The sequence below is a fragment of the Lactuca virosa genome, chromosome 6 (assembly GCF_052849685.1).
Source record: "Lactuca virosa cultivar CGN04683 chromosome 6, Lactuca_virosa_CGN04683_v6, whole genome shotgun sequence".
Classification (NCBI taxonomy): domain Eukaryota; kingdom Viridiplantae; phylum Streptophyta; class Magnoliopsida; order Asterales; family Asteraceae; genus Lactuca; species Lactuca virosa.
Genome location: NC_136431.1, coordinates 89,868,283 through 90,012,461, shown reverse-complemented (window position 1 = coordinate 90,012,461; position 144,179 = coordinate 89,868,283).

Below are 144,179 nucleotides of genomic sequence, written 5' to 3'. Positions count from 1 at the left end.
GGATCCCATCACTAGTCGATGTTGGGTGGCAGAAATGGAGAATGACCATCACACGAGCTTTTTCCCTGAGGCGGCAAAGGTGGGGTTCACATCTTGTATATTGAGGGACCGAGCACGAGACTGGTGGGAGGAGGTTACTCGCGAGGTGGGATTAGCGGGTGTGGCTGAGATGACTAGGGAGGAGTTTGTGAGGAGGTTTGATCAGGAGTTTGCACCGGCCATCGAAATGCAGTGTTTGGTGAGAGAGTTTCAGGATCTACAACAGACTACAGAGACTGTGGTAGAAATCACCACCAAGTTCCAGGAGAGAGCACTATTGGCCCCGCAGTACGTTACGGATGAGGATGCAGAAGACGAGGTATCATTCCATGTTGAGGGATGATATTCACGAGTTCGTGATTTTTTCAGGGTGCAAGACCCTGAAAGACATGGTGGAGAAGGCCCGAGAACGGGAAATTAAGTTGGAGCTCCAGACAAAGCGGAAGTTGGAGCAGGTTCAGGTAGCAGTGGGTCAGGCTAAGAAGCCTAAGACCTCTGATCCTCCTAGTAGGGGACAGCAGGGCTGTGACGGATATGCCAAGTGCGGTAAGCCGCATAGTGGAGCCTATCGAGCAGCAGGCTCGGCATGTTATGCATGTGGCCAGCCAGGCCACGTGAGCAGGGATTACCCCAAGAAAGGCTTGATTTGTTTCCACTGCAACCAGACCAGTAATAAAAAGGAAGATTGTCCAAGGTTGGTTAGAGGAGGAGGAGCAGTGGCGGCGCCTACACCCACCCCAATGAGGATTACCGATGGCCGCCCGTTCAAGGCGGAAAATCCTGCGGTGAAGATCTGTGCATTTCAGCTGACCACAGAGGAGGCCCGAGCAGCGCCAGATGTCGTGACTGGTATGTGATCTATTTCTGTCTTATTTATTTTATTTTTTATGCTCATATGGTCATGATCTTGTATAGGGACCTTTTTGGTCAATGGTTTTTCGGCTCATATTCTTTTTGATTCGAGGGCTACCCGATCATTTGTATCTCTTGCGCTCAACAAGAAGTTTCGAGATGGTCCGGGGACATTGGATTCCCCACTTGAGGTGGAGATTACGGATGATCGTACTGTGAGCGTTGCGAGGGTATTTCGGAGGAGTATGCTAAATATGTTCGGGGATAGGTTTTTTATTGATTTGGTTCTGATTCCTTTGAGAGGATTGAAGGTGATCATCGGGATGAATTGGTAGGGGCCCAATGGGGCCATGATAGATTGCGAGCATCTGCTGGTGAGTGTTCGAACCCTGAGTGGCGGAGAACTGGTTATCCATGGGGATGGAGCCTCGCATGGGCCAACTCTCTGTTCGACTGCGAGGGCTAGGAGACTCCTTCAGTAGGGTTGTTCTGGGTTTTTGGCTTGTGTCTCGGATACTAAGGTGGAGGCAACGTCAGAGATGAGCAGGGTACCTATTGTGCGAGATTTTCCGGGCGTATTTCTATAGGAGTTTCCTGGGATGCCTCCCAAGAGGCAAGTGGAGTTTCGTATTGATTTGGTGCCTGGTGCAACTCCGATAGCCAAGGCGCCATATCTTCTAGCTCCGCCTGAGATGCAGGAGTTGTCTATGCAGTTTCAGGAGCTGCTAGATAGGGGATTCATTCGACCGAGCAGTTCCCCGTGGGGAGCACCGATCCTATTCCTGAAAAAAAGGATGAGTCACACAGGATGTGTATTGATTATCGAGATCTGAACAAGCTAACAGTGAAGAACCGTTATCCGCTCCCGAGGATTGATAATTTATTTGATCAGCTTCAGGGTGTATCTTGGTTTTCCAAGATTGATCTTCGATTCAGGTATCGTCAGATGAGGATCATGGATGAGGACATACCGAAGAAGACGTTCATAACACGTTATGGTCATTACGAGTTTGTGGTGATGCCATTTGGGCTCACCAATGCTCCATCAGCATTCATGGATCTCATCCACCGGGTTTGCAGACCGATGCTGGATCGGTCTGTGACCGGTTGCATTGATGATATTTTTGTCTATTCTAAGTCCAAGGAGCAGCACGGGCAACATTTGAGGGAGGTAGTGGAGACCTTGAGGAGGGAGAGGCTTTATGCTAAATTCTCCAAATGCGAGTTTTTATTGCGTGAGGTGCAGTTTCTGGGGCACATCATCAACCAAGAGGGTATTTTGGTAGATCCGGACAAGATTGAGGCGGTAATGCGTTGGCAGGTTCCGAAGAACGCATCCGAGATCCGGAGTTCCTTGGGTCTAGCAGGGTACTATTGGAGGTTCATCCAGTATTTCTCCAAGATTTCCGTACCTTTAACCCGTTTGACCAAGAAAAGTGTGACCTTTTGGTGGGGTCCAGATCAGCAATTGGCTTTCGAGACCTTGAGGCAGAAATTATGTGAGGCCCCGATTCTAGCGCTACCCGAACGGTTGGATGATTTTGTAGTATATTGTAACACTTCTATTTCGGGTTTGGGAGTTGTTCTGATCCATAGGGGGCATGTGCTTGCTTACGCCTCGAGGCAGCTGAAGCCTCATGAGGCGAATTACCCCACTCATGACTTGGTAATGGGGGCTATAGTGTTTGCCCTCAAGATTTGGAGGCATTATTTATATGGGGTCCAATGCACCATTTTCACCGATCACAAGAGTTTGAAATATTTGATGGATCAATAGAATCTGAATATGAGACAGAGGAGATGGTTAGATGTGGTAAAAGATTATGACTGCGATATTCTGTATCATCCCGGGAAGGCCAATGTGGTGGCCGATGCCTTGAGTCGTAAGGCAACTAGTGTTCCGATCTGAGATGTTTATTTGAGGATGACGGACACCTCACCATTGATGGATAGGATCAAAGGAGCACGAGTGGAGGGTTTGAAAAAGGAGAACTGGAAGATTGAGCGGATTCAGGGGCAGATTCCATTGTTTTTTCGAGACAGTCGGGGGTTATTGACTTAGTGTCGCAGAGTTTAGGTTCCGGTATTTGGGGGAGTAAGGAAAAAGATATTGGAGGAGGAGCACAAGTCCAAGTTTTCTATTCATATGGGGGCCATGAAGATGTACCAAGACCTAAGATTGAGTTATTGGTGGCCTTGCATGAAGCGGGAGGTTGCGTGGTTTGTTGAGCAGTGTTTGACCTGTAGGAAGGTCAAAACCGAACATCAGAGGCCTCACGACAAGGTTCAGCCGCTACCTATTCCCATGTGGAAATTGGAAGAGATCACCATGGATTTTATCACAAAATTACCTAGGACGGCGCGAGGTGTGGATTTCATTTGGGTCATTGTGGACAGGTTGATTAAGAGTGCGCATTTTATTCCGATTTCCGAGAGTATCTTCGCTGAGAAATTAGCATATATTTATGGGCGGGAGGTGGTGGTCAGGCACAGGGTGCCGATATTTGTTGTCTCGGACCGCGATGTTCGTTTCACCTCCAGATTCTGGAGGAAGTTTCATGAGGAGTTGGGTACTCAATTGCATTTCAACACTGCTTACCACCCCTAGACTGATGGTCAGAGTGAGCGGACGATCCAGACGCTCGAGGATATGCTTTTGGCATGTGTATTGGATTTCGGAGGGAGTTGGGATACCTAACATCACACCTATTCCTCTAAAGTGTGACAACCAAGCAGCTATATGCATTGCATCTAATCATGTATTTCATGAACGTACAAAACATATTGACATAGATTATCATTTTGTTCGTGAAAAATGGCAGAGTGGGATCATATCCTTGTCTAATGTTCCAATGTGACAACCGTCAAATTCTAGTCAAGTCAAAGTCAAATAAAGTCAACAAGTTAAACCAGTCAACTCAACTAACCCTACTATATTAGGGTTTGCAATATGTTAACTACTGTACAACTCGCTATTTGAATAAGAAGTTACCACTTGGAATGTTCGTATGATTGAAATTCTTAAACCCTAAACGGGATAAGTGAGGTAACAAAACGATAAAACACTATTGCATACCCTTCGGGGGTGTGTAAGACCCTTAAACATGGCTTAACGGGGTTTACGAACCTTGACTTGTGAAGCTAAACACTCAAAAACGTCACAAACAAAGTCTCTTTCAATCTCTCTTTATTAATCTTAATCTCTCCCAAATCTCTCCCAAATCTCTCTCAAAAATCTCTTCTAACTTTTTATAATCATTTGGGGCATCCCGACACTTAACTTGGTAAGAAACCGCTCAAAACGGGAAGTTTATATGAAAAACAGCCTTAAAGGACCGAAACCTCTCTATTGGAACCAAACCCTCTTAGAGTCGAAGCTCCAAGGACCGAATCGGAAGGTCCCTTAAGGAACCGAAGCTGCTTGAGAACCAAAACTGGAGAAGCCGAACCCGAACCTTGGAGGACCGAACCTGACCTTCGCCTTCGCTCCTTTCCCTCTCGCCTGCGAGATTGCTCGGCTCTCACCCACAACCGAAACCACCTTCGGTTCTCAACCCCTGAAGACCGAACCCTCGGCTCCAAATACGAAATTTCGCAGATTTCCATCTTTTAACGCGGGATTTTCACCCAAACTTATATTTTGACATATAAGACCCCATATTTCACAATTTAATCACGTTTTGATTATAAAAATCTTCCAAGAATAGTGGGTGGGATATTTAGGTGGAGTGTTGACTTATCCTTTGGGCAAGGACACAAGCAACCTCCCATACCCACTCCATAACCAACTTTAGTCACTCCACCTTACCTGGTCATGTCCATCGTCCTTTTTCCCACCATTTTTCTAGCCATACTCTTGCACAAAAGCTAGAAATTCTTATCTCTCCTCCCATTTCACTCACCCTCCACCAAGAAACAAAAAACTCATTCTCTCTCACTATCCCTCTCTAATCTCGAAAATTCAAGGTTGATCACAAGTTCTTCATCTACTCCTAGTATGTAATATCACTCCCCACATGATTATTTCTCTTTCTTTCTACTTGAATCATGGATATCTTACACAAACATCATCATATTTGTGTTAGATCTTCGAATCTTCAAGCATCATCTAAAGTGTTCTTGAGTTGAACACTTCTTTTCGTCATCATCCATTCACTGAAAACACTCAAGGTGAGTTCATACCCCCACATTTTCATGCTTTCTTCAATTTTTAGGGGGGGGGGGGAATACAAGTAAAAACACCAACAACTTAACTAAACTCAAACATCAGCTTTCAACAGAAAAGTTAATGTTCATTCACGTACTGTTTTAGACATCTTAAACTTTTTAGTTTTCAAAACTGTATTAGGTGTAAATAGATCAGGTTTATACCTTTAAAATGACTACTTGAACATGTCCATACGATTTTTTTACTATTTATGGTGATTTTTACAAAACTGTATATCACTGTAGCTACGATTTCGGACCAGTCAGTGAATGTGAACAATTTCACACTAGTTAGAGACTTTTAAAAATCATAATAAAAATTATGGACAAACTAGACACATTTTCTAAACTCTCAGAGTTTACGGATTTAGTTTTTGACTTCGTATAATTTTTCTGTGATTTTTCTAAGGCAGTGCAGAAATGTTAAAAACAAATCAACAGCTTATAACTTTCATTAAACTTTGTAACATGTTGAGCAAAGTGTTAATCTTTGAGGATTTCATATTTTACATGTGTTTCTTGTGGTGGTATAATTATATAACAAAAAATACTCACTAATTTGTAAGAATCCTCCATCATTACCAATAGTACAAGACAAGGCATGATAAACATAGTTATGTTTTTGATATACATTCGACTTACATAGAAAAATGTTCTCTGACATTACAAACACTTATGTTAAACTATAATAGGTATAGTTTATGTTTCATTAACCAATCAAACTCATTACCAAGGAGCTTTCAGTTCAGTTCATGTAAATCTGTTAATGAATAAATTTGTGAGACATTCGCTTCATGTTACCTTCAAAGTAACAAAGTCAAAAGTCCTGTAAATTGTAACCAGAGTCTCTTGTAGGGAGAGCATGATAGTTGTGTATAGATCTATATTGGGTCTGACAAACCCACACCTGAGCTGCATGCAACAGCTAGACCGGCAGGTCTGGGGTGACAAGTGTCATTTAACTTGCGACGCCTGAAGAACGTCGTATTACGAGGCCGTCTGAGTCATAGTATGGTTATAATAACTCACATGGGGTATTAACAAAACATAAGATTTACGGGTTTTACTTCAAAAATTAAACGAGTTTATGTCGATTTAAACTTGCATAAATTACTTTAAGTATGGAAAAATACTTGTACATTTCGGTCTTGACTTTTAAGACTACAATGCATTTTATAAGAGAAATTTTGGATTTTTCTTGAACAAACATCACTTTTACAAAGAAAATGATTTTTAACATCACCTTCAAAAGCTTATGAACTCACCAACTTAATTGTTGACACTCTTTCCAAACTACTTGTATTCTCAGGAAATCAGTAAACAGGTAATCGGCCGCTTTTGAGGATGGAACGCTAAGGCGTCAAACATTGTATTTTTGTCAACATAATGTAATTGATTCAGAAACATGTAAACATATACTATGATGTAACTTTTTCAATTATATTTATGTTGGTTGTCTATACTTTGAGCACTATTATATTCGTTGTTATGATACTATACATGAAGTCCTCCACCCCCGGACGTTTCCGCCATCCTAGGTTTGGGGGTGTGACATCCAACAACTCATCAACTCGCAAATGTTGTTACAACCTTACCCTCTAGCTTCATTCAAACAGGGTTTACAACCTTACCCTCTAGCTTGGGAAGAAGGGGGTGGTTCTTAGCGTTATATTGTATTGCCACGTGAACAAATTAGTTTCAAGTTGTTGAAGTTAGTTACTTAATTTCTGTTAGAAATAGTTAGTTATGAGTTAGAGGTGGTTGGTTATCTCCTGTATATATATTTTTTCTTCTTTTTATTGTTCAGTAATCAATTAATGGAACATTCATTTTCGAATCTTTCAGTTCTCTCTCAAGCTTAGAAATCAAAGAATTACTTGAAGCTTATTCTATCTCAAAGCCACTTCCAATCAAGGATTGTACTTCAATAAAGATGATTCTTAAAATATTGAAGCATAATGTGACTCAGATTTGGTTAAGCTTGGTTAAGTCCTCTTTTTCATGAACTTTAAGTACCTAACATCACACCTATTCCTCTAAAGTGTGACAACCGAGACATTGCATCTAATCCTGTATTTCACGAACGTACCAAAACATATTGACATAGGTTGTCATTGTTAGGGACGAATTATTAATAGGGCCAGGAGGGGTCTTGGCCCCCCCCTGAATTTTGGGTTAGAAATAGCCCAATAAGTTCAAATTTTCGAGATATAGGCCCAGGTAAGTGAAAATTGGGTTGCGGCCCCTCCTGCCCAATACGTGAACGAGTGAATTGAACGGAACCCCAAATCCCCAATCCTCATCTCCTGTTCTTCAGTTCTTCATTGGTCCTGGTAGTCGTCGGACTGAGGAGCATCACGCAGTCACGCCAAAATCACCACCGTCCATTGTGACAATGTCATCACCGCCACCGCAGGTCACCCTTGACCCTCCGGCTCCGGCCTCCTGCCTCCACCAGCAGACGCAGCAGCAGCAGTGCAGCACAGCAGGGCGCAGACGGCAGCAGTCAACAGACCTTCAGTCTTCTACTCTTCTGTCTTCTCTTAATCTCTTCTGTTGTTCTTTCTTGTATTATTGTTCACGGAAGAAAATTCAGAAAAATAAGTATGTAATTATGTATTTCGAAATTCCTTATTTTCTCCATTTGCTTAATTCAGTTAATTGCTTGAATCATTATGTGGTATATATTTTGGATTGCAACATGAAAAAAATAAAAAGAGTTCATACATAACTATGATTTGTTTGATGCAATGTGTATACTTTTAAGTTTTTAATTGCTTGTTCTAGGAATTTCACTCAGTTAAATGATTTCACACATTGCTGAATGTTAACTGTTCACTGTGTTCCTCCAAAATAGTCCAATTGCTTGTTCTTTGTCTAAATGAGCTGAGATTGTTGATTAATATGAATTGTTCCTCCATTTTCTTGTTGTTGCAATTTGAGAATCAAGTAATTAGGATTTCAAACAATGTTATAGGTTTTCTTTTGCAGAAATTTAAGTTAGTGGCTGATTGTGAATGAATTGTTCATACATTTTGATATTTTTTTATAGATACAATTATGGGCAAGATGAAAACCATTCATTCTTTTTTCAAAAGAAGGGGTGATGATGAAGAAACACTTAATGAAAATCATGAGAGTAAACGTCAAAAAGCTTCAACAAGTAAACCACAACGGCAACATGGAAATCAACTAGAGAATGACAATTCTGAAGCCACACAATCAAATCCTAATGAGGTGGATCTTAAGCAACCAGAAAGAGATCCTGCTAAACGAAAACAAATGTGGGATTATCCAGTTAATTTAAGAGAAGAAGTAAGACGAGTTTATATGACTTTAGGACCTTTCCAAATACGTCTTAAAGAATATCATGCTAAAGGTTTAAAGAAACACCCTTGTAGATTCCAATATTCTTGGTTCAACATTTTCCCTAATTGGTTAGAATATTCTCCAACAACACACTCAGCTTATTGTTTTATTTGTTATATATTTAACGATAAACCAAGTGTGTGTCATGGTTATGATGCATTTACCGTTAAAGGATTTGACAATTGGAAAAAAGTTAACGACGTGAGTTGTTTAGATACACATTGGACAAACAGTTACATGAGTTGAATAGTAGATTCAATGATCAGACGATGGAGTTGTTACGTCTTAGTTCTACTTTAGTTTCAAAAGAACACCCTAAAGTGATCAACATTGATCAGATTTGTCTTCTTGTTGAGAAGTATTATCCTGAAGATTTTACGGAGCAAGAGAGAATTCAATTACGATATCAATTTGAGATTTTTAATATTGATATGACAAAGAATCACAGGCTAAGTGGTATATCAACTATTGCTGACCTATGCAAGGGACTTGTGGAAACTCAGAAACGTGAGACGTATTATTTGCTTGATAGAGTGGTTCGGTTAATCTTGACACTTCCAGTTTCTACCGCCACAACAGAGAGAGAATTTTCTGCAATGAAAATATTCAAGAACCGCCTTCGCAATAAGATGTCAGACGACTTTCTCGCAAACAATTTGGTGGTTTACATAGAAAGGGAAATTGCTGAAAACATTGATTCAAAGTCGGTAATTGATGATTTTAAAGACCTTAAAGGTCGTCGGGCTGAGTTGTAATTCTTTTTTTAGGTATTGTTTGTGTTTAATTGCTAAAAATTTGGTTTTTTTATGTAAGAACGGTAACTTTAGGTATTTTGGTGTTTAAATGCGGAAAAATTTTTATTTTTTTATGTGTAACGTTATTTTTAGATTTTTTTTTTACTTTCGGCCCCCAAATTATATGTTCAAGCTCCGTCACTGGTCATTGTGTTCGTAAAAAACTGTTGAGTTAGAGGTGGTTGGTTATCTCCTATATATGTTTTGGCTTGTTGAGTGATCAATTAATTGAAAATTCATTTTTTTTATCTTTTAATACTCTCTGAAGCTTAGAAATTTAACACCCCCCCCCCTCCTCAAAAAATATTCCAATTCATATCTCGAACATATTTTAATAATCTCAAAACATATATTATTATAATGCAGTTATGTTTCTTTAAATGGTTTATGCTTTTTAACAACAATTTAGAAATTATGAGTTTAAAACCATGTTATCCATATATCCGGTAATATGATCAAGATGAGCATCTCATTTCTAAACTTTTAGCAATTAAAGTCGGGCCCGATAATACAGGTTTGTTTTTCTCTATAAATTTTTTCCGTTGACGAATTATACTAGACTGTCGTAGATACAAAAAAACAGCCTGGATTTGGATAATGATATATGTCTTTTATTTGGATAAAACTTTGATAATCTCAATGACCAATCTTGCTTAATGACCAATTCTAATACTTATGATTGACTTTTTCGTAAATGTAATCGAGTTTATCAAATTATATGTATATGATCAGATGGCAAATTTCATTCAAACAAAATACGAAAATGAGTATTCTATCTTCTATAGAAGCGAATGAGTTTATAAGGTGGCTACAGTTCATTGATATGTTTGTTACTAATAACATTGAATTTTTAAAATGAATACCATTATATATTCATGCAAGTCAAATTTTGATTTTTTATAGTATTTTGCGTATTTTAAAACATGAAATACCAATGGCACTATAAATTAGAAAAACAAAATGTAGAGTTTATGTGTGATATCTTTTGCACGTAAATATGAACATGAACCACATAAATATACACTCTTGTAGTTTGGAATTAAGAACATAAACCACGTAAATATGCGCTTATATATTTTCAGTTATGAGTGATATCTTTCGCTCCGATTTAATGCTCCTCAATGTGATAATGCTTTCAAACCTATAATTACGAAATCGTGTTGTTGTCGAATATGCAGGCCTTTCTGAAAAGGTTGTATTTAAGATGTCCGTTTATTTATTATTATTATTATTTAGAAGCCGCGTTTTTTCATCAACAGCTGGTGCTTTTTTATTCTATTATTATAAACTCCCAAAATATCAAATATATAATAATGAGTTATTATATGGTATTCTTTTATTATTTTTTTATTTTTTGGAACTACAAATCAAATTTACTCATAAATTACTTCATAATTCCACCTATGTCCATGATAGCACTTGAACCTTCAAGTTCAAGAAGAAAAGACAATACCTGATACCGCTAGACTAGAAGCCATTTTATTACATGATATTTAAGAGGCTTTAATTGTTGATAAACTTTCCTAAATATCAGGGTTTTGTATTTGATTATGATTATTTTGAGACTATTTTTATAAAGCCCTTTAGATACAATGTTTCTTATTTATGTCATCAAGTTATTTTTGTTGGAAAAAATAATAAAAATCATGTGGTTTTATTAAATTTTGGATACATTTGAATATAAATATATATTTCCTATATTATTAGTTCTTAGTTAGTCATGTTCTCCTCCATGAAAGCTTCGAAAGGATATATGGTGTGTCCAACACAGAGTATGAGTGGATGAGATATCGATACTTAAAGTTGACTTTTTGGAATAATTTTTGACAAAACAAATAGATTTGTGAATGTGTTCCACAGGAGGAGAAAGTAATCATCTCTCATTGGGTTTATAATTATGGTAGTGTATTACTATGCAGTGCTTGGGGGGGGGGGGGGGGAGGGTCTGATATGAAATGGACAGTCTATTAAAATCAATGTTCGAAATAACGTTAGACGTGAATTTAGGAGAAATGTCAAGCCTTTTGATTTTACGAGCCGTGACGAGTCACATCGTTTGTAAGACGTGACTTAAGGCGGAAATTTTTTATTCAATTAATAAATTTTTATATATTTTTTCTACTATTATTCATTTTCATATACATAAATGATTCAAAGTGGCATTTTGTTAAATCATGGCGTCAAGTACAAGTCTTGGAGTCATAGCGTGTCATGACGAACTTTTTAAAACCTTTTAAAATTTTAAATCTAGTTTTAAATTTATAAAACCCTACCAATCCAAACCGAGACTATCAATCACCAAACAATATACTAGATCATGAATAGTATAACTAGGGTAAATAAGGTTGTCGAACTCAATGAGAACGAAAATGTATCAATAAATAAGAACTAAATTAAATAAATGAAAAGTAGGGAATTAATCTCAACTAAGAATTATATAAAATAGACAAAATAAATACTTCAAACAAATAATAATAAAAATACTTTTGCTTAGATTTCGATTCACTTATTCGTTTATATAAAGTGCAATGGATAATAAGCAGATATCCGCCGATTTCTTAAGTGACTAATTCAAATTGATTGTCCGTAAGCATATGTTTTATCTTTTTTTAACCAACAAATTTAATCTACTCCTAAAGTAACACATAATTCCACCAATGTCCATGGCATGACTTGAACACTTGACGACAAAGAGTGAGGGTAACACTTGATACTGTTGGGCCAAAAACCATTTGGTTTTTTTATCTACCGATAGAGATAGTTTTCCTAGATCCATGATGTTCATTCGTATTATGACAAACTTAATTGGTATAATAAGGGTTAGTAACGACTCCTCAAATTGCTTAAATCAATAGTACAATTATGAATATTAAATCAATATTTCTAAGTCTAACCTAGGGATACCTACACCAATGTTTTAAAAACCGGTTTTCTAGTTGAACCGCAAATTCCTAACTCTTGTGGTGGTGGTGTGATTCAGCTTTCGAGTCGTGTACACTCCAAAAATGTTTAATTTACTTTGGAAATTGATTATTTTTTAATAGGCTAAGGGAAATCAAACGATACAAGTTCAATAAACTGGTCCAAACGTTCTTTTACTGATTCTATCACACCGGTTCAACCCGATTTTTGAAGAAATCGTCCGGTTCGATCTGATTTAAAAATTGACATAAAACTGGTTGTTGTTGAACCGCTCTCGTCCTCTGTTCCTGGTTTAACTGGTTTGACTGGTTGGTTCGAACCGGTTTTTAAAATATTGGCCTCCACTAGTTAGATCTGCCTACGCCTCAATTAATCTAGTTCTAAATTGTTAACTAAGTAGTTGATTCAAGTAACATAATCCTAACTTAATCATAAAATTATGTACTCAGTTACATATACATAAAAGTACTAATATCAATACTCATGGATCTTTTATTAAGGCATAATAATAAATTGAATAACTACTAATATATTTTAAATGAATCAAATCATAATCAAGTCAGATCATCTACATCTAATCACAAGTAATGAGACTTAACCATGCTTTTCATTTGTGTTCTCTCCTCCTCTTGTATCTCTTGTAGTTTAGACAAACAAGGGCTCTATTTATATTCTTTTAGAACCAACTTAAATTGCGGCACAAATTTGTAAATTTGGTATTTATCTCTAAAATTTTCAAAATCTTCAGAATATTCTCCATGCTAATATCCATCTTTCTTCCTTGGTCATTAATCCACAAAATTATGCTCCAAAGTTTCTCTTTTCGGCTTGTATTTCATCATATGTTCATTTTCAGCTACAAAACAAAAATGTATAGCAATTAAGCATCTTTTGTCATATTTTAACTATATAATACCTATAAAAGTATATGGAATGTTCATTAAAATATGTATAATTTATTACCCATCAAAATAACTCACACTTAATCTTTTCATGTCCCCAAGAAAACATAGAATCATTAAAGTCAAGTTTTTTGTTCTACTTCAATATCACCGTACCAAAACCTTATTTACTAACATTATGAGACATCCTCATTTCATGGCTTGAAAATACCTTTTATTTATGCTTATTTTAAAACAGAGTATTCTTTATATTGCGAAATTTGTCCTAGAAAAGTATTTTTGAACAAATGCTTTTTATTGATTTATTTAAAACTAGGGATGTTATAATTGATGCAAGAAACATAAACATAAACATAATGATTACAAGCCTTACATTAATTGACCTAAAATTCCAAAAATCCCTCTGCATATTCAACATCAATATCTCTGAACATTCATATTATTACATGTGATACAAACAGACTACGTGAGTCAGGTTGGTAAACTTGGTGAGATACATAGGGTTTCCAAACCCACAATGTGTTAATAATATATATCTTAAAACCTGCAAGATCAACTTTTATCATTAAGATAGATATATGTCATATAAGCAATCTACCCTATCATGTCGATCCTCACATATTATTCCTATACAACGACCTTACAACATTTTACTAGATGTAATGCCCACGTTTTTCGTTAGACATTAACAAAATGTGTAATTGCCATTGGTCAACAATTGTAATCTTTACATGAATAAATAAAAGGAAATTGTTTGAATCAATGTATTTATGTGCTTATATTATGTGTATATAATATCAGGTGAAAATTTAATAAATAGGGCTAAATCAAATATTAAAATAAAATGTTAATTAGAATAAATATCCTTGATGAAAGTTGAAGTAGTCGTGATGAGGATTTCGAGGATATAAGGAACACTTAAATATGACTTCGTATAAAGAAATTATGATCATTTGAAGTTTTGCATTGAAACCCGATATGACAACGAATGTCGTAAATAGTGAATCGGAGAAGGATCGCTCATTAGCCTAAATAATCTAAACAAAAGTCGTAGTAATCAAAAAAACGAGAGCATGCTTATAGAGAACATCTAAATCTGACTTCGTAAGAGGAAGTCATGATTTTTCTAATATATAAGCGTAACAATGTTAGCAAAAAAAATGAACTTTTGATCGGTTGATTGTTAGCCAAAACAATCTAAATGAGAGTCGAAGATCTCGTTAATAAGAGTCCTTCGATATAAATACAGTCGAGAACGGATGTCATATGCGAGAGTTATGATTTTTATACGAACTTTAACAGTCTAAGCATGCTAAAAATATAACTTTAAAAAAAGTGAGAATTAGCCGACAAAGTCTAAACAAAAGTTGTAGATATCGTCGATAGTTATACGTGGATATAAAGAACATCAACCACGGAGCTCGTATGAAGAAAATATGAAAATTAGGAAATATAAAAAATTAGAATAAATAGCCTTGATGAAAGTTGAAGTAGTCGTGATGAGGATTTCGAGGATATAAGAAACACTTAAATATGACTTCGTATGAAGAAATTATGATCGTTTGAAGTTTTGCATTCAAACCCGATTTGACAACGAATGTCGTAAATAGTGAATCGGAGAAGGATCGCTCGTTAACCTAAATAATCTAAACAAAAGTCGTAGTAATCAAAAAAACGAGAGCATGCTTATAGACAATATCTAAATCTGACTACGTAAGAGGAAGTTATGATTTTTCTAATATATAAGCGTAACAATGTTAGCAAAAAAATGAACTTTTGATCGGTTGATTGTTAGCCAAAACAATCTAAATGAGAGTCGAAGATCTCGTTAATAAGAGTCCTTCGATATAAAGACAGTCGAGAACGGATGTCATATGCGAGAGTTATGATTTTTATACGAACTTTACCAGTCTAAGCATGTTAAAAATATAACTTTAAAAAAGTGAGAATTAGCCAACAAAGTCTCAACAAAAGTTGTAGATCTCGTCGATAGTTATACGTGGATATAAAGAACATCAACGACGGAGCTCGTATGAAGAAAATATGAAAATTAGGAAATATTAAAAAAAAATCGCGCACGAGGGGTGCACGGTGTGCATGCTTCTAGAAGCCGCCACACTGCTCCACCCAATGCAACACGTGTGTCAGGAGGAGGGTCGCCGACCAGCCGCACGGCGTGGCACATAGGTGCCCAAAACTGGCTATGCATAGCTTCAAATTCTAATTCTTTCCCCTACACCTTTCTTAACATTCTCTCTCGAGTTTCTATTTCCTTAGCCTGAAAATTCTTAGTATTTAGGGTATTTGGCTGCCTCTGATGTCCCTTGTTCCCAGTAATTAGAAGCTATCAAGTCGATGATTTACATGTGCAATTTTCGGACATTTGTCAGGAAAATATTTGTAAGTTAAGCTACCCTCATATTTCTTTCAGTGTAACTTATCTTTATATTCATAATCCTTGTTACCGGATCATTGCTTGGACTCCTACCATTGATCTACTTACGGGGGTGATGTTTAGGCTAGATTTAGTGAGGTGTTTAAAGTGGGATTTCCAAACAATATACTCTGTATACCAAACAAGCACTACCTCTGATATGATCTTACCTGGTTGCTTCTTACATGATAGATCTTGATGTATCTATATTATCATTAGTGATATTGCCATATTTATACATTTATTTAGGCATTATTTTAATACATTTAAGCTATATCTTGGTAAAATGAAAAAATATTTGGTAGTTATTGAGTTAAATTATGTTTTGCATCCAAAAACAACATTCTCGAAGAAAAGGACTGAAATTGACAAAAGTCGGGTACTTGGAGGACTGGAGCTGAAACTAGGAGCTTAAGGAAGAGAAAATCGACTATTTTTCTTTTCCCACGACGTGAAGTTACAAATGTCATGGCATGACATTCGGAAGATTCTCGATCTGTGCATGAAGAAGAAGTTCACGAGGTGACTATCTCTTAGTCACGACATAACCATGTGTCCCTAGAAGATTCCTATACGACAAAGTATAGTTTCCTTGGAGCATACAATATATACACTATTTTCACGTCATGACACCCTTATGGTCATGACATGGGGATCGATTTTATGGATACTATATATATATATATATATATATATATATATATATATATATATATATTGTACATTATATCGACTTTTAGAAACCTAGACGAGATATAGACGAATTCTGGATATCGAATTACGAAAAATAACCTTCTGAGACCCCTTGGATGGAAGGAGAAGATCGGAGATCAAGAGATCAAGAGATTAGAGAAAGGAATTCACATCATTCATTTGGTTTGCATATATTTAATCATATCTAGCTTAGTTATGCATTTGATTATTATGTGTTCCTTTTCTGCATTTAAGAGTTAATCATTAGACTTTCATTTACCAGTGATGAACCCAAGTACTATGTATTAGTTTCTACTTTTCATGGATTTATGAAGTTGGTTTAGCTTGTATTTTATAAATAAAAGCCTAGTATGTTAATAGTTTCAATATTTGTTGCTTAGATTCAAAGTTTTTTGTAGTTAAATGATCAATTTAATTGCATGAACTTGTTTACCTAGTTCTTTATGAATCTTAAATTACTAGAGTTAGTGATCGACCAAATCCTAGAATAAGTAATAAAGATCGTTACTTTAACTGTGCTAAAGAACATATATGGATCATAATTGTGTTTTTGGTTATTTGTCTAGATCATATATACTTAATCTTAGATATATACTACATAGCCCAATAATCTTAATAATCAATTTAGTGTCTACTTGTGTAAGACCATTGCATAGTAGTTCATGAATTGGTGAGAATGTTAGGAGATAGGACCAAGACTTCTCATAACTATTATATTGGTAACCAACTCAAGATAATCCATGTCAAGAAAATAACCATAGGAAAAAGGGTGATTCAAAGCTAAACGAACGTGTCCTTATTCTTTTGATTATAATCGTCTTTTGTTATTTGTTTACTTTAGTTTTTAGTTAATCGAGTAAATTAAGTTAATCTAAACTTGTGAAATCAGATAAAACCCCTAGTTTTAATTTTTATTCTTAGATTAATTTTTAGTAGCTATTTTATTAGCTAAATACCATTCCCTAAGTTCAACACCCGACTTACTTTTATATACAATAATATGACTAGGTATACTGCCTAAGTGCATCAATTATTTAAGTTTGTTAGGTTATAAATTTAAAACTGGTAGGTATAATTGTGCACATAAATTAGTCATGAGGAATATTAGACTAAGACTTAGTAATATGAACCTAGGTCACATTAAAGGAAAAGCTATGTGTTAAGGCGAAGTGCTGCCCAACTTTCCAGTCATCCACTTTAACAAGTGAGTTCATAGTTACTTTCAACATACACATAGATATAAAGTATCTAGATGATTAAATGTTGTGTGTGCCTATTCTCTATATACATTGATATCAATGTTAGATGAATTATATGAATTTTACATGATTTAATCGTATAAGTACTTTCATATATAATATATATTGGGTAGTAATGGGTGATGAAAATGATGAGTGATGATGAGAGGCCATGACTGTTGATGAACCAGTCGTCTGATGGAGTATAGATGATGACCACAGACTATTCTAGACAGCCCAGTGGAAACGCTGGCAGGCTCGTAGCTTGTAGGTATTAATGAACTATCTGTTCATTTGATGTTCTTTTTCCCCCATGTTTTCCTTACTGACACTTATTGCTATAGGAATCCTCAAAGTAGTATTGTATACTCTTTGCTTATGATGATCCTTAGAATAGGTCCCATAATATCAGTATTTTAGGATCATAAAGTTAGAATAAGGGGAATGGGTAATCTGGTAAATTATTGGTTTTGAAAGATATAATGAAAGAACATAATTATTTTGGGTTGAAAACCCTATGTGATCACCAGACTCCCAAGCCTAACCTACTCAGTTTCTTTGTATCACATGTAGTGGTACAAAAAGTCAAGGATTATGAGTGATTTGAGGAGTTATTAGGCCACAGTGTAATAAATTGTTGTAAGGCCTGATAAAACAATTTTATGCTTATGTATTCATATTGAATGATGACATTCCAAGTTTTTATATAAATGAAAAATGTTTCTTCGGAAATAAATAAGCATAAATAAAAAGTTTTACTTTGAAATAAATATGCATAAGTAAAAAGTTTTAAAATGGCCATGAAAATAGGGATGTCACAGTTGCTATTAGAGCACTAGTTTAAGCGAAGTAGGAATATTTGAGGATTTCTATACTGAAACATGGAATGATAAGTGATGATCGTGAGATGTGTGTCTATTATACTTTAGGTAGTATACCTGAATTGACAACAACACTAGCGTACTTTAGGATAAGATTCCTAATTTGATGTTATTTGCTAAATGATTTATGTTATAGCGTGCCTTAGGTTGCCTACTTAAATTGCTATTATTTGATTTGATATAAGGTCTATTGCCGACCTAGAATTGGAATCTTTATGTGTTCATGATTTTAAACGTTTAATTACTGTATTAAAACTAGCATGTAACTTTTTGGAGGTATAAGAAGAATTATGTGTCTAACATAAATAAAACCACCTATAATAAATGCATTTCTCGGTACACTGAACCTCTTCTTTGTTGTACAGATGTTTATGGCTAGAACTTGAGGCAAACTAGCAAACAATAATGAAAACTAGTAGTCTGAATCTCGTGTGATTGAGCGTGCACCTGAAGTTGTGCCAACATTTGCACCTGTTATAATGGTAGGAGTCCAAGAAATGGTTCGGACAATGTTATCCGAACAAATAAAAGAGATGAGACAACCACTATGGAATAATAGGGATGAACCCATTGCACATGTTGTGGAACCTGAGCTTAATGAAGAATAGTCTGAGGAATGAAACTATAGCCAGATTGTTAGTCAAGCTAAGCCACGAGTGGTTAGAAGAAACCACCCATAGGTAGGAAACAATGGAAATGGATACAAGTATAAGGACTTCATGGAATCCAAGCCATCAAGTCTTTCTACAATCCCAACACCTGTGGAAGTCATGGAATGGATCTCCGAGCTGGAGATGGTGTTTGATAGTTGTGAATGCAGCTACCAAAAATAGATCATTTTAACGGTCAGACAAACTGGCATGTTAAGCTAGTGAAAGCTATTGGCTGCTTTTATGCCAAAGGGAGAAGCAAAGAATATGTCTTGGGAAGACTTCCTTGTGTAATTGAAAATGCAGTACTGCTCTGAGCAGGACCTTCTGGGGATTAACAATGAACTCTAGAACCAGAAAAAATGCAAGATGAGTTTCAACAAGTATGCTGCAAGTTTTACTGAGAAAATGAAGCTAACTCCTTACTTGGTTCCTATTAAACTATCCAAGCTAAACAAGTTTGCTAGTGGAATACCTACATATTTTGGTCCAACGTTGAGCTGGAAATCATTCTAAAAGAAGCCATCTGGGTAGCTAAGAATGTTTACACCCAAATAAGAGAGAAGGGTTTGGAGAGAGCTAAGTCAGGAGAAAAGAGGACGTTTGAAGGATCATTAACATACAACATGAAAAACAAATTCTCAAGGTCCTACCCCGATGAAAAGAAGTTTGGGGGAAACAAGGAAGCGAGGTGGCGCGAGAAGTGCAATAAGAAGCATTTTGGACGATGTAGCGAGGAAGTGACCTGTTTCAAATGAGGACGGACCTGTCACTACTCCAATAAATGCAAATTCAACAAGAGAGTGTGTTATGGCTACGGAGAGGATGGGCTTATTCAGAAGGATTGCCCAAAGAAAAAGGTGGCTACAAACCCAAATGTACCGCCAAAGCCAAACGCCAGAGCATTCTAGATGACTCTAGAAGCAGCAAAGGAAGAAGCAGATGTCACTTCAGGTGCATTTCTAGTAAATGCATTGCCTACAAATATTTTGTTTTATTTTGGAGCTAACTGCTCCTTTATTTCTAGTAAATTTGGTAGAAGACTAGTGTTGCCTGTAGATAGACTAGATAATGCCTTAATAGTCGATGTATTGTTAGAACAAAGTTCTAGTAGGATCGATTGATTCTAAGCAGAAAAGCCATAAATAAAGTAATAAAGAACACAGGAATGGTTTAACTGATGTCGAATGATTAAGCTTTAACACCTCAGAAGAGCTTGATTAAGAACTTCGACTGTAGAGGTGTTTTAGGGTTACAAAGCAATAATAATAATAATGACGATCGTATCTAAGGCATACATGCATGCACTATATATATAGCTTAACCCTAATCAATAATCAAGGATGGACAGGCCCAATCCGGATATACAAAAACAAAGCCCATGACGCAGCACAAAATACCCAACAATCTCCCCCTTTGCGTCAATGGAGCCGAGAGCTCAGTTTGGTTGAGCCATAGAAGACTTCTTGATGGTCTTGAAAACCTTCAGTATAATGGCCAGTAGAGTATGACGAAACGTAATATACCACCGAAGCATGTCAGTGAAGTTCTTCTTGTCTGACTCATTGTTGTGCTTGCACCGATAGATAATATTGATTATGTGCTCCAAGCAGTCCGTTGATAAAAGATGCTTATCAACAAGAGCGAAAAGAAATCTATTAGCTTCGTCTCTTGTGAACATCACTGTGAGATGTGTAGAATCAATTTGACCCAGCTTCATCTTGTTCACATCTCCAGGCTTTACAGTTGGCTTCACAGTTGGTTTCTTCTTCAAAACACTAGCAATCTCCTGATCCATTGTAGCAACTTTATGGACATAGGAAGCCAACATCCTCTTCAAATGATCTAGGATCGGCTCATACTCCTTCGCATTAGTGAGCAAAATGTTGTACAATAAGATCCAATCATGAGGATTTAAGTTAGGAAGATCTACCAGGGAAATCATAGAAACCGAGTTGTCTGAACCTCGGGTTATCTTGAAATTAACATTAATAAATTTCCCTCCAGGCGAAGGTTTCAGCACCTTGACTGTTGTAATCTTCTGTGCACTCCAAGTCAGATACTGCGGCTGACCGAACTTGAGATAAAAATCAATAAGTTCACGATCAACTTGAGGATGAGGTGAGGGAACTTGAACTGTTGAATCAAAACAGTGAAAAGTAAATGCCTTTCGTGTTATAGGCATATCAAACTGTGAGTCCTTCGTATTCTCAAAATCAAACGAAGCTACAGGTTCCATCCAGAACGTGCTTGGAAACTCTATCGCTTCTTTGATCAGCTTATCCCTAGTCCAAGGAGGAAACAAAGCCTTTTTGCAAATTAGAGCATCATGCTCTTCCTTCTTCTTTCGCTCCCTCTCTTCTTCTTCTTTTACAACCCGAAGGTTTTCATCTAACTCCTGATCCCTTTTCTTCTGTTTCAGGGCATCAGCAATAGTTTCTTGATCTTCATCACTATCATCAGCAAGACCTTTCTTCTTTTCTTGATTACCAGAACCCGAAGCTTTATCCTTCGGTTCTATTTTGACAGTGACCTTCGGTTTAATAGGAGTAGTTTTCTGAGCACCTTCTCCCCCTTGTTTCGGAGTAACCAATCGCTCCGAAACACCCTTCATTTCACGTAGAAGTTCAATTGCAGGAAGAAGCTTGGAGGTCAGGTGATTCTGGATTTTCAGTGTAAGAATTGGATCATGAGCATGAAGAACGTTGTGCAGCATATTAAGAACGTCACCAGCACAGCTTCGAAAAACGGCACGTTCAATTTTCAACAAAGAAATTTCCCGATTGGCTTGAGCCAGGCGAACCTTCTGGACTTCAACGTTAGTGGTTTGACGAGCAAGATCTTCCATCAATTTCTTCTCCTTTGCTAAATCAGCATGGAGCTTTTCAAGACGAGAATTTACTGAGCGAAGAAGAGAAGTGTTCTCAGCTTGAATCGCAGAACAAACTGTCTCGAATTTGGCTTGCTCCCCTTGAAGTGACTTTGAGATAGAGTCAACCGATGCATTCAACTTAGCTGCATTCGCATCAGCATGACCCTTAAGGGATTCAAGAAAGATCTGGGAATTGTGAATGAGTTCCGCAACATCGGTTGTAGCCTTCCGACATGAAGAAGAAGATGCTTCAACCGCCTTCGTTGATTTATCAATTGCTCCTGTATATTGTTCAAAAGTAGTGTCCAGGAAAGCCTTCAGCACAACATCATTGTACTTTGAAGAAGAGGCGAGCAATCGATCAAGCTTATCATCGAGACTCTGTAGTTGTTGTTTGGTTACTGGAGCCTCTTCATCTTCATCAGTGGGAAGTCTATAAGGATTGTAATAGGTTGAGTCAAACTCAAAATTGCCACCACCAAGAGTAGGAGCAGAATCAATTGAGGGTTAGGGTGAAAGAGGTTTGGATGTAATAGGGATTTCGGTTTCAGTATTAGCCCCCGTATCAGATACGTTGACGTGTACTGGAGGTTCGGTTGTAGTGGTGGAGATAGGAGTAGTTGTGGTAGTTGCTTGTGAAAAAATGGGAGGTGGTAAAGGAGTTATAGAGATTGGTACTGTACTAACTGGTGGTGGGGGTGGAACAGTAGTGGTAGGTTGAGTTGTAGGAATTGGTGGAATTGGAGTAACCGAAACTGGAACAATAGTCTTCGGTGGAGATGGAGGAGGAGGTGGAATTTTGTCATTGAGTTGTTCAGTAGGAGTTGGAGAACGAGGAGGTGTATTACCGCTTGGTGAACCGCCATGCTGAACTTCCTCTTTCTCATCAGCCGATTGCTCCTTATCATGTTCTGAGCTTGAAAGGGTAGGACTCTTTGATTTCCTTGCCATTTTCTTGATTTTCTTTGAAGCCGAAGAATCATCCTTTTCAGCCTTTCGCTCTTTGGACTTGACAGGCTTAGAAGAAAGACCTTCGGCTTCCACCTTCTTGGTATCTGCCCTCTTCCCTCGCTTTGCTGGCTTTTCCACAACATCTAAGGCAGCCTGCTGTTCAGGAGTCAGTTCTCTTGGGCCCTTGGGAGTAAGCTTCCGGTAGTCAGCCATCACATGACTTTCGCTCGACACACACCTATACATTGTTTCAGGTATCGAAACAATGTGAGAAAACATGGTGGCATCTGAGAAGATAATCTTCTTTGTATGAAAAGTAGCCACAGAGGAGAGCATTGCATCTTTCATAACTGGAATCTGTAAGTTGTCAATGGCCCGTCAGGTGATGATGGTCCAGAAACGACCACAGGAAATCTCTGAATGTCTCGCTGGGGAGTTAAGACTTTGCACCAGTTGCGACCAAATAATAGAGCCATAATCCAGGTTTATCCCATTGTAGAGACCATGGAGAATGGTCAAAAAACCCTTACTAGTACCATCTGACCCAGCTACCCGTTCCGCCAAACCCTTGTTGATAAGAGTAAGTAACCCATTCCATTGTTGCGGTAAACAGGACTTTTTAACCTTTGTCACTGTGGTAAGGACATCAGTATACCCCATCTCGTAAAGCATCATAAACAACTAGGTTGTGGTGATGAAATCAGGAGAGATGACAGAAGCATCGACGACAAGCCTTAACAGGGAACAAAATCAGCCTTTCGAAATAGATGCCTTGTGAGTGAAGATTTGAAAATAGATCCTCTCCTTGTTCTTGTCGTCAGACGCAGTAGTGTACACTTGTGACAGCAGAGACATGGGAACAGATTCCACCTGCGTAAGACAGATAACCAGTGGGGAGTACTTGAGACATTCGACAACGTGGAGCATGTACGAATCATACAGAAAGGGGTTTAGTTGAATGATCAGGTGCTGATTAGGTTTGATCACAAGCAATGATGATGAAGCAGTTTGTTCTTGAAGAGATGATGATTCCGCCATTGTTGATGTAAGGAAGAAGATGAACAGTTGAAGATCGCCTGTTGTATTTGAGAGAGTTTGAAGAAGGTAAGAAGGTACAATAGGTGCGAGAAAACCCTTTATATACCGTTGCCAGGAGAGAGAAAGAATCTCCGTGATGATGATACGATCACTGAAACGTCGCCTGAAAAAGCGCGATTTGACAACTTGGTTTCCCCAGATAGACGTCATCAAGCGTGGGTTTAGGAACCGTTTCAAATTCACGCGCCCAATATGAATGATTATCCGATGACGTGATTCAAAATCTTTTCCACATATCGTCTTTTCAAATTCACTTTCGCTCCATATGTCAAAATAACCACTTTCGCTCCAAAAAAAACTTTAAACGAGCCATAAGGAACATCAACCAGAATTTTGGAAAATCACAAAGAATTTTCGTGTAGGTGTGTGCCAAAAATAAAGAAATAAAGCAAAATGTGTATAGGATGTGAGTGATGTCTTTAATAAGACATGAAGCAAATGATTCCGGGCAAGAATCTCTTCCTTCAAAGTCAAGAGAGACTTGAAGTGCTTGTGTGGTTCCCCGAGAAAATATGATCGAGTGTTTGTAAAGAAACATCGAAAGGCTTCTTTTCAAATAATGGGTCTAAAGGGTGGCTTATCTTCAACCGAACATCGATACTTAACATAAGACCGAAAGTTAGATGAAGTACTTGTGAGACCGATGTGGTCTGTTGAACAAGTAGATTGGATAGAATTTGTTGTGACTAATGATGTTATGAAAATCTCAAAAACAAAAAACCAAACTGGATCTTTTTGGGAAGAAATGTCTTGGTGTTAGACAATTTCATAAAGACCACTCAAAAAACAAAATGAGATTTCGTTAGGTAACAAGTGAGATCTTGAATATAAATATTCACCGTCAATTCATTATTGGTGTTAGATTTTGGGTCTCACTTAGCACGTGGTGTACGCACCTAAGATCATAAACACAGATTTTGTGTAACCATAAACCTCAGTGGTAATATCTGAGAGTCTCAAGGGTTACCTTGGTGAAACGAAAGTTGATGGAGAATGTAGAGGAGGTGGTTAAGGAGCTGAAAGTACCCCTGCTATATAAAAGTGACAAAGCAGAAAACTCTTAACTCATTTGAGAAGAGTAAGGTAGCTCATGACTTGAGTGAATTTAGCAGCCTGATTGGGAAGAAACGATAGGTATAGATCGAATCATTAAGGCCTTACTCATAGTGTTAGAGGCTTCGGTCTACATGCAGCAGCATGCTTCTAGGGACACTAACTAGTTCAAATTAAAATGGTCGTACCTGCCCTAGCTCCAATTTATGTAGCAACGATGTACTTAGTACCTAGTAAAGAGAATAAACAAAGACAAACAAACCACACACACAAACAAAACAAGAAACAAAAAAAAACAGAAGATAATAAAGAGATAAGTAAAAGATGAAACCTTTTGGAATTTTGAATTTTCTGAAAAATAATAAACACAAAATATTTTTGGATTTTTGAAGTTTCTGAAAAAAATGAAAACAGAAAGAATATTTTTGGATTTTGAAGTTTTCTGAAAAATAATAAAAACAGAAAAAGAAACAAGAATAAATGAAATTAATGTTAAAAACTCTGGGAATAAAGATAACAGAGAAAACATAGCAAGAAAAAGATTTAAAAGAGAGTTTACAAAGTATACAGCCGAAATCAAACTTTAAAGGAATGAAGCGAAATAAGCTGAACGATCGGTTCATTTCGGTTCCCTAAAATTCTGGAGCCGAAATAGACCGAGCGTTCGGTTCATTTCGGTTCCCGAAAATAATGGAGCCGAAATAGACCGAGCGTTCGGTTCATTTCGGTTCTCGAAAAATCCGGAACCGAAATAGACCGGGCGTTCGCTCTATTTCGCTTGTCTAATTTTTAGAGAGAGGTTTGAGGGTTCGGTACCGACTCTGCTTCCATCATTCCCAAACCTTGTAAAATTTTATTAAAGCTTGCTTCTGGTAAGGCTTTAGTGAAGATGTCAACTAGTTGATCAGAGGACCGAAAAAAATGAACTTCCACGTTTCCATCTTCAACATGGTCCTTGATCAAATGGAATCTTAGTGCAATATGCTTTGTCTTTGAGTGTTGCACTGGATTGTGACATATTCTTATCGCGCTTTCAGAGTCACAATAGAGAGGTATTTTCTTCATACTCAGTCCGTAATATCTTAGTTGGCTTTGTATCCAGATCACTTGTGAGGTACAGGATGTTGCAGCTATGTACTCAGCTTCGGCTGTTGAAAGAGACACACAAGTTTGCTTCTTGGACTGCCAGCTAACAAGTTTACCATCAAGGAATTGGCATCCTCCAGTTGTGCTCTTTCGGTCCAGACCGCATCCTCCAAGATCGGCGTCAGAAAAGGCTTGAACAAAGAATCCGGATCTAGCAGGGTACCAAAGACCGACAGAAGAGGTTCGCTTCAGATAACGGAAAATATTTTTCACTGCCACCATGTGAGGTTCTCCTGGATTTGCTTGAAACCTGGCACAATAACAAACAGAGAACATAATGTCTGGTCTACTAGCTGTTAGATAAATAAGAGACCCTATCATTCGACGATAGAGTGTTACGTCAACAGAAGGTTTTTCCAGAGATGGTGTTAACTTTGTGCCAAACGCCATGGGAACCTTCACCTTCGAATCTCTCGTCATACCGAACTTCGCCAGCAAGTTCTTCGTGTAGGCCTCCTAGTTGATAAAAATGCCTTCTGGTCCCTGTCTTATATTCAATCCAAGGAAAACATTAATTGGACCCATTGCACTTATTTCAAACTTAGTCTCCATCGACATAAATCTGAACTATCATTAGATGATGTCATCGACATAAATATGAACTATCATTAGATGTTCGCCTTCTTTCTTTCGAAAGAAGGTTGGGTCAACCGAACCTTGCTTGAATTTCGACATTTTAAGAAAGTGAGTTAACGTTTCATACCAGGCCCTTGGTGCTTGCTTCAGACCATATACAGCTTTATCCAACACATAGCAGTGATCAGGGTATTTCTCGTTTACGAACCCAGGTGGTTACTCAACATACACTGTTTCTTCTAGTTCTCCATTTAAGAAAGCACATTTCACATCCATCTGGAAAACTTTAGAAGTTTTTATGTGCATCATATGCCAGAAAGATTCTAACTGATTCCAACCTTGCTACAGGAGTGAAGGTCTCCTTATAGTCTATCCCTTCTTCTTGGCAGTATCCCTTCACCACTAGCCGAGCCTTATTGCGAATGACGTTGCCCTCTTTATCCAACTTATTCCTGAAGACCCATTTTAAGCCGACCACAGAAGCATCCTTTGGAGTGGGAATCAGCCTCCAAACTCGATTACGTTCAAACTCATGGAGTTCATCTTGCATTGCTTGTACCCAATCAGCGTGATCAAGTGCAGCACTAACCGTCTTCGGTTCGATTTTTCGAAACAAATGAATTAAACATGCAGAATTCAACATGAGAGAATAAGGCAGTTTGTTTCGCTTTCAATTGAGAACGTGTGAGAACTCGCTCAGATGATTCACCAATTATTTGTGTTTTGGGATGATCCTTAGTCCATTTCGTTAGAGGAGGGTAATTAGGGTCATAGATAGGATCCAACTCTGCATTTACCTCTTCTTCAAATTCTGATTGATCACCTTCGTCATTTGTATTTTGATTCTCCCCCTCAAATGGCGAAGCGTATCCCATGTCAGGTTCAGGATTCTCCCCCTCGGTTGGAGTTGGATTCTCCCCCTCGATTGGCGTTGGATTCTCCCCCTCGATTGGACTATCATAGGTTGGGGTTGGAGTTGGATTCTCCCCCTCGAAAGGCAAATATGTTGTTTTTGGTACAGATGAACCCTCCCCCTTGAACATTGAGTTGTTGTTTGGAGGGTCAGTTGAGGGTTGACCACCAGTCGGTTTAGGAGGTTCATTTTCCATATCTTTTGCAGCTTCATCGATGATCTTTTTCAGATTGTCGATTTTGTTGTCTGCTGCTTTCGCCTCTGAGTGTATAGCCTTTTCTGGTTCATCAAATAGCCTTATGTACTCTTCAAGCAAGTTGGAAATGGGAACCGAGACTTGTCCTGATTCTGGAAATATTTCCCCCATGGTACTTTTGCTTGTTTGAACTTTCTTCATGTAGTTGTCATCAAAGGTTACATAGTAGGTTTCTTCAATACGCTTGGAGTGTTTATTCAAAACCCTATATGCCTTTGAAATGAGTGAATAACCAAGAAAAATTCCATCATCGGCTTTGACGTCGAACTTGTTTCGGTTCTCTTTGGAGTTTAAAATGAAGCATCTTGAATCGAACACGTGGAAAAACTTAACGTTGGGCTTCCGATTGTTCAGAATCTCATACGGAATGATGGAGAATCGTTTGTTAAGTAAGGATCGGTTCTGAGTGTAGCATGCAGTTGCAACTGCATCAGCCCAGAAGTATAGTGGAAGAGAAGCGAAGCTCAGCATGGTTCGGGCTGCCTCACACAAGGAACGGTTTCGTCTTTCAACAATTCCATTCTGTTGTGGTGTATAGGGAGCTGAGAAGTTGTGAGATATCCCCTTTTCAGCCAGAAAATCTTCAAAATCTTTATTCTTAAATTCAAGCCCATTGTCGCTTCTAATATTCCTCACCATCTTTCGCAGCTGCAGTTCCACTTGCTTGATAAACGCCTTTAACATGGGAGTCGCGTCTGATTTCTGTTTAAGAAAGAAAACCCAGGTGAAGCGTGAAAAATCATCTACTATGACAAGAATGAACTTACTACCACCGATGCTTTCGATAGCCGAAGGTCCACATCAGTCAATATGCAGAAGTTCAAGAGCTTCAACAATCTTTGTATTGATATGTGTAGGATGGCTCATTCTGCTTTGTTTGCCCATCTCACACGCTGCACACATGTGTTCCTTATCAAACATGAGAAGAGGAAGGCCTCGAACATGATCACCAAGCACCAACTTATTAATGTCTTTGAAGTTCAGGTGCGATAGGCGTCGATGCCATAACCAGCTTTCATTAGAGTTCGCCTTTGATAGCAGGCATATTTGATGGTTTTCCTTGAATTGGGTTGAGATTTAAAGGATACATCTCTCCCTTGCGTTCAGACTTCAATAGAACTCTTTTGGATTGCTTTTCAATAATTTCTGATCCCTCATCATCGAATGAAACTTTCAAACCGGTTCCCACAACCAATTGAGATACACTGATGAGGTTGTGCTGCAATCCTTCTACATAAGCCACTTTTCGAATTGTGAATTCTCCGTTGGTTATCATTCCATATCCTTTGATTGTGCCATAAGACTTGTTCCTATACTTCACACATCCACCATCCTTAAGGGACCGAAACTCCCTCAGCTCTTCCCTCCTTCCTGTCATGTGACGTGAACAGCCACTGTCTATGTACCATTCGTCATCGAACTGCTCGTCACTTATAACCTGCAAATTCAAGCAGATTTAGGAACCCAAAGTCTCTTGGGCCCTGGTGAGTCTTTTACAGAAAAAGGAATAGCAACAGAATGATCAACCAAATAAGTTCTTTTTATTAGAGTGGTTTCGTCTTTTCTTTTGATGGTATACACCTTGATTTTGTTTTTATCTTGTCTAAATTGTGGTGTATCAGATGGTTTGTTGTTAGATGGTTTTGGAATATTCTTTTGAGTCCTAGGGTTAGCTGACTTTTTCTTATTATAGATGTCAGAATTCGAATCAAGCTTTCCCTTTCCTTTGATGTCCTTCACTGAATATAAATTTCGTTGGCAGCAAGAAGTACCGAAGCTAGACTTTCGGTTTTTAGCCTTGACGTTGTGATTGAAACTGGATGTTCGGTTCTGAGCTCTGGTGTTGGAACCAAAACTGGATGTTCGGTTCTGAGCTTTGGTATTGGAACCAAAACTGGATGTTTGGTTCTGAGCTTTGGAATAATAGGAGCTTGGACAAATACTTTCCTTTCGGTTTGGCTTGTCATTTTCTTTGACATTTGACTCTTTCTTGGAAGGAACGTGGTTAGGGTTTTGAGACTGCCAAAACCGTTTTCGCTCATTCAGATTCTCCATGTATCTCAGATTTCTTTGGCGTTTCTGTTCAGCCAGCTACTTTTGAGATTTATGAATATTGAAGCTTGATTTTGGCTTCTCCTTTAGAGCTTCGGTTGTCTTGGAAGATACATTGGATGCATTCTTTGGTTCTTCTGGTATCGCTTTAGTTCCACTCGAGCTTGGTTTGTCAAAACTTGAGGGTTTTTTGATGGGTTCAGCAACGTATCTACCTTTTACCCTCCACGAGGTTCGCTCCGATAAGTCGACGATTTCGTCTGCATTATCGATAGGGGTGGACCAGAAGTAATCGTCGCACCCTTCAGCATTGTTTGTGTCGACCAAGATTTTCAATTCTGTTGTTTGTTTTTCAGTGACCCCTTTAACAGCATATACTTGATTTGGCACTGTTTGAACTTTCTGATAGACCATTGCTTTCTCTTTGAGTTTCTTCGACTTGTCCTTTGACAGGCGAGCATATTCAACCGAGTTCTCAGATATGAGTGGTTTTTCATTCTCGGTTTCACTCTTCAAAAATTCAGAGCAATCAACCACATCTTCCACCGAGATTTCGCTCATCTCATTGTCCTCATCAAATTCAGACGTGTTTTCTATATTCATTTATGTTCTGAATTAATTTGGCGTTAGACGACTCAAATGTTTGAATGGTCTCAGACTTAATTTTCAACCTATCATTTTCATCTAAAAGATTTTTAAGCATACGTTTATGTTCCTTAGAGTCAATAAAGGTCTCTATCTTGTCTAGTCTGATTTTATAAGTGATGGAAGTCTCTTCTGAGGACATTATGGATTCACACTCAGCGATGACCTCATCCTCCTTAAATTCAAGGAAGGGCAAGATCATCTTATGAATATTTTTCCCTATTTCACAATTTAAGTGCAACTGAGTAATATTCGTATATAAGCGTTTAGCAATCAAGCAAAAAACATTTCGTAGTTTCAAAAACTTTAAATTGTCTCGTTGCAAATAAATAATCTCATCCCTAGCCCTAGTTAACTCCGTCTCCTTCAGCTCAATCCAAATCCTTTTCTCCTCACTCTTCGAAGACACCCTGCTGAGTTGGTCAGTTAGGTTAGAGTTCGCTAAGCGAGTTTGCATGAGACTACCACTTCAGTTAGAAAATTTAAATTTGAGTTCATTTAATTCTTCTTCATAATTTGTTACGGGAACTTTAAGTGATTCAAGGATGGATTGTACCTTTTTGATCAGCCGATCACAGTCGTTGATCCTCTCACTCACGGGCTTGGCTGCAAAACACTTGTCCTTAGTCAGGTTCGGTTCCTTATGCTCACCTTCGGTTGGTCTTCCAGCACTAACCATCAAACATTTCCCAGCCGAACTAGTAGCTTCCTCTCTCGCCACGTAAGCTCTTCCATGTATGGGTTTTCTCACTTCTTCATCCTCAGAATCAGTTGACCAGACTTCAACACCACCGAACTCATCTTCATCCACATTTTCCTGCACAATCAAGGCATTCATTGAACTATTAGTTGCCTTCTTTTTCTTTATTTCTTCCAACTTTCGCATGTAATACGCCTCATCATCTTCACCGTCCCTTTTCTCAGCCATCTTCCTCAACATGCAATCTTTGGCAAAGTGGTTTTTTCCATGACAATAATTGCAGTCGAATCCAAAGTCTCCTACAAGCTTGCTTTCTTTCTTGTCGTCATCCTTTTGAGAGGTGTTCTTCGTTTCTTCTTTCACCTTCTCAGAGCTTGCCAGTTTCGGTTCTTATTGACAGGGAACTTCCTTCGTGCAAACTTCTTTGGGTTGGTGACCATCATTGCATATTCTTCGCCAGTAAGGTCACACTCTGACATATCTGAATCCTCCTCTTCTTCTGCTACACTTTTGCCTTTTGAGACAAGGGCCAGCGATCCCACACCCGAAACTACCTTTGCCTCCTTGGTTACCACGTTTTCATGGGATTTAAGAATACCCATCAGTTTCGCTAGCGAGTATGATTTAAACTATTCATGAGCTTTCACCGTTGAAACCACTGCCATCCATTCTGGTCTTAAACCATTCATGAAGGTCACCTTTTGCTCAATCAATTTTCTTTCAATGCCATGCTTAATCATCTTGCTGAGGAGATGATTGAAGCGATCGAAGGTCTGTATCAGTTTCTCTTCAGGTTTCTGTTCGAAAGCTCCAAATTCTGAGAGCAAAAAGGTTTGGATCGAGTGTTCTAGATCCTCATCGGTTGAGTATAGTTCTTTTAACCTATCCCAGATTTCTTTAGCCGTCGTGCATGAACCGACTAAACGAAAAGTGTCAGATTGCAATGCGAATCTGATCATTCTCATGGCTTTCACGTTACATAGCAGCTTGTCCTTTTCATCATGTGGCATCTTCTCTACGTCCGCCAAAAGCTGATTATATTCTTTTTGAGTCTTCACTGTCCTGTTCGTTCCAGAGTGAACAAACGGCCCAATCGTGATAGCTTCCCAGATGAGATAACCATTATCTTCAGATCCAACTACGTAATCTTCAAAGTGATGCGCCCACAGTTCATAGTCTTGAGTGTAAAGAATGGGAACCCTTGTAGTGGATCCAATGTTGTTGGAGATGTTGATGGGATTAGTTTGAGAATCGTCGTGAGACATGATGAGCCTTGCCTTGGAACTACTAGAATCAGACCTATAAACTTGAGATTAGGGTTTTATCAAACACAAGATTTACCGTCGACAGGAAGAAGACGGCTTCTTTATATTCGATAAAAGCGAAAACCCTAAAGAATTCTTCAAACAGAAGGAATGTTTATTGATCACACAGTCTCCCGCTCTGATACCAATTGTTAGAACAAAGTTCTAGTAGGATCGATTGATTCTAAGCAGAAAAGCAATAAATAAAGTAATAAAGAACACAGGAATGGTTTAACTGATGTCGAATGATTAAGCTTTAACACCTCAGAAGAGCTCGATTAAGAACTTCGACTGTAGAGGTGTTTTAGGGTTACAAAGCAATAATAATAATAATGACGATCGTATCTAAGGCATAAATGCATGAACTATATATATATCTTAACCCTAATCAATAATCAAGGATGGACAGGCCCAATCCGGATATACAAAAACAAATCCCATGACGCAACACAAAATACCCAACATGTATCTGGTGGCAAGTTTGTACCTGTCAGAGAATGCATGAAGAATGTCATCATTGAAATGAATGGGAATAAGTTCCACAAGGAATTATTACCTATTGACTTAAATGATTTTGACATAGTATTAGGAATGGATTGGCTTAGTGCGAACGATGCCGAGATAATATGTAGAAAGAAGATAGTAAGAGTAAACCCTCGTTGAAGTGAACGGTTTATGGTGTACGGGGAAAAACACCAAGTGAATCTGGAATTATCCCCATGGTAAAATATAGGAAGTATTTGGCCAAAGGGTGTACATCATATATAACATTTGTGATCGATGCAAAGAAGGAGAAAAGGGAGATGCAGAGAATACGAGTGGTGTGTGACTTTTTGAAAGTATTTCCTGAAGGTCTTCTCGGATTGCCCCCTAATAGACAAGTAAAGTTCTGGATAGACTTGTTGCCTGGAACAACACCAATAGCAAAAGCATTATACCGATTAGAACTGGCAGAGATGAAGGAGCTTATTATGCTCATTCAGAAGTTGTTAGAAAAAGGTTTCATTAGACTAAGTTCGTCACCCTGTGGAGCTCCGGTGTTATTTGTGAAAAAGAAAGATGGAAGCATGAGGATGTGCATAGATTACAAAGAATCGAATAAAGCAACATTGAAGAATAAATACCCATTGCCTAGGATTGATGACATGTTTGATCAACTCCTAGGCATAAGCTACTTTTAAAAGATTGATCTCAGGTCAGGGTATCACCAATTGAAGGTGATATAACAAGATGTCGAGAAGACAACTTTCAGAACAAGATATGGACACTATGAGTTTTTGGTTATGTCCTTCTAACTAACCAATGCTCCAACAACATTTATAAATCTGATGAAGAGAGTTTGCAAAGCCTTCCTCAATCGATCTGTGATAGTGTTCATCGATGACATTTTAATTTACTCGAAGAGCCAGCAAAAGAATGGAAAGCACTTGAAAAAAGTATTGGAAGTACTTAAGAAGGAGTGGTTGTATGCAAAGTTCTCCAAATGTGACTTCTGGATCTGAGAGGTGCAATTCTTGGGTCGTGTGGTTAAGCAAGAAGGTATAATGGTTGAACCAACAAAGGTTGAAGCAGTAATGAAGTGGGAACGACCAAAAAGTCCTACTGAGATTTGTAGTTTTCTGGGATTAGCTAGATGTTACCGAAGGTTTATCTAAGGATTTTCTTAAATAGTTGTTCCATTGACCACATTAACCCATAAAGGAACCACCTATAAATGGAGTGAAAAGCATGAAGACTCTTTTTAAAATCTAAAGAACCGATTATGTGAAGCATCAATCCTTTCTTTAACCGACGGAGTTGAAGACTTTGCATTTTAGAGTGATGCATTTGGAGTTGGGTTAGGTTGTGTTCTGACCTATAGAGATAAATGAAAACATATGCATCTAGGCAACTGAAAATTGAAGAAGAAAACTACCCTACTCATGATTTGGAATTGGTAGTGGTGGTTTTTTCATTAAATATATGGAGAAATTATCTTTATGGAATAAAATGTATAATTTTCACCGATCATAAGTGTCTTCAATATCTCTTTCATCAGAAGGAGTTGAATATGATACAAAGACGTTGGCTGGAATTACTCAAGGACTATGACTGCAAGATACTTTACCCCCTTGGTAAAGCGAATGTTGTAGCAAACACTTTGAGTAGAAAGATAAACCTGGATAGGAAAAGGCCAAGGGTGTTGAGAATTGAAATTGTCTCCACCATTGTGGAAAGTAACAAGAAGGCTCAGGAAAATGCTTTCAAAGAAGACATCTGAAAGAAAGAGCATTTGGGTAAAACATTAGTGTTAGAAACCAATAACCAAACATAATTTGGGTTCCAAAGATGGGAGGTTTAAGGGATATTCTCATGGAAGAGTCTCACAAAACCATGTGCTCTATTCATCTAGGCAGCACCAAGATGTTTATAGATCTGAAACCATATTACTGGTGGCTGAAAATGAAGCTCGATGTTGCTAAGTATGTGACTGAATGTGTGACTATGCAAGAGTCAAATCACAACGTAAGAAACCGTATGGGAATTTGGAACCTTTACAAATACCCATGGGTAAATAAAAGGACATCATCATGGATTTTGTGACCAAATTTCCCAGAACGAATGAAGGTCACGACATGATTTGGGTTATCATATACCGACTGATGAAGAGTGCGCATTTCATAGCAGCCAATGAGTTATGGTCTATGGAAAAGCTTGAAAAAGTTTTTGTGAAAGAGATAATGAAAGCTCATGGTGTTCCTTTGAATATTATGTCAGACCATGATAGTCGTTTTACTTCTCAATTTTGGAGAATCTTACACGATGAAATGGGTATGAAGCTATGTTTGAGTACCGCTTAGCATCTAAGAACTGATGATTAATGCAAGAGAATGATTCAAACACTGGAAGATATGTTAAGATCTTGTACCTTGGAATTTATGGGTAACCAGGATGAGCATCTACCATTAATTGAATTTTCGTAAAACATTAGTAACCATTTGAGCATTAGGATGGCACCTTATTAAAGACTATGTGGACAAAAGTTTCGTATGCCATCTTGTTGGATTGAAGTTGGAGAGAAGCAGTTTACCAGTCCTGAGATTATGTATCAGACCACCTAGTAGTTAAAAGTAACCAGAGAAAGGATGCTAGCAGCTCAAAACTTTCAAAAGAGCTTTGCAAATAAGAAGCGACAACTGATTACTTTTGAATTTGGAGACCAAGTGTTTCTTAAAGACTCTCCATGGAAAGGACTTATCAGATTTTGAAAATGAGGAAAGCCGAGTCCAAGATTAATTGGACCATTCAAGGTTCTTCAGAGAATTGGAAACCAAGCTTACATGCTGGAGATTCCAGAAGAAGTGGAAGGTATTCATAACACTTTTCATGTGTGTTATTTGAGTAAGTTCATGGCAGAAGTTACATATGTAATTCTACTTTCAGAGATGAGGATCAATGAGAACAAGAGGTTAATTGAAGAACCCGAAGTGATTGTTGACCGTAAGATGAAGAAGTTACGATGTAAGGTGGTCGAATTGGTGGTCATGCGATGGAAACATATGGCATGGCTAAACCTCACCTTGGTGAAATAAAGCAATATGAGGAGTCGCTATCCACATCTGTTTGTTGACGCATGATTCCAAGATAGAATCATCCTAAAAGGGAGAAAATTGTAACATTTGTGTTTCCCGCTAAGCATTTATAAGATGTTTAATTGACATTGGTCAAAAAATGTAATCTTTACATGAATAAATAAAAGGAAATTGAATGAATCTATGTGATTTATGTGCTTATATTATGTGTATATAACATTAGGTTAAAACTTAACAAATAGGTCTAGATCAAATATTAAAATAAAATATTAATTAGGATAAATAGCCTTGATGAAATTTGAAGTATTCATGATGAGGATTCGAAGGATACCACGAATGCTTAAATATGACTTCTTATGGAGTAGTTATGATCATTTGAAGTTTTACGTTCAAACTCGATACAAAAACTAGTGTCGTAAATAACGTAATAGAGATGGATCACTCGTTAGCCTAAAAAATCTAAAAAACAGTTGTAGTAATCGTAAAACCAAGAGCGTGCAGATAGAAAATGTCTAAATCTGACTTCGTAAGAGGTATTCAATGTGTCTTGAGCATTTGGAGAATTTGCATGGAGCATTTGAGTTTAATGGAGCACTTAGAACTCAATGGTGCACTTGGAATTCATGGAGCATGTGACAAAGGAATGGATCATATGAGAAGGGAATGGATCTCGTGACAAAGTAATGGATCTGCTAACAAAGGAAATGATCTATAAAAGTGACAGGAGATGCCACAAAGTGACTTGATATGCCACCAAGTGACCTTATATGCCATCAAGTGACTTGATATTCCACCAAGTGACATGATATGCCACCATGTAACTTGATATGCCACCAAGTGAAAGGACATGCCACCAAATGATAGGATATGCACACTTGGAAGAGGATGCGCTAACGTAGGAGAGGATGCACCATCCCTTGATCAAGATGCGCCATCTACATGGCTGATGCGCCATTTTGATGCAAAGATGTGCCACTTGGTTCCTTGATATGCCAAGCTATCCCTTGATGATTCGTATGCTATGAAGTCCTTTATGATGCTCACTGTTGTCCAAGGATGCCATGAAGTTGGATATGCTCAAGTAATACACCTTGATGAGCCACAATGATGGATGAAGCGCCAATAGTGTTCATGATGCACCACTATTTCTCATGATCCTCCTTCATCTGTGTTGCTGATGCTCATGGGTTGTATGGCATGGATGAATGTTAAAGAAGATGTTGCATGGCAGATTGTGATTGGTTGACACCTTTCATGGGCCTATGGGTCAATGGGCTTGGCCCGTTAGGATTTTAGGTCTGATAGGTCAAGTATAAATAGGGATACATGCTAAGTGATATGAAGTCTCTTAAATTCTAGAGTGTTAGGAGAATCTCTATGAAAATTATACTTGTAACCTCTATTTGAGAATTCTGAAATAAAGAATACTCCCTTCCAGCCCATGTACATAGGTCACCTTGACTGAACCACGTAAATACTCTGTCCTGTGTACTTTTGGTTTTGCTAGTAATCCGCTTTACTTGCTAACAAGTGGTTTCAGAGCTGCAGTTTGTATTCCTTTGATTGATGATGTCTACTCACAAGTTTGATTTAGAGAAGTTCAATGGTTCAAATGACTTCACCGTGTGGAAGGTGAAGATGAAGGCTCTTTAAGTTCGATAAGGATATGCAGCGACATTGGAAGGAGAGGCAAAATTGCCAAAGGACATGGCGGCTGAAAAGAAGGTGGACATTCTGACGATGGCACATGGAGCCATTTTGTTGAGTTTGACAGATGAAGTACTGAGGGAGGTTGTGTAATGCCAACAGATTCGGGCCAGTCAATTTATAGACAATGAGCGTTAAAAATGACTCTTTTACGGAAGATTATTTAGCATAAATAATCTTAACCAAAATTATAGTATATGTCACAAGGATTCCGTACATATAAAGAACGCTGAAATTCGTCTTATAACGAAGAAGTTATGACTCGTCGAAGTTTTGCGATAAAGTCGTAGTATATATATTACACCGAGAACGTACATAAAAAGAACGTCCAAATCTGAATTCCTTTGAGAAAGTTACGATTTTTCTAAGATTTAGCATAGTAGTGCACAATCAGAAAATCGAATTCTAGATCGATCAGTTTTTAGCAAAAATGATCTAAATGAGAATTGAAGATCCCATTAATAGGAGTTAAACGATAAAAAGACAGTCGAAAACAGAGTCCGTATATAGAAGTGATGAATTTTACACGGTCTTGAGAGACGCCCAGACAGCCTATAAATAGAGGCGCAAATCTCTCATTTCTTCACACTACATCCATTCTTTCTCTCCAAATACCCCCACACCATCTCTTCTATTCCCTAGCACTTCCCAAGTGTTAGAGGCAAGTCCCGGAGTGCTAGAAGGCACGGCGAAGAAGAGCTTTCGGCTCGGAAGTTCTGCCCCCGCAGAGCCCGGTTCCTAGCCAAACCTCCTAGTAAATGAGTTATGCTTACCCTACTTTAATTATAGCTTATGTTTAAGTTCAATATCGTTATTATGAATCTATAAACAATATATGTATTATATAATATAATATACAAAGTGTTATTATAATATCTTTTAACTACTAATGGTACCGGGAATCTGGTTTGAAGGGTCGCATAGGGTTGTTGGATGAATTTTACACGGTCTTGAGAGACCCCCAGACAGCCTATAAATAGAGGCGCAAATCTCTCATTTCTTCACACGACATCCATTCTTTCTCTCCAAATACCCCCACACCCTCTCTTCTATTCCCTAGCCCTTCCCAAGTGTTAGAGGCAAGTCCCGGTGTGCCAGAAGGCTCCGAGAAGAAGAGCTTTCGGCTCGGAAGTTCTGCCCCCGCAGAGCCCGGTTCCTAGCCAAACCTCCTAGTAAGTGAGTTATGCTTACCCTACTTTAAGTATAGCTTATGTTTAAGTTCAATATCGTTATTACGAATCTATAAAAAAATATATGTATTATAAAATATAATATACAAAGTGTTATTATAATATCCTTTAACTACTAGTGGTACCGGGAATCTGGTTTGAAGGGCCGCATAGGGTTGTTGGATTTCAGAAGTGCTTAAATGCCAAAATGGTCCTGCCCTCCGGTGTTTCATGTCTGGCCTCTGTCTGTACATAGTGTTTGAAAAGTATTGTTTGACACTTATAAGACAATATCGCTCGTGAATAGTCGCTATAAATATTAGACTGAAATCTAGCGGTAATGATACTAGGTTTCGTTGAAGGAAAATAGAATTGTTAGAAGCGAAGCGCTGCCCGAGTTTAGAATCATCACTTTAACAAGTGAGTGCATAGTTACTTTCATCTTACACATAAATATGAAGTATTTAATATAAATTACTTGCTATGTGTGCATATTATCTGTGTTCCTGATATCTATGCTAGATGAACGATTTATACATGTTTACGTGATTTAAACTGTATACGTATTTTTATACTTATAAATATATATTGGGTAGAGACGGGTGATGAGAGATAAATGATGATAGAGTGGTGATGATAATTAGGTGATGATAGATATGTGATGATAAATAGGTAATGTGAGATGAGAGGAGATACCATAACCTTGACCGAAAATGTGGCGATGTAGTCATCTACCATAGTATTGATGGCAACCACAGACTATTTTAGACAGTCATGTGGAAACACCAACAGGCTCATAACCTGTAGGTAATGAATGATGAGTTCAGGCGATGTTGTAACTACGTATTCATGCGATGATACTCTAATCCTTACTATGAATTACGAGTTCATGCGATGTTGTAACTACGTATTCATGCGATGATACTCTAACCCTTACTAGACACGTATTAAGGGAGTAACCCCCGAATTAGTACTGTCTATGCGATGTACACGATGATCCTTAGGAACCAATATATAAGAAAATGTAATGTAAGGAGATGAGAGGTAAATACGATGTAGGAGATGACCCTTAGGACGAGTCTTTAGGGAATATTAAATGAAGAAAGTGGGGATGGGTAATTGGGCTAATTGTTTGACATGATTTATGTGAAGAAACAAATTAACTATATTATTGTGGGTTGAAAACCCTATGTACTCACCAGGTTTCCCAAAATGACCCACTCAGTTGATTTGTATCACGGGTGTCGATACGAAGCTACATTACACTGAGAGATTAAAGGAGATATAAATCACTAGTGTAAATGAATGTAAGGTTTGTTTATGCTTATGTTTCCGTATTGACAATGACATCCCAAAGTTTTAATATAAGCAAAAAATACATTTCTTCGGATATGCTTTGATAATATATTTATCATGTTTTCTGCGAACAAATTCTGCAATATTATTCTTTAAAATGAATACTCTGATTTTCAAATAAGCATAAATAAAATTTTAAAAATGACTGTGAAAATGGGGATGTCACAGGTTGTGGATCAAACAACTGATTTTGGGCTCTGGGAGAAACTTTGAGACAAGTAGAAGAACAACTCTCTGATTAACAGGTTGTATTAAAAGCAACGGTTGTACACTCTCAGAATGTCTGAAAGTACCCAAGTGAAAGATCATATGGATAACTTCAATCGCATAATCTCGGATCTACAAGGGGTTGATGTGAAGATTGAAGATGAAAATCATGGGATCATTCTCTTATGGTCTCTTCTAAACTTATATGAGAATTTTTTTGATACCATTCTATTTGGTAGGACAACGATCACTGTGAATGATGTGAAAGATTCTATGATGATCAAGGAATTGAAAAGAAAAGTTTTCGTTGCCGAAGAGGTGTCCCGTTCTGGTTTGTTCGCATGGAGAGGAAGGAAATAAGAAAGGAAAAGGGGAAATAGAGGGAGATCATGCTCAAAATAAAGTCTAAAGGTTCATCAAATGCAAAATGTTAAAACTGTAAAGAGAAGGGGCACTTCAAGTGAAATTATCAATATTGAAGAATGGGATGTTCAAGAGTGAATCAGGAAACAATAACAATGTTGTTTTCATTTAGGAATGTTCTGATGAAGGTGACGATGGTGATGAATTGACTGTAAGTACTTCTAGTTCTGCATATGCCTGGGTCTTGGAATCCTGAGCATCCTATCACATAGCGTATAATCGTGACTAGTTCGACTCCTCGAAAGAGTGGGATGGAACAGTCAAAATGGGTGATGATTCAGTGAGTAGTGTCAAGGGTAGTGGCATGTTTCATATCAAGATGAAAGACAACATGATCAGAAAGTTAGATTGCTGGTACGTTCCGGAACTTCAAAAAAATATAATTTGTCTTGGCACATTGGCTAAGAATGTGATGAGGTTCACTGGTAAAGGTGACTAGGTCAAATTTACCAAAGGTTCTCTAATTATAATGAAAGGGAAGTTGAATCATGGAGGGGTTTATTTCCTAAAAGGCATTACGGTTATAGGAATGGTGGCTATCTCTCACTCATTGAATGAAGGAGATGACAAGACAGATTTATGGTATTATAGGTTGGGTTACATGAGTGAGAAGGGCATATCAATTCTAAGTAAACAAGACTGATTGGTGGAGAGGCTACTAGAAAGATAAGTTTTTGTGAAGCTTGTGTTAATGTAAAACATCGTAAAGTAATGTTCGGTACCAGCTAACACACAAGTAAGGAAATCCTGGAATATGTTCCTTCAAATCTGTGGGGTCCTACACCAGTAAAGTCTCAAAGAGGGTGCTCATACTTTATGACATTCGTTGATGGTTGTTCAAGGAAGGTTTGGTTTTATTTTCTGAAGACCAAATATGAGGTGTTTGTGAAGTTCAAGGAGTGGAAGGCCATGATTGAGAAAAGGACTAGAAAACAGGTAAAAAATCTGAGGATTGACAATGAGTTGGTGTTTTGCAATGCTCCATTTGACAACTTCTGCAAGGCAGAAGGTATAGTGAGGCACCATACTGTACGACACACACCATTGCAAAATGGAGTGACAGAACGAATGAACCAAACACTCATGCATCGCGCTAGGTGTATGTAGATATTTGCTAACTTATCCAAGCAATTATGGGCGGAAGCAGTTAACACTACTTGCTATCTGATGAATAAATCACAATCAATGGCAATAGACTTGAAGACTCCTCAAGAGGCATGGTTTGGGAAATCCTCTGACTGTTCTGGTTTACGTATATTTAGATGCCGAATGTATGCTCATGTGAATGATGGTAAACTTGAGCCAAGGGCAATATAATGTATATTATTAGGATATACAACAAGTGTAAAAGGTTATTGACGGTGGTGTACTAAAGAAGGAAGAACTCCTAAATTTATCATGAGTACAGAGGTAACCTTTTATGAATCTGCCATGGGTAACCAGGGAGGAGTTGATACAAGTAAAGAAGGAAAAAAAAGGTCATGGTGTTAACTAGAAGGTGGAGTTTGCACCTCAAACTCTAGATAAAGTTGTGATAAGTGATGAAGAGTAAGGCAGCAGTGAACAATCTGGACAAGATAAAACCGAAGAGAAACCAATAGGATCTTCTTCTAGTGGTGTTGATACCGGGAAGGATGATGGGTCTGATTCTACAGCAAGGAGGAGATTAAAGAGGGTTATTCGACAATCTGATAGATATATGGGACGTGTTAACTCTGGTGATCTTGACTCCATTTCTTTTTCTTTAGGAACTGGAGAAGACATTGACACTGAGGATCCTCAATCTTATAAAGAGGCAGTGGCAAGTAAAGACGTAATGAATTGTTTGATGACGAAGAATGAAGAATTGAAATCATTAGGGAAGAATGAAACATGGGATCTAGTTCCATTACTAACGGCGGCAAAACTAGTAGGATAAAAATGGAAGTTTAGAAGAAGGAAATGATACCAGGAGTTGAACCAGCTAGGTTCAAGGCAAGGTTGGTGGCAAAAGGGTTCTCTTAGAAAGAAGGAATTGATTATCATGAGGTGTTCTCACTAGTCGTGAAGCACAAGACAATTCGGGTTCTTTTGGCCATGGTGAGTGTATTTGATCTGGATCTTGAACAAGTTGATGTGAAAATTGTACTCCTTCATGGGAATTTAGAAGATAAGATTTACATGTCATAGCCATAGGGGTTCCTTGATTATAAGAAGGATCATGTATGTTTGTTGAAGAAATCTTTGTATGGTTTGAGCAGTCTCCAAGGCGATAGTACAAGAGATTTGATTCATTCATGATATCACATGGATACCCTTAGAACTAGTTTGAAAATTGTGTTTGCTCAAAGGAATTGTCAGTAGATTCATACATTTGTATGTTGATGATATGCTCATCGCAACCAAGGACATGACTATAATAAATGTATTGAAGGCGACCCTGAAGAATGCGTTTGAAATGAAGGAGTTGGGAGCAGCAAAGAAGATACTTGGGATGAAGATTCAAAGGGATAGAAGATTAGGGAAGTTGTATATTTCTCAATGAAATTACATTGAGAAAGTTCGGTAGTCTTCAAATTTTGATCAGTCCAAACTAGTTGGAACTCCTTTGGTGGCCCACTTCAAACTTGGTTTACATACAATACCTACAATTAATGAAGAAAGGAAGTATATGTGAAAGGTTCCATACTCTAGTGTTGTTGGATGTCTCAATGTATGTAATGGTCTGTACAAAACCTGATTTGGCTCATTTAGTTAGTGTGGTAAGCAGGTTTATGCGCAATCAAGGGAAGGCTCATTGGGAAGCTCTCAAGTGGATCATGCGATATTTGAAGGGAGCAATAGATTTTTGCTTGATGTTTGGATCTAATACGAAAAGTGACTTGGTTGGATATGAAAACTCTGATTATGGTGGTGATTTTTTGAAGCGCAGGTCACAAACGTGTTATATTTTCACCTTATTTGGATGTGCCATCAGTTGGAAGTCAATGTTACAAGATACCGTTTCTTTGTCTACAACTGACTCCAGGTACATGTCAATGATGGAAGGAATAATGGAAGAGATATGGTTGCACGAGCTTATTGTACTGTGACAGTCAGAGTTTGTTGAATCTTGCAAAGAATCCAATGTATCATCAGAAGACGAAGCACATTGATGTCTAATTGAATTTCATTCGTGACATTCTGGAAATAGACAAGTTCTCAATACTGAAAATTGAAACCAAAGTGAATCCAACAGATATGTTGAAAAAGTCATTTCCCATGGAGAAGTTCAAGCTTTCCTTGGACTTAGTTGATGTTCACAGGAGTTAGGTCCCTTCGGGGATGAATGACAGGAAGGGAAAGGATGTTCTTGTATAAGGTGGAGTTTATAGGATGCTCAGGAAAAGGTGGAGATTGTTCAATGGTGCACTTGGGATTCATGAAGCATGTGACAAAGGAATAGATCATCTAAGAAGGGAATAGATCTAGTGACAAAGGAATGGATCTCCTAACAAAGGATAGGATATGCCAAAGTGACAGGAGATGCCACGAAGTGACTTGATATGCCAAAAAGTGATATGATATGCCACCAATTAAGTTGATATGCTACCAAGTGAGTTAATATGCCACCAAGTGACTTAATATGCTACCAAGTGACATGATATGCCACCAAGTCACTTGATATCCCACGAAGTGACTTAATATACCACCAAGTGACATGATATGCCATCAAGTGACAAGATATGCAAACTTTGAAGAGGATATACCAACCTAAGAGAGGATGCGCCATCCCTTGATCAAGATGTGCCATCCACATGCCTAATGTGCCATCTTGATGCAAGGACGCATCACTTGGTTACTTGATATAAAAAGGTATCCCTTGATGATTCGTATGCTATGAAGTCCTCTATGATGCTTAAGATTCTCCAATGATGCCATGAAGTTGAAGATTCTCAAGGAATACACCTTAATACGCCATAATGATGGATGAAGCACCATTAGTGTTCATGAGACGCCACATGTGCATGATGATGTGAAACTATGGGTCATGATGCTCTTTCATGTGTGTTGTTGATGTTTATGGGTTGTATGACATGGATGAATGTTCCAGAAGATGCTATATAGCGGACTGTGATTGGTTGCCACCTTTCATGGGCCTATGGGTCAATAGGATTGGCCCATTAGGGTTTTAGGTTTAATCTCTCAAATATAAATAGGGATGTATGCTAAGTCATTTAAAGTGTCTTGAATTCTAGAGTCTTAGGCAAATCTTTGTGAAAATATTACTTGTAACCTCTGTTTGAGAACTCTGAAATATAGAAATCTCCCCTCCTGCCCGTGGACATAGGTCACCTTGATCGAACCACGTAAATACTATGTCTTGTGTGCTTTTGGTTGTGCGAGTTATCCACTTTACTTTCAAACAAGAGAAAGTTATGATTTTTCTAATATTTCAACCTAACAGTGTAATCACAGAAATCGAATTTTTTGATCAGTTGATTGTTAACCGAAACAATCTATACTAGAGCTCATTGATAGTTACGCGTGGATATCAAAAACGTTGAAAACGGAGCTCGTATGAAGGAGATATTGCCACGCTACTCCACGCGGGGGATGCGTTGCGTGCATGATTCTAGATGTTGCCACGCTACTCCACCCAACGCAGGACATGTGTCAGTAGGAGGGCGGTCGACGAGAGCTAGTGCACGACATACACCTGGTCTGGGTGTGGCGCGTAATTGCCCAAAACTGCCTATAAATAACTTTCATTGCTCATTCTTTCCCCCACATGTTTCCTAACATTCTCTCTCGAGTGTCTACATCCTTAGCCCGTAAATTCTTAGTATTTAGGGTATTTTGGCTAGCTCTAAGGTCCAAAAGATCCCGGTAATTAGAAGCTACCGATTCGGAGATATACTAGTGCAATTTCCGATCTTTTGTCAGGAAAATCTCTTTAAGTTAAGCTACACTCATATTTCTTTCAGTGTAACTTATATTTATATTCATAGTCGTTGTTATGAATTTATAAGATTTATCAGTGATTCTAATTCATTATACTGATTGATATATTTACAGGGGTGATGTTTAGGCTAGATTTAGTGAGCTGTTTAAAGTGGGATTTCCAAACAGTATACTCTATATACCAAATGGAACCTATGTAACAACCCGTTATTTCAAGTCAAAAATAAAATGTTAAATAAACTTGATTGGTATGAATAAAATGGTAGATATCGTAACAAGATTTCCGAAAATATAAAGAACACCGAAATCCGAGTTATAAGGAAGAAGTTATGACCAATCGAAGATCCGCGACAAAACCTGCAAAACGCTGTGTGACGTAAAAGGTGAGTTTACAATCGAATGCTTTTTAGCCTTAACAATCAAAATGAAAGTCGTAGAATTCGTAAAACCGTGAACATACATAAAAAGAACGCCCAAATCTGACTTCGTATAAAGAAGTTATGATTTTTCTAAGATTCGGCACACTAGTATACAACTCAAAAATCAAATTAAAGATCGAGCGATTTTTAGGTGACACAACCTAAATGAGAATCGAAGGTATCGTCAATAGTAGTACAATAATAGAAAGACAGACAAAAACGGATGTCAGATGAAGAAGTTATGAATTTTTAACGGACTTTTCCTGTCCCAACCTGTTAAAAATATAACTTTAAAAATAAGGTCAAAATTTTCCGACGGAGTCTAAACGAAAGTTGAAGAGCATTATCTCACCTACGCGTGGATAAAAAGAATGTCAAACGGAGCTCATATGCAAAAGATATGAATTTTTGAAGTTTTGGGCACAAACTTCGAGGATAACCGAAGTCGTACGCCTAGCGTACTCGGAAACAAGGTCAGCAGCAGGCCATGTCGCCCTTCCTTCGCATGTCGACACACATCAGCCACGTCCGAGGCCCGGGTTCCGATCAGAAGCCACGTCTCACGAACGCGCGGCGTACGAGGGTATGCCCACCTTAATGAGCAGCTTCGGACCCCCTATAAAAGGAATGCGAGCTCTCCGGATTTATGTTACAAATTTCTTATTCTTTCACCCTAAAACCCATCTCTAACCAGTCTAAACCACCTTGAAGCCTCGGGAACACCCCTAACACCCGAAGAAAGCCCGGATCCCTGAAGTTCTCGAGAAAATAATCTTTTCCAATCGAAACTCTGCCTGCGTAAAGCCCGGTTTTCATCAGAAACTCGGGGTTTCGTCAAGGAAATTCATTTCTAGAAACGAAACGCAGCCCAAATCACCACTTATCAGGTGAGTTCGTGCCCCCATATTTTTCCATGCTTTTAAAGGTTTTTAGGGGGGGGGGGATACAAGTAAAACACATTAAATTTTGTGTTTTAAAATACAATTTACCTATTTCGATTTACTTATCATTATTATGTATGAAAACATGAAACTTGTTAAGAATCATGGAAAAGAACATATAAACTATAATAGGTATAGTTTATGGATCATATGAACTATTTTACAGAGTCCAGGTTAAAACATGGAAATAAACTTATAAATTATAATAGGTATAGTTTATGGATCAAAGGATTCTTTTTACAAAATTACTTGTTATTTAAAAAGAAGTTTTTATTACTTTATATAACTAATTAATATAGGATTGTGAACCACTCGATGTACCACTCATGGTACCCATTAGAATCCTAATTATAACCAGAGTCTCCTTGAGGGAGAGCGTGAGTTGGTGTATAGATCTATACGGGATTGAATATGTATTAGTATGGTTATAATGAATATTCACAAAAAGTATTAACTAATTATTTACATAAAGATATACTTTTCCAAAACATTCCCAAGGGATATTAACTATATGATACTCTGTAATACAATAAGGTTAGATAAAATTGAAATCTGATACTCAGTATTCACTCATTCAACTGTCTGTTCGATCTCGGTTATATACAACTCGTATGTATTAAGTGATCATAGGAAGGTAGTATCGTCGTATCAGGTTTTCAGGGTAAACAAGTCTTTATTCAGTTTAACTTATCAACTAAACTAGATATTATTAAAGTAAGTATATTGATTATACTTGTGCTTTCGATCTTGGAACAACATAGACTACCAGTCGGTTTTATAGAAAATATAACATCGTTCTTTTAAGATAAACAGTTTTCGATAGAACTTTATGAAAACAATAACATTTATTACCGAAAACAATGTTTCACAATAGAGTTAGTGAAACTATAAACTTATCTATAAAAGGTTTAATATGTATTATTAAACTAGTATAACATGAAGGACCTTAAATGATTAATTATATAATTCCTTAGTTTATACATCAGAGTTATATATAATTAATATCCGATAGGTAGTGGAATGTGTGACTTCCGCCTTACTTCCTGTTCCTTGTTTGATTGTAGGCTTAGGGCAGATTCACACATTTAACTATCCGTTTGATATTAGATTATATATAGTTTGTATAAACTAAGTGATTATAGAAGAAACTATTGTGGTTACCATTTTACAAAAAGGAATTATAAGACTTTCATAAGGAATATTTTCATCATATCTCAAAAAACTATTACAGTTAACTCTGTAAGCACCTGGTGAATACGTTAGCGTTATATACAATAAGGATCTAACAAACAATGGGATGTGTGACTTCCGCCTTATTTCATGTTCTTTGTTTGGTTGTGGGCTTAGGGCAGATTCACACAATCGATTGTCTGTTTGATCTAGATTGTATATAACTTGTATTCATTATGTACTCATAGAAGGAATTGTAAGAGTTATTTTTATTTGTCAATCATCACATCAGAAAATATAGGATTTTCTGGAAGAACAGGCAAACTTTTCTAAAGAACATAGAGTGTACTTTTTATAACAAAAATACTTATGAACTCACCAGCTTAAATGCTGATACTCTCTTTCAAACCACTTGGATTATCAGGATCATTAGTATACAAGTATTCTCTCGGGTGTTGCGAAGACGTCGCTTTACGTCTTAACTTTTGTTGAACCTTTAATGTATTTCAAGTAATGTTTTGAACATGATGTAAATATTATATTATCAATACGATGGTTGTTGTTACTTTGATTACTATGATGCATGTGTTGTGATACTTAACATGAAGTCATCCACCCCCGTATATTTCCATCGTTCCGGTTTGGGGGTGTGAGACCCTACCTGTGATATGATCTTACCTGGTTGCTCCTTACTTGATAGATATTGATGTAGACATTTGGATTGTTGGGGAATCTAGACTATCATTAGTCAAGAGGAATATTAGACTAAGACTTAATAATATGAACCTAGGTCACATCAAAGGAAAAGCTAAGTGCTAAGGCGAAGTGCTGCTCAATTTTCAAGTCATCCACTTTAACAATTGTGTGCGTAGTTACTTTCAGCATACTTATAGATATAAAGTATCTAGATAATTAAATGATATGTGTGCCTATTATCTATATTTCTTGATATCGGTGTTAGATGAATTATATGATTTTTACTTGATTTAATCATATAAGTACTTTAATATATAAAATATATTAGGTAGTAATAAGTGATGAAAATGATGAGATGATGATCAGAGGCCATGACTACTGATTAACCAGTCGTCTAGTAGAGTATAAATGATGAACACATACTATTCTATACAGTCTAGTGGAAACGCTGGTAGGCTCATAACCTGTAGGTGTTTGTGAACTATCTGTTCATTATATGTACTTTATCCCCGTAGTTGCCTTATTGACACATATTGCTATAGGAATCCCCAAAGAAGTATTCTCTACTTGTTGCTTATGATGATCCTTAGGATAGGTGCCTTGAGATCAATATTTTAGGATCATAAAGTGAGAATAACAGGAATGGATAATCAGGTGAATTATTTGTTATGAATGTTATAATTAAAGAACTTAATTATTATGGGTTGAAAATGTTGGATTAGTGTCTAAGCCTGTAACTATATTTGGTATATACTTGACCCGGTTGTGCATGGTCCTTTTGGTTTGCCTTCACCAAAGCAACTTGATAGGATGATTCAAGGAGAAAGAGAGGTTCTTATGATTTATTAATATATTATATAAATAATATATTAAAGAAGAAATCATATTGTTTAATTAATATTAGTCAAGAATTAATAAGGATTGATTTTGTGGCTAAAAGACATTAATTAAATAAAGGGGACTAGAACTGTCAATTGTGTGATAGTTGAATATTGGGCTAATGGACTCCATGGAAGTTGGAGTGGACGAAATCTATGGGGAAACCCATTAGAATTCGTCCAAGGCTTCTAAGGAGGGAGTCCATAGGTTGCTTAGAGCCTAAGCAGTCAGATTAGGGTTTCCTGGTTGAAAACCCTAATAGCCTAAGTATAAAAGGAACCCTTGGCAAGCCAAAAACGTCCCTAACCTTCTAAGAGAAACGCTAGGACGTTTTTGGTGCCTCCTCCCTCTCTCCAATATCATCCTCTTTCTTATGGTGTTTGTAAGCCATTAGAGGAGTGACATTTGTCACTCTAAGCTCCAAGACAAGAAGATTCAAGCCATTCTTGAAGATGTAATCATCTAGATATGTTTTCATATAGTATTTTCAAAATATGTATGCTAGATCTAGGGTTCATAAGTCTTGGATGAATTGCATGTACAATAGAGAAACCTAGATCCAAGCTTTAGGGTTTGCATGAGCACATAGGATGTTCTTTTGGCTCAAACCCATTAGAAAACCCTATGTGCTCACCAGACTCCCAAGCCTGACCTACTCAGTTTCTTTGTATCACTGGTAGCGGTACGAAGAAACAAGGATGACGAGTGACTTGAGGAGTTATTCGTACATAATATAATAAATTCTTGTAAGACCTAATAAAACATTTTTATGTTTATGTATTTGTATCAAATGATGATATACCAAGGTTTTATAGAAATGAAAAAAATTTCTTCGGAAATATATTAAGCTTTGGGAATAAATTATGCATTAAGTTTTATATTATGAAATAAATAAGCTTAAATAAATGTTTTAAATTGGCCATAAAAATAGGAATGTTACACCAAAAGGATTAATGTGAACAATAGTTTGACTATGTTGTTGTGAGGATTCCTTAGATGTAGACGAGGATCAACATAGATAACATATAAAAGAATGGAATACACGAATTATTATACCTAATCAGTGCTTTCAGATCGATGATGAATGACTGTACCTAATCTATACTCTCAGATTAGTGATGAATGACTATACCTCGTCCATACTCTCGGATCAGTGATGAATGACTATACCTAATCCATAGAGTCAGATTAGGAATAAATGACTATACATATTCCACACTATCGGATCAGTCATGAATGAATATACCTAATCAATATTGTATCAAGAGTGAATGACGATACCTAATCCATACTCTCTGTAACATCCCGAAATTCAGGTACAGCTATTTAACCCTTCTCTTTTGTCAAGTTGTCAAGATTAGTCCCTGAGTGGGAAAAGCTGCAAATGAGTACGACGGGCGTACTGGAGAGTACGATGCGCGTACTCATGCGCTTGAAATGGACGCGGACCCTTTAAGGTACGCTAGGCGTACCAAAGTTACGCTGGCGTAACTAGTCCAGATGCAAACCCTAAATGAGACTTGTGCACTATATAAGGAATGATATGGCCTTATCCTCAGCCACCATTTCGAAGAGAGAAACCCTAAGAGAGCATTTCCTTCGTCCTAAAGCTTGTGTGTGAGGGTTTTGAGCTAAGAGTGCCTTTATGTGTTAGTGAAGAAGAAGAGGAGGTTCTTGTGAAGGCTAGAAGTTGGAGTACAAGCTTGGATCTGAGTTCTTCAGAGGAAGGAGCTTCACTTAGAGGTAAAAAGCTCAGAACTTTCCTCTTTATTTTGGTTTGGTGATTCATGGCCCATTTCTAGGGTTAAAGTCCCAAGGGTGGATACTTTATGAGCACAAGGGACTCCATGGACTTAGATCTGTCCCATTTCAGTGATATATGTGTTGTAGATCCATAAAAAATCCCAACTTGGTCGTCATTAGGGAGTCATGTTTGAGTTATGGGCTTTAAAGTGTTGGAAGTGGAATGATTTGGGTGTTGGTGACTCTTACAGCCATGCAAAGGCTTAAAGTCACCAACTTTATGGATTAAGAGGCTAAGGGGTAGTCAGATCTGAAAGTTGGACGTGTGTCTTAACTGTTTAAGACCCCAAAAGCTATGGAGTCTGAAACTGGGAGTTACGCAGGGCGTAATCCCAGTACGCGCGGCGTAGGGGGTCGCGTTCCCCGTTTCTGTGAGGTCGCCGGGTACGCCCAGCGTACAGGTTCGGTACGCGCAGGGTAACCCGGAGAATTGACTTTTGTTGACTTTTAGGGTTTGGTCAAACAATTAGACTTTTGGGACCGTTGAGGGGTAAAATCGTCTTTTAGCCTTCTGAGAGTGCTAAAAGAGGGAACAGTCTAGCCTTGAGAGTTGTATTGATTAGAGTGCTTATTCCATGTGATTAGGCGGAGGCTAGAGCAGATTTTACCGAGTTCAAGATTACCGAGTTACCCGAGGTAAGTCTTCTCACTATACTGTACCTGGAAGGGTACCTATGTGTGACCGGAAGGTCTTGTATGCTATGATGTATGTGCTATACGCGGTTATGTGATATGGGTGACCGGAAGGTCTTATATGCTATGATGTATGTGCTATATGCGGTTATGTGATATGGGTGACCGGAAGGTCTTGTATGCTATGAGATATATGTGCTATATGCGGTTATGTGATATGTATGTGCTATGTATGTTATGTATGGTATGGACCAGAAGGTCAAGATGACATGGACCGGAAGGTCAAGATGATATGGACCGGAAGGTCAAGATGATATGGACCGGAAGGTCAAGATGATATGGACCGGAAGGTCAAGAGGTTACGGACCGGAACGTCGATACGGGTAGGACCGGAAGGTCTACCGGGATTTAGGATGGAAGTCCCTGAGACACATGGATCGGAAGATCCTACAGAGTTATGGAATGGAAAGGCGTATGTGTGGTATGTGATATTTTGGGGAACTCACTAAGCATTTATGCTTACAGTTGTTATGATATGTGTTTCAGGTACTAGCGAGGATCGCGGGAAGGCGCCGGCATGATTCGTACACACTTACGGAGTTTATGTTATTGAGATTCTGGGACATGTTTTGTTATGACACGGTGAATACATTATGTTTTATGATTATCGTGTGATTGAAAGTATGATTAAAAAATGAAAAATTGTTTTGAAAAATTACATCGTTACAAGTTGGTATCAGAGCCTTGGTTTGAGGGATTCGGGTGCATCTTCGGATGAATCTGAACTCAAACTGAGGAATTGAGAAAGTTTTTCATAAAATAAACAATTTTTCTAAAAGAGTAAAAGATTTTGAGAAAGGCAGAAGGAAGCAGTGTGTACGATCAGCCAGCGCCTGAACGGTGATTTCCCAAAATACCCTTACATTATGTGTTATGAGATATGTTATGATATGATATGCATGCTAGAGTAGGCTAGGTATTCATATTAGGACTAGAGTGGCCTGATTTGTGATGCCTTAGCCTAGGAACGATTTTGCTGCTATGTGATGCTTGAGAGCGAGTAGGTAGCAGTGAGGAGATGAAGAGAGGTCTACCGAAGGGTAGCCTATGCCAGTAAGATACAGAGTACTTGTGATCTAGGATCCAAGGAGGAGGACTTAGGGTGAATACTGATGCGGTGTGGACGGTAGCATAGGGCCCGTACTACTAAAGACACCGGAGCAGTGTGCACTCTAAGTAAGAATCCTTTGGGTACTAGAGAACAAGTAGGGTTGAGTGATCGAGTGCAAGTATGCTCGAGCGAGTCTCTGATATTATTATGTTGTATTTAAGAGACATCATGGTTGGGACACGTCACAGACCTGAGCTAAGTGGCGTGAGTGATGAGGAGCTTCGTCAGATGATCCACGATGAGGTGGCAGCGGCGATTCGAGCCGAGATTCCGGAGATGTTGGGTCTATCAAGACCACATTGATTGAGACTTTTGATGAGCGGTATGCAGCGGTGACTGAGGCTACGGCTGCTGCAGCTACTGCAGCAGTGGCTGCTGCCAGACCTCAGGGAGGTGACTCGTTGTTGCTTCGAGAGTCAGCAACATGGAGCCACCAGAGTTTGATGGGACGCAGGATCCGATCGCTGCGATGAGATGGATTGTTGATATCGAGGGATGCTACTACACATGTTCATGTCCGGAGCACCTGAGGGTACGGTTCGCGTTGAACCAGCTTCGCTTGGGAGCGAAGGATTAGTGGAAGTACGTGACGGCGAGCTTCACTCTTGCATAGATTTTAGTGGTGACCTGGGAGAGGTTCACCATCATGTGTAGAGATGAGTATGTTCCCCTATGGAGAGGGAACGGTTGGTTCAGGAGTTCTTGACCCTCAAGCAGGGTACTGATTCGGTTACTGTGGTTACCAGGAAGTTTCATGAGAGGGTGATGTTCTGCCATGAGCAGGTGTCTACTGAGCAAGCACGGATGAGCCGGTATTTGGGCGATTTGAGGAGGGATATACGGGAGTTCGTGTCGAACTCGACTTACCGGACATTTGCTGAGCTTCAGGCAAATGCCCGGAAGAGGGAGATTGAGTTGGAGACTCAGGCCAGGGAGGAGGCCGAGTCTCAGAGGATGGATTGGCGGCCGGCACAGTCTCAGCCGGCAGCCAAGCGGACAAAGTCCGCGGATACGAGATCTGGAGGCCAGAAGGGCCGTACTTGTGTGAAGTGCGGCAAGGGACATGATGGGGTCTGTCGATCGGGTGCTTGCTACAAGTGTGGCAAGGAAGGGCATATCGCCAAGGATTGCCCCAAGGGATTTATGATTTGCTTTCATTGCAACCAGACTGGCCATCGAAAGGCCGAGTGCCCGCAGCTACTTCAGGAATCAGCACAGGGACCTGCACCTGCTGCTAGGGTTACCGAGGTTCGGCCAGCGAAGGTCGAGGCACCGAAGGCTCGTGGGAGAGCTTTCTAGTTGACAGCGGAGGAGGTCCGCGCAGCGCCCGATGTTGTGGCTGGTATCTATTCTTTATTGATTTATGATGGGATGAGATATTGTGCTATGCATAGGTACTTTTCTTGTGAGTTCTGTACCTGCCTTAGTGTTATTTGACTCGGGTACAAGTCGATCATTTGTGTCGATAGCGTTTATTCGACACATCAGTAGCCGACAAGAGGCGTTGAGACGACCTTTACGAGTTTCCATAGCTGACGAGCGAGCGGTGTATGCTACGGATGTGATTCGAGGATGTGTACTCGAGATCTTCGGCGTTGAGTTCCCGATAGATCTGGTCCCGATAGCGATGGGGGACGTATGTGTCATAGTGGGCATGGATTGGTTGAGCCAATTTGGGGTTGTCATAGACTGCGAGCGACAGTTGGTGACGATACGAGACTCCAGTGGGGGAGTACTTACGGTGTACGGCGAGGGTACCCGATGTGGGTCGGCGCTTTGTTCTGCCGCCAGAGCGAAACAGAGTTTGCAGCAGGGCTGCAGTGGGTTTGTAGCCTATGTGATGGACACACGAGAGGCTGCTGGGAGGCCAAGTTCGATGGATGACGTTCCGATAGTGCGTGACTTCCCGGATGTTTTCCCGAGGGGTTGCCGGGTGTGCCTCCCGAGAGGCAGGTAGAGTTCCGCATTGATTTGGTTCTGGGGGCAGCGCCTATCGCCAAGGCGCCTTATCGCCTTGCGCCGCCAGAGACGTAGGATTTATCCTCGCAGCTTCAGGAGCTGCTGGGGAAGGGTGTTTTTTAATGGCGATTGCAGTCAGAGGTTGTTGTGATGCTACGGGAAGCCGTAGTACTCACTAGTCAGAGGTTGTTATGATGCTACGGGAAGCCGTAGTACTCACTAGTCAGAGGTTGTTGTGATGCTACGGGAAGCCGTAGTACCCACTAGTCAGAGGTTGTTATGATGCTATGGGAAGTCGTAGTTCTAGCTAGTCAGAGGTTGTGGTGATATCGCGGGAAGCCGTAGTACTCACCAGTCAATGAGAAGTTGATGTGATGCTACGGGGGAAACGTAGTTCATGCTAGTCAGCGAGAAGTTGTCATTATAAAGTACTCTTTGATCAGAGCATGGTGCAGAAGAGTTTTAGGCATGGGATGGCCCTAATTTACGAGTTTTTGGGCACCTGGTGGTTGGACCAGGCGCGAGACCGGGGTCTCCTCAATGATAGGGAGTCATTATGGTCGAAGTGAGGTGTGGTCATCACAATCCGAAAGAATGGGATAAGTGAGGTACGCATGGGTCACGAGAAATGAGTTCTGAGTTAAGTGCTTCGTTGGGACGAGTGGTTCCAACTCTTGGACGGACCAAACTCTCGAGTTTAGTTTGGCTCTCGTGGTGCGTTGGATAGGCGAGATGAGATTCTGGATTCTGAGGTGGGTTCCATGTTGAGGAATATTGTTGTCATATGATGTCTTAAACCTGTATCGGTCAGTACTCAGGTAGGGGTGGTACCGCAAGTTGCATGGAACGATGGGTATCAGATGATAGAGGTCGGGGTTGAGTCGATCTCCAGTTGGGAAGGTAGCATTCAGTTAGGGTTAAGCGAACTTCGTGACTTGAGTGTCACTGGGCCGAGGTAGTTGTTGTATGGGAGGAGGTGTCGGACTCCCGTTTGTTGGGGAGAGGTAGGGAAGCGCGTGACGGGTAGCACTGAGATAGTGCTTCAGACGACAGAGCAGATACAGTAGGTTAGACAGAGGTTACTGACGGCTCAGAGTCGTCAAAAGAGTTATGCGGATCGGCGAAGTTCCAGGTGGGGGACTTCATACTCCTGAAAGTGTCCCCTTGGAAAGGAGTGATCCGATTCAGGAAGAGGGGCAAGCTGGAGCCCTGGTACATCTGTCCGTTCAGGGTGACCGCGAGGGTGGGCAAGGTAGCATATCGGTTGGAGCTACCTGCGGAGTTAAGCCAGATTCACGATACCTTCCACGTGTCTCAGTTGAGGATATTCAGGTGGATGCGAGCCTGGATTATGCTGAGAGGCAAATCGTGATTGTGGATCGAAAGATCAAGGTTCTGAGGAACAAGGAGGTGCCCCTGGTTCAGGTTCAGTGGCAACATCGGAGGGTGTCTGAGCTGACTTGGGAGACAGAGTCGGAGATGCGGGAGCAGCATCCGGAGTTGTTTGCAGCATGAGACTTCGAGGGCGAAGTCTGGTTCTAGTGGGGGAGAATTGTAACATCCCGAAATTCAGGTACAGCTATTTAACCCTTCTCTTTTGTCAAGTTGTCAAGATTAGTCCCTGAGTGGGAAAAGTTGCAAATGAGTACGCTGCGCGTACTCATGCGCTTGAAATGGACGCAGACCCTTTAAGGTACGATGGGCGTACCAAAGTTACGATGGGCGTAACTGGTCCAGATGCAAACCCTAAATGAGACTTATGCACTATATAAGGAATGATATGGCCTTATCCTCAGCCACCATTTCGAAGAGAGAAACCCTAAGAGAGCATTTCCTTCGTCCTAAAGCTTGTGTGTGAGGGTTTTGAGCTAAGAGTGCCTTTATGTGTTAGTGAAGAAGAAGAGGAGGTTCTTGTGAAGGCTAGAAGTTGGAGTACAAGCTTGGATCTGAGTTCTTCAGAGGAAGGAGCTTCACTTAAAGGTAAAAAGCTCAGAACTTTCCTCTTTATTTTGGTTTGGTGATTCATCGTCCATTTCTAGGGTTAAAGTCCCAAAGGTGGAGACTTTATGAGCACAAGGGACTCCATGGACTTAGATCTGTCCCATTTCAGTGATATATGTGTTGTAGATCCATAAAAAAATCCCAACTTGGTCGTCATTAGGGAGTCATGTTTGAGTTATGGGCTGTAAAGTGTTGGAAGTGGAATGATTTGGGTGTTGGTGACTCTTACAGCCATGCAAAGGCTTAAAGTCACCAACTTTATGGATTAAGAGGCTAAGGGGTAGTCAGATCTGAAAGTTGGACGTGTGCCTTAACTGTTTAAGACCCCAAAAGCTAAGGAGTCTGAAACTGGGAGTTACGCTGGGCGTAATCCCAGTATGCGCGGCGTAGGGGGTCGCGTTCCCCGTTTCTGTGAGGTCGTCGGGTACGCCCAGCGTACAGGTTCGGTACGCGCAGCGTAACCCGGAGAGTTGACTTTTGTTGACTTTTACGGTTTGGTCAAACAATTGGACTTTTTGGGACCGTTCAGGGGTAAAATGGTCTTTTAGCCTTTTGAGAGTGCTAGGAGAGGGAACAGTCTAGCCTTGAGAGTTGTATTGATTAGAGTGCTTATTCCATGTGATTAGGCGGAGGCTAGAGTAGATTTTACCGAGTTCGAGATTACCGAGTTACCCGAGGTGAGTCTTCTCACTATACTGTACCTGGAAGGGTACCTATGTGTGACCGGAAGGTCTTGTATGCTATGATGTATGTGCTATACGCGGTTATGTGATATGGGTGACCGGAAGGTCTTTTATGCTATGATGTATGTGCTATACGCGGTTATGTGATATGGGTGACCGGAAGGTCTTGTATGCTATGAGATGTATGTGCTATATGCGGTTATGTGATATGTATGTGCTATGTATGCTATGTATGGTATGGACCGGAAGGTCAAGATGACATGGACCGGAAGGTCAGGATGATATGGACCGGAAGGTCAAGATGATATGGACCGGAAGGTCAAGAGGTTACGGACCGGAAGGTCGATACGGGTAGGACCGGAAGGTCTACCGGGATTTGGGACGGAAGTCCCTGAGACACATGGATCGGAAGATCCTACAGAGTTATGGCCTGGAAAGGCGTATGTGTGGTATGTGGTATTTTGGGGAACTTACTAAGCATTTATGCTTACAGTTGTTATGATATGTGTTTCAGGTACTAGCGAGGATCGCGGGAAGGCGCCGGCATGATTCGTACACACTTACGGAGTTTATGTTATTGAGATTCTGGGACATGTTTTGTTATGACACGGTGAATACATTATGTTTTATGATTATCGTGTGATTGAAAGTATGATTAAAAAATGAAAAATTGTTTTTAAAAATTACGTCGTTACACTCTCGGATCAGTGATGAATGACGATCGATGCCTGGAAATCTCATGGAACAAAACTCTACTCTTCGTTACTAACATACACACATTCTCCGAATGAGACTAACCAATATCAAACTTGAGTGAAGTAGGCATCTGGAATAAGTCTTATCTCATTAACGAGCAAAACTACTAGGCTCCTAATACCAACTCCGCTTAGGCAACACTATCCTACTTCAATATATATATATATATATATATATATATATATATATATATATATATATATATATATATATATATATATATATATATATATATATATATATATATATATATATATATATTTAACATAGAGTGTTTAGTTATTAATATACTTTTATCTTTCTCTATAATAATATTTCTATTATTATTATCATGAAATTATATATATATATATATATATATATATATATATATATATATATATATATATATATATATATATAACCATATCCGGTCGCATATCATATATTTTCAAATTCATTTCTAACATATATTCCATGAAATAAGCATATAGCTCACATATAAACGTTTTGACAAATATTTAATACTTTAATCTATACTTGTATTAAAATCATGTTCATGAAAGGGACTATGCACTTACTTGTTAAAAGTGGATGACTTAGAGAATTTGGTCGTGCTCCGCCTTAGCACTTGGCTTTTCCTTTGATATGACAAAGATTTTCTAGGTAAAAGTCGGAAATTACACTAGCGGAACTCCAACTCGAGAGCTTCTACTTGACAGGTCCTCATGGACTCTAGTGTCTCACTAGAATATCCTATCTGCTAAAGAAATTCGAGTTTTGTGGAAGAAATCCAGAGGAATTGCTTTGGTGGTGTCATAGAGCTGAATGGGCGTTGCCTGCTATTTATAGGCGTACCTTGATGACGAAGTCCCTGTCTTGGGCTGACACGTGTTCGATTCTCATTGGTCTATATCCTCCAGTTGATCACCATCTCTAACAATGCCACATGTCGCTATCTCGTGGTGCCACGTGTCATTCCAAAGTTATGCCACGTTGACGTTTTGGGTAGAGAGTCCGGTCCAATCTCCACCACATGATGCATTCAGATGCCACCACGTCTACCCTAAGAAGTATTTTTATGAAGCTTCGAATAACTACAACTGTCACATACGAGTTCCATCTTTTACGTTCTTTATATCCACACGTAGGTAATTCCAAGTACTAAAACTTTCATCCAGACCTCAACAACTAATTCCAAATCTATTTTAAATTCATATTTTTATTGAGATTAGGTTGTTAAAGTCCGTGCGAATATCATAACTTGTGACAACCCGGAACTTCTATCCTGTACAATTGATCTGTATATCAATATTAAACTCGATTTTATCACCTTTTAACGCCGTTTAAGGGTTTGATCAAGCATTCTAAGCCTCGTACAATCAAAGTTTGGGTCCTAGGTCGAGTAATACCAAGTCATAGTTCAACATTCGGGCCATACACCCTCTCGGGAGGAGTGTACGGCCGTACACATGGGTGTGCGGCCGCACACCCACCCCTCAACCGTACACCCACCTCTAAATAAAGGAGGAGACCCCTTCATTCACTTTTTTTCCCTTTTGGCTGCACACTACTTTCTCTCTCTAGAATCTTCACATAAGGACCCTCCAAAGGCTTCAAAAACGTAAGTATTCTATCATCTAGCTCGTTATACTTGCAAGACTACTTAATCTAAGCCCTAATTCATCAAAGTTTCATGTTGTTCTTCATCCTTGAAGGTGTACGGCCCCACACCTTCTAGTTGGACTTGGTTTGAACCTTAAAACACTGGAAAATCGACTTTTGGAGCATAAATGAAGAGTGTACGGCCGCACACACCCTCTGTACGGCCGCACACTCCTGTGTGCAACCGCACACACATCCTGGCCGCACACCCTGGCCGCACACACACTCTTATGGCCATACACCTCCCCCGTTTGATCATTTATGGCTCCGAAACTTAGTTCAAGCATCTCCAAGTCTTTAGGGTGGTTTCCCATCATGTTTTGTCATGAAATACCTTAAATCTAATACATATATGTGTACTATATGTTAATAGGATCCGCTTGCGTACGAAACATCAGTGGACACTAAGCACCCGTAACCGATCGTACACCCGAATCCTACGTTAAACTGTGAGTTCATACCCCTACGCTTTTATAAGTTTTTATAACGTTTTCAGGGGGGAATACAAGCCAAACATAAAGGTTTCCACAACTTAAAAACTGATGCAATTACAATGATTTCATGTTCAACATTTAGATACTTTATCCCTTTTGTAAAATGCGGAGCATAAGGGGCGTTTTCTAAACATAATTGCATAGTTTTCAGAACAGTACATGAACACAACTTACTAGTTAATAGGTATAGTTTGGGGATTTCATTACCGGTTTTACATAATCAAACTCCAAGCAAAGTCAAACATATAAATTATGACAGATTTAGTTTACCCATACAGATAACAAGAGTATCTTACTAAATAATTATTTTGTGTATAATTATTTATACTCTACAACGTATACAACGATTTCGAGCTCGAGAACAACCAAACGACACGTAAACTAGTTAATACCGGATTGTGAGACTTATCTTCGTTATGCCCTTCGGGGTACCAATAAATCCTCTCCGTTAGTATAACCAGAGTCTCCTGGAGGGAGAGCGTGGAATTGATGAATAGATCTATTCGGGATTTACAATCCCACACCTGAACTGTTAGCTACAGTTAGGCGGGAACGCCTGGGGTCACAAATTTTGTAATCGTAAGACGCCTGAAGAAACGTCAAGGAGGTCACGGGTCATATTAGTATGGTTATATGAATCACAATAAGTATAAACTAACCTTTGTTTACGGGATTTCTTTCTTCAATAGTTTTATTTTAACTAATGAAACTACTTATCTACTTACTGGAGGGTATTCCAGGGAATTAACTCTTGGTTTTATTTGAATAATAAAACTACTTACATACTGGTAGTAGCCAGGGCTTACCAAACGAAACATACCTTACTTACTGGCGGTAGCCAGGGTTTTCAAACGAATCATACTTTTCATACAGTAATCAACAAATATGTTAGAAAATATTGGATTTTCTTGGGAAGCATGCATACTATTTCGAAACTCGATAACGAAGGTTTTCGTTACAAACGATATTTTCTATAATGATAAGGAATCAATTTTACAAATTTAGTGACTAGTTTCCACTACAAAAACATGCTTATGAACTCACCAGCTTTATGCTGATATTTTAAAACTGCTTGTATTCTTAGGGCAACAATAGACAGGTACTCTTGCCAACTTTTGGAGAAGACGAAGCATTTTGGAGTCACGTCTTTTAATTTTGTTATATACTGATGCGAACAAACTATGTTTTCAAACAATGTAAATATTCATATTATAATGTAATGGTTGTGTTTACTACGCTTACTACGATACAACTGTTGTGATAATACGCATGACGTCACCCGCCTCCGGACGTTTACGCCCTCCGTTCCGACGGTTCGGGGGTGTGACAGATTGGTATCAGAGCTATTGTTTATAGTGAACTAAGTATACCGAACCTTACATGGTATAAAACTATAAACACTAAGGGGCCGAAGTGCTCTGAACTAAAAGTATACTTTTAAAATAAAAGTATTGTTGCAAAAAGTATACAAGTAGAACTACACACCAGAAACGATATCATGAGTAGAACAAAACAAAAGTATTTTGGATGTTGAACATTGCGGTTAAACCTGGGCAGTTATGTAATCATTTCTAGGGTCAATATAGCCTGATCAACTATATTTATTCGAGACATGACCAACATGTGCTTGGGAATGACTTTGGTGTTACAACAAGCCTAAAACTTACCTAGTATCCATACAACAAGGTATCAAAAGAACAAAACATACAACTTAAGATACTGTAGGAGTATTTTAGCCAGAGCCGAATACATTATAGAAATTCATTCCTAGTGTTGCTACCTATTCCTTTCTTAGCGATAACTTACTTGCATTGGTAACCTTTCTTTGCTTATCGCTTGGTAGAACACTTTATTATCAGGATGGGATATATTTTGTTTCATATATCTTAAGGACTTACCATCCTCTTCTTCCTGGTTGTTTCTAGAATAAGATGCCTCCTCGAAAAAGACCCATCAGAAGAAATGACGACACTCCACCAACACCACCCCCTCAGTTCGATCCCGTTATGTTCCAGGCAGCTGTTACTGCTGCTGTGGCTGCCGCGATGTCACAGATTAATCCTGGCGGATCTGGCGGGCAGGGAGGTAGTACTCATCCCCAAAATCATGAAGGTGGTTAGGGACACCAGAAGGAGTGCTCTTATAAGGACTTCATGAACGCGAAACCCACATCTTTCGATGGCAAAGGAGGGGTTATTTCCCTGACCCAATGGTTCGGGAAGATCGAGTCCATTTTCGAAATATGTTCCTGTTCTGAAGTCAACAAAGTAAAATTCGCCGCTTGCACTTTCGCCAACAGAGCACTGACCTGGTGGAATGGTCCAGTCAAATCCCTAACCCTACCAGTGGCGAATGCTATGGGTTGGGAAGGTTTAAAGGAACTCATGCTAGATGAGTACTGCCCACGGGGCGAGATGCAGAAACTGGAGCACGAGCTATGGAACTTGAAGATGAAAAGTTCTGACATTGCTGCCTACACTTCTAGGTTCGAAGACCTAGCACTTCTTTGCCCGGGAATGGTCACCCCGAAAAGCAAAAAGATTGAGAGATACATTTGGGGACTGACACAACCCACCAAAGGAAATGTCTTGGCTGCTAGGCCAAACACTTTTGACAGTGCCAAGTGTTTGGCACAGACTCTCATAGATCACGACGTTGATCTCGATAATGTGACAGCCAATCCTGAACTAGCTAAGGGAGGTGGTGAGAAAAGAAAGTTCTAGAAGCAACGAAAGGGCCAGTCTTCGCAGGAGCCCTCCAAGAAACAACTTACGGTGGCAGTTCACGCTGCTACTACTCCTGCCGCTGCTCCTGCAACTCAAGCACCTACCAATGGATATACCGGTACCCTCCCTTGCTGCAATAAGTGCAATTATCATCACCGCATCCCCGGCCCATGTCGCGAAATGCTCTACAACAACTGTGGTAAGAAGGGCCACCTGACTCAAGGCTGCAGAAACCCAGTCCAACCAACCGATCACGCCTCTGGAGCAGGTGTTGGTCAAGCCTGTTATGGTTGTAGGGAAGTCGGACATTTCAAGAGAAACTGCCCCAAAGCAACAACGACCAACAACACAGGGAAGGTACTATCTATGGGGCAAGAAGAGGCAGTTGCTGACCCTACCATTGTTACGGGTACGTTCCTCCTTGACAACTTTTATGCATGCATTCTTTTCGATTCTGGTGCTGAGAGAAGTTTTGTTAGTCATGCATTCAAACATCTTCTTAAAAATAAACCTCAACCCTTAACCGAAACGTTTACCGTCGAGATGGCTAACGGTGAGAAAGAGAGCACTAAAGATATAATATGCGGTTGCACCCTTACCTTAAATGATCATTCTTTTACCATCGACCTTATGCCAATTTCTATAAAAAGCTTCGATGTCATCATTGGCATGGATTGGTTGAGCTCCAATCGTGCTGATATCCTTTGTTACGAAAAATCCATTCGTCTCAATCTTTCCTCTGACGAAGCTCTCATGATCTATGGCGATAAACTCAGTTCAAACCTCCGCATCATTGCGTGCATCAAAGCCCAGAAACTTCTGCGAAAGGAATGTCATGCATTCCTAGCTCATGTCATTAACGAGAAGCAGGGAGTTAAAGACCTCGAGAGCATCCCCGAAGAGCTTTCGGGAATTCCTCCTGAACGCCAAGTCGAGTTTCGCATCGACTTAATCCCCGGAGCTACCCCCATGGCTAAATCCCCTTACCGATAGCGCCAACAGAAATGCAGGAGTTATCCAGTCGGCTCAATGAACTGCTCAGCAAAGGATTCATCAGACCGTGTTCCTCACCCTGGGGAGCCCCAATCTTATTTGTGAAAAAGAAGGATGGATCCTTTCGGATGTGCATTGACTATCGCGAACTGAACAAGCTCACTGTCAAAAACCGTTACCCTCTTCCTCGAATCGACGACCTCTTCGATCAACTTCAAGGAGCCAGCTACTTCTCCAAAATAGACCTAAGATCAGGGTACCATCAGCTGCGAGTCCATGAGAGTGATGTTCCTAAGACAGCATTTCGGACTCGGTATGGTCACTACGAATTTGTAGTAATGCCCTTCGGTCTAACCAACGCACCGGCGGTATTCATGTACCTGATGAATCGGGTGTGTCGTTCCTTCCTAGATAAATTCGTAATCGTGTTCATCGACGATATACTTGTCTATTCCTGAAGTGAGGAAGAACACCGACAGCACTTGAGATTGGTGCTGGAAACTCTAAGGGCGGAGAAGCTATACGCGAAATTCTCCAAGTGCGAATTCTGGATTCGAAAAGTAACTTTCCTAGGTCACGTGGTAAGCGAGGAAAGCATACACGTGGACCCCTCCAAAATCAAAGCGATAAAGAACTGGTCAGCACCGAAGACGCCCACAAAAATCCGTCACTTCTTGGGTCTCGCTGGCTATTATCACAGATTTATCCAGAATTGCCATACCCTTAACCACTTTGACTCAGAAAGGCGTACCCTTTTGTTGGAGTGAAAAGTAAGACTCTGCGTTCCAAACATTGAAGCAGGCCCTGTGCAGCGCACCTATCATGTCTCTGCCCGAAGGGACGGAAGACTTCGTTGTCTACTGTGATGCATCCAATCAAGGCCTAGGCTGTGTGCTCATGCAACGGGGAAAAGTCATTGCTTATGCCTCCAGACAGCTGAAAGCACACGAAGTCAACTACACAACGCATGACCTGGAATTAGGAGCAGTGGTCTTCGCATTGAAGATATGGAAACATTATCTCTACGGAACCAAGTGCACTATCTTCACTGACCATAAAAGCCTGCATCACATCTTCGACCAGAAGGAGTTGAACATGAGGCAACGGCGATGGGTAGAGCTGCTCAACGACTATGAGTGCGAAATACGCTACCATCCCGGCAAAGCCAATGTGGTGGCAGATGCCCTTAGCCGGAAGGAATGCTCAGGTCGTAGAGTGAAGGCACTAACCATGATCATCCATTCCCATTTATCCGCGCAAATCAAGGACGCTCAGCTGGAAGCCTTAAAACCAGAGAACATGTCGGGTGAAGCCTTGAGAGGAATGGAAAAGAACCTAGAGATCAAGGGAGACAGAGTCTATTATTTCATGGACCGGACCTGGACCCCAAAGTGCGGTGGTTACAGAGAGGTTGTCATGAACGAAGCTCACAGGACCAGATACTCCATTCATCCGGGTTCGGATAAAATGTATCTCGATCTCAAGAAGTTGTATTGGTGGCCAAACATGAAATCAGAGATCGCTATCTTCATGGGCAAGTGCCTGACTTGCGCCAAGGTGAAGGTCGAATATCAGAAGCCCTCAGGTCTACTCCACCAGCCGGATATACCTGAGTGGAAGTGGGAAAGGATTACTATAGATTTTATCACCAAATTACCCAAGTCTCCGAGTGGGCACGACGCCATCTGGGTAATTGTCGACCGACCGACTAAATCCGCCCACTTCCTGCCGATCAAGGAAACCTTCAAAATGGAGAGACTCACGCGAATCTACATCCGAGAGATAGTTCGACTGCATGGTGTGCCTGTGTCCATTATCTCCGATCGAAATAGCAGGTTCACTTCGAGGTTTTGCCAGTCACTGCAGAAAGCTCTTGGAACTAAGCTGGATATGAGCACAGCTTACCATCCTCAGACAGACGGGCAGAGTGAGAGAACCATCTAGACCTTGGAAGACATGTTGAGAGCATGTGTCATTGACTTCGGTGAGTCGTGGGACACCCATTTGCCCTCGGTCGAGTTTTCCTACAACAACAGTTACCATACCAGCATCAAGGATGTGCCTTTCGAAGCTCTCTATGGCCGCAAGTGCAGATCCCCTCTGTGCTGGGCTGAGGTAGGCGACACGCAGCTAGCCAAGGGGCAAGTCCCAGACAGCACTCTCACTGGTCCAGAAATCATCCGCGAAACCACAGAAAAGATCATACAAATCCGAGAACGACTGAAAGCCTCACGAGATAGACAAAAGAGCTACGCCAATAAACGACAAAAAACCTTGGAGTTCCAGGTTGGAGACCGTGTCCTGCTAAAAGTTTCACCCTGGAAAGGCATGATACGCTTTGGAAAGCATGGGAAGCTAAACCCGAGGTACATAGGACCATTCGAGATCCTCGCTAGAATCGGTCCCGTAGCCTACAAACTTCGTTTACCACAAGAACTCAGCAACATTCATCCTGTATCCCACGTTTCGAATCTTAAGAAATTCATATCTGACGAAACCCTTACGATTCCTCTCGACGATATTGAGATCAACGAGAACCTGAACTTTGTGGAAGAACCAGTCGAAATCATGGATAGAGAGATCAAACGAACGAAACAAAGTGGCATCCCGATAGTGAAGGTTCGCTAGAATGCCAAGCGGGGACCCGAATTCACTTGGGAGCGCGAAGATCAGATGAAACAGAAGTATTCGCATCTCTTTCCTAATCCATGATTTGTATTTTATGTTCAAATTTCGGGACAAAATTCCCTCTAACGGGGGGATGATGTGACAACCCGGAACTTCTATCATGTACAATTGATCTGTATATCAACATTAAACTTGATTTTATCACCTTTTAACGCCGTTTAAGGGTTTGATCAAGCGTTCTAAGCCTCGTACAATCAAAGTTTGGGTCCTAGGTCGAGTAATACCAAGTCATAGTTCAACATTCGGGCCATACACCCTCTCGGGAGGAGTGTACGGCCGTACACATGGGTGTGCGGCCGCACACCCACCCCTCAACCGTACACCCACCTCTATATAAAGGAGGAGACCCCTTCATTCACTCTTTTTCCCTTTTGGCTGCACACTACTTTCTTTATCTAGAATCTTCACATAAGGACCCTCCAAAGGCTTCAAAAACGTAAGTATTCTATCATCTAGCTCGTTATACTTGCAATACTTCTTAATCTAAGCCCTACTTCATCAAAGTTTCATGATGTTCTTCATCCTTGAAGGTGTACGGCCGCACACCTTCATAAGGTGGCCGTACACACCTCAAAGACCGTCCAAAGTGAGAGTTTGATCCCCTATCTTCTAGTTGGACTTGGTTTGAACCTTAAAACACCGGAAAATCGACTTTTGGAGCATAAATGAAGAGTGTACGGCCGCACACCCCTTTGTACGGCCGCAAACACCCTTTGTACGGCCACAAATTTTGTAATCGTAAGACGCCTGAAGAAACGTCAAGGAGGTCACGGGTCATATTAGTATGGTTATATGAATCACAATAAGTATAAACTAACCTTTGTTTACGGGATTTCTTTCTTCAATAGTTTTATTTTAACTAATGAAACTACTTATCTACTTACTGGAGGGTATTCCAGGGAATTAACTCTTGGTTTTATTTGAATAATAAAACTACTTACATATTGGTAGTAGCCAGGGCTTACCAAACGAAACATACCTTACTTACTGGCGGTAGCCAGGGTTTTCAAACGAATCATACTTTTCATACAGTAATCAACAAATATGTTAGAAAATATTGGATTTTCTTGGGAAGCATGCATACTATTTCGAAACTCGATAACGAAGGTTTTCGTTACAAACGATATTTTCTATAATGAAAAGGAATCAATTTTACAAATTTAGTGACTAGTTTCCACTACAAAAACATGCTTATGAACTCACCAGCTTTATGCTGATATTTTAAAACTTCTTGTATTCTCAGGGCAACAATAGACAGGTACTCTTGCCAACTTTTGGAGAAGACGGAGCATTTTGGAGTCACGTCTTTTAATTTTGTTATATACTGATGCGAACAAACTATGTTTTCAAACAATGTAAATATTTATATTATAATGTAATGGTTGTGTTTACTACGCTTACTATGATACAACTGTTGTGATACTGCGCATGACGTCACCCGCCCCTGGACGTTTCCGTCGTCCGTTCCGACGGTTCGGGGGTGTGACATAACTCATTCATATGAACTTAGTTTTCGACTGTCTCTATATTGACAGATTCGTATTTACAAGATCTTCAACTCTCGTTTATATTGTTTTGGTTAACAATTAACCGATCTAAATTTCGATTTCTATGTTGCATGCTGTTGTATTGTGTCGCATCGAAACTTTGAAAAATCTTAACTTCCTCATACGAAGTAAGATTTAAGAATACTTATTATCTACAAAAATCTAATTGACGTCTAATACATGTTTATGATGATTATTTTGGCTAAAAGGTAATATGTTTCTACTTCAAATTTTTATATACAACAGTTATATTAAATTTTCCTATAAAGTGAAATGGGGTGTTAGAGTTGGTTCCATTTGGGCAACCATCGATAGTGATCACGATGAAGAAATCATAAGTGTGTGTGAAGAAGATGGTTTCTCGAATTCGTCTGTTCTAAAGTGAAATGTTGTGTCAAAATCTACTCTTATTCTGATTAAACCCTGTTTTAACAATACTATGGTTGGATAATCATCCAAACCTGCTACTCTCTCAATGAAGAAACTTTGGCAGAACAAGAAGGACATTGTACAAAAGATTTAGTATCTGAAACTCGGTCTAGAATTCATTCTTCGTTTATTAAAAATGGAAAGAAGAATCACAAGAGTGTGCCGCCAACCTTAGTTCATTTAACCACTAGGAACCACATCTCATTCATTCCTACTAAGGTCATGAAGGTTTGTAGATCGGATATAAATAAGTAAAAGAAAAATATTAAATGACATATAATTATAACAAAGATATTTTCACTAACACAAAGCGGTGATAAGGGTTGCCATGAGAACAACCCAATTACAAGAATATGTGGTATAGCTAGTAACAATCAATCCTAACATTAATAGTATTGATTCTAATCTAAACACATAAACTAATCCTAATCACTAAGATTGAGGAACAATTGGCTAATAGCCTAACAATACTATAATTACATTGAACAAATAGAAATAACAACAAAAGATAACACTGTAACGTTGGAACTGGAGCTTATGGTCAGCGTGCATTAGTGCTTGACTCATCAAGTTATAACGTCCGACCTTAAAATATCCCCCAATCTGATGATGTTAAAACTAACTCTAATTACAATCATCAACTTCATCCAAAATTTCATGCTTCATCCACTAGAAGTTATCTCCTTTAAGCTCTTCATTGCGCTTGCTTAGTTCCAATGAGATCAACTAGTGATAATATTGTTCCACTTATTCATGAACCATGCACTCCAATAAAAAATGAAACATATGCTAAGTGGGAGTGGTTTGAAGTTCTTCAGTGCTTTGAAAACACATTTGATTTTGTTCATCGAGATAGAAGATGCCATGTTTAGGTTCTAGAATGAACAAATTCAGGATTGGCTCAACACCCACTGGCAACCTATTATTGATGTAGACAGTGCCAAAAGGAAGAAGAAACTTGGAATTACGAGACTTCCTTTTTCTTAAAGGTGAAGCTGTGGAAGAAGACTGAGAAGGACCAGCTCAAGGCACTAAATTTAGCTTCTTTACTTTAGAGATCGTTTGTTGCAGTGCCAACTTCAGCTCTTGAGCATGAATACCTTTATGATTGAAAATTAATTTTTGAATTTGAATGCACTCGTTGTAACCATACTTGACCAATTCACAAGCAAACACAATTTTAGTGTATTCGTACTCAGCCTTCTTTTCGATTAGATGAACCTTCAGAGATTTATTCTTGGGTTTAGAGCACTTGAACGTTCTCGAAATTCTTTCTGTTAATGCGAGTATTCAACTCTAAAATCTTTTTTTGTTATTCATCTATTTTGTTGAAGCTTTGGATATTTACACGTTATTCAATAATGCTTCGCTCGACAGAGGCATACTTTAGTGCAAGCATAGAGGAACGACGTTCAACATTCTCTTGTTTCTTAGAGGCATTATGCTCAGTGAGAATTTTTCTGACTTCCTCAACTTGTGATCTCTAGTCCCTGGCCAATGTGTCTAGACTGACCACGAGCTTCCTTTTCTTGCAGGTAGGAGAAGAGGAGCCTTCACCATCAACATTATAAATTCTCTTGAGGAGGAGGAGGAGGTCTTTATTTCGTTGTGATGAGTTGATCATCGTCAGACTCAACATCACTATTAGCACCTTGAGGGATCTCCCCCTTAGGAATAACTTATGGATAAATAATGTTTATAGGCACATCTCATCACATGAAATTCATACATAGAAAAAATTCATCGTCATCATGAGTATGAAGCTAATCATCATCATCTTCAGAAGTTGCAGCGTGTACTACTATTTCTTTATAATTCTCCCCCTTTTCGGCATCATCGACATTTTGAGGAGACCCTGGAGGAGTGTTAAGTGAGGGAGAGGTAATTGGGGATGGAGGATTTGAGGGTGGAGGAGGTTGAAATAGAGCTCGCGGATTGTTACCAGTAGGCAGAGGTGGTGGTGGAGGTTGATCATCATGATTAAAGTTGGAGAGAGAATCAACAATATCGTTACTCTCATCGACCATGCATACGATGCGTTTTATGTGAGCCACATTCGCCTTAAGATTGTTCATACACTATCCCAATGACTTAGTCAATCTGACCAATAATGTAAGCTTCAAATGCACCATTGATTGAAAATCAGGTAAACTCGACCCCCCTGAAAGGTAGCAACAACTTGAAGAGGAGAATGCTATGAAAGAGTAGTACCAACATGATATGGGGATGACTGTAGAGGGTGGCACTAGAATGAAGGGGAACAGTTGAATCAGCATGTGGAGGTGTTGACCCCATGCTCTGAGATAGGCTCAAATTTCGATCACAGCAGAATAGGTGAACCGGCTTGTGGAGGAGTTAATCCATGTTGTGTGATTGGTTCGGGTGAAGGAGAGAGAGATGAAGAGGAGGAAGGAAAGTGAATGTGTGTGTTTTGTCTTGGGGGTGAGACCCTGACTAATATAAGTGGTTCTAATAAAGAGCCTTCATCTTCATCATCACTTTCACTTAATGCAAACTGAATGGGTAAAGGAGTATCAATCTCTGTTTCTTAATCACGCACAAAAACTAACTCATTATCTGCACTATTTTAAGGAGAAGTGTCACTTGTGTCACTAGAGAGTTTGTTTTATTCATCTTCGTCTTCATTCTCGTTGGAGGAGTTGTTGGATTCTTTATCTACAGCTTCATCCTCAGCAGAATAAGGATGTTCTATCCAAAGAAGGATCCATTGAAATAAGTGAATATCTCCTTCTTCATGGTCTACATTGATTATTTTTTAGGATATAACTGGAGATGGAATAAGTGCCCCATGATTGATGTTGTATCCCATCCGAATGTGAGCCAGAAGAAGAGCAATCCAACGAGGATATAGCACATATGTTGGTCGTTTATTGCCACCGATACACTCAACCACTTGATCAAAGAATAACTGAGCAAAGTCTTGATCCTTGTCTTGAACAATGGCATATAAATTCGTAGCTCTAATAAATTCAACTAGTCAAAGGTGCCAGTTTTTTCCCGAGACATTTCCCAATCAGCCCTGTTACATATTTCTAGCCAACGTTAAAACACCAGCGTAGAACATATTTTGTAGGGTCTCGTTTACCTTAAAGAGAAAGATCATACCCAATTCTAGAAAAAATTGATATGCATCTAGCTTTAGCAGGAGTCTCTTCATATACGGCTAAACGAGGAAGATGAGCAACTTGAAGTATGAGAACTGGGATATGTCAACACTTAAATGACCATCTCCAATAGTTCCGAAGATTTTTGAGCATTTGCGTCAAAGGTGCAAGAGTATTAAAACTCACATACCTGTTTTGGGAAGAAGGGTTCTGGAACATCACTTAGGGCATAACAAAGAGGACAACATTTCAGGTATTCAATAAAGTCTTCAATGACTGAATTTTGGTGTTGAGGTGGAATGGTATATGTGATGGTGCAATTGTTAGCTTGGATGACAATGGAAGTGTCGAGCGTATTTAGTGATTTTATAACATTTGCAGTTGGAACGAAAGCGAAGAGAACCGGAGCCAATATGGATATATGAGAATAACTTCGAGCATATATGTAGAGCTTGAAGGAGACGAGGTTGAACGGAGATGATATTTGAGAGATTTTTCTTAAGGGGGAGGTAGAGTGAACTAGGAGAGATAAACTCTTAATTAAATTCAAAAAGTCCCACTTTTTTCATCCAATCATTGATAGAGAAAAAGGTGCCTTAAAAATCTTAAATCCAAAGGTAAAAGTTTGCATTCTTATCCTCGTCTGAAAGTTATCGTTGAGAGGTTAACATTTAGAATCAGCGTATCACGTGTTTTATTACAAGCTATCAGCGTATCGTGAGGTGCAGTGGAATGATGGATGGGTTGGTGATCTCTCCTGATAGTATGTTATGATACTATAGATCATCGACATAGTATTTCAAAAACTCATCAGTGTATGGTTCCATACGCTGAATCATTAACTTGTTTTATTAGAAGAAAAAAAGGAGAGAGTGGGTGTGTGAGTGTAATATACCATGGAATGTGATATACCCATCGACACAGATTTTTCAAGTCATCATCAGTGTCTGGTTTCATACGTTGAATCATAAGACTTTTAAGAAGAAAAATAGGGTGAAAAGGGGTTGGTGCGTGTGATAAACTATGGTACATTGTCTAACCATCAGCTTAGATTTTCAAACTTTTATCAGTGTAAGGTATTACACAGTGAATCATCAAGTTCTATATTAGAAGACTTGTAGGGAGAGTAGTTAAAATCTTAGAATATATCAATCGTCAATTCATAATGGTACCATGTCATACCTCAGTCTAAGAGGTCAAGGACATGAATAACCATTTGTCTTTAAAGGACCATACAAGTATCTATTACGCTGATGACAATCCAATCAGGGTAAGCCACTGGGTAATACTCGATGTTTCATTAGAACATGAGACTTGATGCATACGGCAAGCATGCTTCGAGGGACAGAGACAGGTAAGAAACGATTAACTAAGAAAAGAACACATAAGACTAAAAATAATTTTTCTGATTTGGACCAGGCAGCCTCATGCTGAAGGACATGAAAGTGCATACCAATCAATGTGAGTGGGTGACTCAATGTCATCTCAACAGATGGTCTTGCTGAAGAGATACTTAGAGAGGTTTAGTCACATACAACATCATGCTTCTAGGGACAAGGATTATTAATAGTTTCATATTGTCAATACATTTGTATAGGAAATAAGAAAGAAAATATGATGAAATCACAAAAAAAATACTTTGCAAACAGAGGAATGGATTCATGTCATGGTAAGCATGTCGAGTTCAGTGATCAACTTGTTTATGGCCTTCTCATCCAGTGCCTTTGTAAAAATATATGCCGGTTGATCACTGGTTGGAATGTAGAACAGTTCCACTTTGCCTTTCTGAACGATATCATAGATGAAGTCATGACAGATATCGATATGTTTCATCTTAGATTGTTGAACTGGATTTTATATCATCAAGCTTGACCTAGTGTTGTCACAACAAATAGGAGTCTTAGACATTATGAATCCATAATCCAAAAGCTAATTCTAAATCCGAAGAATATGAGCATAACATCGTCCAGCGGCAACATATTCCGCTTCAGAGGTAGAGCAAGGCACTGACATTTGTTTTTTGCTTGACCAACTTACAAGTCTGTTTCCCAGCAATTGATCTCCTCCTGAAGTACTCTTTTGATCGATACCACATCCACCATGATCATAGTTAGTGTAACTAACTAGCTTGAATTATGAATCATGTGGATACCATAAACCAAGATTGGGTGTATGCTTCTGATAACGGGATATATTTTTCTAGTGTGGAAATGCGATTCTTCAGGATATTCTTGATAGCGAGCAGATAATATTGTCGTAAACATGATGTCTGAATGAATGGTAATGAGATAGATCAAAGAGCCTATCATTCCTTTATGAATAGTTGTATTAACATCAATTCCAATTGCATCAATGATTATAGACATAGATGGAGACATTGGGGTTTTCGTTGGTTTACACTCAGTGAAATCAAAATTCTTCACTAGATCAGTGATGTACTTGGCTTGGCAAATAAAGACCCCATCAGCACATTGCTTAACCTTAAAATCTAAAAGAAATGTTAGTTCACCCATCATGCTCATTTCAAATTTCTTGCTCATTACTTCAGCGAATTTGGTACTCAGTGTTTCAGTAGTGGATCCAAAGATGATGTTGTCTACATACACCTGAGCAAGAATAATATGAGATTTTGATTGCTTTATAAATAGGGTGTTATCAATATCCCTTCGCTTGTATCCATTCTAAAGGAGATAAGTGGCTAGCATACCAAGCCCTAGGAGCTTGTTTTAGACCGCATACAACTTTTTCCAGACGAAACACATGATTTGGATATTCTTCACTTTCAAATCTTGTTGGTTGTTTTAGAAAAACATCTTCCTGGAGATACACATGCAGAAAATTGGACTTGACATCCATTTCATACACTTTATTGTTCATGAAAGATTCATATGCAAGAAACAATCTTATTTCCTCAAGACTTGCTATACGGGGAAAGGTTTCATCATAGTCCAAGCCTTCCAATTGACAGAAACCCTGAGCAACTAGTCTTGCCATGTTTCTTTTGACAACCCCATCTCCATCCATCTTGTTCCTGAAAACCCATCAAGTGCCAATGATAGTCTTCCCCTGAGGATGTGGAACCAATGTCCAAACGTTATGTCGTATAAACTCATTCAACTCATCTTGCATTGCCTTGATCCAATCACATATTTCAATGTTTCAGCCACCTTCTTGGATTTAATCATTGATAAAATATTAACGAACAAGTAAAGATGTTTAGAATGTGCTTTAATCAATTGATTAGAAAAACAGAGTACAAACACAACTATCTGGTTTCAGCACATATACTCCAAAATAACATAAAGATTTTGAGTACAAGAGAAAGACTGATACGAAAGGTACTCTACCCTCTAAGTACTTACCTTATTTATAGGGTACTCACGTAATCAAAAAAATACTAGGACTATACATCATAGTACGAATCATATTGATGCCTAGTAAATACATTAGATAACGAAGTCATGCAGACCTTCACTATTTATAGACGCTTCGCCTAAAATACACTAACACTTCGACTCCTCACAACTAATGTAGACCTAACATTCTCCCCCTTTATGAGAAAAGACGAATCTTCATGGAAGTGTCCAAACGTTGTGTCATTCAAACTCATTCAGCTCAACATACATTGCCTTGATCCAATACACATCTTTTAACGCTTCAACCACCTTCTTGGGTTGAATCATTGATACGAAATTAACGAGCATGTAAACTTGTTTTTTGTAACGACCTAAAAACAGTGACAAAATTTTTATTTTTAAAAACCAATAGTTTCATTCCTCATGTGTCTCCAAGTCAAATGCAAAATACAATGTCAGCATAAAGCTTAGTGAGTCCCCCAAAGTACGTGAAATCATAATCATAAATTGTTCGCATAAAGCTTAGTGAGTCCCCCAAAGTACCACATACCAAACATAACAATGGGCCTAGCTGTGGCGTATATTCCAACCCAAGACACAATTAGGGTCCCATCCCTGGGGACCAGCCCTGGATTTCTTCCAACCTATCATATATTCATGGGCTCAGCCCTAGGGTTTATTTCAACTTAATTATACAATAATGGTCCTAGGCATGTGGTCTATTTCAACCGAATAATATAAACATGTAAGAGTCACATAACAACTAGCATTCCACATAAAAATCTGGTCGGCCAACATCAGTGCCTTCGACCCCAAGCACACTGAGAAAACTCACCTCAAATTGAAGATAATTGAATCAGACACTCGAGCTACTGCTAACACGACTCCTCATACTAATCAAAACCCAAAGACAAACCTAGTTAATAATCAGGGTTTAAGCCAGAATTAATGGTCCAAATCTCTTACCAAGGGTAAAAGACCATTTTGCCCCTCCCATACATGACCCAATATACAAGGCCCATAACCCCTAACAACCCATGCCTCAAAAATGGCCCAAGTGGGTTTTCTGGGAGTACGCCATGAGTACTGCTTTTAGGCCCAACATAACACTTCAACTTAGAAGATTTTCGGGGGAGCAACCCAGTACGCTCGGCGTACTTAGGGTTATGTATTGCATACTCTTCAGACATCTACAATCATCATTAAAGCCTTATTTAACTAACACTTAATGTCCAAACTCTAGATCTAACCTTAATAAACCTTTATGCCTTTGCATGGCTACAAGGAGCTCAAAACCAAAAACCCTAACTCATAAAACCATCTAAAACTCCATAAGTCTTGCATGGATGAATACCAAGGAGCAAGCTTGCATTTTTATGTCACTAAACACTCAAAAGTTCTTGAAAGGACAACTTAAATGGTCTGGAGTAGACAATACTCATGAGACCAAGGTCTTTGGGACAAAAACGTCATAAATTGTAACCTAACAAGATCAAGCAAGGAAAGCATCAAAATTTGAGCTTTATACCTACTGAAGATGCACAAAGATGAGTAGATGATGGACCCAAGAGCATGAGTGCAATACTACAACTCCAAGGGTCTTCTTTCACCATCAATATGTCACTAAAAGGCTTTAAAACTTGCACACAAGAATTAGGATTTCGAGATGAGAGATAAGAGGGATGGAGGATGGAGGTCAGGAAGGGTTTGAGGCGATAAATTCCTTTAATATGGTCCAAACCCTAAAATTTAGGGTTTGCCCTCTGCATGAGTACACCCAGCATACACACGTGTACTGCAGGAAACCTGCGATCATTTTTAGTTACCTACGCCCGTCGTTCCTATCTCGTATGTCGAACATAGGGACCAACATTGCAAATTGTTTAATGAAACAAGCTCATTATGAAAATACCTGGAACACTACATTAAAAATCTCCCCCGCTTGAATTAGACTTTGTCCTTGAAGTCCGTTGCTGTAAACAAGTCTTGGTAGTGCTCCCTCATCTCATCCTCAGGCTCCCACGTCTATTCAGAGCATTTCCAGTATTGTCATTGTACGTTCACTAGGTCCACCACTTTCTTGCATAGAGCCTTGGTCTTCCTATCAAGTATCATAATCAGCCTCTCCACATAGTTCAGGTCCTCAAACCTAGTAATTGGATATGATGACTTTTAGAGAGAAAGACTGATTTATTGATTTATTATATGATTAATAAATGGGAATAAATGATTTATTAATATATTATGAGAATAATCTATTAATTAGAAATAGTATTATTTAATTAAGAATTAATCAGAAATTAATTAGAATTAATTTTGGGATTAATTGGATTAATTAAAGTGCAAATACCTAAGTTGTAATTGTTCAATAGTTGAACAAAAGGGTTCAAGAGCCTTCCACATGAGAGATGGATGGTTTTGGGGAATATCCTAGGGTTTCTAGAATATCCCTTGAAGATAATTACGAAACCAGATAATTACACGATTTGAAATAATATTATTTTAATCAAGTAAGGGTTATATAGGGTTTTCTTATCAGCTATAAATAGGCCTTAACCCCTTCATGTTTTCGGAAACATTTCCCTCAAGAGTATATCTGAAATATACCTCTCCTATCCTCTCTCTTCAAGTTTCCTTAGTTTCTAGGGTTTGGGTGTGAACCATCAGAGGCATGAGATTTGTGGTGCTTGCTTCCAAGTGCCTTTGAAGAAAGATTAGATTAATTCGTTTACTACAACAAATCTAGAGGTATGTAACATTAACTCTTATAATATTATTATACTAGGAAGTCATTAGCGTTCTAGTTATTTATTTTTTTCATGAGATGTTACATTCAAAGTGTTAAAGACATAGATCCTTTAGGTTGCATGTGCCCTTAAATGTTAAGTGAAATTCTGCAAGCACATAGTTATTATAATCTATAAAACCCATCAGTGATATCAGAGGCAGATTTTGCTAACATTGTTTGTACATAGGATGAACTTGAAAAAAACAGTTTTTTCTATCAGACTGATCTCACAATGTGAGATTTAATGCTCACGATGTGAGCACAGTAAATTCAGAATTTTCGGATTTTTTTGCCTAATGTGATTTATATCATTGTTATTTAGTAATTATTTCATATAATATCTACTAAAAGCAAATTTTGCTTATATTAGATAATTAAATAAAACCCTAAATGTTAGGAGATATTCTTATAATAGATAATGATTGATTATAAGATTAATTAATATTATCCTTATGGATCTTATTATTAATTTAATTAAATGATTAGCTAAAAGATAATTAATAAATCCATAAATTGGTTTATATTTAGTTAAATTAAAAGGTTTAATTTATAAACGATTAAACCTTGTATTTTTAAATGTTTTAAAATAAACCTTATACTATATATATATATATATATATATATATATATATATATATATATATATATATATATATATATATATATATATATATAAAGGTTTAATATATTATATGTATAAGGAAATTCAGTCAAAACGCAAGTACGCCCTATAGACCTGGAAAACATATTGTGTCGAGTCTGGTTCATGTCATGTCGAGACATTAAACGGGTTGAAAGTGTTTGACCCTAACCCGACCCATTTAATTATCGTGTCGTGTCGTGTCAACCTATTTATTTTCATGTCGATTTTGTGTAGGATTCGGGTTAAGGTGTAAACCATATAAATATGTTGTGTCATGTCGGGTTGAAACATTTTAAAGGTTGAAAAGTAAGAGTCATCGAGGAAAAAAAATGAAAAAGTGAAATGTTGGAGTTAGGAGGTGGAATGGAAAAAAATTATAGTAAGTTTAGAAAGCAAAATGGAAAGAGTTAGAGTTGGGAAGCAAATACGACAGGTAGTGAGGATGAGTATAATTAAGTCACTTTGAAAGTTTGAATTTTACTTTTAATTCTTGAGTTTGGGCCACTACAAATATAAAATATTAAAAATATTTATAAAAACATGAAATTTATAAAAAAAAATTATATATTATTAAATGGGTCATATTCAAGTCATCTTCGAGTTGAAAGTCTTGACCCTAACACCACCTGTTTAATTACCGTGTTGTGTCGTGTTAACCTATTTACATAAATGTGTCAAAATCTCTTAGCCAAACCCGCTACTTGTAGTTTGTATGAACAAGGTATTCGTTATAAATTTCACGTTTATTCTTGAAATATATATGTGTTTACAGATAGTATATTCTATTTTCATACTTGTCCCAATATTGAAATATATGAGATCGACTTAAATGGTTCATACAACAAAGACAATTCAGTTTACAACTTGATAATTAAGAAAATAAAGTTACACCAAAATAAAACTTATTTATGGCATTGTTGGCTTGGACACATACACAAAACTTACATCACTGATCTTCAAAAGGACGAAAGCTTAGAATTAACAGGCTGAGAGTCTTTTGATGTCTGTTAATATTGTCTACATGGCAAGATGACCAAACATCATTTTACCGACCTCGGTGTAAGGGCCTCAGATCTATTAGGACCCATACATACTGATGTATGTGGAACTTTTAGGATAATGACCTGTAGCAATGAAAGATACTTAATTACATTCACTGATGACTTTAGTAGATTTGAATATGTGTATCTCATGAAACACAAACATGAAGCTTTTCATATCTTCAAGGTATTCCAAAATTAAGTAAAAACCCAGCTATGGAAAATAATTAAAGCCATATGATCAAATCGTTGTGGTGAATATCTAAGTTATAACTTTGATGAACATCTTAAGATGTGTGGTATAGTGTCACAACTCACTCCTTATGGAACACCACTACATAATGGTGTCTCCGAGAGGGGAAACGATACTTTACTTGATATGGTACGACCAATGATAAGCCATACTCCCCTTCCCCATTCGTTCTGGGGATATGCCCTCGAAACCATAGCCCGTATTGTAAACATGTTCCTAACTAAAAAGGGTAGTAAGACACCATATGTTGATGAAGCCTATCTTAAAGGAGAGACTTCCAACAAGCTTCAACCTAGATCTCAAAAGTGTATCTTTGTGGGATACCCAAAAGGAACCATAGGCTATTACTTCTTCCAGAAAGAAGAGAATCGAGTATTCATAGCTCGAAAATCATCATTTCAAGAAAATAATTTTATTATGAATAAATCAATTTGGGGCCCGATTAATCTTGAAACTTGCATTAAGGTGTCTAAGGTCCTAACTCAATTGATATAATGTTTATGAAAATGGCTTGGATTGATCAAAGGAGAGAGATAAAAGATTTATTAATATATTATATGATTAATATAATAATTATAAATACTTAATAGTTAAAAATGAACTAATTAAAGATAGTCAAAATTGAAAAGGAATGGATTTGGGAGCCTATTTAGGGTTTCTAGAAGCCTCCTGGCAGCAGATAAGGAAATGATTTGAATTAGGGATTAAATCTATTATGTAATCATTCAAATCTGGATTCATCTGCAAGTTACCTAAGTCATAAATAAGACCCTTGGACATCTAATTTCCATGGCTGCTCATACCTAAAAGGTGGAGAAAAAAATCTCCTCCTCCTCTCCCCTTCAACCCTAGAGTTTCTTGAGTTTTGGGTGTGAACCATTATAGGTTGCCATACTTTTGGACCTAGTTTTTCAAGGAGACTACAAGGGGTATTTGATTAGATTTTTCGAATCCAGCAAGAGGTATGTGGTTCCATTCATGAGTTTAATTCATAGGGTTTATAGTTTTTGTATCATAAGTATGTTGCTATTAATTAAGACAAGACATAGATCCATTCAGATTGCATGTACCCTTAAATGTTAAGTGAAATTCTGCATGCATAATTTTACTATAACCTAAAAACCCAATAGTGGTATCAAAGCATTGCTTTTCTATTAGTCGAGCAAAAAATATGAAACCAGAAAAACAAATAAAATCGACAATTTGTCGTTGCCACAAAGTGGGCAACCCTCTGCCACGTCGTAGGAACTATATGAAATAAAATTTCTAGATTTTCTTTCTTTATTCAAAAGATAGGATAATTATTAGCTATCTAATATTATTTTAAATTTCTAAAATCATAATATAACAACTAGATAATTAGAAATCCTAACTTGAATATAAGGAAGATTTTAAAATGGTAATTATCCAATTATAGGATAATTTGATAATATGAATATCCTTTAACAAGATTTATATTAGTTGATTAGACATTTAATTGAAGATAATTATTAAATCTTAAATAGTTTTAAATATTAATTAATTAAAGGTTAATTGAATTAATAAGATTTGAACTTCGTAATTTAAAAGGTTTTAAAATACACACTATACATATGTATAATAGTATATAGAGTTCGGTTCGTATGTTCTAACTATCTATTGTGTGAATGTATGCACCAATCAGATTTTAGATCAATTAAATCATTTAATAAAAAATATAAGGGTATTATTGTAATCTTATTACTAATTAATTATGGTATAATACAGATATAATAGGATATTAGTTGTATTCTTGATAAGGCGCAAGAAGCAAAGATAAATTTAGAACGTTAGCCCTAAATTGATGTCACCATCGTTTCAGATCCACCGCTTCTTCTTCTTCTTATTCTTTTTCTTCTTCTTCTTCTTCTTCTTCTTCTTCTTCTACAATCGATCATCAAGATTCAAAACCCATGACCATGTAATTATCCTTCTCTAATCAATTAGTAAGCTTTTGTTTCTTTAAATAAACTCCTTTTTTTCTTTAATTGATCAATCACCACCGACTACAAGCCCTAACCATTGATACAAAGCCACCACCACCATTCTCCGCCCCAAACACCTTCCGTTCGATCCATATTCCTTGTAAAACCGAATATCATGATCTAAAAAGAGTTTTGTATGTAATCAAAGAGAAGAACATAGAAAAACTCAAGAATCTCAATGTTACCCTTGACAAGAGTCTTGTTATAGATCTTGTTCTTGGATCTTTCATTATTTCTAATGATAATTTCAGTTTGATTTATCATATGAATAATGTAGAAAAAGCATTGATGGAATTCTTAAACCTTTTCAAAACTGAAGATGCTAGAAAGGGGTTAGATTTCTTATCAAATTCTAGTTATCGCTTTTGAATGTTGGTGGAAAGAAGAGGGAAAACTAGAATCCTAAATGGAAAGGAAAGTTTTAACCCAGAACTTCCCATTATGAAGGAATCGAATTGTGTGTCCTCTATTCCACGCAACCATGATTGAAAATAGGAAAGTTGCAATTAATGCAATGGCAAGAATCATAGGAAACAAAGATTTCCCTAAGTAATTTAAAGAAAAGTCAAGTGTTTGACTCTATATTTAGTACTTAAATAATCAACCTCCAAATAAATCCAATTCGTGGAACCTTGATGCATGATGTGGTAATCACATTTGGATGGAATTGTAGTATCTAAAGGAAGGAAGGAAGTTTAAGCATCGAAAGCTAAATGTAATCATTAGGATGGAAGAATGGCGCATGTCTCAATAATTGAAGATTTCGAGCTTGTATTTAGTACTGGAGTTAGGATAAATCTAGTTAGTTGTTATTACTCTTCGAAGATGTATAGAAACCAAATTTCATCTTATGAGTTGTACACACAGGACATTCAATTTTCATTTGATAATGGAAAGGTGACAATTCTAGTTTATAAAGATGGTTGTTTTATGTCTAAAACATCTTCTTGCAATTGAATTCATGAAATTTTTGTTTTTGTTTCTGGTAATCGAAGTGATGCCTTGAACATTGATTCTTCTAATCGTTCAGATATTTTTGTGCTTTTGGCATAATTGCCTTGGTGAAATAAGTAAGAATCACATCACCAAGCACCAATTAGACCGAAATTTGAATCAATAGACTGTTGGGGTACAAAGTTATCCATGTATGACTTTGTAAATGGTTTGAATTTTGTAGACCCACTTGCATGTGGTGCTTTAGCCTTGTGACATGAGAGTTAGAAAGTGAGAGAGAGACATGTAAACACCTCTATATAAGGTGGGTTCATACCACTTATTGAGGTGTGCTTAAGAGAAGTAAAATTGAGTGTGTAAGTGTGTGTTATTTATGTAGATTTAGATCTAGATCCCTTTTTGTAACACCATACATAATCGAATGCATCTCTTAAACACCCAAATCACCATCTTCATTGTGTGTTCTTTAATTCCGCAAGCCAAACCAATGTTCATAATTCAATACTTCATCAATTGGTATCAGAGCGGGTCTTCGAAGATCAACATGATTTTTTGAAGAAACGATTATCAGTTTGGAAAAATTTGTCACAATTGGAGCATTTATGGTGAGTCTCTCTCTATGATCTCTCTTAATCTCATTGAATCGTGCGTTGCGTTCTTGATTTTTGATCATTTTGATTCGTTGGATCAATTTTTTTTTAATAACCCATTTGTTGTGATCCAATAATTTTTTGTTGATCAAGGCCCGATCCAATCTAGTATTCGTTTGTTTAATTCAATTCTCAATTTGCTATCGTTCATTTTATTCAAAATCTAGCCAAAAATGATTTGAGTTCTATTGTTAATTCTGAGCCTAATATTTCTAAAATCTTATGGTTCATCGAGTCCAAATTTAGTTTGGATACTGTTCATAATTTTGGTATTAAGCCCAAATTTCGATCTGCAATCTTAAATCAATAAGACCAGTTGTAATTGAATCCTTGTTAAATGATTGAAGCCTAGTGAATCATAATGTCCGGTTGAAGTATTTGGTTGTTCATCATTTGACTTGTACACACGCATCGTGTACTTGTACCATCGGCTAATGTTTCTTCATAATCAGTTGTTCTTCTGTTCTTAATCTCGTTTTCTCATTGTCTCTTTCCGATCGATGTAGAATGCTTATCTGATATTGACTTTCAATTTCATATGATTCAATATATGATGAAATCGACTTTCTTCAAGTCATAGCTTGAAGTCGACGATTGAGTCTTTTATTTTGATGAAATTGGTCAAGAACTTTGATATTTTCGTGAAGAACATGTGAAGAACTGATGGTTTATCAAGTTGCTGATCCAAAATTTGTTATTTGAATCATCAATTTGAAGTTTGTTGATTGTTGACTTCAAAAAGTCAAATCCTGAAAAAGTCAAAGTCGATTTTCTTGGGATAAATCAATGAATTGATAGAAGAAATTGGAAGATACAAGCTATATTTGAACTTTGGATATCGAAATCAAGTTTAATTTCGAAAATTGGTTGTGTTGTTGTTCTTGATGTCAAAGTGACAAACTGAAAGGAAGTTTGCATCTTCTTTCGTATTTGCTTCTTGAATATGATTTGAAAGTTGAACTCGTGTATGGAATGGGTAGATGAAGAGATTAAAATTTCGAAAATCTCAACTCAGATGTCGATGACGACTTGTGAAGACGTTGGGTTTCACAGTCGATGATTAGGAGTCGATAATTGATTTTGAAGGCTTGATATCGAATCTGTTTTGGTTTGATAGCGATTGGCAGGATTATTGATTTCAATGGTCGAGGTCGTGATAATGAAATCCATTTTGAGGATTAGTTCACGAATTGATGATGACGAACAGATGGTTTGGGGATGAACAAACATTGACTTGGCTAATGAACTAGGAAGAATTGGTTTTGACATCAAGATTTTCGTTACCTGAAAATGAAAAGGAGATGGAGAATGATTTCGAAAGTTTTGGATTTTGATGTCAAGTCTTGAATCAAAATCGGAGGATTGAGTTTGCACCCACATTCGACATAAAGACCTAATTTCGACAGTTTTGGGGAAAAGAGGCAGAAATTTTGAAATCAGTCATTGAAGTTTCGAAAGTTTGACAGTTTTTGCCCAAATTCGAAAATGGACTGATTTTGCTGAGAAAGTGAGAAATATGCATTTCAGGCCCCTGCAGTTTATGCGAATTGATGCTTTCTACCCGGATTCGAAAAAGGGGGAGAGTTTCGCATTTTTGGTTGTTTTAGGCGCACCGAGTCACTGCTGAATTTTGAAATTGACAATTTCTACCCATTTTTGAGAAATTTTGTCAAAGGCGGTCCGTTAACGAAGCTAAAAATTGAAGATTTTTTGGAATTTTCGGGATTGAAGCAAAAAGTTTATGCCACATGTTAAGGGGAAGTTTTGGCTAGAAAAATTCCGAATAGAGTACATTCTCTTTCCTTGTTGGTTTTATAATCAAATTTCGATTTTAAAAAGGGGGAGAAATTTATATTGAAATTCAAAAGTTGAATTTTTCATATTACGCGGACTTGAAGACCGAAGTGAGCTTGAGTATTTGAAGTTTATGAAATGATTCGTTGGAGATTCGGAAGTGATTTCGGTTCAAGATGGGTTTGGAATTATTGAAGATTTTTGGGGTGTGTTTTTATGCTCAACTTTAGGGTGATTATTTGAAGTTTGAGAAGCTCTTGATCATTCGTTGACGCTCGGTTCGTATGGTCTCACATCCTAGAACCCAAATTGAGGAATCAATGAAGAATTGAAAATTTGAAGTTCATCTCTACATGTGTCTCGCTTGAGGCTCAGATCGCGTAGTTACTTGATTTTGGAAGATTTGAAGTGGGTCATCCATTCCTAACTTTGAGGGGGAGAATGTTCGGGTACAAAGTTATCCATGTATGGATTTGTAAATGGTTTGACTTTTGGAGACCCACTTGCATGTGGTGCTTTAGCCTTATGACATGAGAGTCAGAAAGTGAGAGAGAGACATGTAAACACCTCTATATAAGGTGGGTTCATACCACTTATGGAGGTGTGCTTGAGAGATGTAAAATTGAGTGTGTAAGTGTGTGTTATTTATGTAGATTTAGATCTAGATCCCTTTTTGTAACACCATACATAATCGAATGCATCTCTTAAACACCCAAATCACCATGTTCATTGTGTGTTCTTTAATTTTGCAAGCCAAACCAATGTTCATAATTCAATACTTCATCGTAGACCCTGAGTTGGATGATGTATGCGAGTGTTGTATCTTAGCAAGACGACTTGGTCAGCATTCACATGAAAATGTAATGGAGACAAAGGATTGTTGGATCTTATACACACTAATGTGTGTGGACCCATCAGATCCACCAAAAGGGATGGCATATACTAGTATGTCAGATTTATTTAGAGTTTCAGTAGATGTGGTTATGTTTATATAATAAAGAATAATTCTGACACTTTGAATAGTTCAAAAGTATCTAAACAAACTAGGGAATCAGTTGCGCATAAAGATAAAGGATCTCTAATCTGAAAGGAAAGAAGAATGCCTTAGTATTAGGTTCTACAGTCATCTTAGAGGTTGTGGAATGGTTTCCATAATTGGCTTCTCCAAGGACAGCATAATGTAATGATGTTGCTAAAAGGAGAACTGAATGCTATATGGTTTGATTGATGTTGTGTCGTGCTTCGCTACCATTCACAAAATATTGGGAATATACACTTGAAATAGTAGAGAAATTTTTTTAACCTTGAATCCAGCTAAGTAAGTTTTGATGCACTTCATGAAATATGTAGTTGGAAAGTTCCCTCACATTCAGATCTGGTGTTAAGAGGTATTTCATTGGACAAGAAACCAATGACCAACTTGAATCGATATCTAAGAAGTGTTACGTTGTTGGGTATTCACTAAAGATTTTTGATATTTCTTTTGAAGACACATGAGAATGTCGTGCTTATAGCTCAAAAGAAAACAAGAAGTCAGTCAGAGTCATATTGAACCTAAATAAATTTGAGATATGACCAATAATTGACCTATAGTTGGCACTACCTCTCAACCTGAAGTTAGAAAATTAGTTGAGTCAAATAACATTGCCTTGTCTCTTTATAGATTTGGTAGAGTTAGACCGCCTCCTAATTTTTATGAGTATCGTCTAACTGTGGAAGAAGATATGTTGATTAGTTATAAAACATTGATCAATTTGGATAAACCTAATAGCTACTAGGAAGCAATGGTGGGCCCTATGACAGCCATTAGATGAGTGTAAGGATAGAGAAATTCAGTCCATGAAGGATAACTAATTTTGGAATTGGTTGATCCAAAACCTAGTCTTATGATAATGGGCAGCGATTAGATCTTCAATGTGAAGACAAACATGGAGAGGAATATACACACATTCAAATCTAGTACGAAGGAAAAGAAGTTTTTCTCAGACTTAAGAAATTGATTATGAGGAAACATTCTTACCAGTAGTTAAGAAAGGTCCATTTTGTTATTTGTTACCATTGTTGCCTTTTTTATATAAGATATGGTAAAGTGGATGTTTAAAAGACCTAGCTTAATAGTAAACTTTCAAACAATATATGACATATTCTGAAAGGATTTAAACATACAAATTATCCAAACATGGTGTGTAAGATTGAGAAATCCATTTATAGATTTGGACAAGAATCGCGTAACAAGAATCTGTTGTTTCATGAGAAAGTCAAAGAGTGTCATCTTTGTAGAAGACCAGATGAGTCTTGAGTACATGTCAAAGCTAGTTGGAGTGTCGTTGAGTTCCTAGTATTGCATGTTGATGACAATACTACTCATAGGAAACATGGTCTCTGAGTTGCAAATTGTAAAAGCTCGAGGATTGTTTTATTATGATGGATATGGGAAAACGACATTAAGAATTGGTTTTGGATCTAAAGGAATATATTGAAATTTTAGTAGGATTCAATAAAAGAAGAATGTGTTGGAAGGTTTCAACATGAAAGTTCCAAATGGATTGTTCATATGTTTCATCAAGGAGTTGAGTGAATCTCAAAAATCCGTTTGTTCTATTCATGAAAATTTCAGGATGAATCGAGTCTCATATGCTTTGGATACATGATCGATCATGAATGCAATGACTTGTGCTTATTCCGATGTATCAGATGTTTTGAGCATTATCAGATTGTATAAGAAATTGGCATGACAGAATTAGTAAATAATTGTCAAGAACATTCTGAGGTATTGAAAGATACCACATAATGGTTGCTTGTAAACAGTAGAGAGCATAACTAAGAACAATTATAGTGACATGAATTTTACAGATGATTTTGAGTCATAGTCTAAATGGGTATCTATTTTGAGTTGTAGCATGAAAGGTATCATGTAGGAGATGGTGGTTGATTTGACAATGTGGATAACACTACATTATTGCAAGTGAAGTATCCAATGAGTGTGCCTGGTCTAGAAAACTTCATAGTTGACCTTGGATTTATTTTGGGTGAAGAATTGCCATTAGAGATATTCTATGAAAGTGCAGTCCTGTTGACTAAGGATTCTTGAGATCACAGAAGTTTGATGCATAGAAGGAGAAAATTCCACTACATCCAAGAAAGGGTAGAGGATGGAGATCTATTTTTGAAGTGTATATCCTTTCGATGATTCATTCACAATAGTGATGACCAAAGTAAAACACATAATATGCAAGCTTAAAGCATTGTCATAAGAAATGTTGACAAGTTTAAAGATTAATTCAATTACCCCGAAACATTTATATGATAGATAAATTTGTATTTTTTTTTTACGTTGATTAAATAATAGGGAATTATTTATATTCAAAGAGTGTGAAACCATATAATAATTAGTTTATTATTGTGTTTCAGTTTACGTGTAACTTCCTGAATATTATTTTATTGGAAATTCCACAGTCAGTTATACTTTTGGGAGTAAGTATATATTTAAGACTATCATGAATTGATTGTCGATATTCCATAGGGATTGGAAATTGCATAACGATTTGAAACATCCCAAACTTACAGTCCAAAAATTACGTTTTTAATTATGAAGAAAAACATAGTCATTAAACATCATATGAAATCATAAATAGTGTATCTCAAAATATCATAACATTTGTCAAAATATATCAGAGTATAAACATCCCATGTGACATCCCCATTTTCACGGCCAGAAAAGACCGATTTTTTTATGCTTTGTTTTAATGTCAGAGTAATCGTTTACAGAAAACAGTTGCGGAATTTGTTCCCAAAACAAAATGTGATAAGAATTTATCAAAGCATTTCTTTAAAGAAATGTATTTTCATTAAATAACAAAATCTCGGGATGTCATGTTCCGATACAGACCAAACGCATAAACAGTATAAAATAGACCTTACAACAGTTATTTATAACTACTGATCTATAATCCAAAATCTCTCATCAAGTCCCCCAACTTATACTCTTGTGCCATTACCTATAATGCAAAGAAAACTGAGTGGGTCAGGCTTGGGAGCCTGGTGAGCATATAGGGTTTTTAACCCACAATAATATAATTATTATATTTAATCATCAAACAATCAACCCAATTACCCATCCCCATTATCCTCTTTATTTCTTAAGGTTTTACCCTAAGAATCAACTATCCTTTATTCATTCGTTCCTAACGATTGACCTAAGGAATTGGCACGAAGTCCATTGCTGCCAAAGTTTATCAATTAGGTACTAAATCCATAGCTATCAGGTGCTAACTCCATAGTCACCAAGTTTCACTTAACAGGCGCTAACTCCATAGTCACCAAGGTTCAATTTAACAGGCGCTAACTCCACAGTCACCAAGGTTCACTTTAACAGGCGCTAACTCCATAGTCACCAAGGTTCACTTTAACAGGCGCTAACTCCATAGTCACCAAGGTTCACTTTAACAGGCGCTAACTCCATAGTCACCAAGGTTTAGGCACTAAGCCTGCATAGTCACCAGGGTTTAGGCACTATGTCTGCATAGTCACTAGGGTTTAGGCACTAAGTCTCATCCTCAAACTCATCTTTCCTCACACACCAACTATTTCATCTACCCATGTTCTACCCAACATATTTGTAGATATAAATTACATATATAGTTTAAATCATTTAAAAACCTGTATAAAACATTCATTCAACAGCCATCTCAAGTAAGCAAACAACGTATAAACACATAGCACGTATTTCATAGTAAATACTTCATATCTATGCGGTAGAAGAAAGTAACTACACACTCACACCAAACATATACTTAATACATTCAAACAATACTTGTATTAAAATCGTGTTTATGAAAGGGACTATACACTAACTTGATTAGAAGATGATCGGACAGCACTACGGCTCTAAGAGTAGTACTTCTTCGGTGAAACTGGAAGATCTTCACACACCGGGCTTCTCGCAGGCAGAGCTTCGGCTCGGAAACTCTTTTCTTCTCGGGATCTTCGGGCTTCGGGACTTGCTTCGTGTCTCGGGATGATACCGGGGATTCGGCGGGTTAAAATAGGGCTTAGAGAGAGTATCGGGAGTGGGAGAGAAGAGATTGAGCAACCAAGCTCGGCTGCCCCCTTGAATTCTATTTATAGGGCCATTTTTCTGGATTCATGTCGTGAATCTCAAATATTCACGTCGTGAGTTCAATAGTCATCAGGTGCGTCATCGCAACTTGCGTCTGTCAGGCTCCAGAAGTCATAAATGCTGAGTTCACGTCGTGAACACTGTATTCACGTCGTGAGCTCTGACAGTTTTGGGGTTTCGTGCCCTGAACTTCAGAAATTCATAACTTTCGCATACGAACTCCGTTTTTGACGTTCTTTATATCCACGCGTAGGTGAGATTATGCTCTACAACTCTCGTTTAGACTTCGTCGGCTAATTTTGACTTAATTTTTATTATATTATTTTTAGTAGGCCGGAACAGGAAAACTCTGTTACAAATCCATAACTTCTTCGTCTGACGTCCGTTTCCGTCTGTCTTTTTACCGTTGGACTACTATCGATGAGATCTTCGATTCTCGTTTAGATCGTTTCGGCTAGAAATCACTCGATCTCATATTCGAGCTTCGGGCTGCATACTGCTAATGCTGAAACTTCGAAAAATCATAACTTCCTCATACGAAGTCAGATTTAGACGTTCTTTTTATGCACGCTCTCGGTTTAACGTATTCTACAACTTTCATTTAGATCGCTAGGCCAAATATCGCTCTAACGTAAATTCACTATTTACGTCGCGCTGTGTCGTGCCGGTTTTGTCGCGAAACTCCGACAGGTCATAACTTCTTCGTTATAAGGATTTCGGCGTTCTTTATATGTACGGAATCCTTGTAACATATACTATAACTTAGTTAAGATTAATCCTTCTAAGTAATATTCCATCAAAAAGTCATTTTTGATGCTTATCGTCTCTAAATTGACTAGCCCGGATCTACGGGCGTTACATCCCATGCTAAACAAATGGTGTGTGCGCTGCAATCTTCCGGAGCTCTTCCCCTTGCTAGTGAAAGTACCTGAACCAAAACTGAAAACCATAAGCACGAAGCTTAGTGAGTCTCCCCAAACTACCACATACCATACACATGTCACATAAACATAATCGTGGGCCCCGCCCTGCTACATCGGGCCCCGCCCGGCATCTGGCCACGCCTGGCATCGAGCAAAGCTCGACATAAACATGATCATATCAACAATTACATAAACATAATCACATAACCATAAACATATAAACATAACATTGCGCCTTGCCCGCTACATCGGGCCCCGCCCCGGCATCGGGCCCTGCCCAGCATCCGACCGCATCGGGCATCGGGCCCCACCCGACATCGGACCAAAGTCCGGTATACATATAACATATCATCAAGCATATAACATACACATAACATAAATATAACTTGGTCCTAGCCCACTACATCGGGCCCCACCCGACATCAGACGAATCCGGCATCGAGCCCCGCCCGACATCGGACCGAAGTCCGGCATCGGGCCATGCCCAGCATCAGGCCCCGCCTGGCATCGGGCCGATTTCCAGTATACATATCAACAAACATGTAATATATAACACATAACATAAACATATAAACTAAACCTTCCTCGGGCTTGCCCCGACATAAACATATAAACTACATCGGGCTAACCCCGGCATCGGACGTAAGTCCGGCATACGCTAACATACATAAACGGGCCGGCCTTGGTGCCTTAGACCTATTCCTACCAGAAGAGGACTCACCTCATACTGCTTAAGTCCCGCGGACAGCGCCTGGTGGTGGTAAAGCTTAATCCATTAAGGACGATTAGGGTTAAGTATTCTTACTTAACCCATTAACGACTTAATCCATTAAGTCCAACACTCCATTAGACCATTCATACAATGTAGTTGGACATAAATCAAAATTCCAGTCTAACAGTCCAAACACGGGTCCCGGCAACCCAAAACTAACATTTTCTAAAATTAGGGTTTTCTAAACCCTAATTAGGGTTTCTAATCCAAACACAAACCAACTAAGTCCAAGCTTAAGCTATTGGGCCAATTAGGGTTCCACTAGGCTGGGCACCACCCACTGCCACCTCAGCCGGTGGTGATCGGCGGCGGCTCACGGCGGCAGGAAACGGCGACCACCATTTCCAATGGTGGTGGCTTGTAATCTTCACTCAAACTTCATCAAAACAACCCAGAGAACAACACACACCTTACTACACTCACACATACACACAACCACCATCATACAGCGCCTGGTGGTGGTGACGCTTTGGCAGCCACCACCTCACGGTGGTGGCGGTGGATTTCCGGCCGAATAAAACACCCACACACAACCATTAGACTTGTTACAGCAGCACACGAACACTAACACAAGTAGAATCCAAGAAACATACCCGACATGGCTGCCTTTGAGGTGGCAGCGCCGGTCGGAGCGGCAGCAACATCGCACGACAACTTGTTCGGAGCGGCGGCGTTCGACGGCCTTAGCAACACCGGCAGCGTGGTTGAAGTGGAACAGAAGAAGAAGGAGGAGGAGGAGCGTCCGAGAACGCCATCAATATTGCCCTGACGTCTCTCAAGGTGGTTCCTCCGTCCGTGCATGGCGTCACCGGAAGCAAGGGCACGACGGCATCTCGATGTTGAGGCAGCAGGCGGCGATCGTTCGAAACTTCATCTGGTCGAAAACAAGAAGGAAAAAGGGGTGGTGGCGGCTGGTGGACTCGAGTAGCGGCTGCAATAGAATAGTAGGGTTAGGGTTTTTGAGTAACAAGGTGACGGGTAGATGACGGGAATGGAGCACCGGGTATAACCCGCGTTTCTTTCAAACATTTGAGCACTTTTACAAGATCAGTCCCTCCTCACCAGATCTTCTTCAACTTTAATCCAACATTTACCCTTTAGCCCCTGATTCCATAAATTCATTTCATTTTAGGTCTAAAACTTACCAAACAACCCATCCCCTACAAATTATTTTCAACTGAAGTCCATATATTACCATTCATCCCCTTAGCCTCCAAAATCTCTTCAAATTAAGTCCCAATAATTTACCAAGCAGTCCCTGCCTTCATAAATATTTACATACCACTCCGGAACTTACAATTTTAACCCCCGACTTCTAAAATAGTAGCAATTAACTCCTCGAGACCAACACCTTGCTATATTATCATTGATTTTAGGGTTACTATTCATTCATTAATTTGTCTATTTATTTATTTAATAAACAGGGTGTTACACGATTGTTGCAATATTCATGAGTACTTTTAAAATATGGATTTGAGTATTAGTTAAACTCGCACTTAGAGATTACTTCATGGATTTACTCCAACACAAGTCATATTTCGCAAATAAGTTGTGCATTGGTTTACACCAACACATCTTGTAACTGGGTGTAATAAAGTGTAAATCTATGCATAATTTGGTGAGTAAAATATATGATTATATAATCAAAGTTGGTGAACAAGAAGTGCATTGATGTGTTTATTTGAACTATTAGTTTTAATAGTTGTAAAACCTAACTAATTTAACCCGCTAAAACACAAATGGGCATTGTACCTAATCTGCTAATAGTAAAGTAAAAGTAAGTAGGTTGTCGAACTCGGGGAACAAAATTTTTAACAAGAAAATAGTTGCTACTACTTAAACTAAAAAGAATAACTATTAGTTGGGGGTTTTATATGATTTGGCAAATTCATAAAAACTTAAATATCAACTAACTTTTAACTAAAATTACTTAAATTAAGCAAACAAGACAAGAAAACAGTTTTAATTCATGATTAAAGAGTACTTTCATTTTTGAATCACCTTTTTCCTATGGTTGATTTTTAATACAATGGATTATTTAGTTGGTTACCAAATTATAAATTTACTAGTGATCTTGTTCCGATATTCTAATGTTTAATCAATTCAAAACTACTATTACTATAACCAAGCAACAAGTTGGAAATTAAATTGACTTTAAGGAATGATATGATCTAGTGATTTACCAATCTACAATCAACACAAGGAATTCAAGAGCATAATATGGATAATTAATGCTCTCAAACACAGTCAAAATTACTAAATATTACCACATAACCCTAGGATTTTTTCTATCTCTGGATCTAGCAATTCAGTAATAACTAGATATCAAGTTCATGCCATACGAGTGATCATTAAACTATACAAAACATGCAAATAACTGATAAAACAAATAGAACTTTAATATGATAGGATATTGATCCATCAAACACAAGTAAAACTACCATAAATTAATCCATAAAACTCGAAATCAGTATATAATATTAGGTTTCATTTATGCTAAATGAAAGTTAGGGCATTTAGCCCATAACTAAATCTAAAAAACATAAAAGCATATAGTAAACTATAGTAGACATGATTTAAAGTAGAAAACGGAAGGAATTATGATGTTTTTCGCCTCTGGATTTCTTTATTTCTTGATCTCTAATCGATTCCTTGCCTTCCAAGGGTTTCTTAGAAGGTTTTTATCGCTCTTGGTCGCAGGTAAAAGCTGTCTGTCACATCATATCTCGAAATTAGACCTAAAATTCATTTAAATAAGATACCAAAAATACGTTGCCACGACGTGGGAGATACTTTTTCTACGTGATTTCCAAGCTTCCATGCAAATCATCCGGGAAGGTTCTATGTTCAACACATCACTACGTCGTAGCAAGGGTGTGCCTACAACATTGCACATTCTTTTGTGTATGATTTCTTCACTTTGATGAATGTATCCGATCTCCTAGTCCCCATATCTCTAATTTACTCCTTTTCCTTTGAGAATATCATTTTGGCTAAAAAATAATTTTCACACATAACAAGTACCAAATATCTCAATAAATATCCAAAATATAACTAAATGTACCTAAATATTCCTTAGAATATATGGATGATTTTAGCAATATCAAAATACCCTACACTTATATTTTGCTTTCCCCCAAGCAAAACTTATTTTAATACATAACATCAAAACTTTGCTCACAAATATCATACAGAACAATCTGAATTGAACTCTCCAATTAAGCCTCGCCTCAATGCATACATTTATGTCTAAAGCACCTAAGTACTTCCAAGCCCTAAATACTAACAATTCTGATAAACGTTCTCCCCTTAATTTGAACAACATTCATATTTGCATTAGTGCCACCTATGCCCTTTCATTTAGCCCCATTTCGCTTAAAAAATTATTGGCAAATTCCAAGTGACACAACTTGATAAGAAAATACTATATATATATATATATATATATATATATATATATATATATATATATATATATATATATATATATATATATATATATATATATATATATATATATATATATATACCCTAAAAATATAACTACACTTTATTGTTTCATACTTTTATTATTTTTTGGAACTTTTTTCTCTTTTTTACTTTTATTTTATTTTTTTCACAACTTTTTCCCATTTTTTTTTCAATATTTCAACTTTCGTAAATAAACAAACAAGTAGTTCTAACTTTGTTTCTAATAATATTATAGTTGGTGACTTTCTAAGAAATTCATTCGAGTACTCAAAATTTTTAAGGTCACTAATAGAACTCATGACTTTCAATGAATTCCTTGTAATGATTTTCTTCCCATCCATCCAAGCATTTATAATTAGATGGATAAATATAAATATTCCAAGGGGAATATGCACCAAGTATCAAAGGCCACAGAATGGCTCTAATCCTGAACTCTTACCTATTGAATATATAACTAGACTCGAGGTCGAAATTTAAAGGAAATAAACTTGAAACTTGACTCACTCTATTTTAAAAGAAATGACTCATGAGATAAATCGTCGGCCAATAGTATTTTTATGGGGTCTAGATATTCACAAAGCAAAACATGTTATGTCCCTTAGACTACACAAGTTTGTGTTTTTGTCTCATGATTTCAGTATGACTGGGAAGTCACAAATATATAATAACAAATTGGTTTAACAAAATCTTCAAGCTCTCAACACATCGTCTCATACAACACTAGCAAAATAGTCTAATGCAATAATATCAAAATTTTAAATTTTCTAGATTTCTAGTAAGACCATTTCTCAAGTCTATATATATATATATATATATATATATATATATATATATATATATATATATATATATATATATATATATATATATAGATTACATCTAGCATTTTTATTTAAGTATGCTTGTTATCTTTTTTTCAACCCGCTACCCTACACTTATTTCATACAATGCCTTCATTGTATGCATAAAACAATTAAAGGTACATAAAAACTATAAAAGGATAAAAAAGAACAGACGTCTCTGGGGTAGTAGTGGCGAGATCAAATTGATTGTTGGCGGCTTGCTTTGACATCTCGATTATCTCGTGAAATTGTTTTAAACTAGATTTCCATTGCTTATGAATTTCTCTATAAAAACGAATCAAGACAACCAACTTTTGACTTATGGTGCAAAAATATAAATCTTCACAAAGAACGATAACCACAATGTGGAAAAGTATCAACTACATTGTGGAATCAAGTCTGAGATTTTCCGAGTTGCAATCAATACTAATCTATGAGTTACGATCAATACTGGCTCCACAACATGGCAAATGTAACTCCATGTCGTGGGGATGAAAATGATGTCTTCGAAATCACAATGAGATGTTGCTCCACAACCTGGCAATAGTGCCACCATGTCGTGGAATTCATGGATATTCAAAACAACTTATGCTTGAATTTTTGGTTCATGATATTACGTCATTCCCTACTTCTAATATTCATACTTTTTATAAATCCAAAGAAAAAAATCTTCTCACAAACTTGTCACACACCCCACACTTATCAAAAGTTGTGGCCCTTGATTATAATCTTCAATTGTCTTGGCATTATTCTAGAAACTCTCTTTTTTTCAACTTTCTAAGTTGTGCGAGACAAAAAATAAAATCCTAAAGTAATTACTAAGCAAATCATTCAGTTACAAATAAAAAAATAAAAATAAAAGTAAAAAAGGAATATTTGGCGTAATCAAATTTTAAATTTCAAATCATATTTTAACAATGTTCTTTTATAAAACTCAGTTTTATATAATTGACACGATCAATTTTTAAATTTTATAACTAGCATTAAGTTTTTTTCGTTTGAGCGTTTTAGAACATTTGTAAACCTTTTAAAAAAACTTACTTTTATAAACTAATGTTTGGAGTTTTTCAACTTTCTAAAATCTCAATTTTCGACTTATATAATTTTAATCTCGAAAATTACCATTAACTAGTTTTTAAACGATAAAACTCTTTTTATTTTTAAAACTATTTTACCATCTTATGTAAAAGGTAAATCTCATTAAAAACAAACTCCTTGTGATTTTTATTTATGTTGAAAATATTATTTGCATGTGAAAACTAATTTTATCAATCAAAACACGATATCAACATAAATATAAAACAACACAAACATGATATAAACATATATGTATAAACCAACCATCTAATGACTATTTTGTGAGTCATCACAAAATTGTCAATTCCATTCGTAAAGGGACATAAAAGGGACCAAAAACCTGTAGTGATGTTGTAATTGAAGCTCCTACTAGAGAAAATATCAAATGCTTGCAAAAATGTTGAAAAAATCTTGAAGGAAATTATTTAAGCAACATGCAACACTTTAATAAAAGGTTGCCTCAGGACCCGCTCTTATGGAATCTTATGCAACACTTTTCCATCAACACTTTTAGTAACACTTTCAGAAAAGGTTGTGTTTGCACCTACTAATAAAAATAACAAAACAACCCATTTTGAACGTCAAATTTGGTTCCATCATCATTTCTTGTAACACTTTTGAGCAAAATAAATTATTTTTAAAACTAATCTATTACTTAAAAAAATGAAAACTAATATATATATATATATATATTTATTACATACCATATGAATAAAAAAAGTATTACATCCATTTAAACAAATCAACACAAATTCCACAAGGGTCCATGGCTAGTTTATGCATATATATATATATATATATATATATATATATATATATATATATATATATATATATATATACTAAAAATTAGATAAAATTACTCTTTTGTTTTTCTACAACAAATTTTGTGACAAAATGTATTAAACAAATGAAAACACAAATCTAGAACCATCCCTTGAAAATTCGACCATATAGGTCAAAGGAGACAAGATTCAAGTGCCAATTACTTTATACAAGCTAACTAGTTAGAGATGTAACCAAGTGGTTACTTTAATTGACCAAAAAGTTTTACACAACATTAATAATCATACTATATGATATTAAGCTAGTTTTTGTTTCTATTCTGTTGTTATTTCCTAGAAACAATAATACTCAATATGTTAGAAAATATTATTTTCATAATTTTTTTTCTAATTAAGTACAAGTGTTGATATTTATTAATAATCAAAATTATAATAATAAATAATCAGTAGGTGGTAACTTGATATAATGTGTGAACTTATATGATCATATGTCATTAGTTATATCATTCTATAACGACTATTGGGCATACAAGATCTTTCAATGAGCACAATGAAGATTTAGATATTAGGTTGCTATTTATGTACTTTCCTTATTGTTCATTTTGTATGTAGTTTTTCCTTGTAAACCTATGATTATTCCTTTGAAGTAAAGTGTTTTAACTAGAGTAGAATTCTGCAAATGTATGAAAACTTTGATATTTCCCTTGGATTAGCTGTATAGAAAATTTATGTCGTTACATTAAGGATAGTATGGGAAGGACCATATATGATACAAGAGGAAAACATAGATGGCTCATACATTATGCAAAAAATGTGCGGGGAAGTGATACTTAGATCATGGAATGTCAACAAATTAAGGAAGTTTTATGTATAAAAAGAAAAAAAATACAATAAGGGAAATCAAAGGAAAAGCTACAAAGAGTCCTCACATGACCTACAAAGGGAAAAAGACACCCCCAATAGAATAACAACATGGTATTAATCAAATCATAACATACTATGCTTTAAAGCAACATAACCTACAAGGGAAAAACGATACCCCGATAGAATAGAAACATTGTATTGATTAAATCACACCATGCCATGCTTTGAAGCAACACAACCTACAATGGGCATACGACACCCTGGTAGAATAGCAACATGTTATTGATCAAATCATACCATGCTACGCTTTGAAGCCACATAACCTAAAAGGGGAAAACGACACCCTGGTAGGATAGAAACAAGGTAATGATCAGATCATACCATGCTACGCTTTGAATAAACACAACCTAAAAGGGGAAAATTACACCCCGTTAGGATAGCAAAATGGTAATTATCAAATCATGACATGCTATGTTGAGTAGGAACACCAATCTACAAGAGGTAAACGATATCTTAATAGAATAGCAACATAGTATTGATCAAATCATACCATGCTACGCTTTGGAGAAACACAACCTACAACGGGAAAACGACACCACGATACAATAACAACACGATATTTATCAAATCATACCATGATATGCATTGAAGCAACATAACCTACAAAGGGCAAATGACACCCAGATAAAAGCAACATGGTTCACAAAAAGAAAAAGGTGTCTCGACAAAAGAAACAACCTGATTTGTAAGGAAACCCAAATAAATTATACCAGGTCATACAAGGAAAAAGATAATTGAGTTAGAGAAGAGAAAAGTAGAAAAAAAATCGAGCAGAGTAATCTTGATCATCAAATAAAAAGTGTTGTTTAGTAAAGACAACGAAAAATACAAGAATGGTATACTTGCATGTTATCCCTATTCAAACACTTTCCACAACATACTAAAACGTATAACTAGACCAAGAAAAGATGCTTAGGATGATTTAGCAGCAAGTTGAGCTCGAAGAACATGATTTTCTCGAAGACAAGCTTCATAGTCGGCCTCCAAAGCGTTTATTAATTCTCTAAAACAACTATCTTTTCTGATGCAGCACAGAATTGGTCACTCACCTCAGCGTGATTTTTCCCAACCTCAAACAATACTTCCATATTAGTTAACTTGATGCCCCCAGCTGCTCGTAAATTGACCTCTCCAGATAAGTATTGATCTCGCGCGCAAGCTTAACAATCCATCATATAATTTAGATTTCTTACCAATCACAGGAACCAGGATGTCCTCGGTATGAGAAATAGCTCGCATGCTTCGTCTAACTCTTCCTGTATCGTACCACAGGAGGGGTAAGAACCTGCAACACATGACGGGGACATCAAAGCATATACATGAAAAGAAAGGGAATGAAATGGTTAAGAGGAAAATATACCATTAGAAGTAATGTAAGTGGAACCTTAGTAATCAGCCAAATTATCTGCTTTAAGTATGGATGGAGTCATTACTTCACGTAAAAATTCTACAGATTTATAAGAAATAGGAGAACTTTACGTTTATCCGAGATAATGCTCAGGGCAGAAAAGGATGAAGAGACCAACTCAACATCAACCTCATAAATAGGAGGAATACAGGATGTTAGGACATGAAGCTTTGAAAAGAAGGATGTTAGGAGGAATAGAAGGATGTTAGGACTTGTAGTAGCTCGTGCATGCACCTACAATACTATCTCTCAAACTAATCTACCCATCTATACAAAATGGGATCTCTCTCACGCTACAAAAAAATATTGAACTGCTATATATAGGGAAACTCAACCCATAAGTCTTAAGGCTTGAATTCCAAACATGTCATAACACGGGAGAAACCTTCAAGTCATCACCAAATGGAGAGTTTTGCACCCTAACATTCTCCCCCTCAAACCTTGGAATGGATGACTCGACTTCTAGTTCTGAATGAGCAACGAGTGAATAAGAAATCAATCATGATAAGACTGTAGATGTGATGATCAAATCAACAATCATAGTCTTCAAATATGGGTTCTAGGATGTGAAACATTACAATCCAAAGCTACAGATGGCAACTTCAACCTGAGCATCCAAAACTCCAAGGGAAAATACCCATCCTTAAGCATAAAACACATCCTAAAGATAATCAAGAATTCCCAACCCATCATAAAAACCCACTTCAGAATACCAAATCCGAATCACTTCATAATCAATAACAGATCTTCCTCAAAGTCACATCGGACTTAAATATCTAACATAGAAGATCATTTGCTAAAAATATGAATATCCAAAAACTTTTTTCGAATACCCACACCAAATTCTCCCCATTTTATAATCGAAATATGATTACAAAACCTCCAAATGGGAATGAGAATGTGCTCAAATTAGATTTATCAATGTTATACTCCCCCTCGACAAGTGGAATAAGATTGAAGCTTTAAATCCAGAAAAACCAATAAATTTGACATTTTTATTCGAAATTTGATATTTTAATTTATGGATTGCCTTGGACTTGAACCGAAAAAAATTTGTTCATATTCCAAGAAAATACTTTGCAAAAATATCAACTTTGAAATTCCGAGAAACTTTCTCTAAAATAAGCAAAGGTTTCTATTTTTGGGTGAAAAATTGTGACATCCCCATTTTCACGGCCAGAAAAGACCGATTTGTTTATGCTTTATTTTGAAAATCAGAGTAACCTTTAAAAGAAAAGTGTTGCGGAATTTGTTCCCAGTAAAACATGATAAATACGTTATCAAAGCATTTCCGAAGAAATGTATTTTTTATTCATTTTCAAAACCTTGGGATGTCATCGTCAATACAGAAACATAATCATAAACAGAACTTACATTCATTTACACTAGTGATCTACATCTCTTTTAAATCTCTCAGTGTAATGTAACTTCATATCGACACCTGTGATAGAAATAAGCTGGAGTATTTCAATCCCACAATGTTATATCATATATATAATTTAGAACTCACAAAATATACAATTTCACCATATATATATAATAGCAACTCTTACCCCACCCCGTTAATCCTCGCAACGAGACTATCCATACTCTCGGACCTTAAATTTTATCTCTAACTTAATCCATACTCTCGGATCTAATCCATGCTCTCGTATCAATAATAGTGCCCATTCCATACTCTCGGATTAGGGACAAGTGTCTATGTGTAAATCCATTCTCCCGGATTAACGACGAATAACTATGTCCTATCCATACTCCCGGACTGAGGACGACTGTCTATGTCTTAATCCATACTCCCGGACTAATGACAGTTGGCTATGTCCAATCCATACTCTCGGACTAGGGACAATGACTATGTCTAATCCATACTCCTGGATCAACGACATATACTAAAGTTCTATTCTCTGAGTATAACTCACTCGTACTTGTAAGAAAATACTACCCAATATTCCCCATAATTAATTTAGGTTTACTCTTTATCCTAAATCATCATATATAATCAGGTATGTTCTTTAACACGTACTTCAGGCAACATCAAATAACTCGTACATAAACATATATTTAATACTTCAATCAATACTTGTATTAAAATCATGTTCATGAAATGGACTATGCACTCACATGAAAGGTGGTGACTCTGCACTCAAACAGCGCTTCGTTATCTCAAAATAATTTTCCGTCGACAAAACCTAGTATCAATACCACTAGGGTTTAGTCTAACGTTAACCGCGACTAATTAATAGCCTAACTATTATTATTATTATATAAGCGTTAAACAACACTCTATATAACTCATAATAATAGCCCAAATAATTATTTTAAGGACCTAATAACATTACTATAATTATTTAAAAGCTATATTAAAAATTTCATAGGCGTAGCGCACTTACAGCGGATTTTAAAGAAAACCTGGTTTCGCTTGGAGCAGCGTTTCCGAACCGAAAGACCCTTTTTCTCGGGACTCCGAGAGCCTCGGGGCTTCCTTCGGGTGCTAGGGGGTTCCCTAGGGTTTAGGGGAGTTGGAATGGGTTAGAAAGAGAAAGAAGTTAGAGAGAGAAGTGGAAATGTGCAAGAAATCCGGCTGCCTTCGCAGGGTATTTATAGCCGCGAGCCCTCTCGGAACGTTGGGCGTTCGGAACTGCTACGCGGGGCGTAGCTTCGGATCGTATAGCACGTGTCGCGGAGCTGCTGGGGCGACATGGACCTTCTCGGACCGCATGAAGGATACGAAGTACGCGCAGCGTTCCCTCCGGACGCGAGGCGTTCTTCGGACGCTGGGCGTTCTACTTGTACGCGCTGCGTTTGCGAGCAAGGTGTCCGAATCCAAAGGCTGAGCCGTGATCAGCAAGCGACGGCCGAGATGTTGCCACGTCATCAATTTCGCATTAGTCTCGTAATTTTCCTTCCTGACTTCTAAAATTCATAACCTTCGCATACGAGCTCCGTTTTCGACGTTCTTTATATCCACGCGTAGGCGGGAACATACTCTACAACTTTCGTTTAGACTCTGTTGGCTAATTTTGAATTTATTTTAAAATTTATATTTTTAACAGGCCGGGACATGATTGGTCCGTTAAAAATTCATAACTTCTTCATCCGACGTCCGTTTTGGTCTGTCTTTTTATCGTTATGCTACTATTAACGAGATCTTTGATTCTCGTTTAGGTTGTGTCGGCTAAAAATTGCTCGATCTAATATTCGAACTTCGGGCTGTACACTGCTAAGCCGAAACTTCGAAAAATCATAACTTCCTCATACGAAGTCAGATTTGGGCGTTCTTTTTATAGATGCTCTCGGTTTAACGTATTCTACGACTTTAGTTTAGGTCGCTAAGGCTAAAAGTCGCTCTATCGTAAATTCACTATTTACGCTTTCCGGTGCCGTGCTGGTTCTGTCGTGAAACTTCGACGGTTCATAACTTCTTCGTTATAACTCGGATTTCGTCGTTCTTTATATGTACGGAACCCTTGAGACATATTCTACAACTTGGTTAAGATTATTTATTCTAAATAATCTTTTGTCGAAAAGTCGTTTTCGAACCCTCTTATCTCTAGATTGACTAGCCCGGATCTACGGGCGTTACAATTATCTCCCCCTTAGGATGATTACGTCCCGCAATCATCAACGAAACAGGGCTCACATGATGACTCCATCCGTTATATCTTCATCCTAAGTCATAACCATAACTTTGATGTTTCTTCGAACGAGTATCTGACTCATAGACTCCTTGACTACAGGCGGTACTCGATCTCGTACCTACTCGTTAGACTCCAAATTGTGACATTCGAGTCACAATCTCTCTGGAGACTCCTTCTTCTTCTTAGCAACTGAAGAAAAGTTCTTTTATTACTACAATGGACTGATGTGTCGTATTCTAATGACCTATCATCGTATATTGCAATTAGACTCAGGTCTCCAGAACAGACTTTACTTTCCTTCATGTTCTAATCTCATCTTAAAAGGTAGCATTTCTAGCTACAAGAAACTATCGCGATACCTCTACCGATCGCTTTGATTATCCTTCATTTTAATCTTCCGGTTTAAGTCAGATGCTACTTCAAACTTGGTTCTCTGAAATATTTAACATACTAGTCGTAGTCGGACTCAATTCGATATGACCACTAGGGTCGGAATAACAATCATCTTTTTAGTCTTTACCGAAACGATGGTAACGACATATTTGAATAAAACGGTATCAATTACTAGCTTCTTGGTAACCTTGTGACTTTCCCTGATCCAAGTGTGAGTCCTGTGCTTCCGGTAGTATAGGCCTCTACTACCATTCACACCTACTCATACTCGTCCCAAGTATTATCTCGCAGTTTCCCCAAGTCACCATACAAGAAAATCACATAACAGTTTAACACATCAGATAACAAAACAAAGGTTTTATATTATTTATTGAAACGATTACATGGGTGTTCAAGTTCACCCTAGACTATGCCTCTAATAGGCTACACCTCCTGATACTAACCGCTTGACTACTTTATAACTTGATCTTCGGATATCAGTTCTTATTCCTGATTCCTTGCATTGCCATATGCTTCGTCAAGGATCATATGAAATGCTCTTGCCTTCGGCTTTGGCGGTACATTTGGCTTTGCGGCTTCTTCTTTCCTTAGGCAGTCTTGCTTGAAGTGTCCTTCTTCACCACACTTAAAGCAGACTTCTCTCTTGGTGGTGCATTCGCTGGCATAATGACCAGTCTTCCCGCATTTGAAGCAGGTCATTTCTTTAGAGCATCTCCCAATGTGCTTCCTTCTGCACTTGTCACACCATTGTGATCCTTCCCCAGACTTTGGTAATTTTCTCTTCTCGTCGGATCTTGTGGATCCTTCAAACTTTCTCTTATCGCCAACTTCAACCTTGCTGGCGGCTCTTCCCTTAATCATATCTTCAACAGACTTGGCAGCCCATATAGCTACCTTTAGAGTAGGTGCCTGACGTACCGGCACTGCATACTCCCAGGGAAGTCCCTTTATGTACTTGTCAACTTTTGTCAGCTCGTCTGGGACAAGGCGCAAAGCAAACTCCATTTTGTCCGTGAAGTTGTTGGTGTATTCATCGATGGACATGCTTCCTTTCTTCAAAGTTAGGAATTGGTTCTCTAGCTCGAGCAGGTTTTGGGCTGAGCAGTACTTACGCTTGAATTGCACCAAAAACTCTGCCCAAGTCAATTGCAGGGGCTCATTGGGGCTTAGAGTCTTCCCCAGGGTGTTCCACCAGCGAACAGCGCCTCCTCTGAATTGACGTACTGCAAACGTGGTTTGTAGCTTGCCTTCGCAATCACATATCATGAAGGCTAATTCCATCTCCGAGATCCAATCCATGACTCCGATCGGATCTTCCTTCCCAGTGAAAGTCGATGGCTTGCAAGTTAAAAAATCTTTGTACTTGCATCCATTCCTCTTGACTCCGTCATCTTGATTGTTTCTCCTAATCACCGGTGGATCAGCTTGACCAACGGTCCTGATGTCGTTCCCTTCCTCAGACTGCCCGTCACTCAGCTCGGGCTGTTCAACATGCATCGTGGGCTCATCCCGATTCTGTTGAAGTAATCGCCTTGTTTCCTCCATTTGACGATCCAACATTGTCTGGATCATCGCTTGCACTCCGGCCATTGTGATTGGTTCGGGAGCGGCTACCACCACGGGTATTTGCTCAACCACTGGTGGTTGATTCATGTTCCCATTCGCATTCCCAGCTCCACTGCGGGTTCTTGCCATCTTGATCTATACACCGAATACGGTGAATTTAGATCCTTATTTAGGATAGACGTTTAAATCATCCTTATCTCTCCGAAACGTTTACATGCTAGTTCTAATATCGTAATCGTACATTTAGAATCCTAAACACATAAGGTCTCCAGATCCGGTCGGCAACAGACCATAGATCCAAACAAATAACAGCATATAAGGCATAAATCATTTAGCACATAAAGCATATTAGGCATTTTCCTAAATAAGCTAGTGCTTGTGTCTATTCAGGTGTATTACCTAAATTTATTCCACACGATCATCACTTAGAATTCTAAGTTTAAGTCTAGAAATAAATCCATATTCCTAGTTCGCTTAAACTAATGCTCTAATACCAACTGTGACATCCCCATTTTCACGGCCAGAAAAGACCGATTTGTTTATGCTTTATTTTGAAAATCAGAGTAACCTTTAAAAGAAAAGTGTTGCGGAATTTGTTCCCAGTAAAACATGATAAATACGTTATCAAACCATTTCCGAAGAAATGTATTTTTTATTCATTTTCAAAACCTTGGGATGTCATCGTCAATACAGAAACATAAGCATAAACAGATATTACATTCATTTACACTAGTGATCTACATCTCTTTTAAATCTCTCAGTGTAACGTAACTTCATATCGACACCTGTGATAGAAATAAGCTGGAGTGGGTCAGGTTGAGAAACCTGGTGAGTACATAGGGATTTCAATCGCACAATGTTATATCATATATATAATTTAGAACTCACAAAATATACAATTTCACCATATATATAATAGCAACTCTTACCCCACCCAGTTAATCCTCGCAAGAAGACTATCCATACTCTCGGACCTTAAATTTTACCTCTTACTTAATCCATACTCTCGGATCTAATCCATGCTCTCGTATCAATAATAGTGCCCATTCCATACTCTCGGATTAGGGACAAGTGTCTATGTGTAAATCCATTCTCCCGGATTAACGACGAATAACTATGTCCTATCCATACTCCCGGACAGAGGACGACTGTCTATGTCTTAATCCATACTCCCGGACTAATGATAGTTGGCTATGTCCAATCCATACTCTCGGACTAGGGACAATGACTATGTCTAATCCATACTCCCGGATCAACGACATATACTAAAGTTCTATTCTCTGAGTATAACTCACTCGTACTCGTAAGAAAATACTACCCAATATTCCCCATAATTAATTTAGGTTTACTGTTTATCTTAAATCATCATATATAATCAGGTATGTTCTTTAACACGTACTTCAGGCAACATCAAATAACTCGCACATAAACATATATTTAATACTTCAATCAATACTTGTATTAAAATCATGTTCATGAAAGGGACTATGCACTCACATGAAAGGTGGTGACTCTGTACTCGAACAGCGCTTCGTTATCTCAAAATAATTTTCCTTCGACAAAACCTAGTATCAATACCACTAGGGTTTAGTCTAACGTTAACCGCGACTAATTAATAGCCTAGCTATTATTATTATTATTATATAAGCGTTAAACAACACTCTATATAACTCATAATAATAGCCCAAATAATTATTTTAAGGACCTAATAACATTACTATAATTATTTAAAAGCTATATTAAAAATTTCATAGGCGTAGCTCACTTACAGCGGATTTTAAAGAAAACCGGGTTTCGCTTGGAGCAGCGTTTCCGAACCGAAAGACCCTTTTTCTCGGGACTCCGGGAGCCTCGGGGATTCCTTCGGGTGCTAGGGGGTTCCCTAGGGTTTAGGGGAGTTGGAATGGGTTAGAGAGAGAAATAAGTTAGAGAGAGAAGTGGAAATGTGCAAGAAATCTGGCTGCCTTCGCAGGGTATTTATAGCCGCGAGCCCTCTCGGAACGCTGGGCATTCGGAACTGCTACGCGGGGCGTAGCTTCGGATCGTACAGCACGTGTCGCAGAGCTGCTGGGGCGACGTGGACCTTCTCGGACCGCATGAAGGATACGAAGTACGCGCAGCGTTCCCTCCGGACGCGAGGCGTTCTTTGGACGCTGGGCGTTCTACTTGTACGCGCTGCATTTGCGAGCCAGGTGTCCGAATCCGAAGGCTGAGCCATGATCAGCAAGAGACGGCCCGGATGCTGCCACGTCATCAATTTCGCATCATTCTCGCAATTTTCCTTACCGACTTCTAAAATTCATAACTTTCGCATACGAGCTCCGTTTTCGACGTTCTTTATATCTACGCGTAGGCGGGAACATACTCTACAACTTTCGTTTAGACTCCGTCGGCTAATTTTGACTTTATTTTAAAAGTTATATTTTTAACAGGCCGGGACATGATTGGTCCTTTAAAAATTCATAACTTCTTCATCCGACCTCTGTTTTCGTCTGTCTTTTTATCGTTATGCTACTATTAACGAGATCTTCGATTCTCGTTTAGGTTGTGTCGGCTAAAAATTGTTCGATCTAATATTCGAACTTCGGGCTGTACACTACTAAGCCGAAACTTCGAAAAATCATAACTTCCTCATACGAAGTCAAATTTGGGCGTTCTTTTTATGGACGCTCTCGGTTTAACGTATTCTACGACTTTCATTTAGGTTGCTAAGGCTAAAAGTCGCTCTATCGTAAATTCACTATTTACGCTTCCCGGTGTCATGCTGGTTCCGTCGTGAAACTTCGACGGGTCATAACTTCTTCGTTATAACTCGGATTTCGGCGTTCTTTATATGTACGGAACCCTTGAGACATATTCTACAACTTGGTTAAGATTATTTATTCTAAATAATCTTTTGTCGAAAAGTCGTTTTCGACCCCTATTATCTCTAGATTGACTAGCCCGGATCTACGGGCCTTACAAAAATGCCAAGTTGCTTAAAGACTAGATTGACTAGCCCGGATCTACGGGCCTTACAAAAATGCCAAGTTGATACCCAAACATTCGACCATTCCATCCTTCAACCTTGAATCCACATGTAAGGGGGTGTTTGGCTTAGCTTTTTAGAGGCCAAAAGTCCTTTTTGGAAAAGTTGCAAAAAGTCAGGTTTTCCTAACTTTTCCATAAAGTTGATTTTCCTTCTATCCAAAATCCAAAAGTAGTTTTTTAAAGTCTTTTGCCAAACATCTTTTACCTTTGATCTTTTCCTAAAAGGACTTTCGGCCTCTCAAAAGCTAAGTCAAACACCCCCTAAGTATCGTCGAAGTGCTACCATCGAACTGAAGAGTTATCAAACAAACATCGAAGACCCTCCAAGCCTTCGATAACCTTTGACTCCACATTGATCTTTCATTTCAAATCAATTATTGATTCCATGGAAACATCCCAGAATCATCATCAATATTGAATGATTCGAGTCATGAAATTGATTTAGTTTTGACTAAAATAACAGATAAATCATCATACCGTCATCAAATATCCCCATTAATGCAATGTCGAAAAATCAATCTTTTATCACTTGAACAACCATTGAACATACATTAAAGTCTTGATATCAACTCGAAAATATTTCTCAATTTCGATCATTTTGACATCAAAATCATCACTACATTTATTTAATGTTGAAGGCCGTGTTGAGATCAAATGGGAAGTAAGATTTAACTTTGCAACATCATTTTGACTTCCCAACTTCAACAATTGAATCATTAACAACATACAACAATTTCGACATCATCAGCTTCAATGTTTAATTCACAGGAGCAACTTCGATCCATATTTACTATCTTTGACTTTTCGTTCTTTGACCATTGAAACCAAATTCACAGGAAGCACTGCATCAACACTTCGATATTCAGCAAATAGGAGCACTAATTTTGACCAGATTTCTATGACCATCCAATTGTTTGTGATTATCAGAACCATTCCAAATATATCTAAACACCATAGATTTTTCTTGTAAGCACTTCGATATTCATATGATATGCATCAATTCTTCAATGAATCATCACACATAGAGCTTCGATAGTCTTGAATTTCAAGGTAATATCCATAAATACCAAATTTCATTCCCATGAAATCATTTCAGATCAAACACCTATATTAGCCAAAAATCACCAAGTTCTTCATCTGTTCTTCATTATGTCATCGGTATTTCAACAAATTATCCCGATCAAACAAATTTCTTGATACCACATCAAATAAGATGAATAATATTGATCGATTCAATAATTGATTTTGAACAATCAATTTCACGAATCCAAAAAATATCAAATCCTTGTTTCCATCGTAATCGAACACATCTTCCAGACTATTGAATTCAAGATTATCAAAGTGATCGAACCAGAAAGTGATTCATAATCAATCAAACTTTGATGAGAGATTAATATGAACAAACAGATAATCAAAAATTAAAGAACGATATGATGAAATCACAAGTCGATAAACGATTTGGAGAGTAGACACAAAATCACTTAATCTAACAACGTAAGTTTCTCGATTCATCACGGTAGAAAGTGAAAGCAGGATTCAGATTCGCCGCAAATACGAGTTTTGATTTTTGGGCTCAAACAAATGAATTATGAATAGTAAAGGATTATGTATTCAGAATTGGGATTTAATGGGATGATCTGAAATTTTGGGCTCAAAGTTGGATCGGATGAACAGTAACAAACCAAATTGATTTTGGGCTATTTAATGAATAGTACACGGATCAAGAGATTTGGCTGACAAATTAAAAAAAAAAAGATTGGATCAACAAATTTGACTTCGAACGAAATAGATCCAATTAGAAAATGGTGATAAACACGAAATTCAAAGACAGATATATACGATTTAGAAAATTTGGAGAGACTCACAAAAGATTTCGAATCTTGATTCGATTATGTAACAATGTTGTCAAATCGGGAAGCGTTCCATGAACTGATCTCTTAAATCTTCATGGTTTGGCTCTGATACCAGTTGTTAGGACCTCACTTTGATTTGACATTGAGAAAACTTAGAAGTACGCAATAAAAAAGAACGAGTTAACGTTTAAGCATAATTGTATAGATAAAATAGAGTAGAACAAAACTTATAGTAGCATGTGTTTGCTTATACAATACTCTCTCTCAAACTAATCTACTCATCTATACAAAATGGGAGCTCTCTCACCCTAAAAAAATATTAAACTACTATATATAGGGAAGCTCAATGCATAAGTCACAAGGCTTGAATTTCGCACATGTCATAAAATGGGTGAAACTTTCAAGTCATCACCAAATGGAGAGTTTTGCACCCCAACAAAGGAAGACTATCGACTAAGGGAACATTGGAACCAACCAAAAGTTGTTCAATTGAAAACACGTTCGACCTGAACCCTGTCAGTCGCAACGGCGACCCAGATAGACATGCTAATGACGATGTTGCTTAAATGGAAATCACATTCGCTAAAACAATGTCCTACAGAGCTATCTCACAAGACATGTACCCTGACAGGTTGAATGGGTATTTACTCTTTCCTCTAACATTAAATGAGAGTAAAAGGAAGCACAAGTAGCATTTATAACAAGCATTACTCCAAATATAAAAGCATGGCCAAAGCTAAACTACCAAATCAAGTAACAACAAAAGGCATGTATCATGATTAATTGACAAGCCAGACACTTAATCACAAGGTTTCCAAATCGGGCTCATATCACACAAAGCAAGTACCACCTCGGCAAAGAAATAAATCTTAATGTAATAACAAGAAAACAGTGGAAGATATTTATACAAATATGACGCTTATGGAGATTCATCATCTAAATAAGGAAGCAACCCAAGGATGTTGGATAGACAAACACAACTCGAATCCTCCAAGTAAAAATTTCCTTTCCAACGACTATTGGTACCATGAAGACCATGAACCAGTGGGAAATGATGACTACTAAAGGAAAACTTGTTATTATACTTCTTTAAACGATAAAAATATCAAAACAAAGACACGCATGGAGGAATACGAGAAGACATGCAGAAACCATTAAAAAACAATGACTTTAGAAAAAACATTGGTACATAATTGAATCAAGTGAACCCTATATGAACACAAAAACTCTACGAAAACGAGCTAGGAGGAAGCCTTAACCTATAAATGAGATGTATGAGATAGAACCTTATATTACCTACGAGAGCATCGAGAATACAAGAAGACAGAGATGGTAGTTCAATACCATGCACATACGATAACTATTACTCATGCATGTATCGATCCAACATAAAGTTGTCAACATCGGAAGAGGTGGACGACATGTTAAAAGCCATGGCAGAAGTTGATGTGGAGGATTCTAATATACTAATTACCCACCATATAAATATAAGGACCATATAAGCATTAATTAGGCAATCTAATCAAATAAACTGATGTGACCAGCTAACGGTGGGGAGCATTTAATAAAGCATGCGCCTGCGACACGCATGTCGGTCAACGAGTAATTATCGATCTGAGTATGTCCAAATATAACAATGAAGAGCAAATACAACTATCCAAAAATAATCCCCGAGTTAGTAGCAACACACACGGGTAAAAACCTTTCAAAAGGAATATCATGGAAAATGCACAGAAGTACAGATCTCGAGAATAAATAACAAAATTAGTACAAGGCATGTAGTTGTCTCTACCCCGACCATGCAAGAAACCGGGTAGAACTCTGTATCGACACACATTTGAATGCCAATAAAAGACAATCATCCCCAATGCATAAATGTAGAACTTTCTTAACCCAAGAAAATTTTCTACACCCCTAATCGACATCTAACTTAAGCATCGGAGAGCAATATTGGCGTCCATCCCTCGGTGTCGCTATCTAACGTAGCATTTGTCTATCTTTCGTACAGTGTATTCTAGATTGCACATTATAAGAGGATATCATCAACCTACTATCAAGCATCCAGAAGGTTACGTAGAAACACATGTGGTTCCGTCTTCTCCATTTTAAACCGAAATCCATTTGAGCCATTACAAAACATACTAAAGATTCAAATGCCTAATCTAGATCCACTTTGTACAACAACATCTTCTTCTAGGATTTTTCGCCAACAAGCACAATTCATTTATAATAAAGAGACCATCAAGAATATTTTGTCCGTCTATATATATGTGGCTTTTTCACTTCTAGTAATCGTATTGTTGACTTTTAAGGCGCAAAGAGAGCAATTTGGAATTGACTTTAGTGAAACACCCAATGAGACTAATGGTCCTAAAGTCTTTCAAAGTCGCAGGATCTCTCACTTTGGGAATAAGTGAGATGAACGAGGTGTTGCATCCATGGATGATGGTAGCTAAAGATTCAAAACATTCGATAGCATTTCAAAAATCAGTTTCAATAACATCCCCAAAAAATTTAGAAACATGAACGTGAACCATCCAGTCCCGACGCTTTCTCGCAAGAACAACGTCGAACAACGCTTTTTTATTTCAGACAAGGAGAACTCTTCCTCTAAGAATGTTTTTTCTCCAGGTTCCATTTTTTGAATTTGTCGCTACTGAACTTCAAGCTGACAACCTACGTTTGCTGGAATTTCTTAGAGAAAAAGTTGAATGCTTCGTTTTTTACCAGTTTCGGGTGTATCACCCAATACCGATTTATATTTAATCTGTTTATTCTGGTTCACTGCTTGTTGCCATTGATAATACCATGAAAAAGGAGGTATTTTCATCACCCTCGACTTCCCATTTTAGACACGGTTTTTGTTTTAAGTCTAACGTATTCCTTAATTATATATCAGATAGCTTCTTTTTCCATTCCATAAGCAACTTCCGATCCGCGGAGGACAAAGCAATAGATTCGATTTTTTTTCAATGCATTCAATTTTCTCTATGAGGACTGAAACTACCATATTTTCTCTTTGTCATAACTCTTTTTTCCAGATTTTTAGGGCATTTTTTTATCATTCTTAACTTGTTCAGGAATGCATTATCATGGAGGCCATTGATTTGACATTCACGCCACATTTTTACTACAATGCCACTGAATCCTTCAAATTTTAACCAAGAGTTGTACAACTTGGAAGGACATGGTCAAATATCTCGAAACTTTCCTAGTAGAACGATTGAAGAATGTTCAGAGTGCTCTCTAGGCAGTGTAAGAGCACATGCAGTGTAAGAACAGATGTCACAGTCGTGTATCCGTTTGTTTGGTTGTTGCAAGTCCACTTATCGGTAGTTATTGCAATACGACCTTGAATACTCCCCAAGAATTGCATTAAGTTTTCCTTTTCCTCATCATATAATTTCAAGACGTCACTCCTAGCTGTGTTTCTAGTAATAGACTTAAATAATGGTTGAAGCCCTTGACTAAAAACTTTAAAGCCTTCATGTTCAACAATACGAAGTGGGTAGTCATGATGCGCTATCACCTTAGCAAGATCCATTCATGAATCCTCATAATTAAAACAATGGGTTTCTAAAACTGATCTCCCACTTTCGTTCGTATTAGACTTTTTTCCAACTAAACGACTTTGAAAATCGACATTTTTTTACTTCCCTGCTTTGCATGAGTTTTGGTGACCCAACAAACCTTTTGTTCCAATGTTGCTTTTGTAAGTTAATACCTTATTGCAACAAATGCAAACCACCATTTCGGTTCCTTTAATGTTTTTCAGTTCGTAATGAGCCCATGTCGCGGATCTTAGTTTTTTTTTATCATTTTCTACAGCCTGATTAGTAGCATTGGCAGTATCATGAACTATATTTGATTCATGTGACTGAGTTTGATCAGCAGAAGTCATGATATTTGAAGCCTGAAATTGAATTCACAACATCAGAAAACATTAACAATTGTTACAATTCAAATAAAATTGCAATTTATGTGTTAGTGATATCAATTATTTGTTATATATATATATATATATATATATATATATATATACATATATATATATACATATATATATATATATATATATATACATATATATACATACATATATATACATATATATATATATATATATATATATATATATATATATATATATATATCCTAAGATCCAGTTTGATTTGCGTCTTTCCAGCTCCAGAAAGATCTTTCTGGCTGAATGGCCGGAAAAACCGTTTGATTTGCACAAAAATACTTGTCTTTCCCGGTAAGATGGGTCTTTCCCACAAAGCCATGAAACCCAATCTGAATGAAAAATACACTTGCTTTGGACAATTATGCCTTAAAAAAACACCCTGTTCGTCTCCATCAGCGCCTCTATCAATCAGGCATCATCATGCATCATCGCTCTTCCTTTCGCCGAACCAGATGTCGCCGTCCTCCTCCGTCTCTAACCGGAAGTCGCCGACCCCCTTCATCTCCGCCTAGGTTCGTCTTCTTCTTCTTTTCTTTTACTGATGCATTTCTTCTTCTGAATCTGTTTCCATAGGCATCGATCTTTTTTTTATGAAATCAAAATCAGATTTTGTTCAAATCAGATAAACGAAATCAGATTTTGTTTCATCTGAAATCAAAATAAGATATTTTTTCCTTTCTTCTTCTGAATTTATGAAATTTTTTATGGGTAAAATCAAAATCAAATGTTGTTTCATCTTATTTTCGAGCATAGGAGGAGGATACATCCTGAATTCTGTTCAAAATGCTGATTGTTGGATATATATATATATATATATATATATATATATATATATATATATATATATATATATATATATATATATATATATATATATATACGCAGAATTTTGTTCAAACATGCTGATTGTTGGATATATATATATATATATATATATATATATATATATATATATATATATATATATATATATATATGTGTGTGTGTGTGTGTGTGTTGATTTTCGAGCATAGGAGGAGGATACATGCTGAATTCTGTTCAAAATGCTAATTGTTGTATATATATGCTGATTTTTTTTCAAACAAGCTGATTTTTTATATATATGTTGTTTTTTTTGTGTGTGTATATATATATATATATATATATATATATATATATATATATATATATATATATATATATATATATAGAGCTTGTTTTTTCAAACAAGCTGATTTTTGTGTGTTATATATATATATATATATATATATATATATATATATATATATATATATATAGAGAGAGAGAGAGAGAGAGAGAGAGAGAAATTAAATTTCCTCCTACTTTTTGTTCCTACAAATCCTCCTACCTAATGAAATAGTGACATGTGTAACATTTAATGATATTTTAATATACTAATATGACACATGTCATCATTTAATTGGGTAGGTGGATTTGTAGGAACAAAAGTAGGAGGATATTTAATTTCTCATATATATATATATATATATATATATATATATATATATATATATATATATATATGTGTGTGTGTGTGTGTGTGTGTTGTTTTTTATTATAAACATGTCACAAAGGATAATGTGCACAAAGGGTAATATGGTCATTTTCATCACTCAGTACAATCAGTAAGACGTATAATTAAACAGCATGGTTTCTTTCCCGGTCAGAAAACTTTCCCAGATAGCAACTATCAAACGGGACCTAAGTTTGTATGGAATGCAAATCAGTTTTGGGAAATCATGCAACAAAATAAAAAAAATGTTACAGTTTTCAACTTTTCATGGGACAAAGGGAGATTTTAAGCTAATACAAGGGTTTATGCAAGTAAAAGCTCAATTAAAAGGTTAAGGAAAGCAAAAAAAATTGAGAACCCAATGGAGCTGCAGATAAACGAACTTCTCAAATTAATTCTATTAATAATTTGAAGTCATCGGCATCGATTGCTATTGCTTCTAGAAGTTCCGTTCTACAGGAATGCACTCTCTTCAGTTCCTTGTGATTAATTTAATAAAAATCATGAGAATAACACACTAATATAGCGATCAATGAACAGATGATTAGATGAAGATCAGTATACGAACAAATTATTAAATGAAGATAAGAAGATGTTATACTAATCGGTTCTAGTACCAAGATCAGATCATCATAAGATGTTATAGATGACTAAGCCGGGTACCTGACTTGTATCCGTGTGTTGTTGATGAGCAGATGAAGGGGGATGAAGTCGATGACGGTGTACACTGTATTGCCTCATTGATGGAGGCGACGACGTGAAGGAAGTCAAAGCGACGAGATGATGGAGTTCGCCTTGACTCTTGCGTCTGGTCCTTCTGGAGAGAATTGACGATAGCACCGGGAAGTCGGGATCTGGGAAGGAAACTGAAACCTCATTACTCCTTATTACTCTTTACGACCTTATGTCAAAACTGAAAAGATGCACTTAGATATTAACCCTACATGGGTAGGGTACACAGATACAACTCAAGCCTCAATAACTCAAATACGATTCAAAAAAGATTAATTATATCAATATAAGTAATACAAATATTAATGTAAATATATATAACATGTTAACGAGATCCCGGTGGGGGTTTCGGGACAGGACAGGACAGGACTGCCCTTCCCCGCCCCCACCCGCGAAATTAAAACGGGGGTTAACCTTGTCCTCGCCCAGATTTTTTAAACAACTACCCCTCGTACGGGATCGAGGTCCCACGGGACTTTTTACATCCCTAATATCCATTGCCTAAAATTATGCATTTCATCCACAAATGTTCAGAATTAACTCAAAGTTAATCAAATTTGTAAGAACAAGAGTGTGACATCCCCAATTTCACGGCCAGAAGAGACTGATTTCTTTATGGTTATTTAAAAATCAAAGTATCATTTTTGAAGAATAATTTTGTGGAATTTGTTCCCAAAAATATGATAAAGATATTATCAAAGCATTTATGAAGAAATTTATTTTTATTTATATTAAAACATTGGGATGTCATCATCAATACAGAAACATAAGCATAATGAAGTATTATAAGCCTTACAATAATCAGACTAATGGCCTAACACTCATCGCATCTCTCAGCAGAATGTATCTTTCATATCGCTACCTGTGATACAATAAACAGAGTGGGTCAGGTTGGGAAACCTGGTGAGTGCATAGGGTTTTCAACCCACGATAATATAATTAATATGTTTAATCATAAAACAATTAACTCAATATCCCAACCTCAGTATCTCCTTTATTCATAGGATCTACCCTAAGGATCATCTATACTGACAGTACTAGTTCAGGGATTCCTCCATGATACTTGTTAGTAGGTATTCTTCTATATTTAATCCTAAGGATTTGTCCTAAGGAATAATCATGAAGTCCATCGCTACAAGGGTTTATCTTGTTGGATTAAGTGTTTAAGCCCATAACTATATTGGTATGTACTTGACCCGATTATGAGCATATTCCTTTTGGGTTGCCTTCACCATAGCAACTAATAGGATGAATTAAGGAGAAAAAGGATCAATTATGATTTATTAATATATTATGTGAATAATATATTAGAAGAGAAATCATAGTTTAATTAATATTGATCAAGAGTTAATTTAGAATTAATTTTGTGGTCAAAAGAGATTAATTAAATAAAGGGGACCAATATTGTAATTATAAGATAGTTACAAAGTTGGGCTTAGGATCCATAAGGAAGCAGTGGACAAATTCTATATGAGAGTCCATATAGAAATTGTCCAAGGGGGCTTCTGGAAGAATCTTTGGGCTGCTTAAGGACTAAGCAACTGGATTAGGGTTTCCAAGTTGATAACCCTAGAAGCCTAACTATAAAAGGAACCCTTTAGGCCACCAAAATCGTCCCTAACCTTTTGAGAGAACCCTAGGACGATTTTTGTGCCTTCTCTTCTATCTCTTGTTCATCCTTATTCCTAGTGATGTTTGTGACTCCATTAGAGGTGCAACACTTGGGGCACTAGGCTTTCAGAAGTCAAGATCAAGGAGGTTTGTGATTGTTATTGCTACATAACAATCAAGGTAATATTCCTAACCCTATTCATATGTTAATTTCGATTATAGTATGCTAGATCTAGGGTTTATGAGTTTTGGATGATTATTGCATGTACAACTAGATAAACTAGATCCAAAGCTTTAGGGTTTGCATGTGCACCATAGGATTGATGTAATGCTCAAAACCCAACAGTGGTATCGGAGACTAGGCTGTTTATCTAATGTATTTGATGCTATGTTTGATCATTCAAAGATGAAAAAATTTTGTTTTTTGGGTTCTGACTAGGCTCACGACGTGAGCACAGTGCTCACGACGTGAGCTTAGTTCTGACAGCAAATCTCGAAATTTTTTCCCTATTTTGATTTGGATAATTACCACAAATTGTTTTTCCAAATTAAAATCAGATTCTTCAACTATGGTAATTGATATCCTAATCAAATTAATGGATAATTTTCAATTTAAGATAATTAATTGTTTTATAAGATAAAGATTAATTATTTGCATTTCGATTTGAATTATCTTGTAAGAAAAAAAAATTTTGATTAGGTCAAATTATGTGATAATTATTAATTATATGATATTTAATTAGTTTTCAAATTTGATCTAAAAGATATTTTGAAAAGTTTCAAAAATTGCCCTTAAGTTTTGGAATTTATAATTTGATTAAAATGTATTAATTTTGAAATATTAAATTCTAGAACCCTAGTGTTTTGAAAACTTCAAATTACACCCTTATGGTTTTATTAAATTAATTAAGTTTTTAATTAAAAGAGATAATTAATAAATCCATAATAATATAGTTTAAGATTAATAAAATTAAAGGTCTAACTTATTAATAGTTTAAACCACTTAGTATTTTATAAGTGTAAAATACACCCTTATACTATATAAAATTAAAAGTCTAATATTATATATGTATGAGTAAAGAATCAGTCTTACCGTTAGTAGGCCTCATTCACGAAGCTGGTCTATAAGGGGTGTTTAAGCAAGTGGCCTGTAAAATGATCGCCATTAGGTATCCACTCTTACCCACCGTACCCTTAACTAGTGGAGGGTCATTAGCCGAACGGGTAGGATAGGACACAACCTTCCATTAAAAGTATAATGTAATACGAAGTAACTAAACGCTTTATAAATTCCCAAAGCTTAGTTACTTTAGAAAAAATGTGGAGTTGGTGCTAATCCATGAAATCGCACATTGCACCTTGTTGGTCGTTAATGGAGCGTGTGTGGTTAACCGGAACACTAATATGGGACCAATGAATGATGGTAATGGGTAGCTCGTAGATTATCATAGATCAATGGAGCATATGTGGTTAACCGGCACATTGATTAGGTGATAGATATCTTCGAGAGTACCTAGCTAATTTGCATGGTTATCCACACCTTGTTTGTGATCCTCGGCATCACAGTCACAAACTTGAAGTGCATAATTGATATTAAACATGCCATTGAAAAGTTCAATGAATCTCAAAAGATCTAGGAGTTTCAATTCATTTAAAATTTAAATTTCCTTTTCGTTTTTCATGGTAGAAATTGGTAAATCGTCATTTACCTACCTTCAAATGTTCTGCAACTGGATTACGGCATCCCTCTTCCGAGTTGTAGAATATTGTGTTAGGTCTTAGCCATAATATCTCATTTGGGTGTTTTATTAAGGACTCAATCAACTAACTTGAATTTTCTCCCGGTTTTGTAGATGTCTGATTCTAACTGTGGTCTTCACAAATCCCATGGAAAAAGCTTTCCACATAAAGATGATATTCCACGATTCGATCGAGAAACTCGAGATCATTCTTCACTTCCTTCACCTCCTCCAATAATTATCCCTGACCCACGTGTTCGAAAACTTGAAAAGTTCAAAGTCACTTAAGCCCTATTGGCAAGCAAACACGAAGATGGGAAGTCTGTGTGTGTACACGTCTTGGAGATGAAGTCACACATTGACAAGTTGGAAATGATGGGTGTTGTTTTCCCGAGGAGTTTGGCTATTGACTAGGTTCTTCAATCACTTCCCGACTCATATAGTGAGTTCATTAGAGAGTACTATATGATGGATCATGACGTGGCCCTCATTGATTTGACTTATTTTCTTATTGCTGCTGAATCAGCAATGATTTGGCGCACTGGTCTATCAAATGTGTCTCGTAAGTCAACCTCCCAAACTTCCATGGACATTAGTGATGGCAACATTGGAAGTCCAGAAAAGTTTTCTCTACGCAAGAGAAAAGCTGAGTCTGAGATAGTCCCGTGTGCTATTCCAACGAAGTCCACTTGTTTCTACTGCCAAGAGAAGGGGCATTGGTTGCGAAGCTGCCGTACCTCCCTAAAGGATCAAGTGGAAGGGAGAGTCAAGATGTATGACTCTGCTTGAGGTAAATCCACTATCTAACTCTATTAAGTTCCTATTTGGAGATTCTTAATACATGATGTGATAAGATTACATTTTTATGTTTTGTAGGATTGAAGAAAAGAAAGGAAGCTTAAAGGAAAAGTGAGCTACGTCTGATCGCGAAGAAATGGATTTCGATCGCATGGTTCGATGATCAGATTTTTGAGCTGCTACTTAGAGAGTTATGATAGATTGCTTAGGAATATGTAATAGCATAGTTTTCATTTGAATTGCGTTGTAAGGACAAGTTTTTCTGCATTTTCATAAATAAAATAAATTTTGATTTTTATCTTATTTATAATTTCTTGCAATAGCATTTGTGAAAATTAATGTTTGTTTGTTTCTATTATTAGCAATATTGAAATAGATGTGATTCTTAGTTATGTTATTTGTGGTAGTTTACCAAACAAGGAAAGATTCCCATCGCCTAAGTTCCAATTGGACAGAAACTTGGAATCATACAACTTGTATTGTGTGATGAATGAGAACCTTCACATTTGGGAAATTAAGACTAATTCCTTGTTCACACAAGTATGTGAATCAAGTTAAGGACTAAAGGACTAGTACACAATGTTGTGCATTGGTCAAGTCCACCACAAAGAACGATAAGTATATTCATCATGATTTGCTAAAAGTTTAGTAAATATGGTTATTCTGAATCGTTGAAAAGGTTTCAATGTATAGCAGAATGAATAAGAAGAATCAATTAGGCAGAAAGATAAAAGTCTCCCCAATCTGTAAATAAGGGAGAGTACTTAAGTATCATGTTTTATGATTAACTTATGATTTTGAAACCATGTCACAATTGATCCTCTAAGAACACCTTAGTGCACTAGTATGACTAAGAAGAGGAATCAAAAATTGTTGAATGGTTAAATCAAAAGGTGAATCATACTTTGTTCCAAAATCAAGTCTTAGATTCGTACTCCAAGATTGTGACTTGAGTGACATCATCTTAAGAAGGTTTATAACACTCATCAAATGTGGAGTAGAAAAGGTTCTTACTTTTGCACGTTTGAAATTGGTAAGTTGTGATGTCTTGGATAAGACAAAGACCAACTAAGACCAATTGTGTGAAGTGTTTGTCTTGATAAGAACCCGCGCTAACTCTTGAATATTTGTTTGTCAAGGAATGTTTCTTGACAAGAGAATCTTATATGTCAAGAGGTCAGTGGGAGTCTTAATGGTCTTGAAAAGTTTCAAGAACTAATCAAGAGTAAACCTATTGGCTATCACTAGCACACGACCTATCGTGTTGACGTATTCTTATTTCTGTGCCATTATAGTTGACTATGCATGTGAGTTCTCCAAGTTCTCATTTGATCGCATAAGGCAAAGCACCTTGATTGATGAAAGTTCATTAATCTGTATGGGTGAGCTGCTGAACAACTTGGAAGACATGGTAGGCCCTTGTGCTGTCAAGTGGCAAGAAATTAAGATTGAACAAGTTCAGTCCATATGAGTTTGGATTTGTCACAAACATTGTCTTGTGATAATGGTTATAACAAATTCACATGGATGGGAACGCATACTCCATAAAATCTAAGTGGTAAGGTTTCTCTCCGCTTCATGAAAATGATTGTGAGGAAACGCTTTCACTAAGAGAGATTTTAAGGAGATAGCAATTGTGATATTTGCGTTCTCAAATTCGATTATGATTACGACATCCCTCTTCATAGTTTGAATTGAGAGATTTGGCAATTAGTCTGAACATTTGGGACTTATTGTTTTAAGTTCTCAATTAGTTCAGACACACATATGAGTTATCTAAGGAAAGGTGTATGAGTTTGAGAAGCTTAGATAAAGACTTATCAAAGCATCTCGTGTCAGAAATATGAACTTTGGTTAAGGAAGTCAATAAGTATTGATTTCTAGAAGTCCAACTGATTTCTAAATACATGTCAAAGCTAGTGGGAACATAAGTGTTATGTTGGTAAAGATATAGTTATCATGTTAGTGGGAGCATGATTATTATTTTAAGTGTTTCAAGTTAGCAATATTAATTATAGAAAACAAAAGTTTCACTTTGCAAAGTTGCAGGGGTTGAAAATTTGTTTTGCTATAATTAAGGGAGAGAATATTATACTTTATTTCAAAAATCTAAAAGATTGGATCGAGAAATTTTAATTAAATTTAGTCAAAGGACATATATGGATGTTATGTTGAAAAGGTTCAACTTAAAAGAATTCTATATATGGCAATATTATACCAAGAAAGTGGTAAAGTATCACGTTTTTCATGAATCGTGTCCCATACGCTTCTGGTATAGGATCGATTGCATATATTGTAATATTTGACCGTTCTAAATTTTCCAAATGCCTAGGGCATTAAGAGGGAAAAGGACCAGAACAAGATATGACTATAATAACTAAACCACTGTCAAGGACAATCTAAGGTTCGCCAAGGATTGGTCACTTGTGGGTACTTGGAAGTATAGTAATGAATGGACCATATTGACATTATTATGAATAGATAGGACTCTATTTAGAATGAGTTGTCATATGGAAAATATGGAAATGTTTCCATATTGGGAGTTGGACGTTAAGAATCTATGTCTAGATTAGAAACTTTTATACAAGAAGGATGTTCAAAGGAATGCACTTTGAATGTTAGACTTCATATCTATGGAATTGCCTTGTAACAATCTCTAATAGAGCACTTTGTGATTTTATTGGCAAAGTCTTGGTGACTTTGAAAGTATGACATTACAAAAGGATCATTGCATAAAATATTAGAATCTAACATATTCTAATAGTGGGAAGAATTTGATATTCTTACACTAATGATTAGATTAGGAGTGTGAAATGAGTATCGTTGGAAATGTGTTTAATTAATCTATTTCACAAAGTAAGGACCATAGGTAAACATAGTGTGCATGCTTGGAGCATGGGACAACTATTGTTATAATTCAAGTATTAAGTTGATTACTCGAAACATTATACAATGAATAATGTGTAACCAATATGGTGATTAAATAAAAGGTGTTTAATTTATACTCACAAGTTTTGAGACCATATTGGATTCGATTATTCTTGTGTTTCACTTCGCATGTTTTGACTTCCAGAATAACTAGGTTATTCAAACATCCACAGTCAATCATACTTTGGAAGTAGGTAATGAGGTAAGACTGTCATGAATCTAACTGTAGATTGTCTAAAGCGTTTAGACATATCAAAAGTTTGTTGCATTGTTCATGAGTGCTCCTGAAATAAGATTTGAGTATTGGATTAAACCCACACTCACTTGAATCACTTCATGGATTTTATCATGGGTGATTAGTGAGATAATAATATCTTATATTCTTGAAACGGAGACGTGTGAGTTGTAATTTACAAGTCGGTTGCACATTGATAATATGTAAACGCACCAGTAACTTGGTGTTATAAAACATATTGATGTGTGTGATTTGATGAGTAAGTACAAGCGAGCATTTGAGTCGAAGTTTATCCGTTCCTTTTACCCTAAGAGGGATAAAAGTGATATCTATGGGCCCCTCGATGATTTAGTGATGACACCCTAAGCGCTTGGCCAACCCTGGACTAAGTTGATGTGTTCAATTGTAGTCTGTTGTCAGTCGTCATAAATCGGAAATCGGGAAACAACACATAGACAGAGAGAATGATTAAAATCCATGTCTCATGTCTATAGGATATCTAGAATGGAGGAATATATGATCCCTTATCTAAAGGACGCGTTACTGATAAGTTCAGAGTTGACAACGACTTTTGAAAGCTCCGATTGCTAATCGGATTATGAAGTCGTATTTGCAAAATAGTTATTAGACTTATCCAAGTGGGAGACTGTTGGATTAAGTGTCTAAGCCCATAACTACTTTGGTATGTACTTGACCCGATTATGAGCATGGTCCTTTTGGGTTTCCTTCACCATAGCAACTGATAGGATGAATTAAGGAGAAAAAGGATTAATTATTATTTATTAATATATCATGTGAATAATATATTAAAAGAGAAATCATATTGTTTAATTAATATTGATCAAGAATTAAGTTAGAATTAATTTTATGGTCAAAAGAGATTAATTAAATAAAGGGGACTGATACTGTAATTATAAGATAGTCACAAAGTTGGGCTTAGGATCCATAAGGAAGCAGTGGACGAATTCTATATGAGAGTCCATATAGAAATCGTCCAAGGGGGCTTCTGGAAGAATCTTTGGGCTGCTTAAGGACTAAGCAACTGGATTAGGGTTTCCACGTTGATAACCATAGAAGCCTAACTACGAAAGGAACCCTTTAGGCCACCAAAATCGTCCCTAACCTTTTGAGAGAACCCTAGGACGAGTTTTGTGCCTTCTCCTCTATCTCTTCTTCATCCTTATTGCTAGTGGTGTTTGTGACTCCATTAGAGGTGCAACACTTGGGGCACTAGGCTTTCAGAAGTCAAGATCAAGGAGGTTTGTGATTGTTATTGCTACATAGCAATCAAGGTAATATTCTTAACCCTATTGATATGTTAATTTCGATTATAGTATGCTAGATCTAGGGTTTATGAGTTTTGGATGATTATTGCATGTACAACTAGATAAACTAGATCCAAAGCTTTAGGGTTTGCATGTGCACCATAGGATTGATGTAATGCTCAAAACCCAACATATCTAATAGGCACTAAGTATATAGCTGCCAATGTTATCTAATAGGCACTAAGTCCATAACTGCCAGTGTTATCTATTAGACACTATGTCTATAGCTACCAATGTTTATCTATTAGGCACTAAGTCCATAGTTGTGAGGGTTTATCTTATTTATTGACAATATTATTTTAGGGAGTCCTCCCACAATACATGTCAATGGGCTTTTAGAGTACATCTGAAGAACACATGGTTCACAAACACTTACATGTTGTGATCCTGCTAGCGTTCCACCGGGCTGTCTAGAATAGTCTATGGTTGTCATCTATACTCTGCTAGATGACATCATTTTAAATTCAAGGCCTCTCATCATCTATTTCATCTTTCATCTCTCATCATCTATATCATCTTTCATTTGTCATCATCTATTTCATCTTTCATCTACCCATCTTTACCCAATATATTTATAGGTATACGAATACATATACAGTTTAAATCAAGTAAAACATGTATAAATCGTTCATCTAGCATAGATATTAGGAACACAAATAATAGGCACACAAAGCATGTATTTGTATTAAATATTTCATATTTATGTGTAAGATGAAAGTAAATATGCACTCACTTGTTAAAGTGATGACTCGAAACTTGGAGAACGCTTCGCTCCTAGCAACTGTCTTTTCCTTCGACATAACCTAGTATTATTATCACTGAGCCTTAGTCTAATATTTCATGCGACTAATTATTAATCTAGATTCATCATTAATTCAGAGTCTACTTCAAGATCTATCAAGTAAGGATCAGCCACGCATGACAGTTGGGAGGCAGGATCATTTTAGCGTATAGCATTTCTGAAATCCAACAACCAAGCCAACGTGACCATTCTAGACACCTCTCCCGTAAGTAGATCAATCCGTATAAATCCTTTGAATCACTGATAAATCTTGTTTATAGGTTCATAATAATGATAATGAACATAAACATAAGTTATACTTAGAGCACGGTAAGCATAACTCAACTTACATGTGGTTTAGCAAGAACCAGACTCTATGCGGGCAGAACTTCTAAAATTGAAAGCACTATTTCTTGGGGCTTTCTAGCGCTCCAGAGCTTCACTGCTAACACTTAGGAAGTGCTAGAGAAAGGCCTTGGGACCTTGGGGGGTTTGGGAGAGAATAGAACGGAAAGATGTGAAGAAATGACTAAAATTCAGCTTTATTTATAGGCTGCCCAGGGGCTTCTCACGTCGTGAGACATGCCTCTCATGTCGTGAGCATGCGTAGGCACCAAGGGTTCGCCTCTGGTGCTGACACGTTGCAGCAAATGCAGGTAAAAATGCAGATCTTCAAAAATTCACAATTTGTGCAAACGAGCTCCATTTTTGACATTCTTTATATCCACGCATAGGTATTTTCGGGTACTACAACTTTTATTTTGAGCCCATTGTCTAATTCTAGACTAATCTTAAATTTAACAGTCTGAGAAGATTACACTACTAATGACCGTGTGAAATTCAAAACTTCTACGTACGGACTCCGTTTTCGACTGTCTTTTTATTGTTGAATTACTAGTAATGAGATCTTCAACTCTCATTTAGATCTCTTTGTATTAAAAATAGTCCGATGTAAAATTTGATTTTTGTGCCCGTACTGCTGCGCTGAACTTCAAAAAATCATAACTTCCTCTACTAAAGTCAGATTTAGACTTTCTCTATATGCACGCTCTCGGTTTGACGAATACTATGAATTTCGTTTATATTACTAAGCTAAAAAGTAATTTATCAAAAATTCACTTTTTATGATACGTAGAGCCGTGCCAGTTTAAATCGCGAAACTTCGAAGAAGCATAACTTCTTCATCCGAAGTCGTATTTTAGCGTTCTTTATATGTACAAAAAATTTCACATATAGTATAACTTTTGTTAAGATTATTTGTCGTAAATAATCCTCTATCAAAAAGTCATTTTTAACGCTTATTATCACTAAATTGTCTTGCCCGAATCTGTGGGCGTTACAATTATCTCCCCCTTAGGATGATTACGTCCCAGAATCATCAACAAAACAGGGCTTTTATAATGACTCACATGCTACCTTTCCATCCTACGTGATAACCATAACTCTCATGTCTTTTCTAATAGTTTCTAGTTCTTAGACCTCTTGACCGCTGATAGTTCTGTACCTACTCTTTCTTCTGATGTTGATCTCCATCGAAGAATCCTGCTCTTTCCAGAATAGGCTTAAACTAAATTAAGGTACTTAATTCAACTACCGTAACATACCGATGAGTCATGATCTAATGCCCTCTCATCATATGATGCAATGGTTAGACTCAGGTCTATCTGAGTCATACTTTAGCATGAAAGATATCTCCTTCATGTTCTTATGTGATTTAATCACATTTTACCATGTAACACTTCTAGCTACAAGCTGCTTGATCTTAACGACAAATACGATACCTCTACTGATCACTTCGATTTATCTTTTCCTTCATTTTTTTTAAATAAAGTCGAACGCTACGTAGAAATTACTTCATTGATTAGTTAGACTCGATTCGATATGAATACTAAGGTCGAAATATTTATTTTCGTAGTCATTACCGAAACAAAGGTAATTATGGAAATGAAAAAAATAACTCGATTACTTAGAGGCTTAGTAACCTTGTGAATTTCCCTGATCCAAGCATGAGTCCTGTGCTTCGGGTAGTATAGGCATCTACTACCTTTCACACCTACTCATACTCGTCCCAAGTATAGTCTCGTAGTCCACTATGTTATTATCACAAAACCAATTTAACACATATGAATGTGTCCAAACAATCATAAAAATTTCCCTAGATTCTACTAGGACTTCTTCCATACGTATCTTCAACAATAATTCTTCTTCAACTTGGTTGGTGGTGGAAATTCCAGATGATGGGATAACTTCAGGGATTATACCAAAAGTTCTTTCTTTCTGCTAATCGAAAGCGTACTTCTCCCACACCAGACATGTTATTTATTAGACGCATTCTAAAGGCAAGATACCTCTCTTACGATATGTTCTAATAGGTATCATTCAATATCATCAGCTTTGCTCAGTCCGGTACGAGTCTTCACCATGACGTTTTGTATACCAAAGCAGGTGTTCGATGTATTGACAAGAGAATATAGATAGAGATAATTTTGACTTATAGCTCTCCTTATCACTTCGAAAAGTTATATGTCAGTTCTAATATCATAGTTAAACGTTTAGAAACATGAACACATAAAATTTCAAGATCCAGTCGGCAATAGACCATAGATCCAAAATAATAGCATCCTATAGCATATAAGGTATCTTTATAGCTATAACATAAATCATTTAGCACATAAAAGCACTTTAGTGATCTTCCCTAAATAAGCTAGTGTTCGTGTCTATTCAGGCATACTTCCTAAATATAGTAGACACTTATCTCAAATTCATTACTTAACATTATAAGTTTAAATCTAGAAATCCTACAAATTCCTAGTTCGCTTAAACTAATGCTCTGATACCAACTGTGACATCCCCTACTTTACGGCCGGAAAAGACCGATTTGTTTTGATGGGTTTTAGGTAAAACAAATAAACCAGAAAACAATTCCTAAGTTCACATGCAACCTACTTTGGATCTATGTTTTAACTATTGAACATACAACTTTGAATTGCAAAACAAGAACCCTAGAGAAGGAGGCTATTTTCGAAAATAGTAAACTAGGGTTTAGGAGTTACATACCTTTCAATTGTTATAGCAAACAATTGACAATTCCCTTGATCTTGATCTTGATCTTCTTGGAAGCTTAGCACCACAAGTTTAATGCCTCTAATGGAATCACACCCAAGAACTAGCAAGAAAGAAACTAGAAGGAGAGAGGATGGAGAGAGTATGCAATTTCGGCCTAGATATCTTCCAAAGAATAGAGTGGCCTAAAATGTGAGCCAGGACGCTCTTTAAATAGCTAAGGGATCTAGGGTTTAGGGAAAACCCTAATTATCCTTTGCTTAGGGCCTAAGCAAAACCCAAGGGCCTTATCTGGACCCCTTGGAAGAAATCTCTAGGGTTTCCCCTATGGATTTCGTCCACCTCCTTCCAAGGGGGTTCTGGATCCTTCCACTCAACTATTAGTTAATTGCAAACTAGTCCCTGCACTTTATAATTAATTCTTTTAACCCCAAAATTAATTCTGATTAATTTCTGGCTAACTATTAATTAAACATAATGATTTCTAATTAATATATTAATCTTTTAACATATTAATAAATCATTTATATATATGAATTTATTAATCTTATAAATTAATATCTCTCCTTTCATAATTTCCTTGTCCAGTTGCTAGGTTGAGGGCAACCCAAAAGGACTGTGCTGCTATCAATTCAAGTACATACCAATTATAGTTATGGGCTTAGACACCTAATCCAACAGTCTCCCACTTGGATAAGTCTGTAACTATAATTGCTAGTATGCCTTCTAAATTTGACCAGCAAATTGTAGCTTCCAAAAGCTGCTGTCGAACTCTGACCCAGTCAGTTACGTGTCCTAAGATAAGTGATCATATAATCCTTCGTTCTGCTAGATATCCCTAGACAAAAGACATGGAATGTAATCAATCTCTTTGTCCAGAATCTATGTTTCCTGATTCCTGATTTGTGATGATGTAGGACTTCTAATTGAACACATCAATTTAGTCCTGGCTGGGCCCAGCACATAAGTCAACACCAAATCATCGAGGGGCCCACAGATATCGCTTTTCCGGTTAGGGCAAAAGGAACGAATAAACGTTGACTCATATGCTTATATCTTTTACTCATCAAATTATACATGACAATACGTTTTATAACATCAAGTTACTGATGCGTTTTCGTATCACCAATGCATGACCGACTTGTAAATTACAACTCATATATCTTCGTTTCAAGATTATAAGATATTATCGTCTCAGTATTACTCGTGACGAATTCCATGAAGTGATACTCTGAGCGAGGGTTTATCCAATACTCAAATCTCAATTTCTGAGTACTCATGAACGTTGCAGCAATTCTATTGCCATGTCTATCCTTAGACAATCTACAATCCAGTTCATGACAGTCTTAATTCACTACTTACTTCCAAAAGTATGAGCGACTGTGGAGTTTTGAATAATCTTATTATTCAGGAAGTAAAACATGAAAAATATGAAACACAATAATAAACAATTAACAAAAGGCAGTAATCAAACTAATAAACAATACTTTATTATTTAATCACCAAAAGTCAATTACATTTATTTTGTTACAAGTTTCAGAACAAAACTGATCTAACTACTAAAACTAATATCATCTTTCAGTCCTATGCTCCGAGCATGCTGAATATGCTTAGCCCTACTTAGACCCTTTGTGAGGGGATCTGCTGGGTTATCTTCAGATGACACCCTCTTTACTACAAGATGGCCTTCTTCTACTCTATGTCTGATGAAATGGTACTTTCTGTCGATATGTCTGGTTTTACCATGATCTCTCGGTTCCTTTGTCAAGGCAACCGCTCCTTCATTATCGCAGAACAGTTCCATAGGCTCCTGGATGGTTGGAACAACTCCGAGATCTCCGATGAAGTTCCTCAAACAAGCTGCTTCTTTCGACGCTTCACTCGCTGCTATGTACTCTGATTCACAAGTAGAATCAGCCACCGTATCTTGCTTGGAACTTTTCCAAGTAACTGCTCCTCCATTTAGTAAAAATACCCAGCCCGATTGAGAACGGAAGTTATCTCTATCCGTCTGAAAGTTGGCATCACTGTAACCATCTACTCTCAAAGTATCATTGCCACCAAGTACAAGGACCCAGTCCTTTGTCCTTCGCAAATACTTGAGTATGTTCTATACTGCTATCCAATGAGCTCTACCCGGGTTTCCCTGATAGCGACTGACCATGCTCAAAGCAAATGTCACATCAGGGCGAGTACATGTCATAGCGTACATGATTGATCCGACAGCGGAAGCATAAGGTACATGACTCATGTCATCTATTTCAACATCTTTACTCGGGCATTGAGTCTTACTCAATTTGGTATTGCTCTGGATGGGTAGCTCTCCCTTCTTGGAATTTTCCATACTAAACCTCTTTAGTACCTTATCCAAGTATGTGCTCTGACTAAGTCCAATTAGTCTCTTCTTTCTATCTCTCAATATTCTTATCCCAAGAATATAGGCAGCTTCTCCAACGTCTTTCATGGCAAAACACTTTCCAAGCCAAGACTTAACATCTCTCAAGGTTGGAACGTCGTTACCAATGAGTAATATGTCATCGACATATAACACCAGAAAAGTTACTATACTCCCACTAGCCTTGATATACACACAAAACTCATCTTCACTTCTAAAGAAGCCAAACTCTTTGACTTTCTCATGGAAGCAAAGATTCCAGCTACGAGATGCCTGTTTCAATCCATAAATGGATTTCTCAAGCTTGCACACTCTATTGGGAAACTTTGCATCAACAAAACCCTTTGGCTGATTTATGTAAACATCCTCAGCCAACTTCCCATTAAGGAAAGCAGTCTTGACATCCATCTGCCAGCTTTCATAGTCATGAAAGGCAGCTATGGCGAGCAATATCCTAATAGATTTAATCTTAGCTACTGGCGAGAAGGTCTCATCATAGTCAACCCCTGAGGTTTGAGTGAAACCTTTTGCAACCAGTCGAGCCTTGAATGTGTGCACATTTCCATCCATGTCTGTCTTCTTCTTGAAGATCCATTTGCACCCAACTATCTTACGACCTGGTGCACTATCAACCAAATTCCAAACTTGGTTGTCATACATGGACTTAATCTCGCTGTTCATTGCCTCTTTCCACTTGGAAGCCTCTGGGCCTGCCATTGCTTCCTTATAAGTGACTGGTTCATCTAAATTTACTAGTGTCCTATCACTTATGAATGTGTCACCTTCTGAGGTAATATGAAAACCATATAACTCAAGTGGCACACTCACCCTAGTGGACCTTCGAAGAGGTAATGAGTTATCAACTGGTTCAACAGGAACTGTTTCCTCTGGTTGAGTGCTAGTGTCATCTAAGGTTCCTTCATTGGCTGACTCTCGAATTTCTTTAAGGTCAATGGTGCTCCCACTGTCCTCTTTGAACATGAGCTCTCTCTCCAGAAAGACTCCTCTTCGTGCTACAAAGACCACGTTTTCACTTGGTCTGTAGAACAAATATCCAAAAGACTGCTTTGGGTAACCAATGAAAACACATTTCTCACTTCTAGCTGCTAGCTTGTCGTGAGTCTCTCGTCTTACGAAAGCTTCACAATCCCAGATTTTAATATGTGCCAACGAGGGAACTTTCCCCGTCCACATTTCGTGAGGTGTTTTGGGAACCTTCTTTGTAGGGACAAGATTGAGGATGTGGGCGGCTGTCTCTAAGGCATACCCCCAGAAGTGAATAGGAAGCGAAACACGACTCATCATAGAACGGACCATGTCTAACAAGGTTCGATTACGCCTCTCAGCTACACCATTTAACTGAGGTGTCCTAGGAGGAGTCAATTGTGAGACTATCCCACATTCTTTCAGATAGTCGTTGAACTCGATACTAAGATACTCCCCGCCTCTATCGGATCTAAGTATCTTTATCTTCCTGCCCAATTGATTTTCGACCTCATGCTTAAACTCTTTGAACTTTTCAAAGGTTTCTGACTTATGCTTGATCAAGTAGATATAACCATATCTGCTATAATCGTCAGTGAAAGTCACATAGAATCGATTAGCATCTCTTGTAGTTGATCTGAAGGGCCCACACACATCTGTGTGTATGAGATCCAACAGACCTTCACCTCTTTCACAAGACCCTGGGAACGGTGATTTTGTCATCTTTCCCAAAAGACAAGATTCACACATATCATCTGATTTTAGGTCAAATGATTCCAACACTCCATCCTTTTGGAGTTGGGCTATGCGTTTCTTGTTAATGTTGTTGGATTAATGTCTAAGTCCATAACTATAATTGGTAAGACTTGACCCGACCCGGCATGGTCCATTTGGGTTGCATGGCATCATGCATTTGGATAGACTATAATGAGAGAAATAACACTTAAGGTTGGTTAATATATTATAAGTTCTAATATATTAATAAGGTTATTTAATTAGTATTGATCAATAATTAATTTGGAATTAATTAAGTGATCAAAAGGAGACTAATTAAATATATGGGTTGATTGTGTAAATCATTCATTCTTATATATGTAGGCTTGTGATCCAAGATTCCTTATGTTGGACTAAGTCCATGGGGTGACCCATGGATACTCCATGGAGGTTAAAATCCATGGAGCATAAGGAATGGGTAAAGTTATGAGTTACATGGTGTAACCCTAATAGCCACCATATAAAAGAATCCCATGGCTCAAGAAATCGTGCACTAATGTGTGAGTGTGAGGGCTAGACGATTTCAAGGAGTGTTCAAGTTTCTCTCAAGTTATTCCAAGTGTATTTGGTGTTGTGTGAACCATTTGAGGTGTCACACTTGGGGAACTAGGCACTCAAGCTTCATGAAGACATTCTACATCAAAGAGGTATGTATTCTATCTTGTTATATTTATTATTTTGTATGCTAGATTAGGATAATACCTTGGATGTTCATAATTGTATGTATAATAGAGAAAACATAGATCCAAGGTATTTAGGGTTGCATGTACACTTAGGAGTGTTAGAATGCTCATAACCCAACAGTGGTATCAGAGCCTAGGTTTGTTTTCTTGTTATACTTGCAAAAGTAGCTGAAAAATCGAGTTGGATGCATATATTCGATTGTTTTGGCTGGAATTGGACTAGGAACATTACCCTAAGATGTTTTTGGACTTATAAACTTGTTTTTGATGTGGTAATGTTCATGCTAATCCAATTTCTAAGATAACTGTCATAATTTCAAGATTTGTATTAGTTTGTATGTTCATGCTAATTTCTTGAAGATTGATGATTTGAATTATCTTGTTCTTATGAGGTTCTTAGATTAATAGAAAAGTTGTGTGAAATAGTTGTTTTCAATCCATTTTAATCTAAGAGTTGATTCCAAAGTGTGTTTTTGTAACTTGTCCTCAAGTTATATGAAAAGTCACATTTAAGAATCATAAAACTCATAAAAGTTGGCAAAGGGTACAAAATGAAGAGTCTAGTTCTAATTAAATGGTTTTATGACTCCATAACTTGTCCTCAAGTTATGGAGGTTCAAGAGTCTCTTCATTAAATTAAAAAAAAAGTGTAACCTTAATTAGTTCCATAAGTTACAATAAAAAAAAGTTATTTTTTTTATTAATTAGTTTAAAGTCTTCCATAACTTATCCTCAAGTTATGGAACTTGAAGAGTTTTTTTTTTTTTTTAATTAAAACTACTTTAAACTCATAAGTTATGGAATTAATTAGTTTTGAATAGTTTCAAAACTTGCCCTCAAGTTTTGGAATTTGAAAAGTTTTCATTAATGAATACTTTAATTCCAAGTTAGCCCTTAGAATTTTAAAAGTTAAAATTCAACCCTTATACTTTATAATATTATAAGTTAATAATATTTATATATATGTATAAGAGTAAAGTCAGTCTTACCGTTAGTAGGCCTCATTCACGAAGCCGGTCTATAAGGGGGGTATAAGGTTACTGCCTATAAAATTGCAGTTTAATGGGTGTCCACTCTCACCCACTGCTTCCTTGACTGGTGGAGGGTCGTTAGCCGAACGGGTAGGACAAGGACTATAATTCTCCTTTCATTAAAAGTATTAATGATAAATACTAAGTAACTAAACTCTTATTAATACCCAATCTTAGTTACTTACGAAAATGTGAATTTGGTGCTAACCCATGAAATTACACTTTGCACTTTGCTTAAGTCGTTAGTGGAGCGTGTGTGGTTAACCGGCACACTAACCTGGACTTAACAAGGTAGGCAAAGGGTAACTTAATATTTATCATAGTATCGGTGGAGCGTGTGTGGTTAACCGGCACACTGATTAAGGGGTAAATATTAAGGGTACCAAGTATATTTGCATGGTTATTCACACCTTGTTTTGTGATCCTCGACATCCCAGTCACAAAACCTGAAGGGCACACTCGAGATTGAAACATGCCTTTGAACAGTTCAATGAATCTCAAAGATCTAGGACTTTCAAATCCAATTAAAACCTAATAAATTATTTCGTTTTTCATGGTGGAAATTGGTGAATCGTCATTCACCTACCTTCAAATATTTTATAGCTTGGATTACGGCATCCCTCTTCTAAGTTATAAAATAGTTTGTTGGGTCCTAGCCTTAATATTTCATATTGGGTGTCATATTAAGGACTTTAAATCAACTATCTTGAATATCTCCCAAAAAAGATGTCTGGTCTAGACATTTATGATCTTCCCAAATCTCTTGAAACAAGCTTTCCTAAATGAAGATGATATCCCATGGATATCATACTTCTTTCACCTCCTCCAATTATTCTCCCTAACCCACAAGTTCCTAAAAAGTTTAAGGTCACTCAAGCCCTATTGGCAAGGCAAGGTCTAGGTGTGATCACATCTTGGAGATGTAGTCACATATTGACAAGCCGGGAGAGTTGGGTGTCAAAGTCTTGAGAAAGTTGGTGGCTCAACTACTTTCTAAGTCATATAGTGAGTTCTTTTGGGAATCCTATGAAACAGACTAAGACAAGACCCTTAATGATCTTATATATTTGCTAAGATCAACTTCCTAAAACGCTATGGACATTGACAATGATGACATTGGATATCCAGTAAAGCTCTCTCTTTCCAATGGAAAGGGATCGGCCATAGTCAACTCGGTTGACCCAATGGTAAAGAGAGAGGCGAAGTCTGAGATAGTCCCATTATCAAGGGTCCATAGGTAACTATTGCCAAAGGAAGGGGCATTGGTTACGAAGCTGCCAAATTTACCTAAGGATGTTAAAGTCAATAAGTTTGGCTCTACTTCAGGTAAAGTCCATTGTCTAACTCTATTAAGTACATGCTGATTCTGATCGCGAAGATGGATTTCAATCGCATGGTTCGGTGATCAGAATTTTGGGCTATTACTTAAGAGTTATGATATTTATATTGCTTAGGAATAGATAACAACAAGGTTTTCATATGGATTGTAAGGATAAGTTTTTCCGCAAAGTTTTAAAATAAAAGAAAAAGGTTTTGATTTTATTTATTTTAAGTATCCTTACAATGAAATTTGTGAAAAGTTGTTGCTTATAAGATTCCATTGATAGCAATATTGGAAAAATGGATTTGATTCGTTCGGTTGTGGTAGTGTCTAATATTACCAAATAAGGAAAGGACTAAGGGATCGAGTACACATTCTTGTGCACTGGTCAAGTCCACCACAAAAGATCAAGAAGACTATTCGTCATGATTTACTTAAGTTCAGTAAATATGGTTATACTTATAAGTTTAAGTATAAGTCTGTAGCATTGGAGAAGTTTCAATGTGAGACAGAACGAGTAAGAAGAATCAAAGTATGGCAGAAAGATAAAAGTTTCTCAAATCTGAAAAGATGGGTGAGTACTTTAGTATCATGTTTATGATCATCTTAATGATTAAGATACCATATCACAATTGGTCCTCTAAAGTCATCTCTTATGACTAAGAAGAGGACTCATGAATTGTTGAAATGGTTAAATAAAAAAGATGAGTCATACTTCGTTCCAAAACAATTCTTAGAGTCATACTCCAAGATTGTAACTTGAGTGACATATCTTAAAGAGGGTTTGTTAACACTAGTCAAATGTAAGAGTAAAAGGTTATCTACTCTTGTACATTTGAAATTGGTAAGCTGTGATGTTTTGGATAAAACAGAGACCAACTTAGGCCAATTGTGTAAAGTGTTAGTCTTGATAAAGAATCCGCACTATCTCTTGAATATTTGACAAGGGAGTCTTATATGTCAAGAGGACAGTGGGAGTCTTAAAGCTCTTGAAAGTTTCAAGACTTAATCAAGAATAAAACCTAAAGTCCTTCACTAGCACACGACTTGAGGTTTATAACCTATCGTGTTGAAATTTTTGTGCCTATTCAAGTTGGCTTTGCATAGGAGTTCTGAGAGTTCTCAATTGGTTGCACAACTACTTGGAAGCAATGGCAGGCACCTGAGCTGCCAAATGGCAAGAATTTAAGATTGCACAAGTTTAATCAATATGAGTTTGGATTTGTCACTAACCTTGTCTTGTGATTATGGTTTTGACAAATTCACATGGATAAGAACACATACACTATTAAATCTAAGTGTCATAAGGTTTCTCTCCGATTCATGAAAATGATGGTGAGGAAACACTTTCACTAAGTAGATTTGAGCTAGATAGCAATTGTGATATTTGCATTCTCAAAGTCGTTAGTGGAGCGTGTGTGGTTTACTGGAACACTAACATGGACTTGTGAGAAGTGGCAAAGGTCTAAACAATTGAGACTATGATTACGGCATCCCTTTTCATAGTTCTAAAATTGTTTAGACACACATGTGAGCTATCTAAGAGAGGTGTATGATTTTGATAAAGTTTTATCAAAACAATCTAGTATCAGAAATCTGAACTTTGGTAAGAAAGTCAGCTGATTTCTGAGTACATGTCAAAGCTAGTGGGAGCATAAGTGTTATGCTAATAATCATCATGTTAGTGGGAGCATGATAATTATGACAAAGGTTGCAAGTTAGCAATGTTAATTATAGAAAACAAAAGTTTCAATTCGTGAGGTTACAGGGGTTGAAAAAGTTGTTTTGCTATAATTAAGGGAGAGGAAATTATACTTCATTTCAATTCTAAAAGCTTAGATTGAGATTTTAATCGTATTTAATCAAGGATATATATATGAATTTCATGTTGGAATGGCTCAACATAAGGAAATTCTATATATGGGTCCATTATTTGCGTTCTAAAATTCGATTATGATTACGGCATCCCTTTTCATAATCTGAATTTTGAGAACTTGGCAAATTGAAATGGAAATATTATAGCAAAAGACTGGTTTAGTCTTTATTTGCGTTCTAAAATTCGATTATGATTACGACATCCCTTTTCATAATCTGAATTTTGAGAACTTGGCAAATTGAAATGGAAATATTATAGCAAAAGACTGGTTTAGTCTTTATGTGAGACATCATGAATCGTGTCCCATATGCTTCGGATATAGGATCGATTACATGTGCTATATTCATCCTTTCTAAAATTTTCCAAATGCCTGGGGCATTATGAAGGGAAAAGGTCTAGAATTGGATATGACTAAAATGATTAAGCAATTGTCGAGGACAATCTAAGGTTTACCAAAGATTGGTTGCTCAAGGACAGTTGGAAGTATAATGTTAATTCTGGAAGGACCATATTGACATAATCTGTAAGGAGGCAACTCTTGTTCAGAAGTGATAGTCAAAATGGAATATGGAAATGTTTCAAAGTTAGAAATTATTCAATCTGTGTAAGATTAGGAAACTTAATGAAAGAAGGATGTTTCCAAGGAGTTGATCTCCTTTGGAATGCTCTGTAATGATTGTTGTCAAGTCTTTATGACTTTGTGCATAATCATTAAGAGGATCAATGCATATAAGTTTAGAATCTAACAGATTTCAGTAAATGGCATGAATTTGGAATTCTTGCATTTGCAGTAAGGATTTGGAACTGTGAAAAGAGGATCATTGGAGTGATGTTCAATTGATCTATTTTACAAAGTAAAGATCATAGACAAACATAGTATGCATACTTGGTGTATGGCATGACTAGTGTTTAGAAAACATAGTGTACATGCTTGGAGCATGGGACAACTATTGTTTTAAATTCAAGTATAAAGTTGATAAAACCGAAACAATGAATAATGAGTAATCAGTATGGTGATAAATAAAAGTGTTTATTTATATTCATAGGGTTTGATACCATATTTGATTCATTTATTCTTGTGTTTCACTTTGCATGTTTTGACTTCCAGAATAACTAAGTCGCTCTTCCTGAATGATTAAGTTATTCAAACCATCCACAGTCGGTCATATGTTGGAAGTAGATATGAATCAAGACTGTCATGGGTTGGTTTGTAGAGGTCCAAGTTGGTGGAAAAAGTGGTGCTACAACACTCATGAGTGCTCATAAGTTCTGAGTATTGGATTCAACCCGCGCTCATTTGAATCACTTCATGGATTTTATCACGAGTGATCATGAGACGATAATATCTTATATTCTTCAAACCTAGAGATATGAGTTGTTACTATGAGTTGGTTATACATTGATTGCACGAAAACGCATTGGTAACTCGATGTTATAAAACGTGCCTTTGTGTATGATTCAACAAGTAGTAGAACAAGCCATATGAGTCGAAGTTTATCCATTCCTTTTACCTTCGGGATAAAAGCGATATCTGTGGGCCCCATGATGATTTAAAGATGATACATGTGAGTGCTTGGCCAAGCCAGGACTGATTTGATTTGTTCAATCAGTCAGTCATCATGAATCGGAAATCGGGAAACAACAAATGGACAGAGAGAATGATTGATAATCCATGTCTCAGTCCATATGATATCTAGAATGGAGGAATATATGATCCTTTATCTAATGGACAAGTCATTGACAAAGGTCAGAGTTCATCGACAAGGTCAGAGTTCGACAGAAGCTTTTGAGAGCTACGATTGCTGATCGGTTCCTGAAGTCATACGCAATAATAGTTTTCGACTTATCCAAGTGGGAGACTGTTGGATTAATGTCTAAGTCCATAACTATAATTGGTAAGACTTGACCCGACCCGACATGGTCCATTTGGGTTGCATGGCATCATGCATTTGGATAGACTATAATGAGAGAAATAACACTTAAGGTTGGTTAATATATTATAAGTTCTAATATACTAATAAGGTTATTTAATTAGTATTGATCAAGAATTAATTTGGAATTAATTAAGTGATCAAAAGGAGACTAATTAAATATATGGGTTGATTGTGTAAATCATTCATTCTTATATATGTGGGCTTGTGATCCAAGATTCCTTAGGTTGGACTAAGTCCATAGGGTGACCCATGGATACTCCATGGAGGTTAAAATCCATGGAGCATAAGGAATGGGTAAAGTTATGAGTTACATGGTGTAACCCTAATAGCCACCATATAAAAGAATCCCATGGCTCAAGAAATCGTGCACTAATGTGTGAGTGTGAGGGCTAGACGATTTCAAGGAGTGTTCAAGTTTCTCTCAAGTTATTCCAAGTGTATTTGGTGCTGTGTGAACCATTTGAGGTGTCACACTTGGGGCACTAGGCACTCAAGTTTCATGAAGACATTCTACATCAAAGAGGTATGTATTCTATCTTGTTATATTTATTATTTTGTATGCTAGATTAGGATAATACCTTGGATGTTCATAATTGTATGTATAATAGAGAAAACATAGATCCAAGGTATTTAGGGTTGCATGTACACTTAGGAGTGTTAGAATGCTCATAACCCAACAAATGTGTCCAAGACGACAATGCCACAAGCATGCCTTGTCTACACTATTAGACAAGTCAATATTAAGTACACTATTTCCTAAGCTATCAACACAAGTCACTGTTTCATACACACCATCACAAGGTAAAGCGTCAAACATAAAAACACTATTCTTATAAACAGAAATTGAACCATTCAAATCATTAAAAGAATATTTAAAACCTTGTCTGAACAATGCATGAAATGAAATAATGTTTCTCGTCATCTCAGACGAATAGCAACAATTTATCAAATATAATCTAACATCATTACTAAGCAAAAGCTGATAAACTCCGATCTTGGTTACTGGTGATGACTTTCTGTTTCCCATGATCAAGTTTATCCTTCCTCGCTCTATCTCCTCACTTTCCTTTAGCCCCTGCATATCAGAACAGATATGAAAACCACATCCTGTATCAAGGACCCATGAACGAGAAGATAATGAGTTATTAGCAGAAATAGTGTAAATACCTGCCGAAGATGGCTTCACTTTGCCATCCTTGATATCTTGCAGATATTGTGGGCAAGATCTCTTCCAGTGCCCCTTTTGATTGCAGTAAAAGCAAACGGCCTCTTTTGGATCAGAAACATGGGGAGTGGAACCATTGGGCTTAGCCTTTGGGCCATTGCTTGATGAACCAGCTTGAGCCTTGCTCTTCCAGTTTTGCTTGGGAGGACCTTTCCTCTTTTTCCCCTTTCCCTGTCTAATAGGCAAGACAGGGGCACTTGCAGGTGTGGAGGGTATACTTTTACCCTTCATCCCTACTTCAGCTGTCTGCAACAAGTTGTGCAATTGGGCCAGAGTCTGCTCAGTATTGTTCAAATGGTAAGTTAGAATAAACTGACCATAACAATCAGGTAGTGAGTTCAAGACCATGTCAATGGCCAATTCCTCATCAAAGTGAATGTTGAGCTTGACCAAACGCTCTATGTAGCATTGCATTCTTTGCACATGTGACACAACCGATTCCCCTTCTTTCATCTTGCAAGCCATGAGTGACTTGACTACTTCAAACTTTTCTTGACGAGCTCGCTTATGGTACTTTTCCATAAGGTCCTTGTTCATCTCGAAAGGCCAGTAGTCCTCATAGTACCTCTGCAGTTCTGGGAACATGGTTGCCACCATGATGCATGCCACTTTGGTAGCATCATCGTAATGTTTCTTGTAGGCAGCATATTCTTCAGGAGTAGCTTCAGACTCATCAAGCTCTTTGAGCTCCTTTTCAAGAACATATTCTTTGTTCTCAAAACGAAGAGCCATCTTGATGTTGCCCATCCAATCGTTATAGTTAGAGCCATCCATAACGACTTTGGAGCAGATATTGAGCAAAGAGAAGTTTTGGTTGGAGGAGGATGAAGCAGAAGTGTTTCCAGAAGTAGACATCTGAAAAGAAAGAAAGTTTTAGTTAGATTTTAAGATACCTTAATATAATAACCCAAAGATAAAATATCAAGGTTAGGATCCAACTATGAAGATTCACAACTTAGAAATGGGATGCCGAGATCCAAGTGTAAATTTCATAAAGGTAGGTGAATGACGATTCACCAATTTCACCATTAGACGAAACAAACGAAGTGAAATTCCTAATTCTTTTGAGATACATTGAAACTATTCAATGGCATGTTTTAATCTCAGATTATGCTCTTCTATTTGTGACTGGGATACCGAGGATCACAAACAAGATGTGAATAACCATGCAAATGTGCTTGGTAACCTCATTGTCTTTATCATTAACTATTGATGTGCTGGTAAACCACACACGCTCCATCAAAACGACAATTATGAGATACCCATTACTGCTCTTTATTAGTGCCTTTTAGTGTGCTGGT